General features: G+C 45.4%; 1 protein-coding gene across 1 annotated transcript; it reads right to left on the minus strand.

Annotated features, from left to right (window-relative positions):
- Positions 1-12,749: 12,749 nt before the first annotated feature.
- On the minus strand, positions 12,750-111,255 carry SPTLC3 (serine palmitoyltransferase long chain base subunit 3). Its single transcript, XM_054988202.1, has 12 exons — positions 110,959-111,255; positions 68,691-68,891; positions 65,775-65,929; positions 63,622-63,770; positions 54,148-54,272; positions 47,880-47,973; positions 43,796-43,901; positions 41,816-42,035; positions 39,660-39,786; positions 19,476-19,611; positions 16,379-16,508; positions 12,750-12,977 (listed from the first exon to the last, which is right to left on the minus strand). Exons 1-12 carry the CDS (start codon positions 111,253-111,255, stop codon positions 12,864-12,866), a joined length of 1,854 nt encoding a protein of 617 aa, XP_054844177.1. The 3' UTR covers positions 12,750-12,863.
- Positions 111,256-144,179: the final 32,924 nt, after the last annotated feature.

Consider the following 144,179-nt stretch of genomic DNA (forward strand, 5'->3'; position numbering starts at 1 on the left):
GAGAAATACACTTGCTGTTCAAGTGTCATTCGTCATGTGTAGCTTGGCCCTATGTTGCCTTGCATATTATCTGTTGCTCTGAATATGTACTCCTATATACTACCTGTGCTTCATGATATCTAATGTCAGTCCTAGAACTGATTATGTTCTGTTTCAGCAATTCTTCAACTTTGTATTGTATCCTTGCTAATACTATATCTTTGTAAAATCCTATGACATTGTTTATGGAAATGTCCTTGACACTATATGGAAATGTACTTAATATTATATGGAAATGTCTTTGATACTGATTGTACTAATCTCACACAATGTAATCCGCCTTGAGTCTCAGTGAGAAAGGTGGACTACAAACAAACAAACAAACAAACAAACAAACAAACAAACAAACAAACAAACAAACAAACAAACAAACAAACAAACAAACAAACAAACAAACAAACAAACAAACAAACAAACAAACAAACAAACAAACAAACAAACAGTTAATGGTTCCTCATCCTCTTGGAGAAGAGTGACAAATGGAGTTCCTCAGAGATCAGTCCTGGGACCTGATCTGTTCTACATTTTTATAAATGATTTAGATGAAAGAATAGAGGGAATGTTTATTAAATTTGCAGATGATACTAAGTTGGGAGGGGTAGTAAATATGGTCTGAGACAGAGTAAGGATACAGGATGATCTTGACAGGCTGGAAAACTGGGCTAAAACAAATAAAATGCATTTCAACAGAGATAAATGGAAAGTTCTGCATTTAGGAGGGAAAAATCAAATGCATAATTATAGGATGGAGGAGACTTGTCTTGGCAGTAGTATGTGCGAAAAGGATCTAGGGGTCTTAGTAGACCATACACTGAACATGAGTCAGCAGTGTGATGTGGTAGCTAAAAAGGCAAGTGCGGTTTGGGGCTATATCAACAGAAGCATAGTGTCCAGAATCAGATCACGCAAAGTGATGGTATCGCTCTACTCTGCTCTGGTTAGAACTCACCTAGAGTATTGTATTCAGTTTTGAGCACCACAATTTAAAGATATAGACAAGCTGGAACGTGTCCAGAGGAGGGCAACAAAGATGGTGAGGGGTCTGGAGACCAAGTCCTATGAGGAAAGGTTGAAGGAGCTCGGTATATTTATCCTGGAGACGATTGAGACTTGATATGATAAGCATCCTCAAGTACTTGAAAGGCTGTCATATAGAGGATGGTGCAGAGTTGTTTCCCACCGCTCCTGAAGGTCAGAGCAGAACCAACGGCTTGAAATTAAATCAAAAGAGTTTTCAGCTAAACATCAGGACAGTTAGAGCAGTCCCTCAGTGGAACAGGCTTCCTCGGGAGGTGGTGGGCTCTCCTTCCTTGGAGGTTTTCAAGCAGAGGCTAGATGGCCATCTGACAGCAATGCTGATTCTGTGAACCTGGGCAGATTATGAGAGGGAGGGCAGAATGGGTTACAACAGTGCTTAGGTCTCATGGCCTTCGTACATGCCCAGGGTAATGCTCGACCGCTACCTTGGGGGGTCAGGTAGCAATTTTTCACAGGCCAGTTTGGCTAGAGATCTTGGAGGTGTTTTGCCATCTTCTGGGCATGGAGTGGGGCTCACTGGGGCAGTTGGAGGCGGGGTTGTAAACTTCCTGCATTGTGCAGGAGGTTGGACTAGGTGACCCTAGAGGTCCCTTCCAACCCTATGATTCTGTGATTCTATTGGGAACATGCTTTATCTCCTCTTTGGTTTGCGTGTGCCTCATTTTTTCCACCATCCTGTCACCTACCCTTGATTATTTCATAATTAATACTGAACTTGGAGTCAAAGCACACTGTAAAATAACAATCAAAACATGTGGTTAGATCTAATTCATCCAACCTTGCTAGTTACAGCAAAATCACACATAGCACTACAGAATGCTTGGTAACTATGGCGGCCCAACTTTACACACCACCACTCACCATAAACCTCCCTTCACGATGTCAAAGCATGCACATGCACAAAGCATGTGCATGCTGCCAAAGCATGCACATGCGCACAAAAATAGAGCACACTGCTGGCACAAGGTAAGATCCAGACCCCCTCCTTCTGGGAGGGTATAGGGACCTGGTAACACTAATTTAATGTGACCAGAGTGTTTGAGGCCTATGTGTGGGATCTTTTCTCTCAGCCAACGATTTCAAGCCAACCAGGGTTAGCAAAACAAAAATAAGCTTTATTTACAAGATCCTTCCTCTCAGCCAACGATTTCAAGCCAACCGGGGTTAGGAAAACAAAAGTAAGCTTTATTTACAAGATGGAACATTGGAGTGAATGATTTTAAATTAATAAACAAATGGGAGTTAAACAGAGAATGTTTGAGAGTATCAGAACAGATGAGCAGTCAGCAACATGTCTGCTACCTTCCCTCAGCAGCTCCACAACAGCCTCTTTTCCCCTCCAATGGATACTCAGGGCCAAACTACAAGTGACGAATGACACAGGTTGGACACTTGTCAGCTTCCCTCAAGTTTTGATGGGAAATGTAGGCAGCTTGGTGGAATGTTTGACAAGTGACAGTTGAAAAGTCCATTGGACAGCAATCGGACAGCCAAGCTGCAAGACCAGGTTGCCTACATTTCCCATCAAAATTTGAGGGAAGCTGACAAGTGTCCAACCTGTGTCAGGCGTCACTTGTAGCTTGGCCCTCACTCTCATTGGCCCAGTAGTCCACGCACTCCCATTGGCTGCCGCTCAGGAGAGGCAAAGCTGGAGCCAGCCCTATCTGTCACAGTAACCGATCAGGATCCCCTTCTCTTTTCATGCTGTGGTAGGTTTTAAGGGTAGAAAGATATGGAAAAGAGTGGAATATTTAACCGGCTGTTATTTGCAGTTCTCCTTGGCTTCATTCCTCAAGCTTAATACTATGTACTTGAAAAACACAATGAGGGTCATTCAGAAATAGTTTTAAGCTTTATTGAAAACAGAATAGTCTCAGTTGCTCAACTAAATCTGAGAGAAATCCCAGAGAAGTCTACAAACAAGTACACAATACCATTGTTTGGGGGTTTCGATGTTTTAGCCAAGCCTGTAAGGGAGTAATTGCTGCCAGGTTTAGGTTGTGCAAATGTTGAGTCTCATAATGGCCGCTCATATTAGTGTTTTGGGCATATTTATATTTCTGTTTATGAACATCAGCAGCTTGTGTACTACAGGTGGGTGATAAATTGAAAATGGAGGCACGGAATGTGCAAGAAAGTCAGTTTATGGCCACTGAGGAGAAGTACTGTCATAAAAACAGCTACTTCAGGAAGACCTGTGTCTCCATGAACTGATTAACTTGAAAGCACAATGCAGCTCTTGGTAGAAGAAGGTGGGTCTTTCCTCAAAGAGATGGTCAGAACAGACAGGAGTGCTGACTGCAGAACCAGGATCTAGGCACGCGGACTGCTTGGATGTGATTAGAGGTCCCAGGTGCTTGCCAGTGTTGGGCACACTCCCGGGGAATTGCCCCCTCGTCCGCCGATTGCTGGGCGTATCAGGAGCGTATGCACCATGCGCCCGCTCCCTACCAGCGCAGTGACATCACTTCCATAAGTGATGTCGCCATGCCGCCCGAGGGAGTGTTTCTGCGCTTCATTTGGGGCCGATTTGGGCCTCAAACCGGCAGAATCAGCTCCGTGCAAAGCTCAGAAGTGCTTGCACAGACGGTGCAACAACGTCGCTTATGGAAGTGACATTGCCATGCAGCTGCCGTGGTGATGTCACTTATGGAAGTGACATCATCACGTCGCCACTAGAGCGCGCACACGAAGCGCGTATGCAAACAGTTGAACAGGCCCGGAAGAAGGTACGTGCCAAGTCCCGAACCTCCTGGCAGGAGGATGGAGGGATCTGGCAGCCTTAGACGTGTTGGTGTCTTACGCTCTTTACTTTCCTATAAATTGTGTCTGACACATGTAACAAAGGAGCCCATACAGGATTTGAGTGGGATTATGAAGCGGGTTTTATTCCCCCTGCAAACTCAACTGCAGATCCGCTGCAGCAGTTTTTAAATATTCAAATATTAAGTTTGATTTTACGGGTTGATTCAAACAATTCAACGCATTGAAAAGTTCCCACTGCTTAATATGATAAACACTCTGTAGAGGTTCGCTTCAAACCAGCTTTTTAGGTTTTGTGCCGTTAACACTTTTGTGAAAGAATTTTATGCTTTGGGCTCAGGTCAGGAAAGGCTGACGCTCAGTCCCCGGCCTTTCTCGGTGATCCTCCAGGCAGATTGCACAGTGTAAATCAATGCTATCAACAGGATGAGACATCTAATAAGCAATGTGATAGGACTAGGATTATAGTATATAAAGGTAGCCTTCAATTACTGGGATGAAGGAAATGTACTTTGTACATGCCCTTGGGCAATCAAATTGCAGAAGCAACAGCAGCAAACTGTTGTAGTAACTCATTCTTTCTCTGAAAGAAGAGAAGAGACAGCCTGTAAAAGGAATGAAGATTTTATCTAGAACAGACACTCTGCCTACCAACTCGCCAACCCTGTTGACCATTCTACGTTGCCTTAATAATAGGCAGCATTCAGCACAAATGACAACATCGGTTATCTGCAGGGCAGTCCAAAAAGGCCCTTCTTGACTGTTTTTTTTTTTATCTTTCTCCCAGAGGAAGCTCTGACTGACCCCTATGGAAGGTCAACAACTTAATTATTGTACTCGAGACAAAGCTGCTCTGTGCACAGGAAATGAAAGCTAAGTAGGAGCACTTTGAAAAGAAAGACGTTTCCCTCTCTTGAAAGAAATGAAACTTGCACAATCCAATATTCTTTTCATCCTGAGCAGACCTCCTGACTGGATGCTAACTGATGTGAACCACGCAAAGAAAGGGCGGGCAGGGTCTTCTTTCCTGCTTTTGGAACATAAGAACAACAGCTCGGTCAAGCAGTTTGGGAGACGTCTGGTAATGGGCCAGGAGGGCTTAACTGGCTGAGCAATCCCTCCGAGTGCAAAACTAATTAAGAGGCCAAACAAGCATTCTTGTGAGCCACCCCCTACTTGAAGGGGGGCAGTGTTTTCTGTTTATTTACTGCATTTAGACTTCACTTCTCTCCCCAGTGGGAACCCAGAGTAGCTTATGTCCTTCTTCTTCCCTCCATTTTATCCCTGCAATACCTCTGTGAGGTAGGTGAGGCTGAGAATGTGCGACTAGTCCAAGGTCAGCCAACAAGCTTCCATAGAAGAGTGGAGATTCGAACCCTGATCCTGTTCTAACCTAACCACTACACCACAGTGGCTCTCCACAAATCGTGATGGCCCAAGTTGTGGAAAAGCCACATTTCCCCCTCATCATCCTTTAATGCCAGTAGCCACAGGCACATGCCCAAGTGGAGGGACACCCCGAACATGCTCCCAGCCTTTCTGGCAAGGAGGAAAGCTGGGAACATCGTTATTGCTGCTGTATGAAGTCCAGGCATAACTCCTTTTCCTCCTTTGTTGCAGGTAACAGAATTTAGACGTAACAGAATTTATTTCGGTATATAACCAGCACAAGTCTCTGTATTAAACCCAGAGGAACAATATAAATAAACAAAAATACACTAAAATCCAGACTATAAAAATACAATAATTCCTATCAACAGTATTTACGTTAAAATTCCCCACCTTCTCTAGGACAATTACAGTCAAAGGGCAGGAACTACTTGCTCTCTTGAGTCCGTAACCTCCCAACTGCATTAGGCTTTATCTTTGCGAATTTTGTGGGCTAGAGCTAGAAATTTGTTGTAGGTAGTTAAACCTTGGAATGGCCAGAGGTGTGAGACTTTTGCACTTTGTTTAATTAAATAATTCCATATTTCTGAATAATGTTTCCTTTTTTCTTTTGCGCTCTCTGCTGGTTTTCACAGGGACACAAAAGAAGGCCTGATGGAGAACTTAGGGCCAAGCTAGAAGTGACGAATGACACTTGAACGGCAAGTGAACAGGGAGGAATACACGTGAGTCTGTTCACTTGTAGCTTGGCTCTGAGAGCCAAACTACAAGTGATGCCTGACACAGGTTGGACACTTGTCTGCTTCCCTCAAGTTTTGATGGGAAATGTAGGCGTCCTGGTTTTACAGCTTGGCTCTCCATTACAGCTGCAAGACCAGGATGCCTAAATTTCCCATCAAAACTTGAGGGAAGCTGACAAGTGTCCAACCTGTGTCAGGCGTCACTTATAGCGAGAATCTGTTTTAAGAGGATGCTAACTTTCCGAGGTGCGTCTGGTGTTCACATTAGAAAGAATAGTAATGACGCAAGCCTGTGTTGCCCACTTTAGAATTACTAGATGCTCACCACAACAAAGGGGCATGGGTATTAAGATACATATTTGGAATTGCAGAATTTTAAGAATGCTTAGCCAGGAATTGAAATGGATAATTCCAGAATGACAGTGATACAAGAGCTAAGATCCATATGGATGGACTTTATGCACCTGAGCATTATTATAATGTGGCTTGCTTCAGTGGAAGATTTTCATAGACTTTTTTTTTAAAACCAACGCTCTCTGATGCTGTTTTCCGGGGAAGGGGGGGGGTTCCCTCTGTCCCTCAGGAGCAGAGCTTCAGAGGGTGACTCGGGCTGCAGCATAAGGTGAGGAACTCACGCTCTATGTATGAAAATCCATCCATGGAAATGCTCAGGGAATCAAAGCCCCTATTTGCAGCCAGTTGATTGTTTAGACAGAACACATTGACTAGATTCGAGGACATGGAATACATATGAACACACATGAATCGGCCTTATACCGAACCAGACCCGTGGACCGTCAAGTTCCATATTGTCTACTCAGACTGGCAGCTGCTCTCCAGGGCCTTGGGTTGAGGTCTTTCGCATCATCTTCCACACCTGCTCCTTAACTGGAGATGTAAGGGATTGAACCTGGGTCCCTCCGCATGCTGGGCAGATGCTTTGCTACTGAGCCACAGTAGCAGGGGATAGTCTGGAACCCCCTCCTCCATCAGACGGAAAGGTATTTGAACTGACTGTCAGTAACTACTTTGTTCATAGCCACATCATAGCAATGAAGGCCTTTACTATCTGGAGAATTAGATGAAGCCACAACCTTGGTCTGAGAGCCAAGCTACAAGTGACGCCTGACACAGTTTTGATGGGAAATGTAGGCGTCCTGGTTTTGCAGCTTGGCTCTCCATTACAGCTGCAAGACCAGGACGCCTGCATTTCCCATCAAAACTTGAGGGAAGCTGACAAGTGTCCAACCTGTGTCAGGCGTCACTTGTAGCTTGGCTCTGAGTGCTGAGAAAGATTAGGGTGGGAGGATTTGTCCTGGTTTTACATCTAAACTGGAGAGATGTTTTTTGGGAGCATCCATAGAATATAGTCCCTTAATTATCCAATTTCAAGATCCTCCTCTTTCCCAGGCCTGGTTTGATACGAACTTTCTGGAAAGACTGCAGACAGAGTGTGTTTGCACATAATGTGGACAGAAGGGTGTGCATTTATTAAGGTCCCACTCCACATTGGTATTGGTGCCATTTTTCTTGCATCATACCCCTGTGGCTGCCACTCCCCCACACCACTGGGGGGCCTTTAAAAAGCCAGTAATTGGTAGATTGCTATAGCATTATAACGACAATATACCATCATGCGCTGCTAGTTTTGATTAACTGCAAGAGGCCATTTCCTGCCTCTGCAGAGCAACCTGGTCTTCGTTGGAAGTCTCCCATCCAATTACTAACCAAGGCTGGCCCTGTTTAGCTTCTGAGGTCTGATGAGATCTGGCTTGCCTGGGCTATCCAGGTCAGGGTTATCCTTTAGTCAGAATTTCTGAAAAGCAGGTCATTAGATATTGCAGTCATATTACAGCAATGAAGGCCTTCAGGACATCTATGCACATTCACAGACATTAAATTGTATTATTCCAAATAATATATGAGAGTATTTTATATTAATTGAGACAATCAAACTTTCTGGAACATGCACTTTTCTCAGGACTGATCTTTTTAATTTCTAATCTCTCATTAAACAGAAATTTGATTACAGTTTCTTTCTGATTTGGGGATATTTCAGATTTCTTATCTTTGCAAAATCAGTTTTGGTTTTTCTCTTGTATGAATCAAACTGGAGAGTTTTGTTCCTCAATTTCCTTGTGTTGAATTTTTCCTGTTAAAATTTACACTTTACTTTGTCATTTCAGTGTGGTTTTTTATACTGAACAACCAGTAATGAAAATAGGTAGAATGGAAAGCCTCATAAAGACAACATACATCCAAAGCCAAACAAGGCATGTTGGTAATATTGATCCTATACTTAAATTGTGGACTTTACTTTAATATGTTTATTGCATTTTACCAGAACTCATTAAGAGATTTGCAAACACACCTCCATATGAAAAAACCTTTTAATGCTACCTGAATTGTTAACTTTGCCATTAATAATAGTCAACAAAAGATTTTTTTAAATGTTGCTTTTTTTGCTTAATATTTGTATTTAAATCTGACCATCATGTCCCTGCTGTCCAAAAATTATGCATATGCTTAATAATCTGTTTGTCTGGAATCTATAAAGGAACAGGTCTTCATGTTTTTGTAATCTGTGGACTTATGAGGTAGGTGACTGAAAGATCTTGAAATCAAGTATTAGTGGTAGTTCCCACCACTCTTGCTGTTAAGTAAGTTGATTGGAAGACCTTGGATGACAGCCTAAGAGCCAAGCTACAAGTGACGCCTGACACAGGTTGGACACTTGTCAGCTTCCCTCAAGTTTTGATGGGAAATGTAGGCATCCTGGTTTTACAGCTTGGCTCTCCATTACAGCTGCAAGATCAGGATGCCTACATTTCCCATCAAATCTTGAGGGAAGCTGACAAGTGTCCGACCCGTGTCAGGCATCACTTGTAGCTTGGCTCTAACTCATCCATCTATGGAATGCAGGGTCCAACCACATCCAGTTTTGTAATGTGGCAGGTAGGATGTCTTCACACTGGCTGCTTAATAATACAAAAAAGCTTGGCTCAGTTGAAGGTTCTGTCGAAGATGGCACCAGAATGAAATTATAATCAAGGCATGAGAACAGTTTTACATTTCAGGCACCCAACATGCAAATGACATAGACCAACATCATTTAAGACTCTAAAATACACTGAAGGTCCAAAAAGTTTGTTGTAAAACCACAAGTGCAACTGCAGGTTGCAAATCTGCATTATGTTTATTTATTTGATTCAATTTATATTCCGCTTGCCCCGCAAGTGGGCTCCGAGTGGATCACAAGAATAAAATCAACATGGTTCGTCTCTCCACCAGTGTGAAAGGTTTAGAAATCCATTCTTAACCAGAAGTATAATGAAAGCATGTTAATGAAGCAAGAAAAGCAATCTCTATGGTCACATCTGTGAGACTGAGAAAGTTGCTTAATGGCAACCCCCCCCCCCTTTAGATACATCTGTATCAATGCAGATTCGGTTTGAGTCACCTTTTGTACCTGATGAGATTTCCCCACCACCTAATCCCAGATGTATTTCCTCTGATGTTGAGAAGCAACCCTATTCACAGGGCTTTTTTTCTGGGAAAAGAGGTGGTGGAGCTCAGTGGTGGAACTCAGGACTGCACAATGACGTCACTTTGGGTCAGCTGGAACAAGAGGGGGGGGAGTTTTTAAAAGTTTAAATCGCCCTCAGCAAAAATGGTCACATGGCCAGTGGCCCCGTCCCCTGATCTCCAGACAGAGGGGAGTTTAGATCACCTTCTGCCCTGCACGGCGCGGAGGGCAATCTCAACTCCCCTCTGTCTGGAGATCAGGGGGCGGGGCCACCAGCCATGTGACCATTTTCAAGAGGTGCCGGAACTCCGTTCCACTGCGTTCCAGCTGAAAAAAAGCCCTGCCTATTCATATTTGCAAGGGGTTTAGTCTAGTACGATTTATTTCTGAGTAAGACCGGAAAAATGTATGGCCTATACAATAGGCCAATGGGTATGGCCTATTGAGAGTAGCCCAGGATTTGGGGCTGCCATGACAGTTACGGAGGTGTTGCAGGCACTCTGGTCCCTCGGCAGACAAACAGGGCAGATGCTTGATTTGGCTGTCTCTGGGCCATGGAAGCTTTCACTCTGTTGTTGTTATAGACTGACCACAGAGGTTTCGAGTGTCCACAGCAGTGGGGCTGGTTAGGATACCCTGCCTCAGGAGACTGACGGCTCTGGACATCTATCTGGGATTTTCTGGTCAAGGAAACTGGCACTCCTGATGGAAGTCGTGGTTGATTTGTGCGATGTGTAGATGTGGCTGGAACCGTTGCTCCTCAGGTCCTGCTCCCTTTCCACAGAGCCCAGAATACCCCTTGGTTCTCCAAGGAGACTGGGGAAATGGAACGGCTGGGCAGGCAGAGCACAAGCAGAGGAAAACTTGACGTGGAGACAACCAAGCAGGGGTTATAGTGAGGCCTGCCATTGGCCCCTGTCAGCCCTCCGCTTCCCCTGCCCGCACTCCATGGGGTGAGGGTGGGAAGAAACTGGAACGGGTAAATGTCACTTCTGGGAGCAAAACTGAAAGCGATATATCGAGATGCTGTAGGATTCACTTGAAACGCTATGGTAAAACCCTGGAGTGACATGGTAACTTTTATTTCCAACAGAAACGGATGTTGCAGTTGATGGGCAGTGTTTCAGTAAACCCTGTCATGCCTGCCCGCAGTCTCACAGGGACAAGCTCGAAGTGACGAATGACCCTTGAATGGCAAGTGAACAGACTCACGTGTATTCCTTCCGGTTCACTTGCACTCCACTTGATCACGTGATTGAGTGGAGTGCAAGTGGAGCGCAAGTGAACAGGGAGGAATACCATTGCCATTCAAGTGTCATTCGTCACTTCGAGCTTGGCCCTCAGGAGATGCCAGCTGAGGGTTAGCAGCCCTGGTTAGAACGATGATGCCCTCTCTCTTCTCCACTGCCAACACCTGTGACTTGTAGATCATGAATGCGCTTTGGCATTCATTAGCAGAAAGGTCATTCAGATCTGGCAGGCCTTGACAAGACCCTTCATACGCAGACATGTAAGTTACAAACCTGGACAGAAAACAGTCAAATTCAAAAACATAACAAAACAAAAAAAATTATTTAATCTTCATACAGTAGTTTAACTATAATGCACAAACATGGCTCTTTTTGACCCTCCTTTAGTGTTCCTCAAGTTCATGTGCCAAAGTGAACAATCATACAACACCCCTCCAATACACTTTTATAGCAGACATCTAATATTCTGGAATGGGTTGTGGTCCATTCTTAACATTATAGCAGCATTGAATTTTATTAACTTGAACAACAACAAAAAAGGGACCTCAGAACTAACCAGCTTTGCTTTATCCTCAAAGCTGCTTTAACAAGCAGGGGAGAGATATACTGTAATTGCTATTCCACAGTTTAATGGTTCTGTTCTTAAATCTAATTTTGCACCTGTGGGTTAACTGGATGCTGCATCTTTTTAAGAACATGAAAGAGGAGTACATCTGTGCAACAGAAAGCTAACCATCTCCCGGTCGGACTTGTTGACAGTGCCACTAGATACTGTAGAATGGGTTGTTGCTCCCTTATTGCTACAGAAATGACCAGTTATTTAAAACAAGACAAAAACAGTCACACAGACAACAAAAGATCTTAACTGCTGAGATTGGCTTTACATAGATCCGCTTTGAGGCTATCCCCCGTGCCCCGTTAGTTGTCTCCCAGTTGGTTTGGCGCAATGGCAAGGGAACCAGTCACAAATTCTCGTTGCCTGACATGCCCTTTTCAGATAGATCATGCACTAAAAACTAGTCATAGCTGAAACACTTAGAAAGTCTGCCATTAAATGTATAGCTATATTAATTTAATAGCAAAACAAGAACCTTAACTCTGTTAAGTACCCCTCACAGAAAATACCGATATAAAAAAGAACCAGAGACTCTTCAATTCAACAGGTGGTGAAGCCACAAAACAGCAAGCTCCCTGAGCATTATATTCTGTGAAACTAACAGCCAAAATGTTCTTTACTCACAACTGTTTGTCAAACTCGGAAGTAGTTCAAGAACAGAAACAAGTTCACACATGTGAATTCTAGTTTGTGCACTATAAAGATGTGTGACGCCAACAGGAAAGTTAAACAATTATTCCAATTTCAGGTGAAAACCCTATAAATCTGCTTTAAAGGGCAAACATATTAATAAAAAAGAATTTCAATTTTTATTTGTAAGAATTCAATGCAGTAACTGTAAGAATCAAAACAGCATTTTGTGGCTTACTCTTTCTTGTCAAATTGAAGGCAGAGTTAAACTTTTTACCATCTGGCAAAGCAAAGCTCTAGCTCCCCCGCCCTATCCCCTGGAAACAGTTAATGTTAAGTTGGGTCCCGAAAGACCATTCTCCCACATTCGCACACACTGGTCAAGAGGGGTCTACTTGGCCATTCCTTCTGCCAAAACCCATGCACGCGGCAAAGGAGCAATGGCCCCCCCTCCATAGATGAATGCCAATTCAGCAAATGACACTTTTCTTCAATACTCTAGGAGGCAAGTAATTCTTTTTAAAAAATTATTGTAACCATCATTAACAACTATCCAAAACCTGCCCATAAAAAGGCACACAAAGACACACACGGCTGCACAGTAGCAGCTGACTGAACAGAACAAAGTCTTTTTACTTCAAAAATAATAATATTAATATTAATAATAATAATAATAAAACATGTATTTCTTGGCAGGGATAAACCTGTGGCAATATTCCAGTCTCTTGCACACAGGATATGATCCAGTAATACACATATAGTGCTTCTCTTGAGTGAATTAACTGAGAAGCAAAAACTGTCTTTAGAAAAGAAGAAATGCCTTCTTATTGTTTATTTCCCCTGGTAATATGTTTTCTTCATGGGCGGGAAGCTTAATCTTCAAGTTCAAAGCTTGTTTCATCATATAGATCAGGACGAGATGACCTGGAGTGCTGGGAATATTTCAGATTCAAAAAATCACCCAGGTCATCTAGAGCATTCAGAACCTGCAATACAATTGTACTACATTAGACATCTGAAAAAGGACAACCAAGTTCCTCTTGCTTCTACTTAACGTCTCAAGTAAGCGTCACAGAAATGCAAGATTTCACTATTTAAGAACGGAGGGAAGAAATAGAATACGAACAGCTGACAACTCTTCTTTGTGAAACTCCTGGAGATTTGGTGATGGTGCCTGGGGAGGGTGGAGTTTGGGGAGAGGGAGCTCAGAGCCAAGCTACAAGTGACGCCGTACACAGGTTGGACACTTGTCAGCTTCCCTCAAGTTTTGATGGGAAATGTAGGCGTCCTGGTTTTGCAGCTTGGCTCTCCATTACAGCTGCAAGACCAGGATGCCTACATTTCCCATCAAAACTCGAGGGAAGCTGACAAGTGTCCAACCTGTGTACGGCATCACTTGTAGCTTGGCTCTCAGCAGGGATTTGAAGCCAAACAGTTCACCACTCAAAGCTGCCATTTTTCTCCAGGAGAACTGATCTCTCTAGTCTCAAGATCTATTTGTAACTGAGTTAAGACTTTGGCTCCTCAGGCCTACAGAACAGAAGGGAACGTAAGTTATTTTTGCACTTTGCCTTCCCCAAGGATGAGAGAAAAATGAACCTTAGCTGGTTTTCCTCATCCATGTAGAACTGTATTCTATACAGATCAATCGTATGAACTTTCCACCCTTCTGAAGGAGATAGGCCTTAGGATGGCCTAGCTGCTTCCCCCTCTGAGCAACGGCCACCAGATACCTCCCTTATAAGAGGCTCCATCAGTATTTGGGAAGTGCGCACAGCGACACTCCCTCAAGCCGAACTTGCTAATCTTCTTCTTCTGCCCACCTCCCTCCCTTATCCATTCTGTAGTCATTTCGCTATAAAACCTTAGGGTTGCCTGAATGCAACATTTTACCACATGTGGTGGATTTGTAAGAAAGCGCGAAAATATTGGATAAAGAGTTTCAAACAAAGAGTTTCAAGAGTTTCAAGATGAAGTTTCAAAGAGTTTCAAGATGAAGAGTTTCAAACAAAGATATGAGTTGAATCCAAAAAAACATGTTATTAAATATCCTACCAAATAATCTTAGAAAAGACCTCTTTCGTTACATGGCCACAGCAGCTAGAGTGCTCACAGGGAGTTTTGTTGTGGGGATAATAATGACATACTTTGTAAACCGCTCTGAGTGGGCATTAAGTTGTCCTGAATGGCAGTATATAAATCGAATGTTGTTTGTTGTTGTTGTTATTATTATTATTATATGCAGCGAGAGGGAAAGCTCATGTCTTTCCTGAAGTGTCAGAGCGGACAGACAAGGTTCATGACTATGCCTCAATGGCCAAATTAACTACTCATGTCCATAACAGACCAAGCATTGAATTTTGGGGAAAATGGAGGGATTTCTTTTATTGCTTAGGCCAGACCTAATATTAATTAAGGTAACTTAGTATAAAGATAAAAGGATGAAATACAGGGAATGATTAGTAAAATAGTTGATATTAAATTTTGTACAAGTAACAAAGAGAGGGAAGGAGATTTATTATACAACTAAGTTTTAACAGTTTAACTCAATTTTAAATGTAGTGCTTGTTTTAAGTTATAATTTAATTTCAGAAGTACCATTAGTATGTTAGTATAAGTCTCAAATTAATTTCAACTACTGTCTGTATAAACTTTATTATGCACTTTCTATTGTCATATCTTTTCTTTTAAATAAAAAGGTCAAAAAAGAAAAAAAACCCTTAGGGTTGCCAACCTTCAGGTGGTGGCTGGAATTAATGATCTCCAGGCCACAGAGATCAGAGAAAATGGCTGCTTTGGAGGGTGGACTCTTATATCATGCTGAGGCCCCTCCTCTCCTCGAACCCCACCTTCCCAAGGCTCCACCCCCCCAAATCTCCAGGAATTTCCAACTTGGAGATGGCAACCCTAGCCAGCCTCTAGGAAGTGCCCTGGTGTCCTGCCACAATCACAGGCACAACTCATGTCCCGACTTCAGAGATCAGTTCCCCTAGAGAAAATCACAGCTTTGGAGAGTGGAATCTACTACATTATATCCTGCTGAGCTCTCTCCCCTCCCCAAATTCCACTGTCCATAGGTTTATTTTATTATTTATTTATTTATTTATATTTATATTCCACTCTCCCTGCAAAGCAGGCTCAGAGCAGATCACATCAGGGTATAAAAGAGGGAGCCTAAAAAAAACAGTCCCAGTTAATAAAACCCAGTGGCACTCCCGTTACACCATCCACGATCAAAGCCCAAATCTCCAGGAACTCCTCAGCTCAGAGTTAGCATCCTAAACATTTCTTACATTTTATTCCATGCACACTGCTTGGTAGAATGTTGAATAATGATGATAATATTAATGCTATTTGATGAGATTTATCTATTTCAGATTTATCTAAATTTTACATTTGGTTTTATGTTCACTTTCAGATGTTTTTAATAAACTCATTGACCGTTTCATATACCTGTGTAATTGTCATACAAAAACCCTCTGAATGAAAGACAAATGAGGGTGCTCACTGTAAAAAAAAAAAACTACAAAGCATAGGACAGGTCTTGCTTTCTGTCCTCTCGCTCCAGTATGAAGCTTCGGGATACAGTATGTATGCATGTCTTTAAAAAGGCAGGGAGAGGCAGTGGAGTTTTCGTGCTTCCCTCAACATGGTGGAGCATTCGTGCACCTCCTGGTCTTTTTTTGGCTTTTCTGTGATCTTTCACAACCCTGCTTTGCTCTGAAATTTGCTCTGAAGTTTGAATTTTCCCAGTCCCACCCACATGGCAGCCATTTTCCCACAGAGGCCATTTCCTCTCCCTGCTATCAGGGTCTTTTTTAAAAAACAGCAACTGGGTCTTATCACAACGATATAAGGTTATAATAACAATATGCATGACAGGTTCTCTGAAATCCCAGCTTTCATTTTTTGAAAAAAGTAAGTTCCCTTTTGTTGCGCAGATATAAGGAGAAAGGCATGTCTCCATAAGGAGGAGGGGCTGGTGTCTAACTTTTTAAAATTAAAAACTGGGAATTCAGAGAACTTGCCATGCATTTTGTTTCAGAGCATGAGCTATGCATATTTGTACAATGATATTCAATTGTAGGTTTAAAAAATAAACAGAAAGCCCCGGTCGTTGGAGGGCAGTAATGGACGTGTCTATGCCCATGTAAAGTGCTCTGTTAAAAAATACGGAAACCTACCTTGCCTCTCTCTGCTTTCTTCAGGAGCAACACATTTTGCTATTCTAACACCAATGTGAGCATGGGATTTTTATCCCCTTTGCAATTATATTTTTTTAAAAACCAAAGCTTCCACAACCATGCGCCGATGACCAAACATGAAGCCACATATACTGTGAGGCTCCCCTGCAACATGGTGTTGCTGGGCCACGTGTTGTGCTTACCTTGTCTAACATCTCCCGAGTATGAGAAGCTGACACACAAAACCGAGCCCTGGATTCTGTGATTGGGGTTGCTGGGAAGCCAACTACAACCACCCCGATATTTTTTGCTAACATGCGTCTTGCAAAAGCCCTGGGTAAGAAAGCAAGAAGAACAGATTAACTCTCCCAAACCGGAGTGGCTTTTTACATACAAATTTTATTGCACACGCTGTAATTTATATCACTGCAAATACAGAGTAAAAAAAAAAATAGATGGGGGAAACGGTGGCACAGTTTTATTTAACCGTGTTCAGACCCACACGGAAATGATTAAGGTGGAAAGTCAATGAGGATCAAATGGTAGAGCCATTCTTCACTGCTCACAGGCTTGGACAACATTGAGGAACTCATGAAACCCAACCCAGACGAACGCCTCATCCCTGGATGGGTCTGATTGGTGATGGTGGGTTTTTCTCAGCAAGGTGTTTCTCTTTGGCTGGCAGGCGCTGGCAGCATGCAACCCCCGATGGCAGCAAGCCCTCTAAGGTGGACTTCAGGCGTCTGGCAAGAGCACGTGTTAGTGTGTTCCAGGGCAGGGGATCTATACTGAGACAGTGTTGCAGAGTGGTTAGAGTGCCACACTAGGATCTAAGAGACTTGGCTTGAATACCCCACTCTGCCTGCTGGGCGACCTTGGGCCTGTCACTTGCTCTCAACCTAAACAACCTTACAGGGTTGCTGTCAGGATAAAACGGAGGAGAGAAGAATGATGTAAGCTGCTTTGGGTCCCCACTGCAGAGAAAGGTGGGGTATAAATGAAGTAAATACATATATACATGCAGAATCCTGTCCCCGTCAAGGCCTAAAATCTTGTTTGAACAAAGTTATTGCATTTTTTACCCCAGTCTTCCTTTATGTAGTTCCTTATGAACAACTCTGTCAAGGTTGAGAGTCAGGTTGAGGGACAGCGATTTGCCCAAGATCACTTGGTGAGTGTCAAGATTTCGGGGATTTAAACCCAGTTTTCAAACACTGGCAGACCACTTTCAAGGCCTAAATGAGGGAATGGTGGGATATAAACATTTTAAAAGAAATAATCCGTACCTTTCAAGTGACCTTAATGCACCTCAGAATACAGAGGGTGCCCCAACCAGGCAGCCCCCCTGCTGCTCAGTGACAAGCAGGGAGGCTGTGGCAAGGGTGGCAGGGGCCTCCCACCCCCACCAGCAGCAGCAGGGATGAGAGGAGACCTCTCCCCCAGCACTGCAAGGGGACTCCATATCTGAGCAGCAAGGGGGGCTGCTCCCCCACAAGGCCCCCACTCCCTTCCTCCCCCTGCTGCTAGACAGGGAGGCGCCAGAAGAAGGCTTTGCCTTTCAAAGTAGCATCTCTCTCTTGCTCACGCTCAGTACTTGGCAAGATCAGTGCACACTCTGTTGCCATATAAACATCATCTGCCAAGAAGACAGGAGACGTCTTTTCACTTGAATTTTTTAGCTTCTTCAGCTGACCAAGAGCTCTAGCATTGCTAAATCCAAGGTGCTCAATGTCTTGATTCGGAATAAGAATTGTTTAAAAACGGGAGACTACTGGCAGTGATAGTTTCAGGTCTGCAGTAGGACAGCAGGATATTTGCCCAGTGGTACCTTAGAGACCAACAAGATTTAAAGGGTATACGATTTCGAGAGTCAAAGCTTTGAAGAACGAAGCTTTGACTCTCAAAAGTTTACGCCTGGTAAATCTTGTTGGTCTCTAAGGTGCCACTGGAAAAATTCTTCTGGTGGTGGTGACTGCTTTGAGACAACAAATAATTTGCTACATGTCCAAGTCAGTGTGGTATAGTGGTTAGATCTAAGTGACCCATGTTCAGTTCCCTAGTTTGTCATGGAAACTCACTGACCACGGGCTATTCACTCTCTCTCTCTCTGGGTTGTTTTTGTGAAAACAAAACAGAAAAGAAAGATACTGTATTCCATGTTGGGTTCCCATTGGGGACAAAAGCAGAATATAAATACCTGAACAAAAATAAACCACGGTTCATGCAAACCAACAAGGTGATGTTGGGAAGAGATGGTTGGGTCTTGCATTGCAACACAAATGCCCTTTCAGCAGATTTACTGTATCTGTCTACCTGACTCTCCTTTCTATGGAGACCAGAGAAAAGAGGTAGGGTTTCCCTCCTTCGGCTTTTGGTCAAACCTTTTTTTCTTTCTCCCAGAATTTCACCTTCATTTCCCCTCCCTGTTTCTCTCTTTTTAAAACAAAAACAAAAAACTCCTAAGCAACAACACAAATTGTGGTGGTGTTATTAGTACAACCCTCCTTTGCCCAGGATGCAACTCACTTAAGTCACCACCCCCACCACCACTACCAGCTGATGATTAATGCTCTGGGATTCTGGCACTAAGGGGAGTAAGTCATTATATACCAAGGAACATACACCGAAATAACTGACGACATGTGAGAGAAACAGTTCAGTCCTAAGTGGAGCAACACCCTTCTAAGCCCAGGTGACTTTTCTTAGGATTGCCCTAAAACCTTAGGCATGGGTAAGTTCACCTCTTCCCCCTACCTTTATTAATGTCAGCAATACGTGAGCATTTCATAGAGAACATTTCACCAGAGGCAGCCAGTTCTCCCAGGAATAGCCAGTTGGTGAAACTCTCTTTAAAAATCCAGCGGAGTTAGCCGTGTTAGTCTGTAGTAGTAAAATCAGGGCTTTTTTTCAGCCGGAACTCGGTGGAACAGAGTTCCAGCACCTCTTGAAAATGGTCACATGACCGGTGGCCCCGCCCCCTGATCTCCAGACAGGCATGGAGGGCAATCTCAACTCCCCTCTGTCTGGAGATCAGGGGGCGGGGCCACTGGCCATGTGACCATTTTTGCCAAAGGTGACTTAAACTTTAACCCCCACCCCTTGTTCCAGCTGACCCAAAGTGCGGTCCTGAGTTCCACCACCTCTTTTCCCCGAAAAAAAGCCCTGAGTAAAATAGTAAAGAGTCCAGTCGCACCTTTAGGACTAACCAACTTTAACCAATTGAACCAATTGAACTTTAACCAATTGAAATTAAATTCTCAAAAATCCCTCTAGCTACCTGGGGTAGCAGAAGATACATACCCAATTTTACCAGGTATATACACGAGCAGAGGAACAACAGGAGAGTCTTCGTTGCCATAAATTATGAAGCCTAGCTCATGCAATCTTCTTCTGAAGTACTTTGTGTTTTCAGCTAGCCGCTGGACTCTCTGAAGCCCTGAGACAGGAACCATGAAGTCAGTAACTGCAGAAACCATTAGGGCGAGACACACACACACACACACACACACACATCCCCATACTCTTGTCCCGCCACAACTGAATTCTTTACGCCACAAATGGATCTAAAAGCGCAAAATAAGTACTGCAATGGCTTTAGAAGCTGTATAAAATTGCTGACTACATGCAGCGCTCAGGGAACTCCATGGAGTTATCGCCAACAAATAAGGTGTCAAGAAAGTTAAAGAGGTGGACTAGCTGTGATAAACACAGCACCCCTTCCTCTCTCTTCAAAGAGAACACCTTAGTCTCCTCAATTGCACTCAAACAAGCATAATGGAAATATTTGACTGAAGTGTGTATGTGGGTCACGCAACAAGCAGCCCCACAACTGACTAACAAGCAATTTTTCTAATCTGCTCAGTAGAAGTCAGCTATAATATTATTATTCTATCATACAAACTCATCCTCAATTACATTCAAAATAGTGTTGGAAGTTATTTCCGAAACAGAAATGGAGGCTGCTCTCCCTTAATGAGTGGGGTCATCATAACTCCATCTTCTCCTCTCCTCTTGTCACATGAATCTCTGCTTACAGCTCAGGGGGTAGAACCCGGGTCAACCCTCCACCCCCCCCCCGGGGTCTGGGAAGGCCTGATCTATCTCTATGCATGTCTGAAATCCTGCACTCTTTAGCATGAGCAGAATAAAAAAAATGTGTTATGTAAGAAGAGGCTAAGTACAAACACAATGTACAAAAAGCCATAGACCTCCTAAAAGAGGCTGTAAAGATGCCAAAGAACCATTAAGATGTGGAATAGCAAGGAAGCTCCAAGGCTATTGGACCACCTTGCATTTTGCTACTTGAAGACACCTTAAGAAGCTTTTCACCCTGACCTGGATAGCCCAGGCAAGCCCAATCTCGTCAGATCTCAGAAGCCAAGCAGGGTCAGCCTGGGTTAGTAATTGGATGGGAGACACCCAACGAAGACCAGGGTTGCTCTGCAGGGGCAGGCAATGGCAAACCACCTCTGTTAGTCTCTTGCCATGAAACCCCCAGTAATGGTTGCCAAAAGGGTTGATGGCACTCTCTGCCACCAAGAAGCTTTTCACGTGGTCTTGCGAGTGAAAGGGACAGAGGTACAACACTATATACAGACAGAAGGCAGTGCCACAACTAAGGTAAGAGGCTGGGATGTCAGGCTATTTTCCTCATCCTAGCCTGACCAGTATCAAGTCACATTGATCCATGGGAACCGTGGTGATGCCTCCTCCTCACCAGGCCTCCAGTCCCTGACTTTCAGTTGAGGCTGGTGCAGGGTCAGAGCTTATGGAAGATTTCTGCATGTGCGACCGTCACTGCCCAAGCAGAATCTCTAAAATTATCCCTCGCCATCTTTTCGCATTAAGTTGAAGTGACTGTACGCCAACTATCTTTCTCATGTGTGCAAGGCACGGCATAAGGTATTTCTTTGATACTATTTCAAAAGCAAATAACAAAAAACCAGGCAAACCATCTGCTGTCCATTCCACGCTCCATATGCACAGTTCCTTCAAAGCGCTGTGTGTTGTTGCAGCCCTTGCCCTACTTCTTGTGCGATCAGACATCATCCTAAGCCCATTTCCCTTTCCTTCATGCATTGCTGGATTTAAACCATAAAGACTGGACTTTCCGTTCCATCTCTGATAGGTCTCACACAAGGCTCTCTGGATGTAAAACAAGGAGCTGGAAGCCTGTAACAGTAACGCACAAGTATCCCAACAGTACATTACGTTGGAGTTGAGAGACATCAGGGGTGCTCTTAGCCATGGGACATCTGGGGCAGATGGGAAGGCTATGCGATGGGACACTCTGCCATCCGTAGCCGGCCCGGAAGGGGCCCCTATCGCGGGGGAGTTACTGCTGGTCCTCCATGCTGCCTGAGACGTGGGCGATCAACTGCTGGGTCGTCAGGAACCCTCACAGTCCTCCAGCTGACTGCCCCCCCCCCAGTGCCTGAGTGATCCTGGGGCTCCATCTTCAAGTTTTGCCGGGCCCCCAAAATCACTAAGACCACCCTGGAGACACGTGGGAAGTTTGTCATGCTGGGGCCAGACTTCATTCTGCAGAGGAACGTAGTTCCTGACACTGCAAGCACCTGTTCACGAACCAGAGCCTTGGCATACGGGTCAGTTAAGGAGGGATCTCCAGAACAGCTTTCTGTGATGCAAGGTTATTTTGCTAATCCTTTTATGGAAGGCACTTCGTGAACTGGTCCAACATAGCAATGAGAATCCAGGTTGTTTTTTGTTTTTAAAGGAATATTACACAGAATCATAGAATCCTAGAGTTGGAAAGGCCTTACAGACCATCTAGTCCAACCCCCTGCCCAAGGCAGGAACAGCCTAAAGCATCCCCAACAAGGATTCGTCCAGCCGCTCCTTGGAGACTGCCGGTGAGGGGGAACCCACCATATCCCTCGGCAGCTGATTCCACTACTGAAGTTTTTCCTAATGTACGGCCAGTACCTTCCCACCTGTAGTTTAAACTCATTGTTTCGAGTCCTATCCTCTGTGGCCAACAGGAATAGCTTCCTTCCATCCCCTCAGTGACAGCCTTTTTAACATTTAAAGAGAGCAATCTCGTGTCCCCTCAGCCTCCTCCAAGCTGAACATTCCCAAGGCCCTCAGTCTTTCCTCGCAGGGCTTGGTCTCCAGGCCCCTGATCATCCCGGTCGCTCTCCTCTGAACCCGTTCCAATTTGTCCACATCCTTTTTGAAGTGAGGCCTCCAGAACTGCACACAATACTCCAGGTGGGGCCTGAGCAACCCAATATATAGTGTCCTAAATCAGGAAGCTGCCAACTAAGGCCTTAATAAAAGGATGAACTCTACATCAAATTTGACATCAGCAAAGTTTTGTTAAGAAGTTCAAACTCAACAACAAAAAAATTAGTGTTCTAGAAACTGGGTCAGCCCATGACAACCGAGCAAGTGAAATCCAAGCTGTGTGATTAAAAGTAATTCCGGCCCTTCAACAACTCATGCCTGGTCTGGGATGACGCAACAGCAAGGCTATATCTTTAATCTTCCAACAGCCAAGGGGGTTTTAGCTGGCTTATTTCTAAAGTTATTTAGTAAGGGATACAGACACAAAGCACATGTTTGCAAAAGCTTGCAGGCTGCCTTTGTATATACCACAAAGTACGGGATCTTGTGGCGTCTCTGATCTTTTTAACAACCTGACTGCACCACTACAGCTCTCTCTAAGGAGGCCTCCATCACAATTGTCATTACAGTATTCCACTCTTTCTAGAGAAGTTATCCACATCATATCCTGCTCCACCCTACTGAGAATTATTATTTTACAGTGTCTGTGGAGACCTCCGTAATTAGCACTCCTCTTGCATACCACTTCAAGCCAGCTTATTGTGCATTTCCCCATATTAAAAAAATTAGTAATTACAATAATCTCAAGGCCCTTCCTTCCCTTTATCCCACTTGGTTTGCGGAAGGAGACATTTCAGCTGAGGGTACTCCATTGGCCCCAAACTGGAATGTAAGGGGCTGTAAACAGATTTAAAGGAAAACCTGCCTTTCATGTTGATGATGTCCTTGAGCTACAGAGGTACACAAACAATGACTGACCTCTGCACGCAAGCAGTTGAAGAATTTGGGTAGGAGGTCAAGCAGGGGCTGTAGCTCAGTGGTAGAGCATCTGCTTTGCACACAGAATGGCCCCGGTTCGATCCCTGGTATCTTCAGTTTTCCTTTTTAAAAAAGGACCAGGTACTAGGATCAGATGATGTGACAGACCTCCATCTGAGAGCCAAGCTACAAGTGACGCCTGACACAGGTTGGACACTAGTTGGCTTCCCTCAGGTTTTGATGGGAAATGTAGGCGTCCTGGTCTTGCAGCTGTAATGGAGAGCCAAGCTGCAAGACCAGGACGCCTACATTTCCCATCAAAACTTGAGGGAAGCTGACAAGTGTCCAACCTGTGTACGCCGTCACTTGTAGCTTGGCTCTGAGATGTGGAGAGGCACTGCCAGTCAGAGGAGACACTGCTGAGCTCGGTGGATCAATGGGGCTGATTCAGTAGAGGGCAGCTTCGTGGGTGTTTGTTTTCAAAGCCTCACCTCAGACAAATGATCATGTTGGCCCTTTGTTTGGAAAATGTGTGCCTGGAGTGCATTCAGCGCGCAGATCTTCACGAGGCATTCCACCCGCCCATGCAGACGGATTCTCACCCTTTTGTGTTGCAGTTCAGGGACTTGCTCCCCAGTCTGTGTTGTGAATGCACCCCCCCCCCCGCCCCCCGCTCACTTGCTGGGTGAGCATTGCTTTTCATAAGCCCTTGCTTCTGTTGCAGAGACAGCTTGTCTAGATATGTTACAAGGTCTAGGGGCATTGGTTCAAATCCCCACAAAGTTTTGAAACTTGGGTGAGTCAATTTCTCTCAGCCAATCAACCGCACAGCTGTCAGGGGAAAATGGAGGAGTGGAGAGAGATTTTTGTCACCGTGAACTCCTGGAGGAAGGATATATACCACGAAAGTGACAGTGCGTAACATTTTTCCAGGAAAAAATATGAGACTCCTCCCCAAAAAATTAGCAATTACAATAATCTCAAGGCCCTTCCCTTTAGGAGAGCCAGTTTGGCGTAGTGGTTAAGAGCGCGGGACTCTAATCTGGAGAGCCGGGTTTGATTCCCCACTCCTCCGCTTGAAGCCAGCTGGGTGACCTCGGGCTAGTCACAGCTCTCTCAGAGCTCTCTCAGCCCCACCCACCTCACAGGGTGTTCGTTGTTGTGCGGATAATAATAACATACTTTGTAAACTGTGGACATTAAGTTGTCCTGAAGGGCGGTATATAAATTGAATGTTGTTGTTGTTATTATAAATATTTACCACATCATGATGGGCAGGCAACTATTCCACCACCTATGTTAGCACCATTTTGCGAAATTCTATTTATTTATTTATTTATTTATTTATTTATTTATTTATTTATTTATTTATTTATTTATATATATTTCAATTTATATACCGCCCATCCCCAGGGGCTCTGGGCAGTGAACAGTTTAAAATCGATAAAAACAAGAAAACAACAAAACTAAAATCAATATACAAACAATGAAACAAATTAACGAAGTGCAGTGGTGGGGAGAACCCTCCCCCACCCCAAAGGTGGGAGGCCGACATGGCACCGCTCCCTTCAACCACTGAACGCCTGGCGGAACAGCTCCGTCTTACAGGCCCGGCGGAACGATAATATGTCCCGCTGGGCCCGGGTTTCCATTGACAGAGCGTTCCACCAGGCTGGAGCCAGGACTGAAAAGGCCCTGGCCCTGGTTGAAGCGAGGCGGGTTTCCTTAGGGCCGGGGACCGCAAGTAAACATTTATTCGCTGATCGAAGCGATCTCCAGGGAATGTACAGGGAGAGGCGGTCCCGAAGATATGCCGGTCCCAACCCGCTCAGGGCTTTAAAGGTAAGAACCAACACCTTGAACCTGATTCGGAATTCAACCGGAAGCCAGTGCAGCTGGCGCAGGACAGATGTGATATGTGACTGGTAAGGTATACCAGTCAGGACCCGCGCCGCCGCATTCTGGACCAGTTGTAGTTTCCGGATCAGGCCCAGGGGTAGCCCAGCTACCCCTATATTTCAAAACTCTTCTTTGGTATCTGTGAATTCAAACTGCATTTAGTAGCGTTATACACATACATACTCTAAAGACTGTTCGCAATCATTTATTTTTGCTGAAAATCTTCCCTTGTAGAAAACAAGATTTTAAAATGTAAACCACTGATATTTAGCATTATTAACATCTAAGCAAAAACACTCTTTCTAATTTTTGCATTAAAATTTGATTGACCCAGGCTTAATATTGACAGTTCTGAAGAATTTACTATGAGTCTACACTTCTTATAAGCTATTCAAAGTTGCCCAGTTATGACCTCCACAGTTTCTCCCTGAAATTTGTCATAGCCAAAAATATTTTTGGAAATATCTCCAAATGATTGTTTTACTAGCAAAAAAATCTTTGTAATAAGATGCTTTTTGTTACTCTTGCATGGTTGTTTCTTGTTTTAGTACCCCTGGAGAGAAAGTTAAGCTGTTTGTGGCTCCACTGACACTGAAGATTTGTCAATGGAAACTGGGTAACCCAGAGGATGATGGGATGCCTCTGTGAGAAGGTCTGCATGTAAGAGATACTTGCATGCTAGAGTGTCTTGTTCCATTTCCAGTTATTCAGCAAAATACTAATTGCTCTTGATAAAGTATCAGTTTCTGTGTGAAGGTCTCCCAGCTGGAACGCAATCTTCTTGTGTTGCGCCTGTTCATTCACATAACAGCCCTATTAGATCAATATTCACTGGCTGAGAGCATCTCACCTATAGCAAGCCATTTAGTTGGGCTGCTGTTCTTCCCACCTCTCTTCCCCCTTTAAGTGTTGATGGCTTTGAATTCGTACTCCCCTGTGCTGGAGGACAAACCTCCAAAAACTGTCCAGAAGTTAAATGGCATGGCAGAGTGGAAGAGGAGAGGCACTATTCCATTAATAATAATAAAAAAAGGCCAGGTCAAGGCACCAAGTGGTGGCTTAGTACAGAAGAGAAAGCTCATAGATTATTCCCCCTCCCCAGTTTTACATATAGAATTTCACTTAAACGTGCAGACATTGGTGGGTAGGAAACACTTGCTTGCCATTTATGGTGTCAAAAATAATTCCCAAAGAGTTCCTTGGAATTCATACTGACACATTCCACATGACAGTCACAGCAGTAGTGGTTATGCTATGGGGGGGGGGGTAACAGTTTCCCTAGGAAAAGTCTTCTTTCTGTCTGCTGATACAAGCTTTATACAGGGACAATGGAACGCTCACAGTCCAATATTCTGTCCCATCAGGTATTTTTTTCAGTGGGAACGCAGTGGAACGGAGTTCCAGCACCTCTCGAAAAAACTCAGCAATAGTCTGTGAAAATAATATTATTTCAAAGACCCCCGTGTGTTTCTTCCTCATTTCCCTCTTGAGAGTTCCGCCACTTCTTTTCCCAGGAAAAAACCCCTGTGTCCCATGTATTGTTTTACTTGCTCCCTGCTCAGGGACATCTGAAGTTTCTAAATACAAAGAAAAGCAGAAAAAGACTGTTTGGCAGTTCTAAAAGGTGCCCCTTGCCCCTTTCTTTTGACCTATTTAGAAGACACTCGTCGATGAGCACTACACAGAGAAGACCCAAAGCCTTCTGGTATTTTGACACCACATTGCCCAATTCATGTCCATAAGCGATGCTCCCACGCTCCCAGCTCAATATTTTTACTGAAAATGGGAGAGAGGAATCATTTCTTTAATAAACTTTTCCACAGATTATGGCCCTCCCATTCTCTCTGCAATACAGCTTGATCCTACTGTGATGACCACAGTCGCCGTGTGGCTCAATAGCAACCCAGTCACCTTGTTAAGCAGGGAGTACAGAATGGCCCAGGAAAAGAAGCAATCCCATCACTGTAAAGAGGGCCGGGTAAGGTAAGAGGACATCTTCCTCTTCCGTGGAATGCGCCTCATCTTCAGGCCTTCAGGTCAGGGTGCAGATGAGTGCTTTGTTTCGATCACATGCAATGGCTTCCTACTGAGGCAGACCTTATTTTTTTAACTGGAGATGACAAGGATTGAACTTGGGACTTTCTAGATTCAAAGGTGATGCTCTATCACTGAGCCATGGACCACCTCTAATAATTCCTATGGGAAAGAAAAGATTTGCTGCCAAGGCATATACTGTGGGTAACAAGCACCGATGGCTTTAATACTGGATTGGACAAACACATGGAGGATAGGTCCATTAGAGGCTAACGGAGACTAAAATTCAGAGGCAGAAAAGCTCTGAAAACCAGGGTTGTAAGGCAACACCTTGTTTCCCATATGCTCTGTGGTTAGCCACTGTGTGAGGCTAGATGGACCACTGTCCGACCCAACAGGCTCTTTTTATATTCTTCTGTTTCGCCTTTGAAGCATACTTTGGAAACAGGAGTACCAGGTGATTCAGTTACCTAGTCAGCTGGTTATTATTCTGAAGCATAAAAGGGTAACAAGTTCTTTCAATACATAATGTCTTTTTGGTGTTGGAAGTTTCTGGATCTATTACACACGCTGCTCTTCCCCTAGCAGTGAGAAGCGCTGCAGAGCTTTAGTTTCTTTTAGATGGGAAAGCAATGTAAGCTGGGTTTTATCGACTACAAGCAGAATTCAAGTAGACCCGTTGCCTTGCAGCCTGTCCTGAGAGACACCCCGGTGCTCCACCTTCAACCTACTGGTAGCTCTATAGAGGGACAGCCTCTATCTCCCAAACTGTCAACTGCTGTTTCTCACACTCCATCCTAGACCCCAGGCCTACTGCAGGTGAACAAACATCCACAGCGATTAGTTACTTGCTCCACCAGTCAAATACCTTTCAACCACAATTTAAAATTAACATACACACAATCCATGCCTAAAAAACAATAGACAAAACATCTCGAGCAGCAGAGTGTGTGTCAGATGAGGTGGAACCCTACAGCAAGAAGTAACTTGCTTACTCCAGTTGCCGAAGGCCACAGGACAAACCCCAGGAGAGAATGCAGTGGCCCCAGTGGAAGTTTGGCAAGCCCGGAACGGAAGCCCCGAAGCGGCAGGAGCCAGGCTTCCCAGGTATAGATCAACGCTGGGGTGGTGGTAGGGGCATGTATAGGTGTTTCTTGAAGTACAGTTCTAATGAATCCCATCTGGAATTGCTTTAGGTAAAAACTCCAGTCATCTCATCATAATAAGTCAGACAGCAAACATACCCTGCCATATAAACGCATGACCCCAAGCCACTGCGCTCGCCTCTCCAAAAACCTGAAATGAGCCCCCCCCCCCCAAGCTGGGGTAGCTGGCACAAGGTTAAAAATATGGATGCACGAATATCTCACAGGTGTTTTTAAAGTCTATACCAAACCCCACAACCTCAACACCACTGTGAGTGGGTGTGAAAGAATTCTGAAGAACAAGATCTCATTATCTGAACCTGAGGTGCAGAAATATTTTGTTCATTTGTGGTTGGTAAGCACAGAGCACAGCTGGAAAGAAGAACTGCTTCGAGTAGGTGACTGAAGGGCAGAAGTCGTTCTTCACCAAGCGTCACCACTTTCATTTCTGATGTTATGTTTTGTGGTCAAAAGACCACACACTTACTTGCCTGCCTGCCCACCCCCCGCTGCATGCATCTACGTACCGCTGAGCTATTTTAACACACAAGAACCGAAATTATGGTGACAGGTTCTCTGGAAAAAAGCTCTGGGCTTGAACACAATTACAGACTCACAACATGATGTGGCTCCTCAACATCAACTCAAGACAACTCTCTGGGGGCAGGCGACTGGGACAGAAACATTTAGAACCTTTTGTAGGAAACCAGTGTTACAAATGTCAGCTGGGATACTTGGGTACTTAAAAAAATCCCCCCCCCCTCTAAAGTAATTGTTGCTCATCGGAATGAAACTATTACGGCAGGAGATCTTTTCAGATACCCACAGGAACACTGAAGAACTCCTCCAAATCGTGTCGGGATTTTTTCATAGGCAACAAACATAATTCTAAATTTTGCATTGAGAATACCAGTAGGAAGAGCAAAGAACACATGCTGGGGCCTGGGAGGTCTTGTTAAAGGAAAGGATCCTAGTATATAAGCGATACTTGATAAGGCTACTGTGGTAAGAATGGCACGCTACCCCAGATGGCGCTACAGTGCTATGCTTTGAGGCTTTATCGGCCCAGACTGAAAACCCAGGCAGGAAACCTTCAATTAGGGCCCCCGATTTGCATTTGTATCTCTGTGATACAAATACTTCATATTTATACAGCAATTTAACATCTGAAGCCTAAAACGGGGGGAAGGCAGAACGGTGTAAGCTAATCTGAATTCCTTGGAGAAAGGGAAAGACCACAATGCACCAGACAGTGTGTCCCATATATATTGTTACAATTTTTAAAAGAAGAAACCTGCACTGTAAGAATAATGGCCAATTCCCATTTCCAGGGAGGGATTTCTCAACCTTCCTCTGTCCCACTGCGGCTTCTGGACATGGCTTGCTATTACTCCATGTGTTGTAGCCGATTGAAGGTGACCCTTTCATGGGATTTCCAATGCAAAGTGGTTTGCCATTGCCTTCCTCTGCGTAGTGACCCTGGATGTCCTTGGTGGTTTCCCATTCAAGTACTAATCAGGGTCAACTCTGCTTATCTTCCGAGATTTGATGAGATCAGGCCAGCCTGGGCCATCCGGGTCACGGCACTACCCCACCGAGGTCCCCAATGCTGGCAATGAACTTTCCCAGGGTTGGAAATGGCAGCTAGGGAAGGAGAAAGGCTGGAAGACAGGGGGACCCTTGAGTGGTCCTTCCATAGTGCTTGTGTGGGATACAAAACCACAGGTTGGTTCTTAGTTACAACAGGAAACTGTGTCATGAACTGCTTTGAGCATGAATGCAGGACGCCAGTACATAAATATTTTAGACAGGAAACTTTGAGTTCCAAAGGCTAGGAAGAAACTGGATGGGGAGAATTATTATTATTTTTTTTTAAACTAGATCCTCTCTAGTGGCAGGAAGGATTTCACAGTCACATTCTGTAGCTTCTGAAGTTCTTGACAATGTGCTGGGTGCCCATACGCATATATGCTGCCATGCAACACAGTATTAGACTGAACCCACTGCTATTTTACAGGGATCCCCCCCCCCTTTCTATGCTCCTTATGTTGGCACAGACTTTGCAACACTGGGCACAGTTTTCTAGAACTCACTTCCATGGTATGGAGTCAGAGAGCTAACTCCAAAAGGCAGAGAACATGCATAGAGAAGATACAGCATTTTAATATTTATAGACTTCTTTCTGGCATGGATAAATAAATAAATGTTGGGGAAGGACAGTACAACATTGCCCTCCATTGGCAAGAATGTTACATCAGAGCAACAGTATTTTACTAAACCAGAATAAATTCAGTACTGAGCCTATGCTTTCTCACTGGTTAGGCAGGAAACCAGATTAACAGTTTTCGGCATACAAAGTGTTTTACAAGTTACCATTTGTCTTCCTTCTAAACAACCCTCTGTCCTCTCACTCCACACTCTTAAAAACTGCACAACAGTTCTACACAAGCCAGGCATTGTATCACCATAATATATTCCTCTGTCACAGACATCTTCTGCGCTTACATCTCCTACTTGAATCAGCACTCTTCATTCTACGGCTTGTAAGCCTTTGATGTGTGGTACAGCCCCAGCCGCCGGGTTGTGTGAGCCACAGAATTTTTATTTTTGCTGGTTTTCAGGAGGCAAGTTTGTTTGCCTAAAGAGCAAGGGCACAACACCTCCTAACCATCGTTTGCAGGAGCATCGGGAAGACAAGGCAAGGCTACGCAGCGGGAGGTGCAGATTTCCTTGCATACAGGCCGGCTCAGAGGCCAACCGGCCCCCTTAAACTTCTGCCACGCCTTCCCTCTTCCTCCTCTTCAGCAAGGCCTGGCCCCGCCAGTAGGATGGACTGCAAATATTCTACATGCATTTGCAGCAGATAGTCCTCACTCCCCCACGGGTGGTCATCATTCTGGATCCTCCTTGTTTCACGAACGCATGACGCTGCCTTTACTGAATCAGGCCCTTGGCCCTTCAAGGTCAGTATCGGCTACTCGGGCTGGCACCCGCTCTCACGGGTCTTTCACATCATTTACTATCTGATCTTTTCAACTGGAGATGCCAGGGGTCGAACCTGAGACCTTCTGCAAGCCAAGCAGATGCTCTGTCTCTGAGCTGTTGCCCTTCCCCATGCTTGGAGCTCAATGGGTCTCGTGACACCATCTAGGGCTTAAAGGGGGTCAAGAGCCTGGAAAAGCTGAAGACCTCTGTACTCCATCCTACTGAGTGAGAACTGCCATCACGTTATGCTTCTCTGGTGGATGCCGTTCGGAACATGCTATTAGGGACAGGCAATGTTTGCCTTTTGTTAATTATTCCCATTACGGCCAAGAGCTCAGTAGGCGACCTTGAGTAAGCCACTCCTCTCAGCCCAGCTCCCCAGCTGAATTTGTATTATGTGCTGTCAAGTACCCTCCAACCTACAGCGATCCTATGAATGAAGGACCACCAAAACGTCTAATCAGGAATCAACGGCCACAACAGCAGAAGAGAACTGAGCCAATCTATGGATTGCAAGGTTGTCCCTTGAATCGCCGCAGCATGGACGGCAGGCTGTTTCACCAGGCAGTTCGGGGTACCCCAGCAGGGGCCAGTTGGTGAAGACAACCTGCTCCACTAACTCAGAAGCCAGCCCTGAATGGAGTGGCCTCAGCCTGTCCCCTGGCATAGAGAATCTTGGACACAATGGTTGGTGAGAGAAGTTCCTGGCCCACCTTGGTCCATGTTTGGCCAGCATACCTTGGCCGTTTCCAGACGGCTTACCTGGCTCCGGAACGTTGCGCCATCTTGCAGGGAAAACGCAAAATATCGCGTTTTCTCATGCGAGTTTTGCGCGACGTCATGTGACGTCGCACAAAACTCACGCGAGAAAACGCAATATTTCGCGTTTTCCCCACAAGATGGCACAACGTTCCGGAGCCAGGTAAGCCGTCTGGAAACAGCCCTCTCTCTCACATAGTGGTACAAGGATCACAACAGAACACCACTTGGCACGTTCTTCACTCAGGGACTGGCATGTGTGGTGTTTTACCAAAACTGCAGCGTATCAGTTTAATTCACTGTTACCTTTCTACCATTTTCCTCCCTCGTTTTGGTGTTGTGTGTGTGTTTTATTTAATTATTTTATATATTATTTTAAATGCTGTTTTAATGTTGAAATGCTTTGATGTTTTCCTGTTCACTGCCTTTGGGACCCTCTTTGAGTGGAAAGACAGCTTAGAAATGTTTTCAATACATAAATAAAATAAATCCAGTGGTGTTGTGGAGGATGTTGCTGGAGGTATGGCTCTTGTCCAAAACCTGTTAATGAAGTAAGGCCACCTGTGCTCTGCTGTCTGCTGTCCAGCATCTTCTGCCTCTTCTCAGTTGCCAAGAGTGAGCAGCTGGGAAAACGGGATTGCACCTACCTGTAACTGTTGTTCATCTAGTGTTCTTCTGTGCAGGCACACATGGGAACTGTGCAGGCACAAGCCAGCCGTGGATGTATCAAAGCTCCAAAAGGTGCGAGATGCTCACCCGGACTTTTTGTGTGCTTTTTGAGTGGGCGTGGCTATAAAAGGTGGGGCGAGAGGATCCCTCCCTCAGCTCCCTCGGTTAAGAAGGAGAAATTCGCATATTTAAAAAGCATACCGCGGGGAAAGGAGTGGGACGCGTGCCTGCACAGAAGAACACTCGATGAACAACAGTCACAGGTAGGTGCAACCCTGTTTTCATCGTTGAGTCTTCTGTGCAGTCCCACATGGGAGATTAGTGAGCTAACTTACCCAGGAGGTGGGCGTGTTGCTCTTCATTGAAAAAGACTCTTCAGGACTGCTTTGCTGACTGCAGCATCCCTTCTGGAGTCTACGTCAATTCCATAGTGCTTAATAAAGGTAGAGGGCGTCAGCCAGGTGGCTGTCTTGCGTAAGTCCAGGAGTGGAATGCCCAAGCTAAACGCTGACGAGGTAGATTGAGCCCTTGTAGAATGTGCCCTGAAGTTCAAATGGCAGGGTTGTTTGGATTGCTTATAACACTCTAATGAGCCACACCAACTAGAGGTGGTCTGAGCAGTGACTTTCTGTCCTTTTTTGATCTCCTGAAGGAGACAAAGAGGTTAGGGTCCTTTCTGAAGGCAATAGTCCTGTCCAGGTAAAAACAGAGCATGTCTGACGTCCAGTGTGTGCAGGAGTCTGTCAGCCTCTGTAGAAGGCGAAGGGAAAAAACACTGACAGAGTAATGTCTTGGTTGAGGTGGAAAGCAGCGACTACTTTAGGTAGGAAATGGAGGCTGGGATGGAAATCCACTTTGTCTGCAAGCATTCTGAGGAAAGGTGGATTGTACCTCAGGGCTTGCAGTTCACTCACCCTCCTAGCTGATGTTATGGTCACTAAGAAGGCCAAAACCAATTTTGCAATATCTGGAGCTGAAGTCTGGCAAACGGTACTATCAGTGTCAGAGAAGCCATAAAACCTAACAGTTTTTGGATTTCTCTTGCGCTTTGATGTCTGAAAGAGCACACCCTGTTCAGAGAAACTCGGAACTGAGTTATTCCTTCTTTGGTGGGGAAAACCCGAGCTCTCTAAACAACAAATTCTCACTGCGAGACACATTTGGGATTACTCCACACGAGCTGTGGCCTCAGCCATTGTAATTCGGAGGCATGCATGACTAAGAACCACTGCATTAGCTCCACACCATAGATTAAGGGTTGAGGATCTACCCTTTGAGGGAAATGATCTTTTCTCATCAACCACTGATGAGGCCCTCAAGAAAATAAGGGATGATAAGGCGACTTCTAGATCCTTAGGCATTACCCCGGTTGTACTTTACAATCATAGCTTCCCTCCTAGACCTCATCCTCACTACAACCCCATATACAATCACTTTCCATCTCAACCCATTCAACATTTCCTTCGGAACCAGCAACATGCTGCTTCCATGGTTCCATCCAACCAACCTCATCGAAGGTATTACTCTCATAAGTCAAAGGGCAGTTCCAATTCCCCCAGAGAGCAGTCGGGCTCCACCAAACAGAGTTTTTGATGCCAAGTTGTCTTTCCCCCTCCCTGTCAGTCAATCCCTGCTCCTACCTGCATGGGAGAAAATCACCCAGGAACTCTGGGTATTGTCAATAGTTCAGAAAGGTTATTTCCTAGAGTTAAAATCCATTCCTCCGAACATTCCTTCCCAAACCAAGCCTTCTCTGCCTCAGGTACTTTTGGTGAAGGAGATACAGAACCTGTTGCTGAAACAAGCAATAGAACCAGTTCCGTCCTCCGGTTCCGATGGCGTTTTTTCCTGCTATTTCATGGTGGATGAAAAGTCAGGTGGCTCCTGCCCCATTTTAGATCTCCATTTTGTAAACAAGTGTATTGTTCCAAAAAAAGTTCAGAATGTTATTGTTAAAAGATGTTTTACCCCTCTTAGAAAATCACTGTTGGTTCGTTACTGTAGATTTGAAGGATGCTTACTTTCATGTTTGTTACAGAAAATATCTCCATTTCCAATGCAGTTCTGAAAGGTACCAATGCAAGGTCCTTCCTTTCGGCCTTTCCTCTGCCCCTCGGGTGTTCACCAAGGTTATGGCAGTAGTGGTCAGCCACCTCCAGGAGAAAGGTTGCACCGAATTCCCTTATCTGAATGACTGGCTTATCGTGGGCGAGTCCAGAGTGGGTGAGTCTCACATCACACCTCATTAGTACTGTCAAACCTCCAGCAACTGGGTCTGATGGTCAATTTGGAGAAGTTGTCCCTGTTTCCTCAACGGCTGATGAGGCATAAACCTTTCTCCCTAAAATATCAAGCTTCTTGCCCTCTTTATCTGTGGGGGCAGAATGACCAGCACCCCATGGAACACCTTTGCTTTGCAGGGTTTCTGCAACCATGGAATTAGCAGGAGGGTGATTGAACAGGAACCCAGCCCCATCTTGCTTGGTCTTATAGAGGTTATCTAACTTTCTTGAGGTCATTGGTGCAGATGCTGGAGTTGACCAAACCTCATTTGTAACATCTATCATCCCCTGCATGATGGAGAATGCCACCGGGCCCGTTGCCTCGGAATGGAGAGCCTTGAAGATTAGATCTGATGATATCGGAGCCGAACAAGTTACTTCAATTGTCAATGACCTTGCCATTCTGGCCAACTGCTCAGAGTAGAGGCGAAGGTCTTCAGTGAGAGACACAGCAGAGCCCTCTGTGACATATTCGGGAGGGGATGGCTCGGACGCCATGCTGGAATAGGAGTCAGAGCCGCCTTCAGGATGCATTGGTGGATCAAGGGTCGGTTCCACAGACCCGGTGTCTTCAGGAAACATTAGAGGTACTGAGGGTGGCCTCGTCTTCGTGACTGAAGGATGAGGTTCTGTAGGGTAGTAGTCATCGTGCAGGTAGTAGTGAGGCGGAGGGTGGAGACCCAGACAGCCTTCCCTGCCATAGGAATAGTAATGGTAAGGAGACTCATAAGGGTATGGAACCCATGGGCGTCTGTGACTTCTAACGACCTCAAGACAACTCTCGGTGTCAGCTGGAGCCGAGGAAGCCGCTTCCTTCTGTGCAGGTCGCACTGGAGATGGTGGTAGCGGAGATAAAGTTGATCCTACATCTAAGAGGTCTGGAATCTCGCCCTCTAAAAAGACAGGAACTGAAGCCGATCAGCACCTAAGAGTTGGCGAGGGAGTTCTTGGGACCACAGGCGGACTGGATGCCACCGAGGTGGATGGAGTCGAAGCTGAGGATCGCTTCGACTTCAGCTTGGCTTTCTTTGACAGTGGCTCGGATGAAGACTGAGATGGGCCGGAATCTTTAGGAACCAACTGGTTTCTATTATTGGTGCTTGGAGCTGAAATTGGAGGTACTGAGGAGGCCTGTTCTGGGCACTGCGGTCCTTTATTAGCAGCCTTCAAAACCTTGGAGTTGGACACATTTTGGAGGGCTGACTCCCATAATGCCGATTTTAGGCGCAATGCCTGTTCATGTTGGGCCTTAGGCATGAACTGTTTACACATGCCACAGCACACTGTATCGTGTACCTCTCCTAGGCACATAAGGCATTTCTTGTGCCCACTGTATCGTGTACCTCTCCTAGGCACATAAGGCATTTCTTGTGCCATCTTGGATCCACACTTGAGGCACTTCTTGAAGAGCACCTTTTAAGTCATCGTCATCTTTTTGCTTTGTTTTCATCTTGCTCAGATTTGAGGAGGAGCTCAAAGCACATCCTTCTACAGCAGCAGCTAAAGAACTGAGGGAGGGATCCGCTCGCCCCGCCTTTTATAGTCGAGCCCACTCAAAAAGTGCACGAAAAGGTTGGGCGAGCGTCTCATGTCTTTCGGAGCTTTGATACATCCACGGCTGGCCTGTGCATGCGCAGTTCCCATGTGGGACTGCACAGAAAACACGGCGATGAACAGGGAGGAGTTCTGTGCAATCAATTGCATCTAGAGTTGCCAGAGGTGAATACAACCTTTCTGCACTTGAGTCAGCACAGGCTAGAAGGACAAACTAAATGAACTACCAGACTACAAGTTGTGAGATAAGAATAAATTATTGAAAAGACCAAACCAGTATGGAAAACACGTTCAATAATCTATAGAATGCACCATGTCTATAACATATGAAATGCTTCAACAATGTTTTAATTGCAACACCACGTGTCAGTTTCTATGATAAGAATATACCAACTGTGTTCTGCTATGATAACTGTGCCAAGATATGCCTCTATTTGTGAGATAATTCGTGTAACCAAGTGATATTGCAAAGTGTGCTTAAAAGGGCATAGCGCACAGGAATAAGAATGATAAAAGGATAAGTTAAAGAACAAACCAATTGCATAACCTAGGACTAACTTAACCTAGAATTATATCTCAGTCTATGGACAAGTGACCTAAGATAACACTTTGGGGGTTCAGCAAGATATATATAAAAAAGCCACAAGTCTGTGGAAAGGTAGAGGAGATTGGACTCAAGGTGAAAATCTGACAACCTGATGGAGTGGTAGGCTTACATCAACCCATACGTTCAACAGACTATCTTGGTCCAGGCAACCAAGGCTGCAGAACAAGCTGGTAAGGTTAACAAGCTGGTTGGAAAACATCCTTGTCACTAATATTATTGGTTGACTCACTCTCCCTCAACTGTCCTGCTATTCTGATTGAACTAGGACCATCAGATAGAGAACCAGAATGTACAGCAGGGCCAGACTGCCACGGCACCTAGAAATTTAATTAGTATTTTCAAGGTAATGATAGGACATTTTGGAGGTCTTTCATACATAGGGTTGCCATAAATTTGGAAGCGACTTGACGGCACATAACACACACGCCCATACAGTATTTTCAAGTAATGATTTTACAGTAGAGTCTCTCAGCAGTTCTTATTGAAAGTACAAAGGGTTGGATCCAAATGGTTTTTCCACTGGTGAAAAAGAGAGGAAGGGATTCCCCTTGGTAACCAAAAGGGCGATGTTTGTTATCATGGGATTTGCACGGACAAAAATCATGTGAGAAAGGAAATGTATTAGGGAGAGGAAGTGGCCGAGATTGAGCTAACAAGCTAGCAGGATCCAACCCAAAGTTTATTTATTATTTCCTATCAGAATGTTTTGTTGTATGACATACAAATAAATATGCATGAAGTTCTTGTCATTCCTTCCTTGTGTATAACCTTCACTCATACCATTCGGTGGTGATGGATGAATTTATCTAACTAGTTGCTTTCTACACTTGCTCCAACATTCAATTAAATGAGGCTTTTGAAAACAATAATGGAATTATGAAAAATTGGGAAGAAGTTAGGATAGGGTTACAGGTTACCTGGGAGGGGGGGGGGGATGACAACTGGGGTCATGCCTATATTTATTTATAAATAACAACACTTTTTTCATAGCTTTAATAAAATTCTGAGAAACTGTGCTTAAGATTAATTTGTGGTAGCAATAATTAGAAATTACAGTCATTATATGAAACCTGAAAGGATTTAAAAATGAGTGGTTCCTAAATTTTTAGGCTGGTTCCTAGCGACAACGAACATCTGTGGTGGCCTGATTTAGAGGATTAATAACTTCTCTTTAATTTTTCAAAAATGATTAATTATGACATTATATTAACAAATGGGGCATTTTGGTTTCATGTTGCAATGAATGTCTAAATTCACATTTCCCTACCTGATATTTAAGTGCATTTCATGGCACATTTAACTGCCGATGTGAATTTACATCTAAATTGTTTTGGCAGACTTTAAGCATGCAAGACAAACTTTCCATTTCCTGGCATGGAAAATGGCCCCAACTACATGCTGCTTCAACCAACCAATGTAGAGTTTGAATCCAACAATGACCTAGCTGTCCTTATTCAAGACAAGAAACAAACAAATCATGCACAATGTCTGTATTACTCAGACACAACATATACACACATTTCTGACCTTTATTTTGACTTAGTTACTGTTGGTTAATATTATTTAGCAGCCTGAATAGCCCAGACTAGACTGAGCTCATCGGAACTTGGAACTAAGGCAGAGTCGGTCATGGTTAGTACTTGGATGGAATGCCACCAAGGAAAACCAGGTTTGTTATGCAGAGGAAAGCAATGGCAAACCACCTCTGTTCATCTCTTGCCTTCAAAGCTTCTTGCTGGAGTTGCCATAAATTGGCTGCAACTTGATGACACTTAAATATTATTATTATTAATATTATTTAGAAATCTTTCATGAAGTGCTTCAATGACTACACCACTCAGGCTAACAACAAAATACTACAATATAAGGAAGTCAATGTTGCTCTTTTTTATGAGGGCTGAGACACAGCAACATCTTCAAAGCAAGAAGTGAGCTTGCAAATTAACATAGATGAGGCCCTCAAGGGTTGGCAAACAGTGTGAGCCTTAGAGGGTGCGGGTGGAGAGCAATGTCATGCAATGATACATGATGTCACTTCCTGTTTACTTCCGGAAGTGGTATCATGATGCTTTAGGAATTCACTCATCTCTATGGTTTTTACTATAGAAATATGTAGGTTCCTAGAGTATTGTGACATACTGGTTACAAACTGGAACTTACATGACATACTTGGGCTTCATAGCTTTCTGCCCCTTGTTCTTGCTGGAACAAAGAGGCCAGCTGGGTCCTGGGGCTGGTGGGTTGTCTACCACCCCTGGAAGAATGACAGCTCTAACCTGTTCTCTCCTCCTATATTAACCTCAAAGTATCACTTGCATTCATTTTCTAGGAAGTGATTCTCCAGCATGGAACTTGATGTGCTCCTACAGCTACGACTGAGGTGTTACTAGTAGAACTACATGGCATTTAGACAATCCCCATCATGTCCCTAGTTCCCCCTTCTAGAGTCCTAAATGCAATCTTGATAGTCCATGAGATGACCTACCTTGCGTGGTGCCGTCTAGTCCCATGACACATTTCATTGCTCTTATGATTTGTTCTGCTACAGGAGGACACATCGATGTGGCATATGCCGCGCTATGGGAGTGAGTTCGTACGTAGTCCACTAGTTCCTTAATGCAGAGAACAAAAATTTCAATGCAGTGTCATCACCCAACCTCATCCCCCTTCCTAACGAAGCAGAATATTACAAGTAGGAACTACAGGATGCACACAAGCCGAAGTGTTCTGCAAAACCCACGGCAGGATGAGATGCAGAACTACCCAAACTAGGCCACTGGTCTTGCCTCATAAATTGCGTCAGTCAATTAATTGTCCTATTGTACAATGGAAATCCTGCTTTTGAGGTGAAACCCCTCCAGCTGCACTGCAATGGACACAGCAAATGAAAATCTGAATACCATCTGACCCCCCTCCTGTATTTTCATGCAGTCAAAACACGGCGTTCGTAGACAAGGCTCTTTCACTCAAAGAAGCAGCAAATCTATGGACTGCAAATTCATGAGAGAATATTCCACTACGGAGTGTAGTGAGCATCCAATACAGTTTTTTTTTAAAAAAAAATCATAATATTTATTTATTTATTTAAAATTTGTATTCCGCCCTCCCCACAAGCGGGCTCAGGGCGGATAACAACATATTAAAAATACAATTAAAATGCAATTAAAAATTCATATTAATTAAAAACAACACATTTAAAGCAAGATGGTGGACAGCCTTCATAGGGAGGGTTTTATACACCCCTTTTTTCCAGGCTGGCGGAGGCCCAGCCTCAGCCACATGCCTGGCGGAACAACTCTGTCTTGCAGGCCCGGCGAAAAGATAGTAAGTCCTGCCAGGCCCTGATTTCGGCAGACAGAGCATTCCACCAGGTGGGAGCCAGGACCGAAAAGGCCCTGGCTCTAGTCGAGGCTAGGCGGGCCTCCTTGGGGGCCAGGGGCCACCAACAGCTGTTTGTCCCCTGATCGGAGTATCCTCTGGGGAATATATGGGGAGAGACAGTCCTGTAGATACGCTGGTCCCAGTCTGCACAGGGCCTTATAGGTCAATACCAGAACCTTGAATCTGATCCGGTACTCCACTGGCAACCAATGCAGCTCGTGTAAGAATGGTGTTATATGCGCCTTATTTGGCACTCTTGTAATAACATGCGCCGCTGCATTTTGTACCAGCTTTATCTATAATAGCTTTATCTAATCCTTTGGCACGATCTGCAGATGAGTTGCATACTGTTGCACCTGTTCCTTACGTAAGTAAAGGTAAATTTCCTTAGCAAACATGCGGCTTTTGGAGGGCAGAGCTTATGCCCCCAGCAGACAGTCTTCTCAAGAACATTTAAAAATGGCATTCTAAAAATGGTTGGGAACGAGTGACCAGCACGCAAAGCTGTTCCTCTGTTTTCTCCAGTACACCATCATAATACTCGATTACTTTTAATTAAAGAGAGTATACAATGAGCAACTGGCATGCAATCCTGTATAATTAAATTCTGTTTTAGCAAACCACAGAGTTTGCGGAGGATCAGAAGACAGTAGAAGCACAGCTCATTACCAAGGGTCCAAAGAGCCGAATGGTACAATACTTACATCAGCAATGCATGAATGTCTTCAGTGCCATGGGGAGAGAAGAAAGGGAGACCCAAAACAGAATGCTATATAACCTGTGCTACGTGGCACATTATGTGGGAAGCTACCTATGCTATCGGTGCATTCTGAACCACACGAAGTCCTTCAAGCCGAGTGCAAGCAGACAGATGCTCAAGGAGGGACCCTTTTCTTTGGGAGAGACTCATCCAAAAGGGGCTCTGAAGAAGGGAGTGAGCAAGGTTCTCTAGGAACCAGAGACTAGCCATGCACCAGGGCCGTTTCCAGACGGCCCCCCGCCTCACGAAACGTCGCGCGTTGTAGCGCGTCGTTGTGCAGAAAACGCGAAATGTCGCATTTTCTCGCGCGAGTTTTGCGCGACGTCGTGCAAAACTCGCGCGAGAAAACGCGATATTTCACGTTTTCTGCGCAACGACGCGCGACGTTTCGCGAGGCGGGGGGCCGTCTGGAAACGGCCCAGGTCCAGTTTTTAAAGTGCTAGGGGCTCCCACACCCCTGGATTTTTGCACTCCTTATAAATTATAAAGGTTGTGGTTACCTTTCTGCCAGCTATGTAGCCGCCAGCTGCTCCAAAGCTTTTGGTGAACGTTCCCATCAGAACATCAACATCGTCAGGGTTCATTCCAAAATACTCCACAACACCCCTGCCTGTCGGGCCAACAGCACCGATGCTGTGGGCTTCGTCCAAGTAGATGTAGGCTTTGTATTTTTTCTTCAAAGCAACTATCTCTGGCAAGCGTACGATGGAGCCTTCCATGCTAGGGGAAACAAAGTAAGACTAGAGATGAATACCAATGGCTCACTTGTTAGGTTCAACTTTAAGTGTTGCTGTATAATATGTGCTCCAGGCAATTGTGTATTCACAGTGACAGACCAAAACCGAAGCACACTTGCGCCTGATCACGGGCAGCCAGCTACACATAAAGCAGCAGAAAAGTTCCATGAATCTGGCTATGTTCTGGTCTGTCATTTTTTTCTACAAAGGCATGAAGTTGTATCACAAGAGAAGCTCTCTTCTTTCTTCATTCAGCTAAATCATGGAAGGTAAGAAATGTGCAACAGGTGGTCTTAATGATTCTGGGGCCACGAGTCAAAGGTAAGGATGTAAAAGGCCCTGAATAAAAGGCAAGACACACCTCCTTTGTCCCAATTCTCACGATGAATGTCCCTTCAAAAACACATCAAAGTTTGAACTTTCCCACCACCTTCACTGGCATTGCCCCGCCCCCTCTAGGGCCACAGACAATTGCCCAGGCTGCTCCTGGCGTGCAAAAGGAGGCACTCTACGAAGTGCACTAGAAGAGTGATTGTGAGCTGAATATGGGAAGGGGTTAAATAGCTTTGCCCCCTACCTACTCAGAAAGTTTTGGGGCAAAAGTAAAAAAAAAAAAAAGACATAAGGAGGAAAGCTTTGAGCCTCAGGCAACTAGCTCCATCCAAGAGCAATTTCAACCTAAAGACTAGCATTCTTGGCCACTTTGCACTTCGTTAAGCGCACCTTAATCTCTCAACATGCAAGTCAGGACCAGCAGTGCGCTTACAGGCAGCTTTCAGAATAATGTGCCAAACCACAAGACTTCCCAGTAAAATCAGCATCAGCTTTAATTTCTGTCACTCCATTCCCTGCGCTATCCATCACGGCTGTTTTATCCATTGGGCACTCCATGCGCAGTGCTTAGGGTCTACAAAAATGTTTGAGACCTGAATCACAATTAATAAATGTTTAATTAAATGTTTACAAAACGTAACATTAGTCAACTACAACATATAGTTATAATAAAGTTTAAATTACAAGAACAAAATGAGTAGTTTGTTCTTAACAAAACCTGAAATTAGAAATGGTGAGAAGACTCAAATTATGCTAACTTTGTGACTTGATATGATGTGGGGTCTCCAAAAGCAAGAGTGCTTAGGGCCCACGAAGGTCTACACACGACCCTGCAATTTAATAGAGTTTGCATTAATAGAGCTGCCTTTCCCTACAACCTTTCATACTTCTGAACAGTTGTTAGTTAACTTGGCAGCTCACTTGGATATACTTAGAAGAAGAAGGCGTGAGAAGCACAGTACGCCCCAAGCATTTGTATCTTGTATTGTCAAAGGCTTTCACGGCCGGAGAACGATGGTTGTTGTGGGTTTTCCGGGCTGTATTGCCGTGGTCTTGGCATTGTGGTTCCTGACGTTTCGCCAGCAGCTGTGGCTGGCATCTTCAGAGGTGTAGCACCAAAAGACAGAGATCTCGAGATCAAGTATTTCAAGTATTTCATTGACTTATGGCTAGGACCCCAAAAACTATACCCCAAAGAATATGAGATTCTACTTTCAAGGGGTGGGGTGGTTAAACCACTGGGTGGTAGCATTTAGCATCCCAGCTACTATGATTATTTTACTTGGGCACCATCCTATGATGTTCAGCTCAGTTTGACAGGACCTCGGATAACTTTTCTGTGATGTTTGACATCAGAATTTTTCAGCCAACTTCTCTGAGTTTTCCAGGCGAAATAAGAGCTTCACGTACCTGTAAATACCTTCGACTAGAATAAGAATTTTTTTCCATGCTCTCCGGCTGCGAGGCTGTCCGTGTATCACCGCTTCCTTCAACAACTTTTCTAAACTTTGAGTATCTAGTTATTAGACAAAATTTAAAGACTCATTTTAGAATCTACTATGTTTGAAGTTGATAACAAGTGCATTATGGTTAGGAAAACAAAGTCAAGCTTCTGTACAAAAATTAGTATTAGCATTTTGTGTTTATTATGGATTTAACCCAATAACCAATGTAAGGTAGAAGCCATTTGCTCTAATAATATCCAGTATTTGGGCAAAAGTCTGACATATTAATCATTAAGTGCTGTGTGACGATTCTGGACTAGATCTTGGAAGCTCACTGGTGACCTGCTGTCCTCTTAGTCTAATCTGCGACTCAGGATTGTTGCATGAATAAAGAGAGTAAACCCAGATAAGCTGCAGTGAGTTCCTTGATGGAAGGAATGCGATAAAAAACAAGCCCGTATGCACGTTTGAAAGCAAGCTTGGTTTGCTGGTGATCTTTATCAAAGTCACTCAAAAGACTTTGCATCTTGATGCATTCTCACACACTGGAAAAAAAAATTCATAACCTGTGCTACTAGTTAGTCCAGAGGAGACGATAAAAGGATAGGGGCTCCACCTTGAGACGAGTCTAGTTAAAAGGTTTGCTTGAAGGGCAGGGTAGGGGCAGGATAAAGGAAACCAGTTAATAATCAAGTGGCCCCAAGTTAGCCACCAGCAGTGCCTTGAACAACTGACTGTTTAGAGAATACAAGGGATGAGTAGTTAAGGGGCAGTTTCATTAGGCAGCAGTGGGTGTGTCTGGCTTGTAACATATCCCAGGAATACTCAAGCCCCATTAAAATCTTCTGGGAGATAAAAAGGATCACCCTTCCTCCAGGGATCCTAACTAGGGGGTGGGGATGTGGCATGCAGGGGGAATAACAGGACTTGCAAGCTCTGCCCTCTGCGCCCACTTCCTGCTGTGAAGGGGTCACCAGGGCTCGCCAGCAGCCATGCATTCTTCCAGGCCAGATTCCATTTCCTTCATTCTTTTGGTGCCAGCGAGACAGGGCAATCTTAAGCTGTCTTACACGCTTCTAAGTCCTTATTGCTTGCAATCACACTCTTCAAAATTTGCGCCAAACGAGAGGTTACATCTGCCATAAGCCAGGTCAGCATCCCACAACCTGTTTCACAGATAGATGTGACGTTGAGGAACTATCATTCCCAAGTGCTCCAAGGCCCGATTGGGCTCCGTAGTACAGCATGCAGGAGGGAAGAACTTCAGCATTCGCTCTCACCGCCCCCCCCCCCCACTGCAGTCCCAAGCTGAAACAACCATGGGCAGGAGGCTATCTGCTCCACATGAGGCACTCAGTGCATGGGGAGCCCCACTGCTGGGCAGAGAGAGGTCCCAGAGTCTGTTTCAGCTCAGGAAAGTAATATGCCTGTCATGTCTGTACCCCTACATCCATGCCATTGTTCTCTGTGTTGAACCATTGCTAATGCTGTGCCTTGATTTCATTTGGCAAATGCTCTAACCATCACTTTCGTTTCCCTAGCAGCCTGAGAACACAGCTGCCTTATCTCTTTCCTTTGAAGCTCACAGAAGTGACCTTGTACTGTCTGAAATGTTGCCGTTGACTCTTAAGCCTCCTTGACCTGTCTAGGTTGATGTATCAACTCCAGAAGAAGTTCCCAGACCCTTTCCCGTGCAAACCAGTGGTCTAAGTGGGAGGGGGGAAATGATTGAGTATTTAGAGCTGTACTTTCCTCAAGTTTCTATTCCTATCAAGGAAGCGTGTACTGCTTAGATGCTTTCTTGCCTCTGAGTAATTCGATGGACATATATATGGAAATGATTGGATTTCTGAATAAAACCATTTGACCAAGAGCTTGGACTTCTTGTTGCAATGGTACAGAGACCTGTCTACCATATCCTGTCATCCACAGCCTGACAATGCCCTCCTGAAGCTCCTCCTCATCCCGTGCCATGCTCCTGAGCTGAACTGGGGCCCCAGGAGGCTTGGGGACATTCGTTTCCTGAAAGCATGGATGTCTGTAAAATGAGCTGGGGAACCTGACTGGACTTGCGGTAGAAGGAACTTTGGGATCTGGAGGGAGCTCCCACCACTGAAACCTTTGAGTCAAAGCCAAGAAGTATGCTGAGAGTTTTGCTAAGTAAAGAAATCTAGACCTTTGGGTTTAGACTGCTTGTGTATAAAATTTAATATATTATTGCAGCAACCTGACAGGAAAAATAAAGCTAGTCTCCCATTACAAACAAATCACACACTACTGAAGCTGAGAACAGTATAGGATTGTATCATAATTTGTCATAGTCTTGGAAGATCTAGAATTGACCACACTGACAAAAAGAGGTCAGCGACCAGACTGTAAACCTGATGCTAATAATTTAATTACTTTGTGTGCCTAGAAGCATGCCTGTGTTGTACTAATTAATTGGAACAAATTAAAAGTATGAGCCACATGTTGGGAACATTTTATTATTGATTTAATCACAGTAATTATACTCACAGATAGGTTTCCTTAACTGCCTCTCAGTGCCAAGCCCAAGATAACTTAGAGCTCTGGATTACTATAAGGAAGAGCTGCAGGCTCAGGGAAGCGTCTCGGCCCAAAGGAAGCTCATTTGCCCCACTTTGACCCTCCCGTTCTCTTCGTCCCTTGCAAGCGGAGATGATTGCCACTGTGGGGACCCTGCCCGACCCCCCCAACACACATACATTGAGTCACATTATCAGTACAAGTCAGAAAGGAGAACTGCAAGGGCAGCCGGGAATACTCTGATAGCAGAGTCTAGGAATCGACGCTCTGAGAACAAAGATCATGACACTAGTGCTGAAAAGTTTGCATTTTTGATATATAATGTTGTAGCTGTCGCATTCATCCTTTGCTGAACTCAGCTTGAATGTGATCAGCTTGAAAGCCACTAAAATCCTATTAAGTTGCTACCGCACCTATTAATCATTAGATGCATCCCCTGTGCAGCCAGATAAGACTGTAGGTGGCGGGAGGAGTGTTATGTAGGTTTACATTTTGTATGTTTTAATTGGTGATGTTTTTAATTATGATTTACAAGCTGCCTTGAGCTACAAGGAACGGCAGGTTATGCTGTACATATTTTAATAAAGAAATAAAACTTAAATTAGTTAATTGTTACAAGTATACATATATTAATTCATTACGCATACGGCAGTAAAGAGATGCATTTTCAGCTTTCTCCTAATTTTTCCATTTAGAATTACCTGATGTCAGCTGTCAGTATACCAGGAAATTCTTGAACTGGGTGTGTCAGCCAGGCAGGATATTATATAGTTTTTAAACATGCTCATAACACCTGAGTGCTTTAAGCCGCTTTTGAATTAGTCCATTGTAAGATTTTAAAAAATGACTTCAGAGTAAAGGTGTATTTCACAAATGATAGCCCGGGCAGCTTGCGGGAAGGATGGAGTATAAGTCAAATAAAATAAATAAATAAACTAACACCTGATCACAAGAAAGCACCGATAAAGAGACTGCTGCCATTATGATCGTGAATAGCAACACTGGGCCTCCTGTTCTGATCTGTGCCAGTAAAGGGAATTCAAGGACCAGCATACAGACTGGTTTCTGCTTGGTTAACCACACTGCTGAAGAAGGTCAGTCATTTAGGAGTACATAAATAAATAATATTACTCAAATCAAGGAGTATCTAAATGAATTCAGTCTGGAAGTATAATAGTATGACGAGCACGGGTGCTGACAATCCATTCTTCACTCTCTCCAAAAATCTAGCCAATGCAACAGACCGACATGAGTAACGTCTCAACCAAAAAAAGTGCAGCAGACTGCATACAGTCGACTAGTTCATCATCCCATCGCATAATCACATTATATGTCAAAGTGTCTTCCCCACTGATACACTTTTTAAAACCAACAAACGTTTATCTCCTGATAACTATATTCCCATGTAAGTCAAATAAAACCCTGTGCGTGTGGGTGTGCGTGATTTCAGTCACATTTCACTGCAACACTTGTTACCCAGCACACCCAGTATTAATACTCACTGTTGTGTTTGAAGACTCTTATCGTAGCCCCTGAGAGTCTTGCACCAAGAACCAGGGAAGTGTGGCTCAACTCGTCACTTAAAATAAGACACCCCTGTGGGAGCACATAACAAAGTACGAGTTAAAAGGAGAATGTCGAGCTACTCGATTGGGTTCACATGAACACGTGACGCTGCATGTTACAGATACGGGATTACAGACCGGTGCTCCATCGGGGTATGTAATGCCTACTCAAACTGGCCGCGGCCCTCCAGGGTCTCAGGCAGAGGTCCATTACACCCCCTACCCTTTCAACTGGAGATGCCGGTGATTAAACCAGGGACCTTGTCAGGCCAAGAAATGCTCTATCACTGAGCCACGGCCCCTCCCCAGTTCACCAATTACAAGGAAAAATCTACAATGAGACATTGCTGATGTTATTAGATGACTGATGGCTTGTCACATAGCTGATGTTCTTGACTGCTGATGTTGTCTATGGGCTTCTACAGTGTTCTTTATCTTTACTGACAAGTTGGGTACCCACGAAGACTTGGGGTAGGGAATATCATGTCCCCCCCCCCTCTCTTGTTTTTATCTCTTTGCCTCCCTCTGGCAGTGCCTGGAGCTCCTTCCCTTCCTTCTTTCCCACCTACTCTTCACTTGGGCTTCCCCCAATTCTTGTAGAAAAATACCCCATCTGTAGCTGGACCTATTGGGTGGATGTTTTTTTTTTTTTTTGAAATAAACATTTTTTTATTGGAATTAAACAAGTATAACATTCAAACCAACAACAAACATCTTACAGCTGAACGATGTAAAAAAAAAAAACCACACAACTATTTTGATACAGGAGGAGAATGGAAAAAAAGGAAACAAAGATATACCGGTCGTCAGTTCTTTAAAATTACAGTATAAAACCTTCAGAGTGAGTTATTGCTTGAAGTATTTTTGATTTGGGTTGGATATTGTACTTATCAACATATTCAAAGAACGGTAGCCGTTTTTTTCCATAAATTTAGAGCTTGCAGGAAACTGTTCCACTAAATAAAGATCATTATAAGTTTTTTCTAATGTAAAATGATTCCAAATTTTTTCAAACCAAGAATCTACAGTGGGTGCTTTTTCTTTTTTCCATCCCAGCGCAATCTCACTCTTTGCCACAACAAGAAGTGTCGCAATCAGCTCTTTCCTGATCTTTGGAATAGCTACGTCCTCCCGTTGACCTAGAAAGATAATTTTGGGATCTAGAGACACCCCATACCCTGTGATTTCTCTAGCTGGACCTATTGGGGGGATGTTTTTAATGACCTCGTTCAGAATAAGGTACAACAAGCAGCGGACCCACAAGGACTTGCGGATATATACCATTTCCCCTCCTCCACAATTTCCTCCTTCTCTTTCCTGAAAGCCCCCAAAGGGTCTCTCCTTTTCCTGCTTCTTTCTCTCCTTCCCATCCACCAGCAAACCTACCTTTATCTGCCCCCCTCTCTTCAGCCTTCCCTCTTCCGGCCAGCATTTGTACATGGTTGGCCACTATGTTCCACTTTTCTGCCTCCTGGCCACCCCTATTCCCATCGCCTCTCCTTTCTCTGCTTCCTTCTTCCGCTCATCTACCAACCTACTTTTATCTGCCCCCCCCCCCATCTTCAGCTATGTTTATGATTTATTTACTTCCTTTACATCTCACATTTCTCCACAATGAGGATTAAAAGTAGCTTACATCACTCTCCTCTCCTTCATTTTGTCTTTATAACCCTGTGAGGCAGGTTAGCCTGAAAGGGCATGATGGGAGCATGGTGACACAGCAAGCTTCCTTGGCGGAGAAGGGATTTGAACCTGGGACTCCCATATCCTGGTGTGAAACTCTAACCATTATACACAACGTTGGCTGGCTGCTGTTGAAAAGTGCTGAGTAGTGTGAGCAGCTGGGCCTTCCAGTGGTTCTGTTGGATCTTACCTGAGTCTTCTCTCAAAGGGCCAAAGAGCCCTAACTCCCCGCTCCCTCTGCCTCCTACTAACAAAAACCAATTTTATAGGCTGGCAATACTGTTGTGGTTGCCTAGCAATGGCCATTTTTTTCTTAAAGCTACAGGCACTGCTTCTATTATTTTAGTGGGGTTTAGTCCTGCAGTATGTCTTTGCGCAGTTACAGATTTTTCTGCAAACCTGGGGCTTTTCTCGAGTTTGTTGAAAGAACTGTCTGGTCTGTTCTTAGCTCCAGTCTTCAGATGTAAGAAACCACAGATGGGCCCATGTTGGGAATTAGATATATTGATGACTGGCTTGGGATTTTAGAAGAGTCCTATTGTTCGGTAAAGATTTGAGGAAATTCTACAGTTTTGCTATGCAATTAGGATGATCAACATACCCAAATTGAGAGAGATGAAGTTTCTTGCACTATGTATGATTATTGTGGAATACATTATACGTGTGCCACCTTTCTGATTTTATGATTCTCAGTTTTTATTGTCTAAAGAACGTTTTGAAAAAAGTTTTATCTAAGTGACTACAGAGTCACTTAGGCCAAAAATTACTGCAGAGATGAGGCCAAAAATTAGCAGCATTTCTGTAAATAAATGTCAATGTCTCCCCATGGTATAAACTTATAAAAACAGACCGTCTTAGAGCCTCTTACCTGGTCACCTTAGAGCACAACCTTAGAATGGCATTTACATCTTTGAGATTCCAAACAATGCCCATTGAATTTGGCGAGTACTCCAAAATACCAAACAAGCAATGCATTTGCGGTAGCTCAGCTGAGGACCTTCTTCACTACATACTGGCTTGTCCTTTGCATACAGAACCCAGAAAGAAATTCCTGATCAAGATCCTAAACAACATACACTCCTCTGACGCTGATAAATTAGTCTATATGTTATCTGACGTAGATGCCTCTGTATCGTATAAAGTGGCACTTTTTGCCTTGGCCACTAGAAAAATAAGAGTAAGTGTGGTTTCTAAGAAAGCATCTCATTAGTCTGAGCAGTAAATCCGGATCCTGCTTGTGTTTTGAATAATTTTAAATGTTGTCTGGTGTTTCAGAATTCTTTTTATATTTTATGGTTGTCGTTTGTATACAGTTTGGTGTAGTGGTTAAGAGTGCGGGACTCTAATCTGGAGTACCGGGTTTGATTCCCCACTCTTCCACCTGTATCAGTAAAGTTCGGGCCAAACAGCTCCTACATCCATGGGTCATCGGCCCTCATCCTCTTATGAGTCATACGCTTGTACAAAAAGTCTTACAACTGATAGTGTCATTATGTAACTCGTATTCCTGAATCTTGCAAGTGTCAGCTACTGGTGGGAGAATGGATCAACCTGGCATGATGGAGCTGCATTAATGAGGCAAGAGCCTGCACACGGCTGAGATGTGAAGAAAATGCAGGACATTTATTCCCGAGGCAATGCATAGCAGGGCCATTACCAACTGTAATGAAGTTAACATCGGGATCCCAACAGCATCCTGGTAAAATGTGCATTCGTCACTAGGGGAGTGCAATTTGGGTTTCCAATTTGTGAAAAATACTCTAATTGGACCCAATTCGCAGAGATTCGGGATTTCCGAATCAGCCCCAGCATGCCAGGCCCATTTCAGAAGCTCCAAATCAAAGCCTCCCGAAGTGATTTGTATCGCTTCGGGAAGCTTCGGGTCAAGGAGTTCAAATGCCCGTCTCCATGCTGCTATGCAGCGGCACAGAAAGGGGCATTTAAACCCCTGGAGAAAATAACTCCGAGCCAGTGGGTGTAGCAGCAGAGTTAGGAACAAGAAGTCTCCAGTTCAAACTTTTATCTGTCAGGAACTTACTACTTGAGCTTATTAAACCATTCCCGTGTCCTCTGTCTCTCCTCCCCATCAGCACCATAGGGATATGGTGGAGTACCGGATCAGATTCAAGGTTTTGGTATTAACCTATAAAGCCCTATGTGGACTGGGACTGGCGTATCTGCGGGACCGCCTCTCCCTATATGCGCCCCAGAGGACGCTTCGATCCAGTGACAAACAGCTCTTAATGATCCCTGGCCCCAGGGAGGCCCACCTAGCGTTGACCAGGGCCAGGGCCTTTTCAGTCCTGGCTCCAACCTGGTGGAATACTCTATCTAAAGAGACTAGGGCCCGGCCGAATTTGTTATCCTTCTGCCGGGCCTTGAAGACGGAGCTGTTCCACCAGGCGTATGGTTGACGCTGGTTGGGCCTCCCCACAGGCCGACTAGAGGAAAACATGCCCCCCTACCCACCCAGCCTGTTAAATACTTTGGAGATGGTTGGGTGGTGGTTATTGGAGAAGTCTGCTGCTGTGTTTTTTAAATATTTATGTGGTTTTATTGGTTTTAAAGTTATATGTATTTTAAATTATTATACCGATTGTAATCCGCCCTGAGCTTGCTGATGCGGGGAGGGCGGAATATGAATTGAATTAAATAAATAAAATAATAAATAAATAATAATGCTATGATTACATGATTACAACATAATATGGAGAGTTCTTAGAACATTTGAAAGAACTATACAAATTCAAAGGCTGACGGGGCAGGATCTTATTATGTGTGGACTGTTTGTACATACGCATCTTCCCTGCCTACCTCTTCCAGTAGCAGTTCCTCTTGTGCCCACAAAAGCATCCTCCCAATTTCTGGAGAACACAGACAAAGAGATATCTATATCTATATATTTAAATTCTACTTCTGCAGTGGTGAGAATCAGGGATTCCATCAAGAGCTTCCTCAGCTCCAGCCTCAGTGAAAGCATGTTGTCCTTGGGCAATGTGTTTTTGTTCCAAGGGAAACAATGAAACAGACTTCCTGGCGCAGTGTGTATAATCTACTTTAATGAAAAGTAAAACCACCTTCAAAATTAAATGTGTAATTTTTTACACCACAAATTGGTTGTCAGACAGATAACACAAATAGATCCAGCGCTGCTGCTACAGAAGCAAGGAAATGCAGCTGCAAAAAAAGGCTTTTTCACAACTCAGGCTGACACGGCTGATCGGGCCACCTGGCAGGTAACATCAAGATTAGACTACTCTAATGCTCTCTATGTAGGTCTTTCCTCAGAGTCAACTTGGAGACTCCAGCTGGTGCAGAATGCTGCAGCTCGTTGACTTGCAGGAGCTAGACGCAGCATGCATATCGCTCCCATTCTGCAGTCACTCCACTGCCTTCCCATCAATTACTGGGCTCAGTTCAAAGTTATGACTATCACATTCAACGGCCTTCATGGCCTTGGCCCCCCATATTTGTGCAACCACCTCTCCCCCCATGATCTGCCGTGGCAGCTTTCTCTGTGGTGGCCCCCACCTTATGGAATGGCCTGTCTGAGGAAGTTAGGAAAGCTCCCACTCTGCTGGCACTCTGTAAACTATGCAAAACTGAATTATTCAGGAGGGCTTTCTACTCAGATTATGAGACTGTCATAAGAAGTAGATCAGAGAGATGCCTTGGTAGGGACAGAGACTATATGCTACTCTGTTGGGTACTGTCTGCTGCTGTAGGCATGCAGCTACTAGGGAGCTTTCCACACATGCCATATAAATTAGCTATGCTGTGTTTCAGAAAGATTTCATCTCTGTGCTCAACTTCATGCTTGTTTTTCAAATTTCTGCTACCATATCCTATCGTATCTCTTTTATTGAATGTCCTTCTGTTCATTATTGCACTTTACTCAGTGAACGTACTAGCGGTTGATTCTATTGTATTTTCACTTGCACCGTATACTCCTCCTTGGAGCTCAGTGAGAAAGGCAGACTATAAACAAACAAATAGTTCTTACACAGTCAGTCTGGAGGATTTCATTTGACTGCTAGAGCACTGAAGTATGGTTCATTCAAGTCTCCCCTCAACTACTTATGGAGAGTTCAAATTTAGTATCATTTGGGAACAATGTCCCAAACAAACGCTGGGATTGGTTCACTTTGGGGTCTAATTCGACTGGGATACTACACAGCACTTGTTAAAAAAGGAAGCAAAATGAAAACTGCCATTCCATTATACTGCAAGATAAACTGGGAAACTGGCTATGGGAGAGGACAAAAATGGACCGGTTATCAATACATACACATCAGAGAAGAAGACAGGGGAGATTATGGAACAATTTCAGCATGCACCTTCTTGGCAGTTGTGGGGCTGTGACTTGTGAAAGCTGGAGAACAGGATCTACTCAGGGCTATGAACCCACCGCCTTGTCAAGTGATCACTACTGCTAATCTATCCTCCTAAAACAAAAACAGCCACCCCGTGGATCTTTCTATGGTCAGAGAAAGCCGCACCGCTGTTCAAGGTTTTTCCTCACCTTTCCAACCAATGCTGGGATATTCATAGAATTCGTAGCAAAGCCCATGCCAAACGCCATCGCTGCTTCGACGCCAAGGAACCGTGCCACCAGATTCTCAAGCTCCACGTGTTTATCCAGGTTGCCTGTTTTAGATAAATTAAAAGGGAGCTTTGAAAGTTTCTGCAGAAGGGGATAAATGACATGAATCTACAGTTTGTGAAAGGCAGGTAATAGTGAGTAAGGCCAGCAGGTAAAGCACTAAATCTGGGGGACCTTTAAATGCTACTCTCAAATCCGAACAGCACAATTATATGCTGAACTGTGTACAGCATACTTAATGATCCCAAAGTAAGTTTAAGATTACATGAAACATATATATTTAACATTTCCCACGTTTCCATTCTTCCGCTTCCCGCCTTCAAAATTCCTTGAAACATTACAGTAACACGTAACGTGATAAATTTCTATAATTGTCTGCGTGTCCACCCCTCTGAAACCCTCCCCTGCTGTTTCTACCATTGCTAGACAAGGTTTCCAATAAGATTTCTCCAGCGGAGATAAAAGCGGTTTTAGAGTGGTGATTTTCGGGGGGTGGGGTGGGGAAGAGTGCAGTGGGACAATTAAATATCCCCTCCAACCTTGTGCCTGCCCTATCCCTTTAACAACAGCCCTAATGGCTATCTGTAAACAAAACATACCTCCCAATAATCCCAGAAGAAAATTAATCACAGAAATACATGTTACATATAGTCCTACTCAGGCGTTCCAGCGTTTGAGCTGGAACGCAGTGGAATGGAGTTCCAGCACCTCTTGAAAATGGTCTCATGGCTGGTGGCCCCGTCCCCGATCTCCAGACAGAGGGGAGTTTAGATTGCCCTCTGCGCTGCTGGAGCGGCACAGAGGGCAATTTAAACTCCCCTCTGTCTGGAGATCAGGGGGTAGGGCCACCAGTCATGTGACCATTTCTGCCGAGGGTGATTTAAACTTTTAAAAACTCCCCCCTTGTTCCAGCTGACCCAAAGCGATGTCATTGTTTGGTCCTGGGAGCATGCGCACACTTTGTGCACACGCATGTGGTACCAGCGGCATCACCTCCTGCCAGGAATTGCCCCCTGTGCTGGCAACCCACTGAGTTCCTTCACCTCTTTTCCCAGGAAAAAAACCCTGGTCCTACTCCTAACGGGCACCATTGAGGGATTAGGATTTGTCCCACTGGATAATTATTTGACAATTACATAAGATTAACTATTAATTGCAGGAAATTAAATATTAGATAATTAGACAAGCTTAAATATTAATTGCAGGAAATAGCACTGGGCTATTATCCTTTACTACCTGAAGGAGATTATGAAAACAGCTGTCATGTGTGACACTCTACTTTTGCCCGTCTGAAGAGTGCACTTCGCCCCAACCGTTCTCTTTCTCAAGAACGCATTCCAAGCCTCATGAGCACACAGTCACATCTGCATGACAACGGGGCCTGGTTCACAGCAAGAACGAGCTCTTGATTTAAGTTTTGCAAAAGCAAAACCTGATTGACAAGAATACGTAACACCACCAGCCCTTTCTGCGTGCACATTCTAATTAGAGTGGAACCTCTGTGGGAGGTGGGTGAGGTGATCAAGCAAAACGAGGAGGCGCTGCCAGATCTTATCTCAGGGAGACTCCTGACAAAGCCAGGCGAGGTAGGGATGAAAAGCCCAGTTCAGGCCCATCTAATTGCTGCTTCTGATCTCAGTGCAAAAGAGTTAAAGTGAAGCTAACTTGTATTGTCGAAGGCTTTCACGGCCAGAGACCGATGGTTGTTGTGGGTTTTCCGGGCTGTATTGCCGTGGTCTTGGCATTGTAGTTCCTGACGTTTCGCCGGCAGCTGTGGCTGGCATCTTCAGAGGTGTAGCACCAAAAGTGTCACAATGTGTAGCACCAAAAGTGTCACAAAAGGTGTAGCACTCTGTGTCACACTGTGACACTGAGAGATCTCTGTCTTTTGGTGCTACACCTCTGAAGATGCCAGCCACAGCTGCTGGCGAAACGTCAGGAACTACAATGCCAAGACCACGGCAGTACAGCCCGGAAAACCCACAACAACCATGAAGCTAACTTGTTTGCTGCTTAGGGCCAGCTGCAGAGTCAACACCACGACCGATATTGCGCATCCACATTACTCTAGAAAAGAGAGTCCAGCAACACCTATAAGACTAACAACATTCGTGGTAGGGTAGGAGCTTCCGTGAGCCGCAGGTATCTGAAGAAGTGAGCTGCGGCTCATACCCTACCACGAATTTTGTTCGTCTTCTAGGTGCTGCTGGGCTCTTGCTCTTTTCTACTGCTACAGACAGACTAACACGGCTCCCCAACTTGCTCTATCTCCACATTACTCTAGCACTGCCTGTGAGCACTCCAGCCCAGGAGCCGAGCCATTCCACGGCGACCCCAAACCTAAGACCCCGGTGGTTTAAGTGGGTCCTCGATGGGACCGTCACTCCCGATTAGGAACCCTCAGGCGGGATCCGGAAGGCGTCCCTGGGTCGAAACTGCTCTTGGGCTCAAGGAACCAAAAATACTCCAGAGCCGACGAACTCTTTTTTACAATGCGAGAAAAGGACACAAACACTGGAATTTTACAAACCACTCTGTGTTGACTTCTCATTATTTTATTTTATTTAAAACATTTTAATGTTGCCTTTCCACCAGACTTAGGGTCCCTAAGGTGATGAACAATGAAAACCATTAAAACAGGCTTAAATACTTCACAGTATTTTAAAAAAAATACGTATTAAAAACAAGTAACTACAACAATCCTGAAGAACTTGTAAAAGAAGTAACCGTGGCTCGAAGATTGGTTAATGGGGACTACTCCCCCTCCCCATCAAGATTACATTCCACTCAACCCTCGTCACTTCTAATGCTGGTGACGGCCAGCAAATCAAGTGTTGCTTTCACAGCAGTTGTAAAAAGGGTGTCCAACACTGATATTAAACCAGGGGTGATATTAGCCCACACTTGCTAATCAGCTTAAAACCCTGGATGAGAAGGGAAATGTGGTTAACATTAAACTGTTTGGTAGGGTTGCCAAGCCCCCTCAACCTCCCGGTGGGGGACAGAGGCCTGGCACTTACCTTGGGGGAGAGGGGGGTGCACGTGTGCTCCCCCACAAGCGTGATGATGTCACTTTGGGAGTGACATCATCACACGGCCCCCGGAAGCGCGCCCAGGCTCCACAGGGGCTCAAAAGGGGCCCGATCTGCGGCAAAATGGGCCCGTTTTGAGGCACTGCAGAGCGCAGGAGCGCTCCTGTGCTCCTGAAAATGGGCCCGTTTTGCAGTGCTGCAGAGCGCAGGAGCGCTCCTGTGCTCCTGAAAATGGGCTCGTTTTGCAGTGCTGCAGAGCGCAGGAGCGCTCCTGAAAATGGGCTCCTTTTGCAGTGCTGCAGAGCGCAGGAGCGCTCCTGTGCTCCTGAAAATGGGCCCGTTTTGCAGCGCTGCAGAGCGCAGGAGCGCTCCTGTGCTCCTGAAAATGAGCCCGTTTTGCAGTGCTGCAGAGCGCAGGAGCGCTCCTGTGCTCCTGAAAATGGGCCCGTTTTGCAGTGCTGCAGAGCGCAGGAGCGCTCCTGTGCTCCTGAAAATGGGCCCGTTTTGCAGTGCTGCAGAGCGCAGGAGCGCTCCTGAAAAGGGGCTCGTTTTGCAGTGCTGCAGAGCGCAGGAGCGCTCCTGTGCTCCTGAAAATGGGCCCGTTTTGCAGTGCTGCAGAGCGCAGGAGCGCTCCTGTGCTCCTGAAAATGGGCACGTTTTGCAGTGCTGCAGAGCGCAGGAGCGCTCCTGTGCTCCTGAAAATGGGCCCGTTTTGCAGTGCTGCAGAGCGCAGGAGCGCTCCTGTGCTCCTGAAAATGGGCCCGTTTTGCAGTGCTGCAGAGCGCAGGAGCGCTCCTGTGCTCCTGAAAATGAGCCCGTTTTGCAGTGCTGCAGAGCGCAGGAGCGCTCCTGTGCTCCTGAAAATGGGTCCGTTTTGCAGTGCTGCAGAGCGCAGGAGCGCTCCTGTGCTCCTGAAAATGGGTCCGTTTTGCAGTGCTGCAGAGAGCAGGAGCGCTCCTGTGCTCCTGAAAATGAGCCCGTTTTGCAGTGCTGCAGAGCGCAGGAGCGCTCCTGTGCTCCTGAAAATGGGTCCGTTTTGCAGTGCTGCAGAGCGCAGGAGCGCTCCTGTGCTCCTGAAAATGGGTCCGTTTTGCAGTGCTGCAGAGCGCAGGAGTGCTCCTGTGCTCCTGAAAATGGGCCCGTTTTGCAGTGCTGCAGAGCGCAGGAGCACTCCTGTGCTCCTGAAAATGGGCTCGTTTTGCAGTGCTGCAGATTGCAGAAGCGCTCCTGTGCTCCGCAGCGCCTCAAGACGGGCCTGAGCCACGGCAATATTGGCCTGAAATGAGCCCGATTTCGGACGAAATGGGTCCGTTTTGAAGCGCTGTGGAGCGCAGGAGCGCTCCTGGCGCTCCACAGCGGCCCTGATCCAGCCCCCAATGGGCCCGATCCCGGCAGCTGCTGAGCATGGGAGCACGCTGCGCCGCGGGGGAGCGCGCATGGAAGGTGTGCCCCCCGCTGGTTAGGTAAGTGGGGCTGGGGTGTGGGGAGCGGGGGCAGGGGGCATTCCTACTGTCAGGAGAAGGGGCACACAGAAGTTACAGCCTACTGTCTCATAGTACTTTTCTGCCTATGGATTTAGTCCAGATGGGTTGCTTACCACATGGACCATAAGGCCTAGCTGAAAGACTGTGCATGGCTGCTCTCTTATGTCATATGCAGCTAAGCCATTGTCTGTCAGTCAGCGGAAAATGGAGGAGCCACAATCTTGTGGCCTCAGCAGGCGGCTGCAGAAGCGGCTATAATATTCACTATGAACGTTTAGGACCTTGGTTAGAACAGCGTGACTCTGTCTCTACCCTCATTAAATGTGCTGATCACCCTAGCAGCACTTTGCCTGTTTAACAGGCACTACTGAGTCATTGTGGTGCCTGTCAAATAGCATGTAGCCTTAAGAAACTATTAAACTGTTGCTAGCATTGTTTTTTAAAACCAAGCTAAAACTGCATGAAGCAGCAGTGTTGAGAGCTAAAAAGGTGCTATGCTTTTCAGCACAGAGATGACTACCACAAACAAAACGCAACTGTTTTGTTTCTTAGGATGGGGTGAGGGTGGGGGCCAATGTTCCCTCTAAGCGGTGCAGTGTTGTGAGCCAGAAATCCAATTTGTGAGCAGCAACTTGCAAATTGTGAGCTTGCCTTTCCCAATACCAGAATCCATTTTGTATTTAATAACAAAAGAAATGTACAATTCTAATGTATTATGTGTCTTTGTATATGTTTATACACAGACAGTATTTTAGGACTACTGTTCCAGTGTACCAGTTCATGAAAGAGAACCTATATTTAAACTGCATCTTTATGTTATCTGAGTACACAATTGGTACAGCATTTTTGTTCACCGAGAAACAATCCTAGCAAATGCGCAGAAGCCTGGATATGGATAAACAGTAATTACTGTACCTAGCCTATCCATTGCAGTGAAATGAATAGAGTGATTTTATTCAAAAGATAGTGTTACAAACAAAGATGTCAACACAAAATGCAAGCTTTATATGGAAATGTGTATGCCAAATAATTTTCATTTTAAGTGACTACAGAAAAGTGACACTTTTCTAAATCCACTGAAATTAATGGATTTTGTCATTCTGTTCTGGGTAACACTAATTTTCAGTTTTATCCTATCCTTCTAATTTTATGTTGTCTAAACAGGAAAAAAACTACAACTTTTGATTCAAACATTTTGTTTGTATAATAAAGCAAATATTGACAGTTTTTGAAAATTTGTGGACCCATTTAAATCAACAGAATAAGATCTTTTCTCAGAGCATCTCTGGGAGCAAGCCTAAACACTTCTGCTTTGAAGTAAGCCATTTTATTCAAAAGGGTTCACCCCAGAAAAGTATTAGGAATGTAGCCACTTTAACTCGATTCAGCCTCAGATTTGTGTACATAATCTAAAAGCCATACCAACCTATGCCAGGTTCAAGCACACATTGCTAAAACAGCATATTTACTAATAAGCAGATGAGATGCAGGAAAAACTTACAGTATTTTTAAAGAGTTGTGCCCATTTTAATTCACCCTATAGACATAGTCACTGTCATGCAACTATACAAAACAGAAATAAGTGTATGCTAGCTAATAATCAGGAAATTCCCTACCTGGAGCTGCCAACCATACTATACATGCGAGCCTGCCGAGGCTAGGGCGCCAACTGCCCGCTCGCACTTGGCTGTCTGCCCACTGTTGCTTTCTCCTCTGGCGCCCCGTGAGGGGAAGGAGGGAGGCTGTGCGGGTGCCCGCTCGCCGAGGCCACCAGCCCCATGCCGCCGCTGCCAGCTCCCGGAGCTGCGGGCCTAAGGCAGATAGGCCGTGAGGCCCCCGCCCCCCGCCATCGCTGCTGGCTCCTGGAGCTGCAGGCGTGTGGACTGCAGAGAGGCTCCAAGGCTGCCCAACTGCGGCCGCCTCTGACTCTGGCTCCCCCTGTGTCCACCCCATGCCTGGGGCCGCACTAGGCCCTTCCGGCAGGAAACAGGGAAGCCGGGGCGGGGCTGGGGCTGAGCCAGGCGCGACAGGCTGGGGCTGCACCAAGGTGAGGCCAAGGCCAGGGTCTCACCAGGCAGGCCCTTTGGGCGGGAAACAGGGAGGGCGAGAGGCCCTGGGCACCCCTCTGTGAGCTGGGCTTCTCAGCTTGTGCGCTGGGGGGGAGGGGCTTATTATGAAGCTGCCTTATTCTAGGCAAAACTTAGCATTACAGCAGTCACGGGTCCAATATGTGACTGCCAATGTCTTGAGGGCGTGGTTCTGATCAGGCACACTGCAGGGCAGCACCACGCAAACTTGTTACTCCCCCACTTCTACCAGTGCTGAAACAGTCTCCCACAATTGTTACGGCATTTGAAAACCATAACCGGGGCTGGGAGGGGAGACTGTATATGGTGCCACTGTGCCCCATGTCTGATCAGGACGCCCTCCCCATTTTAAATGGCTAAATTTCCCTCTGATATGGTGTTGGATCCGTCTAAAATGGTTGGACCTGTGGCCGCCATAAGGCCTAGTTTGGCTCTCACATACTGGTCATGGGTTTGTCAAGCTTAATAGTAGCTGTACTTTGGCTGGAGCCATGATTAAGCCACTGGAAGAACAGCAAGGCTGGAGGAGGCGGCAGCAGTGGGCCTCTGCTCCTCAACACTGATCTTCCCCCATGCAACAGCACAGCCCCCTAGACTCTGAGGGCTATGACACAGCTCCCTCTTTGCTTGCAAAACAAGCTCACGGCAACAGTTGGTCACGCATGAAGGGGGAATGGGACATCACCTCGACTAAGGAAGGCCTAGGTCAGGGTCCCCAACCTTTTTGAACCTTTGGGCTCTGGTGCAGTGTTGTGGGTGCAGCCATGAAATGGCTGCCATGGGAGGCAGAACCAGCCACAAAATGGCTGCCGTGGCTTACCTTGTGAAGATCCTTGTGCTGTGATGGCAGCTGTTGGCAAAGCAGCATTTTTAAAAATCTGCACAGCCGTTCAAATCTTCAATGGTCAATCAGAAGCCTTGCTGGGCATAATCCCCACCTGGCCCTACCCACTTTCTACAAGCACTTGGTGGGCACAATGAAAGGTGTTGGCAGGTGCCATAGTGTCAACAGGCATGACACTGAGGACCCCTGGCTGGCCTAGAGTCCCCTTGTTCCATTCTGAAACATTTTGGGGGTGGCACTAGAGGAAGCAGAGGGGGCATGGTCCCCACTGGAACCACGTAGGGGCATGCCACCCACGTCCTATCGCATAACTGCTTAGAGCTTTTTCCATCAACATGGTCAAAAGGACACAAACAAGTTCAGTACTTTGGATCATTGGAATGACTGCTTGGCAACCAATTCAGGCTCATTCAGGTACACCCTGAGCAGTCACGGTACACTCCTGGATTACGGTCTGCAGTTATTTCGATGGCCATGGGAAGTGGAGCGCTACTGCATCTTTAACAGCTCCTATTAGACGTTATCTAATGGCTGCTAAGTAGCTCTTTGGAAAATTATATGTTTTTTAAATATGGGAGTTGAAGGCCTTGCACAAAGATGAGTGGCTCTCAATACTGCTATGAAGTTGTCCACTTCTTCACATTTGTAGAACAATTTTTATACACAATGAAGGGGGAAAAATCAGCACTAGGTAGGGCTGCCCATCTGAACTACATGAGTGGCGAATCATTCTTCGTGACATGGCATCGCGTAAGAGAAAAGTGTTCAAGAAAATCACCTCACCTCACACTTTTAGGGAGCTTGAACATTTAACAAATTGGGAGAGGAACTACTTTGTGCTGCATAACCATTTGTGCTAAAGTGTTGTTTTGGTGAGAGGAAACCAATGGATATGAATGCTTCATGCGCCTCCTTCCGAAATCTTGTGTCCCTCCCACCCTCGAACTCAATGACTACAAGACTGGAGCACTTATTTTTAAACAGTTGCGCTGACTAAGCATCATTACTCAGAGGTTAATGGGTAACACTCGGGGCTTTTTTTCAGGGGGAACGGAGTTCCGGAACCTCTTGAAAATGGTCACATGGCTGCTGGCCCCGCCCCCTGATCTCCAGGCAGAGGGGAGCTGAGATTGCCCTCCTTGCCCCATCTCAACTCCCCTCTGTCTGGAGATCAGGGGGAGGGGCCACCAGCCATGTGACCATTTTCTCTGAGGGCAACCCCCTGAGGTCCACCACCACCTCTTTTCCCAGAAAAAAAGCCCTGGTAACACTTAGGAAGGAGATAACCTGTTGGAAAAAGAGAGCTGATCGGCAAAAGCCAAAATGGATTGTTTTAACTTCTGCACCGACAGAAAGTTATATTCATTTATTTACTTCATTTATATCCCATTTTCTCCCTTATGGGGACTCTAAGTGGCTTATAACGTTATATCTCCTTCTCCATTTTATCATCACAACAATCCTGCAAGCCGCTTAAGTTTGAGAGGATGTAAGACTGCCCAAACTTCTGTGGTAGAGTGAGGACTTGAATCTGGGTCTCCCAGTCCACAGCCCAACATTCTCACCCCTACACCACTCTAAATGTTGACAGCCAGTGCAGACATGGACCTCTGCTTGATTCTTTTCTTTGAGTCATTTACAAAGCAGAGCAAGCTAGCTCAAGATCATGGGAGCAAGTCTGGTGTAGTGGTTAAGAGTGGCAGGACTCTAATCTGGAGAACCGGGTTTGATTCCCCACTCCTCCCCTTGAAGCCAGCTGGGTGACCTTGGGGCAGCCACAGCTCTCTAGAGCTCTCTCAGCCCCACCCACCTCTCAGGGTGATTGTTGTGGGGATAATAATAACACACTTTGTAAACCGTTCTGAGTGGGTGTTAAGTTGTCCTGAAGGGCAGTATATAAATTGAACATTATTATCATTAGTGACAAAAGAGACAGTCCTTCTTACCCATTTCTTGTCTCGTGCTGCACACGCCCGTCCCATATTTACTTAACACAGTGCCCACAGTTTTTATAGCACTGGGCTCAGTTTCTGCAAAGCCAAGGTAGTTATAGGAACCCATGTTGATTACATTCTTGATTGTCCTTCCAGTGAACCTGCAGCCAAAGAAGGATGAAGGCACATAACAATAACAGCTCCCTATTAAGTAATTGTAATTAAATTTTATTGGAGTGCATTTATATAAACAAATATCCTAGGACTTGAATGCATGTTTGATTTCCCTTAAATGGCCCAGGATCTTGAAGCTGTTTTGGTTCCCGGTTTGAAGCTAACAAACATATTTTAGGTAGAGTGAGAAAATAAAAAGCAGTGAGTGCTTCTACAGAATGGAATCCCAAATACTGTGAATTCATTCCTTAGAAAACCAGTGGGTGAAACTATTTTCTCACATTTTCTTTAGATTTAATATTTTAAAACCATACAGTGTACACAAGCTGAGAAAACATTATGTTAAAATAAAAAGCTGCTGTTCTCAGGGGTGTAAACATGAATTCCTCCCTTCTAGATTATGCGAACAAAAAAATCAAGGGGAGAAAAACTATATTCCCTATGCTTGGTTGAAACTATTGTTAGCTCTAGGCTTTGGACACAAACCAGGAAAAAACTTTTATCAAAATGTATAGTAACCAAACCACATGGCCAGACTTCAGTCACAAACAGCATTGTCTGATGCAAAGACAGAGGGCAGGCCCAATGCAGCACGCCACACTATTTGACGGGGCCCAACGACCTCTTTACTACCCCTCAGAAGCAGGGAACTAGTTGAGCCAGTCCAGACCAGAGCACACTACCTGCTTAATTTAAGGGAGCTCAGCCTTATAAACAGAAGATTAGCTCTTTACTCACTGAGAACCTTTTGCCAGCCATATAAAGCGTGGAGATGGTTTTAGTCCTTGCAAGTTATTGAACTGGCTGCGATACAAGTAAGTCACTTTTGTGTTAAGTCCTTATAGGGATATATTTTAGAGGTTTTTGTTCCAGCCCTGAGGAGATTGTTTCTGTAAGTAATAATGACGGTGAGATTCTCTGAGGAAGATTTGACAGGAACGGGAGCAGACCCAGGGGTCTCGCCAGCAGCTCACTTCGTCATACAGCTCATCAATCAGCTTTATTTACGGCTCGGCCCTACTCACAGTTCAGCTCGTAGCTCATCGTACTGCTCTGCAACCAGCTTTATTCACAATTCAGCCCTACTCACGGTGACTCAGTTGACTGTGTGAGGATGGAGGCTGTTGTTTTAGCGCTGCCCCAAACGATGGGATTTTTTGGACAATTGTCATTGTAATATGTAGATTATGAATGTGTGCTTTTCAACAGACGTCTGTATTGTTTTCATTGAGTTAACTTGTTTTGAACAGAGTTGTAATAATAGTAGCGCTCAACTGTATTAATGTATAATCAATACTTAGTGGATTTATTCACATATATAATACATAATTTGATGTAATTTAATTGTTTAATTTCTTTTCCAATTCATTCGCTTATGATTCCATCATTTTGTTCACTGCCACACCCAACATCTTCACAAATTCATGCTACATTTCATTAGGCCAGAAATGGCTGCCTTCTCCCTATTATCGAGGGGCTCAGATTGGAGTAATGCTTCTTAGGATTGCATTAAAAATATATTAACTAGCCTGACAAGGGCTTTTTTTCAGCTGGAACGTGGTGGAATGGAGTTCCAGAACCTCTTGAAAATGGTCACATGGCTGGTGGCCCCGCCCCCTGATCTCCAGACAGAGGGGAGTTTAGATTGCCCTCTGCGCCGCTGAGCGGCATGGAGGGCAATCTAAACTCCCCTCTGTCTGGAGATCAGGGGGTGGGGCCACCAGCCATGTGACCATCTGACCATGTGACCGTGCTGAGCGGCGCAGAGGGCAATCTAAACTCCCCTCTGTCTGGAGATCAGGGGGTGGGGCCACCAGCCATGTGACCATTTGACCATGTGACCGTGCTGAGCAGCGCGGAGGGCAATCTAAACTCCCCTCTGTCTGGAGATCAGGGGGCGGGGCCACCAGCCATGTGACCATTTTCTCCAAGGGCAACCCACTGAGTTCCACCACCTCTCCCCCCCCGCAAAAGCCCTGAGCCTGACTCACCTAAAAGTCCAGTTGTAGTCATCTGAAATACGTTCCATCAAGTCAAACTGTGGTCCAGGAACGCTGCAGATAGGGCGGTTCCAGTTGTCCCTTATTCTCACATACAGGTTTCGTGTAAAAAAGTTTTCAAAATCTTGATACAGTGGTACGAAATCCTAGGGTTTTTTTTTAAAAAAAATACAGTTTTATTTCTCAAATATCCAACTTGCACAGACTTTCTAAAAGTATTTATTTACTTAATGTGTACCTCATCTTTCAATCCCAATGGGAATATATTTGGGTCAGGTTGCGGATTTGCCCCACCTTCACCTTACTCCACCGGCAGCGCCTGAGCGGAAACAGCCCTGCCATGTCTCCTCAGCTAAGGAAAACCGAATTGTACTATGGCCAGTTCTAGGCTTGTCTCCCTGGAACTAAAAACCTGAACAGCTGAATTCTTAAATTTAAATTCATCAGAAAATTAAGAGTTTACCAGGCAGCACACACGACACATACACGTTACTGAATTAACGTTCATGGTGGCCGCCTCCTTTCCCAATTATACAACTCCCCCCACTATAAATTTGTGGATATCCTAACTTAGACATTTTTCAGAAGCACTGGAAGGCCTCTCTGTTTGGGTTGGTCTCTTAGAGTTTAGGAACAGCGAAATTTCAGGCAATTAAAGTTTCATCCTGTTTTGAGAGACTTTAGGCAGCAGGAAGAGCGGACATCCTTCAGATCTTAAAAAGCACAGAAATAGGCCTCAAGTTTCTATTTATCCTTGCTGATGTGTCTACCAAAAATGGAAAGGTATTCCGTAAAACTAAATATACTTCTATCAGGTTTCAGTATTGTACAATGGCGGATATTCTTCGGTGGTGATGAATGGGGAGTCCATACACTAAAAGACACTGTGGGTTGGATCCAGCGGAGGATTCCCATGGATGGAAAGGGTGATGTTTGCCAATCTGCCCCTTCTGCTGTACACCTCTGACCCCCCCCCCCCCTTTATGTAGTTGCTAGGAATACCCTCCCCGAGCAGCATTTCAGGGGCATTTTGCGCTGCAGCAGCACAACAGATGCAAAGAAGGGATGTTCCACGGACAGCATCCCCTGCTGGATCCAAGCCACCCTCTGTTGCCATTTCATGCACTGAACAAGCACACTGATTTATGGAGAATTTCCAACAGGACACTTACTGTTTTGCAGGAAGCATTTTTTTTTACTGTTTCATTTGCTCATGTATGCATCTGTCCCTTGATGCAAGTTTTGAACAGCTCTCAGTATAACTTTCTTTTTTTAATTAAAAGTTTTATATAATTAAAAACAAGCCTAAGAATACTACAATTACACATATAAAAAAGAAAAAGAAAAACAACTAAACATACAAAAACATACATAATAAAGGAAAAGAAAATAGCAAAAACAATCAATCTAAACTTTCCGATTTTCTCCAAAACCAATAATCATATCATGTCAAATCTACACTTTCTCTAGGTAATGATTAACATCTCTCTTTTTTCTAATGTCAAAATCCCTTAATTTAAATTTCTGGATCCTTACACTTCCATTTTTGAGCACATAAAAGCCGTGCCACTGTTACCATATATAAAATTAAAATACCATACTCTTTTTCCAATTTGTTATCCATAATTCCCAACAAATAGAATTCTGGCTTGAGCTGTAAATTAACCTTTAAGATTTTCTGCATTCACATATGTACTTGTAACCAATTTTTTTTTTGCTTTGTTGCAAGTCCACCAAAGATGATAACATGTCCCTTCTTGTTCACATTTCCCACATCTGAGACATCTTTAGCCATTATTGCAATTTTGTCTGGAGACATATATCACATGTATATGGAAACAGTGACACAGCTTTTACATACTCAGAAACGGAAGTGTAAAGATCTTCCTTCATTAGAAGATTGGACTGGGAAGATGATGGACTTAGCAGAGATGGCCAAATTTACAGCATTAATTAGAGACAAAACACTCTCCATATTCATGGCAAATTGGAAACTCTTTATGGACTATCTGCGAGAGACCAAGAAAAATGAACTAATGATTTGTGGGTTTGATTTTTAAGAATTAGGTTTTGAGATACCAAGAAGATGAGGCACAGAAAAAGATACGAATGAGACCACAAGCTGATTGATAATAAAGGAGGAAGTGTTGTAGGCGAAAAACTGTAATGGATTCATAATATGCCTATTATGTTTCTCTACTGTTCTTACTCAGTCTACTGTTATGTAGCCCATTCTTGGCTCTTTGTAGTTGTCTTTTTGTTATGTTTTACTTTCTCTCTTCTGTCCTATCTTTTAACTTTTCCACAATAAAAATAAAAAATAAATTTAAAAAACTGGATTTCTGGATCAATATAACTTTCAATGCTGCATATTTTCCACATGCTGCAGGCAACACCTGCCTGATCCATAGGCTTGCAAATGGGAAGCCCATAAAACTCGCTCACATCATGTTTAATAGAATTATGGGTAAATGTGTGCGTGTGGCCCTTTTCACACTGCTTACCTGCTGCTGCAACGTCACGAAATATCGCGCAAAAAACGCGGAAGATAGCGTCTTCTCGTGAGAGTTTTGCACGACATCGCGCAAAACTCTTGCGAGAAGATGCTATCTTCCGCGTTTTTTGTGTGATATTTCGCGACGTTGCAGCAGCAGGTAAGCAGTGTGAAAAGGGCCAGTGTTTTAAATGAAAGGAGGTCGATATTCCTCGATCTACCTACCATTGCTAACTGGGGATCCAACTTTAGCCCTAAACCCCTACCCCACCCCCATGCCAACCTCCTACTCCTTGTAATAGCTAGGGGGGAGCATCTGAGCCCAAAGCACAGATCAGGGGTAAGATCCTCCTCTTTCAAGCCTTCACTTTCCTGACAAAGGAAACACAAGTGGACCTTTCAATGCTACATACCTTCTGTTCTTCTCGTTCTATAGCAAAGACACATTTTTGCAGTCCACAGCCTCTCAAGAAGTCACGCAGGTAGCCGAATAACGTTCCTACTGCAAAACCCACGAAAGTGAGGACGTTAACGTACATTGGTGCTTGTTCAAAGGATTCATGAAATGGTCTTTTGTAGAAGCCACCATTTGATATGCCATTTATGCCATTCTCCTAGGGGAAAAAAAAAGAAAAGAAATTAAGTCATGGTTGTAACCACTACATGCACACAAAGAACTACAAAGTGCAGAATGATGATTTCCATTTTTTCTAAAACTAATACCAAACTGTGACCTACTAACTAAAGCAATTAAAGAAACATACATCCACTTTATACAAAATAGATTTTTTGTGTCAAGTTAATAGCAAGTAGAGATGGGCACGATCCGCATTACGATCCAAAAAAACCCACGATAATGGCGATCGCGCGATCGTGACTCAGCAGATCATGATTGGCCACGGCCAACGATCCAGCGATCGGGAGGGGGCTGGATCGTGGCTGGATCGTGCTCGGATCGGGAAGCCAGACACTCAGGTGCCAGTAATCTATTCCCGGGGCAACGGAGCCAGGGGAATGCCTGAGCTGTGTTCCCCCTCCTTCTGTCGCCCTGGAAACCCGAATGGAAGCCCAACTTTCCTTGATCAGCAGGGCTTCCTTCCAACCAAGGAGCAGCAAAGCAGTCACCAGTTGGGAGAAGACACACAGGGGAGGTAGGGGGAAGAGGGTGTTCTGTAGCCATGGGCACTCCAATCTCATCCCTGCAAACCCTGATAGGCAGCTCTGACGGCCAAACACAGACGGCCCAACACAAACACAGATGCCGCCAGCATCACCCACCGTTCTTTTATCGCCAGCGCGCTCCTTTCTGGCCTGGCGGGCGGGCACATGGGGGGTGCCGCCGGCGAGCGGCCAGACCCCCTGCCCCCTGAGGGGAGGCGGCTTGTCGCCGTCTCCCCGTGCCCACTGGGCCTGGTGGCCGCCGCCAACACCCACCTTCCCACATAGCTGGGAATAGCAGCGTGCCCCGCTTTGGCCTCCACGATCCACGGATCGGGAACGGAAGATGATCAGTGTGGATCGTTTAGTTGGGATCGTCACTGGTGCCGATCCACGATCAGCTGGATTGGCAATTTTTTTGGGATCATGCCCATCTCTAATAGCATGTTCCACATCAACTCTAAGCGGTTATAATGCTGGCTACAAACAATTCATAGGAAGTGTAGTATGGTCGTGAGTAAGGGAATATACAAGGTTTACAAACAGCAAACATGCTATACAATATACAACAGAAAGTGCAAAAGCTCGCAACAACCAACTGCGCCCTCAATGTGCCACGGAGTACAAAAGTACAAAAATTATATCCAAAGCAGCTGCAAGCTTGCTATATACATTAAATGTAAAAAGTGACAAACCAAATTGTATTTATAGCAGACATAGGCTTGCAAGGATTTGATTCAAAAGAGGAGTAACTGCAACGGGTTTGCATGAGAGGATTCCTGTTTCAGATATCCCCTTTTTCCTGGCAGTTACAAAATCACCAATCAAGGTAAGTCACACGAAGTTTCTAAGCACAATGGCTGCTCGCTCAATGGCGCAAAGAACTACAAAGTGCTGAATGATGATTTCCATTTTTTCTAGGCATAGTGCTTTTTAAACACATCCACAAGAACTGTGTCCAGCGACACCTTCCTTCTCGTTCAGATAGTAATGTTTAATTATTAAGCATGCCTGAATGATGATGTACAGTGGAATCCTCAGCACAGTTACATCTTTCTAAGCCCATCAACTTCAGTGGACTTAGAAGGACGCACTTGTGCTTAAGAGTGAACTGTAAGAGACAGTCCATTCAAACCCTCTGGTCAACAAATTCTTCCCACATCAATACTTCTAAAAGAGCAACTTTAAAAATATCATTTTAAAATCCTCTATGAACCTTTACTCCCCCTCACTTAAAAGATGTGACCAGGGAATAGCATGAACAGTCGATTCCCCTCCCCACCACCACTTTTTAAGTATTTGAACAGTAAATGTCATGCCAAACTGCTTTGGCAAACTGGCGGTGCAATTAAAAATGAACACCAATCCTACTTTAAATTACGGGCTCCAGCTGTGCTTTACCAATGAAACTGGAGGACTGAAAATAAAACAGTCCCCCAGACCTGCTGTTATGCATTCTGGTTCTGCCAACCAGACCACCAACTTGACAACCGAACAACAGATTCCGATTACACACGGGCTAAGAGAGAGGGGGGATAGGGGGAAACCCAACCCAACCCAACCCAACCCAACCTGTATTTAATGGCTGACTGCACTTGCCTTCAAAATGCTGTGTGTGTGAAGAGTCCAGTAGCACCTTTAAGACTAGCCAACTTTACTGTAGCATAAGCTTTCGAGAATCACAGTTCTCTTCGTCAGATAACCGCCCAGGGAACACGTAAGATGAACAGGCTGCTCCCCAGGGCCTTCTTCTGTCTGCAAAAGTGTGCTTGGTGGAAAGCAAGGTCAACAAAGCCACTCCTATCTCCATGCATGCTTAGGAGCCCACTCCTTCCAGCACCATTTTGAAGGTGAATGAAGTTACACATTAAATTTGAGTTGGGTTTTCCCCCCAACCCACATTGTGCTTAGCTCACAGGTGATCAGAGTCCATGGGAGAATGATACACAACTGATAAGAAAGTTCAAATTAAACAGAAGAACAGTCACACAGCTGCTTTGGATGCTGTACAGGTGTGCGTTCAAGAACCCTCCTCCATTCCCACGGTTTCTTGCTTGTATGTTTTAATACTGGAGCACAAAAAAGAATTCTGAACTACTCGCAGGAAATCTTTGCTTTAGACCAAGGGTCTCCAACACGGTGCTTGCAGTCAGCTTTCCTGGCACCCGCCAAATGTTTACAGAAAGTGTACGGGGCCCTTGCTGCAGTACATTTGATTGGCCAATGGAAATCTGAGCTGGGCACTTTTTAAAAACACTGTTTTGGAAGCAACTATCGCTGCAGTGTTGGCGATTGTCAGGCTATGGATGACAGGCTACGGCAGATAGATCCCTGTACCATTGCAGGAAGAATCCAGGCTCTTGGTTAAATGGTTTTATTCAGAAATCAGATCATTTCCACAGATTATGTCCATAGGATTTCTCAGAAGCAAGGTTAGCAACTAAGCAGTAAGAAACAGGTTGAGAGGAATAACAATACGAGAGAAAATCATTCCTCTTAAAGACAATTACTCCTCTCCCCCTTCCATCAGTAAATATACTTTTGGTGCGAACCATTCCTGAGAACTTCTTGCATACTTCAATTATCAAGTCTAGACATGAGAAAGTAAGAGATCAAAGTTGAGACACAGTAACTCATGGGAGTGAGCAGTGGACAAGGTCAGATGCACTGAGAGTTCCACAGCCGTTTGAAAAGGCACCTGCATCTTCAGTAAGTCTGTGAAAGCAAAGCGGTTATGGCAAGGCAATATGACATTAAGTTGCATCATGAAACACTGGTTCAGAAATACAGGGCAGCATGAAATAATGGCATGGATGGGGTAGACATGACAGCCATCTTTCCAAAATGGTTCCCCAGCCTAGAAAGCTGGCGTCTGTTGACAGATGCATAGGTGTGGCAACGTTGAAATGTTTTCCTTATAGTAAATTTGGTGTCTTGGTCCACCACTATAAGCTGGTCTTTACCGAGGGTGGTACCTGGATGTTTAAGTCCATCTTGGTCATGATGTAAGACTGGAAGGGACGAAGCAGTTGCTTTAAATTTCTTGAATGTACCCCGGCCGACTGAATGGCATTCAGGCCGGAGAGAAGTCCCATAAGCTTGGCTAGGGCCATCAGGGAGGAAGACCTAGACTTGATTATGGCCATGGTCCTTTCTTTGATCTTTGTGGCCTTGGCCTTGTTCTTGAATATGCATTGACGTTTGGTGCCTATTACCCTGAGGCGCTCGAGACTCTGAGAGGGGTAGAGGGAGCTCTTTTGAAGATTGAGCCAAAAGCTGAACCGATGCAGATAATTGATGATTGTTTGCAAATCCTTTTGAGCTTGTGGCCGAGAGCTGGAATGGATAAGGAGATCGCCCAGGTAAGGGTATATGTGGATGCCTAGTTTCCGTAGCTTGGCAATCGGGTGGATCAAAATCATTGAGAACACCCTCGGAGCCATGGACAAACTGAAGGGGAAGGTCTGGAACTGAAGATGATCCCCTTGTATGCAGAACCGCAGAAACCTCCTGTGAGACAACGAAATGGGTACATGAAGATCAGTCTCCTAAAGGTCCAGGGAGGTACTCTCCCGGCAACAGTGCTTCCATTATGGATCAAAGCGACTCCATCCTGAAGTGCCTCAGTCTCATGAACCAGCTGAGGTTCTTCAGATCCAGGATCACCCTCCAGTCTCCGTTTTGCTTGGGGATGGTGAAGAAGATGGAATACACTCCTGTCCCTTGCTCTGCCCTTCGGACAGGTCCTATGGCCCTTATTTTGCAAAGGTGTCGAATAGCATCTTGTGTTTTCTGACATTTTTCTGATCCTGGAGTGAGATCCTGGTGGGGAGTTTAGGAACTCCAGTAAATAGCCTGCGGAGACAATTTATGTCTGCTAGAGTCTCAAGCCACATGTCTTTGAATAGGAGAAGACAGTCCTCTACCGGAATTTGTTGGCGGTCATGCCTTGATGGATTTGGCATCTCAGGACGGTCTGTCATTCTTCTGCTGGAACTGCCAGCCGAAGTAGTTGGAGACTGATGAAAGAAAGACCAGGTGGATCTCCTGTTGCTTCTGGAGAATCTGGGTAGTACTCTCTGGGAATGAAAGGAATTACTTGATGTGGATCTCCTGTCATTTCTATACAACGTCTTGGGAAGTGCCTTCTTTTTGTCCTTCGTCTCTATCAGGATCTGGTCCAGTGACTCTCCAAACAGCTTACTGCCATGGAAGGTATAAGCAAGGACAATGGCCTTGGACTGAGTCGGCCTGCCACACCCTCAGCCAGAGAGATCATTGGGCAGCTACTGCTAAGGCGATAGCTCTGGAGGATAGAGACATGGCATCTAGGATTGGGTCAGCAGCAAAGGAAGTGGCCTAGAGAACCCTTTTGGCCCCTTCTGCGAGGCACTGGTTGTTGGGAAGAATGAGTTGCAACATTTTCCTTGACCATACGATGGATGCTCTGGCAACTGCGGACGCAATGACAGATGCCCGTATGGCCATGGCTGTTGCTTTGTGTGCCTTTTTTAGGGTGAAGTCTGCCTTCTTGTCCAGGTTGTCATGAATCGAACCTTCTCCATCAGTGGAGAGGAGGCTGGAAGACTGTAAGGCTGTCACCGAGGCATTGACAAGTGGTACCTGTAAAAACTGGTTTGTGAAAGATGGTAAAGAATACAACTTTCTGACCAGCCCTGGAGGAGATTTGTTAGACATGGGCTTGGCTAATTCTGCCTTTAACTGCTTCTCAAAAAATTCAGGGAAAGGGAAGACTTTTTCTTAGGTGTGAGATCTGGGGGAAAATTCTTTATTTCCTTTGGGCCTGGACTTGGGCTTAAGAGGGGGAGGCAGTGGGCTCATCCTCGTCCAAGGCCTCCTGTAGGTGAAAGGCGACCATGGTTTTACACAGTAAGTAATGGTAATCCTCCATCTTGAAACATCTCATAGATTGATCATTGGCCCGTTTCCTCCTGTTCCTTATCAGAGAGGAAATCCTTGTCTTCTCTGTCTACAGAGCCGCCATCATCGTAAGGGGGGAGCCCCAAGCAGACTGGTCATCCTCATAATAAATAGGCTCTCCCATGGCAGTGGCCTCCCTCTGTTCTCTCTTGATGGGGGAAGACTCAGGGCATAACTGTGTTACTGACCCTTTGTCCTTGCTCTTCTTATGCTGGAAGTCAGCTATTTCCTCCATTACCACCTGCCTGAGGACTTCTATGAAGAAAGAAGGTATGGCAGAGAAGAGGCAAAAAGATTTTTTTAAAACAGAGAAGAAGCTGGGGGGGAATCGGCAGAACGGTTAGCCACGGCTTGTCATGCGGGGCGGGGGGGGGGGAGGGTGGCTGCAAGAGACTTGGAGAAGTTTTAGAGGTATAGAGAAAAAGGAATAATCAGAAAAGCAAAAGTGAAAGTAGGCAATACTTAGAGAGGTGCGTGCACAGCAGCTCTCCCTATCGAGGCAGGAACAAACCTGAGGAACTGGGTGACACCCACAGGAAAACAGGAATTCCAGAGGGTGGGAATCACCCATCTCAAGATGTCCTCCACCTCACAGGGAGAAAGTATTTTCATGACAGTGTGCAAGTAAAGTTGGTTACGCTGAAAGAAATATCTTCCCCCAAGGAGTAACCTGAACCCAAGCCTCCATCATACAGTACTAAAATTTAGTACTTCATTAGTAATTTATTACAGTTATAATAAATTAAAAACTTTATCTCGATCTCACAATTCTGACTCCCAAATTCTAATTAGAACACACAAATATACTTGTATAATTTATAGTTCCACCCTAAGCAGAGTCACACCCTTCTAATTTTAGGGTTGCAGACATTGTCTTTGTGAATGCCAGATTTTGAGGGCAAAGCTTCCCCCCTCACTTTGGTATCTTCGGAATCTTTACGGAGCATACCAAAGTGATTTAAATACCCAAACCCAAAGTGGATTGCTGCTTCAGGTTTCAGGTAATTACAGAGCATTTTCCTGCTTCGGGTAAACCCCAAGAAGGAAACCAAAATTTTGGGGGGGGGATGCACAACCCCAGTCTTGACCACTCTGAAAAAGCTCTGTGGAAACGGGACTACAGCTGGATGCCCATCGTAGTCACAGATGGACTGGGTCTCCTTCAAATGACTCTTGGACCATTTGGATTATTTCTTACATAGCAAGACTTTGTGAATGGTTTTCGAGATTTATTTATGGACTTACTGGCACTAGCACTTTAAATGAAGTAAAAATTCCCTGCTATGGTTGGGATATTTATACAGGCTGCTATACAGCAATGACTTGATGTACCTATCTTCTATTGTAATTGAGATTTGTAGAATTGAGTATTGTGACTCATGAAATATAAATTACACAAATGGAGAAGAGAATATATATATATATAAATAAAGTGCTTTGATCACATCCAGAAAGTTGAGCAAATGTCACAAGAAGTTCCAGAGCTGTGGAGCAATCACTGAGAATGATTACACATTTAAAAGAATTGTGTGGCAAAAGAGACTATGGTACTTCAAAATACAGGTAAGAAACATTTTTATAGGCAAACACAAAACTAGCACATTAAGGAGAAATATTCTAGTTCTGCCCTTTGTGTGCTGTATATTTTCTTGAAACTCTAGTGGAAAGAAGTTCGGGTACACTTGGTTAAAGCAAATGTTGAGTACTGGTGGAACCTAATGATGTAGAAGAATGTGGGTTGAAAAGTGGGAGGCTGTTGTTCAAGTTGTGGCATGCGGCTACAAGAATGATACAAAAAAGGGCCTGACCAACAAACAAAAACCGAACTAGAAAGGCTTGCTCAGCAGCTAATTCACATTTTGGAGAACAACTGCTGCCATCAACACGTATCTCTAAGCATTTTCTAACAATCACTGTATTCTATCTAGGGTTGCCAGGTCCCCCTACACGCCGGCTGGGAGGTGGGCAGCCCGGCACTTACCTTCTCTTCACTGGTTGCGCATGCATCTGAGAAGTGGTGTTATGCTGCAGGCTGTGGGCCACCCTGGGAGCGCTCCCATGCACCGCAAGGGCCCGAATTGGGCTGAATTGGGCTGCTGCAGAGCACAGGAGTGCTGCTGCACTCTGCAGCAGACCGATTCAGGCCCAGATCAGGCCACTGTGGTGCATGGGATCGCGCTGCACAGGAAGCTCACCCCAGGAGGCGCATCCCCCCTGCCAGCCAACTAAGCAGGGGCAGGGGTGCAGGGTGGCAACGGGGGATCCCCCACCCCCAGCGGGGGACTGGCAACCCTAATTCCATCTCTTGAAAATTGATAATATTTATTTACAATTTACGATTACAATATTAATATCCTGCCTTTCTGCCCAAACCATGGGTAGAAGTTCCTGCACCTATGGAAACATTTGTCTGAATGCAAGCTATTAGCATTGTCTGTAAAAACAGAGAGAAACATCCAAACGTTCCTTTTCCTCTCTTCTTTTTATTTCCTTTTAAAAATTATTAAATACAATAAAAAGATATAAATAATAAAAATAATATACCTAATATGTATAAGGCCACCAAACCATTAATACAGGTGAAATTAAGAACTCTCACACTTTCTAATCTCTGTTTTGGTGGTAGGTTGTTAATTTCACCAATGTGTAGATCTTTTATTCATCAGCCAATCATGAAATTTTGGTTTTTTTTTTTTTTTTTAGCTTCCAGTTCCTACTAAAGATTGATCTTGCTGTGGTACTCATATGTAAAGCTACTGCATGAACATTTTAGGTATATAAGCTATACAATTTAATAATAAGATCTCTGGTTCATAGGAACTTTGTCTCTCTAATATTTTATATTCTAATAGACAAGTGGCCTTGATCTGAGGATACTTAAATTCAGAGACTGGAGGCATGAATGGACAAGACAGAAAAATGCCCCAGGTTTGCAGAAAAGTCTGAAATCTAAAAAAATACATTGGGGTTTAAAACTAAAATGATAAAAGGTGCACCTGTAGCTTTAACCAGATGCCCTCAGTGGCTGTTGCTATGCAACCATAACAGTTTAGCTAGTATTCCAGGCTTGATTTCTGCCTGTAAAGGGCAGCAGGAGGGGCAGGGCCCTTTCCAGGGCTGTATTGGCCTTTGAGGGAGGACTCATTGGGGTAAGGTCCAGAAGCAGCCACTGGGTGACTTGATACCATGTGACCTGCATGACTCACTCAGGCCTGGCTGTTTGCTCCCGTTCAGCAGCAGCCACCCCCACTCACAAACACCAGAGTAGTGTAGTAGTTAGTGTTTCAGAGTAGGATATGGGAGACCCATGTTTGAACCATCATTGTGCTATGGAATCTGACTTGATGACTTTGATTCAATCACACACTTCTTGGCCTAATCTACCTCTCAGGGTTGTTGTGAAGATAATATGGAGGTATGTTGATGAGTGCTGTTCTAAATGTAAATGTTCCCATCTTCTATTAGAATGAATACACTAATTTTTTAGACGTTGTTTGTTTTAAGCTTTAAACTTTTGAGATGGAGAATGGATAAACATGTTGCATAACAAAAGGAGATATATAGTATATATAGATACATTTTTCAATTTGATCAATGTAAAATAATTAGTAGAATACAATGTATTGTAGTCAGTACTGAAATATTGTTAAGAAATATATAAGGTAGTGATCAGAAAAGGGTAATAATAGGTTTTTCCCCCAAGATGAGAGGAAGGAAGTTCGAATTTTGTATGTGTTTATTTAAAAATGTTATAAGATTTTGTACTGTGATAGCTCTTGTAACACATTTCTTCCTTTAATTTTCTGTCTCCTTTCCCTTTTCTGTACCTCCTTTTCTGTTTTAAAAATAAAAAACTGATATTAATAGAATGAATAAACTAATTTTTTACCATGATCTGCAATGACTTCAGGTGCTCCTGTGCGGCTACCTGTACGGTCACCGTGCCAACATTGCCAACTACAATTAAATTAATTCTACATATTTGCCATTAATAATGTGCTGGGGAACTGCACAGATAGCCCATCAATTTCTGACATAATACTGAAGACAAATAGTTTTAGTATTTTTTATACCCCTCTAGCATTTGTTGACACTACCATAGCCTCTTCAGAAGAGTTTAGATCAGATACAAAAATGAAGGGTATGCCAGCCATTTATGAGTAAGATATTAGTTTATTCTGCCCAGTATTAACAGAATGACCAGATGACTGATACATTGAAAATTGGCACTCTCCTTCCTACTGTTTATTGAATGGTCAGATTATCACCCGCCTTTTATAACCTATTAGACTAATTCCCTCAGCTGTCGAATAGCGCCAACCTATATATGTTTACTTAGATGTTAGTTCCACTGCGTTTAAAGGGGCTTACTCTCTGTTAACTGAGCAGGGGGCATCAGCCAAGAGCCACTATACTTACAGTGCAATCCTAAGCAGAGTTACTTCTATCTAAGCCCATTAATTTCAATTAGTTTAGGCTAGAGTAACTCTTCTTAGGATACATCTGTGCAGGGAATGTTTTTAAAACACGGTGAGGTTACCATAACTTATGAAATCAAACCCTCCTTACGGGCATGGGGTGCTTTGTTCTCTGTCTTGATGACATCCCTCTAAATTATGTTAGGATTCTTACTCCCCCCGCATTGCAGCTACAGACTGAGAAACTAGAGTTGGTTGCCTAAAGCCATCTTAAAAGAGTTTATGGATAAGTGTGATTTGAATCCAGGCTTCTCCCCAATCAATTTACTACAATTATATGCTTATCATCCCTCGAGGCATTTTCTATGTTAGCATAACCTTGTAGCCACTTACACCCTGAAGCACATAAAGGCAAAATGATACCTTAAGGCTTATGAAAAATTAGCGTAAGCAATCTGAACATGGTACAAGTCAAGCCAAAGTATCCTTTATTTACACTGATGCCCACCACAGAAAGAACTTATACTGCAGAGAAACAAACCAAATGTGATTGCAAACTGCCACCAGTTTTAGTAACCGAACAGTACTATGTTTTGGTTGCAGGCCAAACACGTGAAGATGTTTTACAGGGCTTCCACATCCCCTGGTGGGGGCGGGGGATGCCCCACTCCCAGCCTCTGCCCACAGCCGCCACGCAGCTGGCCGGTGGAAGGAGAAGGCCTGGGGAGTGGGCCTGAGAGGCAAAACATTTCCTGGCCAGCATGCAGTGGGCATGCTCCCTCTGGCCATGACAACATCACTTCCTTAAGTGATGCCCTTGCACCCGTCGGTGGGCATACTCCCACGTGTCACAGGAGCCCAAACTGGCCCTGTGGAGGTTGGGAGCGTGCCCGCCACTGGGCGCAATGACGTCACTTCTGGAAGTGACATCTTGCCTGCCAGGAGTGTGCATGTGCTTTGCACATGTGAGAGAGGACACCATCGCCCAGTAAGTGCCAGGTCCCTCTCCCTCCCGCTGGCAGGGAAAGGGGACCTGGCAACCTTATGTCTTCACCTCTAGGGAGTTACATCAGCATTTCAAAATGAGTGTCCATCTTAACGAACCAACAGCAGAGCCATCATGAAAAATGAAGGAAGACCAAGATTACAGATTAGTGGAATAGCCTTGCGCTTATTTTTTACATTTCTCTTCTACGCAAGAGTGAGATTTCAAAACAGCCCAGAAATTACACCCTTGTCATTCCACTGAAGCTAACAGGTCTTACGCATACCCAGCTTTCATTGACTGCACTCAGTAATTATTTAACTTTCATACCACTACATATTTTGTTTACGCTGGATTTTCACAATATGTTGTTATTTTTTATATCAGACATGTCCATTCATTCTTTTGCGAAGGGACTGACCTGTTTGTTCAATACAGAGAGCTGAAGGGCATTACTGACCCTTGACGGCATACATAACGTTGGAAGATAAACAAGTGAATGAGCTTGGGATGGCAGAGCTGGTGTTCTTAGGCCCAGTGTTATTGGAGTGGATATGGGGGCAGAGTTGGCATCTTGGTTTATTTCAAGCCACATTCAAATAAGATGCTACTGGACCCAAATCTTGCTCTTCTGTTACAGACCAACACAGCTACCCTCTTGAAACTAACTAGTTGCAACTAGCCCCCAAGGGATAAAGACTTACTCAGTGGCATAGTGTAGGTAAGAGAGCCCCACGCAAGGCAAGTACCCTGCCTTTTCTTTTTTGATCTCGCTTGTGCGCATGCAGAGCGCGCACACGTTCCTGGACCCATGTGGTGATGTCACTTCCAGTGATGTCATCGCACAGGACGCAGCCACTCCCCTCTGAAGCAGCTTCCTGCCCTGCTGCAGCCAGCTGGGCTGCTGCAGGAAGGCCAGCTTGGTGCCCAGTGAGCCGGCCGACCTGTCAATGCGCAGGTGGCATGGGCAGCCTCCCCAAAGGCCCAGTGCAGTCTCTTGTGCCCCTACAAATTTTGCGCCTGGGGCAACCGCCCCTCTGGCCCCCCCACACTATGCCACTGGACTTACTCATTTCAGAAAGAGACACCTCCCCTCTGACACACTAAAAGAGAAGCTTCTTTCTCCAAGATTCATTGAGAGACATGTATCTGTGTATAGGGCTGCCAGGTCTCCTGTTCTGGCAGGAGACTATCCTACTGGTCCTGCTGCTATATTCTGGGCTAGTGAAGGAAAATGGGTGGGGGGGATCAACGTTGGGCCAATTCAAGGCTGTCACTTCTGGGCTGCACTGCAAGTGATGCCACTGCGTTGGCACTATGCCAAAAAGCAAGCAATCCTACATATATGAACCTTCTAGTTTTCCCTCTTAGTAAGAAAACAGGGAAGAGGCAGGACTACAGGACTATATACCCTGAGCGAAATGGGCATGTGTAAAAACCAGAGAGTCCCCACCTTGGATTCATTCTATGGCCTAGTTCAGAACAGAGGAAACAGAGGCTAGTTCCCTTGGGTCTTGATAAACATTAAATTTCTCCAGGTGAGACAGTCTCTGCTTGACCCGTCTTTTTTTCTCCTCCCTCCTCTCTGAGGAAGGAATAAAGAGTGGAAATAATCCTGGCCAATGGTTTCTTATGGATCTACTGACTAATCACAGATTCAGAGAAAGCCGTAAGGACAGCTATTCCAGGCCCCTGACCTAGTGTGCTGGTTTAGAGGAGAGGAAACACCCTCTCTCTGTGTAATGTGGGATTTGCAAGCCTGCAGTGCTGAGTCAGACAGAGGCTGACTACAGTGATGGAAGCAGGCAGCACGAGGAGGCTAGCAGCCTGAGAGCCAAACTACACGAGACATATTACACGTGTATGACACGTGAATGCACTTACACGTTTCCCCCTTGCTTTCCTGTTCACTCGCACAATGTGGCCACACTGCACTTGATCCCATGCTTGGATTTGCACGCGTTTCTTCCCCATTCCTCCCAGATGAGAGACAGTATCCCATGATACACCTTCTCTTTGCGCATGCTCAAACCTTCCTCTGCAGCCTTCCTGAGAGGGAGACTGGTTTACTCAATTGGACATATGGGGAGGGAGGAAACCCGTGGGGTTTCCTGTGGGGAGGGGGCTGAAAACGGGGCTTCCTGTTGTGGCCTCTGAGTCCTCAGAGGATGAAGACCTCGGGGAGGACGACAGGAGTGGGACTATTCCAAGCCCCTCCAGAGGCAGCTGCTCGGAAGACCAGCAGGGAATGGAGCAGCAGGAACCCTTGCCAGGGCTGGTTGAGGAATCCAGGGCAGACTCAGGGACAGAGGCTGTTCCCTTACCTGCACCAGCTCCTGAGACCAGGGCAGAATCTCCACCCAGCTCCCCTGAACCTGATAGGCACTCCAGAGGGAGACAGCATCTTGCTGCACAGGAAAGGAGGCGAAGTGCAAGGCTTCAGGCACTCAAACAACGACGTAACGACCTTGAGTTGTCACAGGGTGCAGCACTGCCCTGAAGGCGAAAGCTCTAAAGCCAGGACACCCTTTCCCTCATTGCAGAAGCACCTGTGCACAGACCCACCCGGTTCTACTGCAACTCAGTTCTGCTCTGACTGCTCTTTGGCTCTGACCCTTGCATTCGGCTCCTTGGATTACACTTCCTGCCTGCTCCCCTGTCAGCTTGGTTGAACTCCGGACATTCAGAGAGGCTTGTGGCAGACTCCCTGCCTGCATTCCAGCACACTTCCACACCTCTGTGGAGATCTTGCATCTTGGCCTGCCAGGAAAGGGGGGCATCTATGCAAAGGGAGGCAGGCAATCTCCATGTCAGAAGCCACACTAAGGTTTCTTGCTGTCAGCCAGAAACAACTTTTTCCTGCCTGTTTGTCCTCAGCCACCTCCAATCTCCATTATTATCTACAGGGAAAACTATGGGGGCTATCCAGGGGGATGGGGGTGGCATTTTGCAAAATAAAGCTACAACATTTTCAGGAGACCAACTGCTAACTGTCCTCTAAAGACCCTCCAAGTTTCAGGGATATTGGATCTTGGGGAGGTCAGTTTGAAGCCCCTCAAAGTAGCTACCAGGAGCCACTCGTTTTTACTATTAAAGGGACAGGAAGGTGGGGGGACCCATGGAGCATGCCTTTCCCAGGGTTCAATCACTTTGAAACTTGGGGGGGGGGCTTTAGAGGACAGTGAGAACTAGTTCCCCTGCAAATCTGGTGGGTTTTGGACATTGGGAAGGTCAGTTTGTAGCCCCTCAACGTAGCTCCCAGCAGCCACTACAGTTTTTACTACTATGAAGAGAAAATTACAGGAAGGGGGGATCCATGGATCATGCCTTTCCTGGGGTTCAATCTCTCTGAAACTTGTGGGTTTTTTAGAGGACAGTGAGGACTAGCTCCCCTGCAAATTTGGTGGAGTTTGCTTGCAAAATGCCACTCCTATCCAGATTAAAAGCAAAATAGTTTGAGTGTAAGCCGGATCTAAGGGCCGAAAGGGGGGAGAGGGAAGCAGAAGCCACTCAAAATCGATGCTCTGCAATGGCGACTCACTGATTATGACTATGGACGCTCGCAACCATGACTACACCAGTTACCCGACATGTGTACGGACTGGGGCTACAGGACACGTGTTCATCAGGAGTAAAATGGATGTAGGCAGGAAGGAAAAGACATGATTCTAGACACTCGCATGACCTCATGTAATTCGTCTCGTTTAGTTTGGCTCTGAGTGGGTGGAGCACTGTCCCATTCACCCTAAGGGATCAGCCTCCACTAGGAACTGGAGAAAACAACAAGAGGATGGAAAGACAAAGATGAAAAATTCAAAGTGAGCCCCTTGTCAAAGGATGTCCTGGGCCTGAAATGTCGACAGCCATTGTTTCCTGCAACAGTATTAAAAATTTGAAATTCTGGGCACATCCCTTCATCAAGGTGCCACAGTACTTTGCCACAGAATGCTTTTAGTTTCTCTCTCTCCATTTAATCTAGAATTTTAAAGAGCCTTTGCTCCATACCTTCAAGGGATGCTATGATTACATGATGCACTGGTGAGGTAAACATAAATTTAAGAACCTAATAATTAGAATTTAAATGAGCAAATACAGCCGTGCAGATCATTCTTTTTATAAATATGCTTATAGTGAACTGCCATTTAGAAGCATAACGCTGGGAGCAGCTCCATTTTACTGTTACCGCATCTAAAGAAACACCTGTCCAACCCCCACGCTGTAGAACAGAGAGAGCAGAAGGACAAGGGCACAACAAATATAATTGTTTCCTTAAAATGTGAGAGTGCTCTGTGGTTTGTTCAGCACAGATCCCAAATCATGATGCAGAGAGCATTTTTGCTTGATCAGACAAAAGGAGCCATCCGACCAGTCAAATATTGTTAACACAACAATAAAGCATCACTTTATTATAACGTAACAAGAGCCACCTAGTCTGGCATCCTGTCTCATGCACTGGCCAACAGATTGCCCTGAAGGGCTAACTAACAAGGCACAGAAGCCAAGGCCTCCCAGTGCTGGAATTCAGGGGTTTGCTGTCATTGTAAAGGGAAGCCCCCTCCCTTTAACATTTGATTCATATATTGCCTTTCAGGACAACTTAATGCCACCCTTAGAGTGGTTTACTAAGTGTGCTAGTATTATCCTCTAGACAATCAACCTGAGAGAGCTCTGAGAAGGAGTGACTGACCCAAGGTTTCAAGCGGAGGAGTGGGGAATCAGATCTGGTTCTCTACACCAAACTGGCCCCCTTGGATCACCATGGCTAGTAGACCCTGATCAACTTCTCCTCCGTGATTCTATCTGATCACATTTTAAAGCCAACTATACTTATGGCCATTGCATCCATCAGCAGTGAATTCCACGTTATGGATGGCCTATCGGAAAAGGTCAGGAAAACTCTCACTCTCCTGACTTTCTGTAAACTGTACAAATCTGAATGATTTAATTGGGCTTTCTTACACAGGAACAGGCCTGTGCTGTAAAGAAATGGTCCAAAGAAATGCTTCAACAAAGGGATAGGCACTGTAGACTACACTATCGTGCACTGTCTGTTACTTTTTTATTATATCTTGTCAAATTGCTTTCGTTTTGTTTCAACACTGTTTCAGCTTAGTATCAGACCTGTTTGTTTCCAACAATCCTACAATCTATACCTTATTGTATTGTTGGTTGAATTCCCCAGCTGGTGATTGTATTGAACTTCACTGTGTAATCCCCTTTGAGTCTCCAAGGGAACGGTGGAATATAAATAATGTAAATAAATAAAATTTAAAAAATAAATCTATAGCCTGCCTTCTCTCCAGTTTTTCACAATTCCATTATTGCTTTCAAAAACTCCATATAATTGAATATCGGCGCCAAGACAGAGAGCAACTACGTAAGAAATCAATTCATCCACCACCACTGAATGGTATAAAGTTAAGGTTTTATATATAAACACGCAATGACAAGCACTGCACGCGCATTCATTTTTATAGAAAAGAGTCCGGTAGCACCTTTAAGACTAACCAACTTTACTGTAGCATAAGCTTTCGAGAATCACAGTTCTCTTCGTCAGATGCAGATGCTCTTTTCTATTTTGCTACTATGCATTTTTATGTCATACAACAAAACATTCTGATACAAAATGATAAACTTTGGGTTGGATCCAGCTAGCTGGTTCACTCCATCTCTCTCAATTCCTCTCATTACAGATCCCATCTCATATGATTTTTGTCCATACAGGTTTCTTGACCCCAAACATAGCCCTTTTGGTGATCCCTGATTCCCTTTTTCACCAACGGAAAGACTGGTTGGATCCAACCCTTTGTACTGACACTGAGAATTGCAGAGCGACGCTACAACAAAATCACTGCAGAAAATACTAGGCCCCGCAATGGAAAAGAGGCACCCCTCGTGAGCCCTCTCGGCATTTTAAAATCATCTCATTAGAACGAGATCCTACAGGTTAGACCCACGGACATTGTTCCGTCTAGTTTGGCCATTAGCTGCACATTTTGAACTAGCAGAACCTTCCCAACTGTCAAAGGCAATCCTGCACAAAAGCCACTTGATTTTATCAGGGCAGAGATAATTCTAGCCAGGGTGGATTTGATTTAAATCAAACTGATTTAAATCACTATTTAAATCACGATTTAAATCACTAGTCAGTAAGGCTTGATTTAAATCATAGTTTTCTACATAAAGACTAATTCTTGCTGGTATAACTTTAATATGCAAGTAGATGAAGATTGTTCACAAACTGTCATCAGAATAGGCCAGTTCTTGATATACTGCTCAAAACAGTCCACCACAGAGTTCCATCTAACATCTTGTGGGAGCGTTAGCTTGGTTCCACCCATCCTTTTCAGAGCTGCTGCAGCAAAATGATTGTTACGGAGGTATTTAGCAATTTCAACAACATTAGTCTTTATTTCTGGAACACTTAAGTCTTTGGCTAAGAGGTGCAGCAAATGAGCACTGCAACCATATGTTACTAGCTTTGTATTCCCTTCCTGCTCTTCTAAATTTCTTCTCATCTTGGATACATCTGCAGCATTGTCTTTAAGGTCTTTTTCTCAACTCTGTTCATGTTATAACATTTTTGCTGTGAAGAAGAGGCATGTGATCTCTGCTGAGCTGACACAAATTCAGTTTTGAGAACTGCAGAACCAAGCATCTGTGATAATATCTTGTAGGCAGAGAAACTGCCCAATAATCTTACAAAAACCTCTGGAAGAGCATGACATTGTGAATGGATTAATGGAATTTATTTACCAAAAAAATTAAACATATACAGCCTTATTCTACATAATTAAAAACTAATCTTTATTTCATGATGGAATAACCTTTGGATGGTAATATATTTTCCTCAAAAAGCATTTCATTTAAAAAAATCCGATTTAAATCAAAAAAATCCAATTTAAATAAAAAAAAATCAGATTTAAATAAAAAATCTGGTTTTTTTGATTTTTTTTAAAAAAATCATTGATTTTTATCCACCCTGATTCTAGCCAAATCAGGCCTCCCAAGCAGGAATTCTGCCTCTCGCCAGGATGTTACTCTTCCTGGTGAGAGGCCCTGCAACCCCTCCTCCAATCACTTCTGCTTTTCTGACAATGCACCAAACAAAAGGTGGCCTTAAATCTCTCATACTTTGATACTGCTTTATGCCAACCCGCAGACCCTTAGGCATATAAGCCACGTGCATTTGTACATAAAAACAAAAGGTGACAGCAGCTAGAGTTTTATTAGCATTTCACTGGAAACAGCAAATAACACCAACGCAAGAAGAACTAGTGGAAAAGATTATGGAAACAGCAGAAATGGATAAATTGACAATGATATTAAAAGGGGAAATGGAAGGGGAGTTTGCTGGACCTTGGATACCATTTTATAATTGGATTAAAAATAAGCGTGAAGATTTGAACTTGCCAAGAATGTAAAAGGACTTAAATGTCTCATTATTAATAGTACAATTTAATTACTAAGAATGTTTAATGATATATTGAGTATTGTTGTAAGCAGACCATTATGAATACATTTATCTTTTTCCTTTTTTTTCTTCCTTAATTTTTTTCTTTTTCTCTTCTTGCTTCTTTATACTTTTCCTTTCTTTTCTATCAATGGCTTATTTGAAAAATTAATAAATTTTAAAAACAAAACAAAAGGATGTCTACTTTGTCTGTATTTTATCCAAATTATGATTCTTTTTATTTATCTAGTTGGAAGAAAAGTATTCAGAGAACACTTTGGTTTCCAGATGGTCGCAGACCAACAGATATGGAATTGTCTATCAGTTTTTCCAAACATGATGACCATTTAAGCTGAAGAGTGGGCCCGGATGGTAATCAAGAAATAGGTCTCGATGAATGAGCGAGACTAAAGTGAATATACTCCCAATCAGACCCTGGGAGACTGTTGCGAGAATTAAGAGGTTTCTTCCCCCCCCCCCGCTAGTTATTAAAATGATCTTTTGATTAAGAGCTGACGTTCTGATGTTCTTGAACACTGATGATCTCACATTTATATAAAATGCAGATTGCAGGTATATACTATTTTTTTTTATAATAATGAGTTCCCTCAAACATCTACACACTTCTGGCTGGATTCCAGGGCACTAAATTTTTCTACCTGCCAAAGGAAGTTCCCAGAAGGTTTGAAATCTTCCTGGGAGCAAATTTTAAAACATGTCCTTATATGCCTTTGGGTAATAGTGCTGCCCAATGGGGCAGGATATCAATTGCCCACTTGCACAATGGAACAACCATTTCCTCGTTTTGAATCTTAACGTCTGGGGTGGGGAAAGATTGGGCACACTTTATCATGTGGAAACAAAAATCATGACCATGCACCAAAATATAAAAATGTCATTGCTCACTGACACTCAAAGTACCAGTTTTTCAGGGAGAGGAAAATTCAGGAGGAACCAGCCAAATAGTTTTCCCAATACATGGTAGAGTCGATTGCATCAGTATTGCTCAACTGTAAACTCATTTAATATTTAGTCAGCACTAAGTTCTGGAACAAATTGGACTACTTGGGAGCAAGTGGGTTGAAGACTGTTAATTATGGCAGCCAAATGCACAAGACAAAGAGAACAACAACATGTTCCTGGTACTTTCACAAGCCCTGCAAGGGCTGAATGAGGGTGAAATTTCCATTTTGATTTTGCAACCACCAACAGTGAGTAAAGCTCAACAATTCTCATTTATTTTAATGAGGCATTATGTGCGTCTGTGTATAAATATATCTAAAGATGTCCCGTTTCCAATTTTAATTAGAATATTGCTAAAGGTAGTTTAGAGGTTTCTGGCACAGTGGTATGTAGGTCATATTGCACCACTCTCCCTTCTTCCATTGAAATGCACAAAAACTCCATCCACCAGCAGCCACAAGAATCAAGGAAGGCCTTTACTGAACATTTTTTCTCTGTACTTCCAAATGAAGATGGCTAGCAGTTTCTTCCAGTTAGGTCCATATGGCACAAGTGAACTGGTCTGGCAAGTAGGAGGAGATCTTAGTAGTTAAGGAGAAAAGGGAAGGAAAGCACACTCGTATGAACCCCATGTCCAAAATAATCCATTGAGCTAAGCCATCTTCTCGCACATGATTTACGAGGAATGCATTTCAGTGTAACCAGAGAAAACTCTTTGAACTAAAGTGTTCTAGCTATCCCATCATCACCACAACCAATATATCTAATTCTCAACATGGCTCCATTTGAACATCTGCAGACTGGAGCCATGAATAGACAAGAAAGATCCTTCTACAAGCCTGAGAAAAGCTCCAAGTTTGCAGAAAAAACAGAAATCTAAAACATACATATATTGGGAGTTAACCAAGCAGCACCTGTACCTTTAAGAAACAAATGCCCTCTGCAGAGGCCATTCAGGAGGATGCTAGGCAACTACAGCAATATTTCCGGCCTTCAAGCCTTGGTCTCTGTCAGTAAAAGGCTGGAGGAGAGGCAGGACCCTTTCCAGGTCTGTTTTTGCCATTGAGGGAGAACCCATCAGGGCCAGGAACACCAGCAAACAGTGGCAGGCCTGGCTGCTCAATGCTATTTAACCGTAGCCACCACACAAAAGTTAGAGTTTCAGGATAGGATCTGGGAGACCCAGGTTCAAATCCCTACTATGCCACAGATGCTCACTAGGTGACCTTGGGCCAGTCACACACTCCTCGCTTAGCCTACCTCATCGGGTTGTCCTGAGGATAAAATTGAGGACAAGAGAATGATTTAAGTTGCTCTGGGTCCTCACTGGCAAAAACGGCGGGGTATAAATGAAGTAAATAAATGATAAATATAGTTGAAGATGAGGGCAGATAAAACATAGGCTGGTTGTTTGTTGGGAAAGAGAAGCAAGTAGGGAAAGGGGACAGGATATGGGGGCTGCCAGGAGGAGTAAAAGAGAAAATAGGAGGAGAGGAGGTGCGGAGGAAAATGAGATGCCCCCGGCAAGTCCTTGCAGGTCCCCCACTTCTTCTACTATATTAGCAGGTAAGACTTGAAAACAGGGACAAAAAATAAAAATAAAAATTGAGTCCCAGGGTAAATTGTGTTGCTGTCCCATCCGTCTGGTCAACTAACTCATTGCTTTTAAGTCCGATATGTCTGAACCCACAACAGAAACATTATATCTAGGTTTGTTTGTTTTTAAAAAATCAAATGTTCCTCACAGTGCAGTTATGCTGTCAATACAACAGGTTGGTTCAGCTCAAGATATCCCAACCAGGGGGGAACAAGTAAGGAAACAGCCTGTCTGAAGAGGGCCCCTCTTCCAACATGCCAGAAATAGTGTTATTCAAGCTGTATTACTGAGAACTGGAGGTGCTGCAGAAAGTCTGATCAAAGTCCAAAATAAAAGACCTTTAATCAAACACATCACCTCAAGTGTTAGGTATTATAGTTTATCAGTCTATTGCAGACAGAGTTGGACTTGGTAGGAAGTACCTAGGCTTCTGCACAGAGGCTATGTACAATATACTCCAATGTGTATTCTTAGCCTCAGATAGACGGGGTCCAATTGCTCCAAAGCTGTACCGAAAAGTATATTAACCTATAAACCAGTTTTGAGTGGACCAAAGCCAATTTTGTGATTTTGTACATTTTCTTTGCAGGTTTTCATATGTAGGAATCTAAGTTTTTTGTCCAGCACGAACATTTTAGTCCTGGCAACCAGTGGAATGAGCACCTGGCCCAATTTCAGTTCCAGGTCAAGATGCAAACCAAGCTTCTGATAAAAGTGTACATGATCTTAGCACCGTTTCATATAGTCTGCCAATATACACAGCACGCTCACTGTCTTTCTTTAAAATGCATACAAGAGGATTTGCAGCATAACAGCATATGCATGCTGACAGTTGAAATCTGGCGACAGCACTGATGTAGAATTCCATTAATCAATGTTGTTGGCAGATTTTGTCTGCAGATTTTCACATGTAGGAATCTAAGTTTTTTGTCCATCACGAACATTTTAGTCTTAGCAACCACTGGAATGATCACCTGGCCCAATTTCAGATTCAGATCGAGATGCAAACCAAGCCTCTGATAAAAATGTATACAGTCTTAACACCATTGAATATAGTCTGCCAATATACACAGCAGGCTCGCTCTGGAGTACGTGGAACTGATCCGAACTTGGAACATACCGTCCTTCTAGAAAAATAATCAGGTAGGTAGATTGCCTCCAAATCCAAAAGTAAAGGATTTCATCGAACCAAGAGTTGCCATAAGCTTTCTCCAAGGTCAAAACACTGGATATTTTTCTCTCAAAAACTTTTCACAATCAGAGTTTCCGACCAAAGCCAGTAAACAAATATCGGGCAGTGGGCACAGTCATTCAAAACAGGCCATGTTGTTCGATGACCATAGAGATGACTCTAACAACAGAAAAGTTTTACCAGAAGGATGACTAGAGTATCAGAAGAAATTGGGAGGAGCCTACAAGTCCAAGTCAAACAGTTAAGCATTCAGCGGGACAGTTAGCAGACCTGGCAAAAAAGGTCTCTCCAATTACACGCCTGCATTTGTAACTTTCTATCCCTGGTTACACAAGACGAGTGATGGAACAAGATATACCCAGTAGTTTTACAAATAGCTTGTGGGCCACTGGCGCAGTTGGTTTTAGGTAACCAATCCAGGAGTCTCTTTGGCTCTGGCAGCAATGTGATGAGTCACTGCCTGTGGCTTCTTGAACATCAGCAACTTGCTTTGTGTGGGATAGCAACAACAAATATGCCAAGAATGCTTCATGTCTCCCTGTTCTGCACTGCAGGATGAATTCCGCCAAGGCTTAGAAAATGAGCCATCATTAATATTCATGGCATAACTTGTACTCCTCCATCGTCCAAAGTGGTCCCTGAAGAACTGTAAGTTTAGTCCAGTCTGTTATATTCAAACAAGGCAGGTGACTTTGTTGGTAAGAGATTCAATTTTGTATCTGCAAGAAGGACGTGTAGGTGATTATGATGTGTTGGAAAAACAGAAAACTCTCTGTGAAAAGTGAGGGGATCAATGAGGATAAACTAAGGAAAGGTCAAATTCCGTAACAGTATGATTAAGAGAATGGAAATGCGTGGGTTCTCCAGTATTAGACACCAACAGATTATTATACAATACAGCCCCTGAAGTTGCCAAAGAACAAAAACGGCACTGGGAACTGCTCTATCATATTTTTCCAGTAAGGTTTCGATGATGTGCTCTCTTGGAGGAATGTAAACAGAACTCAGCCATTTGATTGGGGAAGCCACGCTGGCTGCCTATAGTCTGCGAAAGGCCGATGAACATTATGACGTTACTGGGATAAAAACAGCTACACTTCCAAATGCAGAATCCTAATTGGCCATATCCTTTTACACAATAGAATGATTTCTGTACTTACACTCCTGTGGAAGAATTTCCACAGGAAATTTACTGCCTTGATGACAGCAAGCAGCAGCTGGGACCTGATAAAACGATTTGTTAGATGAATTTCACCACTTATGGAGGAGGTACTGATTACAGGCTTCCACAGTGGTGGGAAGTGCCATCAGGTTGCAGCCAATGTAGGGTGACTCGGTAGGGTTTTCAAGGCAAGAGACATCTAGAGGTGGTTTGCCATTGCCTACCTCTACGCAGAGATCCTGGACTTCCTTGGTGGTCTCCCATCCAAGGCAGACCATGCTTAGCTTCTGAGACCTGATGAGATCAGTCTAGCCTTAGCCATTCAATTCTGTGCAGGTCCCCCATTGCCCTTGCAGAAACTTCTGCTTTCAGTTCTTCAGTTTCTAACTGCAGTTGTCCAAACTTAAGCACGGTGGGCTAATGGACCCAACATGCCACCCATCTCCCTCCTGGCTCACGAGTATTCTGATTGTAAATGGCGAATGCCTTTCAATCACACACAAAAACAAATGCAAATAGTTGGTGTTTATGCAAGAACAGGAAGAGGAATGGGCTACAGGGGATGAACTGGAACCTCAGATAGCAGGGCTGTCCTTAGAGGGTGTGAGGCCCTGAAAAAGCTCCTCCCATCTCCACCCAGCCTTGCAAGACCTCCCCACCCCACAAGCCACTGGCAAGCACAGTCCTATGCACAAGTCCTGATTCCAGAGGTGATTAGCTTCTTTGCTGAAATGCAGGCCCCCCAAAGCACACAGCTTGGGATGGCCAATCTGTCCTTCCCAAGGGATGGGTTCTGATAGCCATTCTGCCTTGCCTACAACCACTACAGGAGGGATACCTGATTTAAGGTTCAAGAGCCTTATCAGCTCCTTTGGGTCTTTCAGTAGGCCTGCAACATCCCTACCACATGGTTGTTGTGGATTTTCCGGGCTGTATAGCCGTGGTCTTGGCATTGTAGTTCCTGATGTTTCGCCAGCAGCTGTGGCTGGCATCTTCAGAGGTGTAGCACCAAAAGACAGAGATCTCTCAGTGCCTGTGACGCTGGCGAAACGTCAGGAACTACAATGCCAAGACCACGGCTATACAGCCCAGAAAATCCACAACAACCATCGTTCTCCGGCCGTGAAAGCCTTCGACAATATATCCCTACCACACTCAACTCAACCATTTTCCAGGTCAGGAAGCTGCAGTTCTTCACGGGCACAGATATGGAAATGCCTGCTGCTATGTTGCATCATGTGGGACCCAATACATCTTTCATTGTCTGGTACTGAGTGGCAAGCAGTGTGTTAAGCAATATAGCATAGTGTGGAATTTGGTAAAGGCTCTCCGTTTAATTTTTCTGTTGTGAGGGAAAAGCTTCTCTGATAGGTCTAAAACTGTAAAATTTAACAGGAAAGGAAGCAAATATTCTTTCACCCAACCTATTATAGAAAAGGCAAACCGTGTTCCTGACACTGAGAGATCTCTATCTTTTGGTGCTACACCTCTGAAGATGCCAGCCACAGCTGCTGGCGAAACGTCAGGAACTACAATGCCAAGACCACGGCAATACAGCCCGGAAAACCTACAACAACCATCGTTCTCCGGCCGTGAAAGCCTTCGACAATACATCGTGTTCCTGACAATTCACCTCCTACCCGTGTGTGCCTCCTGAGGGTGCTGCCATGGAGGGAAGCCTAGGCGAGGTAGCCTGTCCCTCCAGAGAGCGCACCATGAAAGGAAGCCCAGGCGGAGATCATGAGGGGGGAAGGTGGCAATGCCTGCCCCTTGCCTTCATCCAGCTGGGATCAGCAGCAGCAGAGATGGCAATGCCCCCCCGCCCATCTTCACCCAGCTGGAATCAGGAGCAGAGCAGGTGGTAGTGGTTGCCCCCCTCATCCAGTTGGGATCAGGACCTGAGCAAGTGGCAATGCCCACTCCTCCTTCACCCAGCCAGGATCAGGAGTGGAGCAGGCAGCAATGCCTGCCCTCTGCCTTCACCCAGCCGGGATCAGGAGCGGAGCAGGCAGCAATGCCTGCCCTCTGCCTTCACGCAGCTGGGATCAGAAGCAGAGAAGATGGCGATTGCGCACCCCCCGTGATCACCCAGCTGAGATCAGGACCAGAACTACAAACAAAACAAGTGCCGGTGTAAGAGAACTACAAGGTTCCACACTACACTAATAGAAATTTTCTATATATATACTTATAAAGTGCAAAGTGCTCTTAGTGTGCATTCAGTAATTAACAATAACTAACAAGCAAACAATCAGTTACATTAGTAAAGTGCACAAATATATAACTGAGTCCAACTTGTAGAGTTCGGTAGTCCACGAGCATGTAAGGAAGAGGTCCAGTATATATTGCACAATTGTCAAAACCTTGGCTTCCACATCCAAAGTGCAGCACAGTGGCTGCAACTAAGGGGTTACTTCCACCCCCATCTACGGGTTTTAGCCAGCAAGTTTCCAATACCCGTTTCGTAATTCCAACTTCCTCAGGCGATAATATTAAACCACAAGCCGTTTCTCGCTCATGACTCAGTCAATCGATACAAATGGAATAATGCTGCATCGATTGACTGAGTCATGAGCAAGAAACAGCTTGTAGTTTAATATTATCGCCTGAGGAAGTTGGAATTACGAAATGGGTTCTCTTGTAGTTCTCTTACACCGGCACTTGTTTTGTTTGTAGTTCCTGTCCTTATCCGGTGTGCCCTTATTTTGGTTTTTGAGATCAGGACCAGAGCAGGTGGCAATGCCCACTCCTCCTTCATGCAACCGGGATCAGGAGTGGAGCAGGCAGCAGTGCCCACCCTCTCACTTTCACTCGGCTGGGATCAGGAGCAGAGCAAGTGGCAATGACCACCCCCCTTCACCCAGCTGGGATGAGGGGTGCAGCAGGTGGCAATGCCCACCCCCTTCACTCAGCCAGGATCAGGAGCAGAGCAGGAGGCAATGCCCTCCTCCCTTCACCCAACCAGGATTAGGAGCGGAGCAGGAGTCAGTGCCCGCACCCCTTCACCTGGCTGGGATAGGGAGTGGCGCAGGAGGCAATGCTCGCTTCCTCTTCACCAGCTGAGATCAGGAGCTGAGCATGAGGCAATGCCCGCCCCTTTCATCTGGCTGGGATTAGGCGCAGAGCAAGAGGTAATGTCTGCCCCCCCCTTCACCTGGCTGGGATCAGGCGCAGAGCAGGCAGCAATGCTTGCCCCCTGCCTTCACTTGGCCAGGATCAGGAGCGTAACTTGTGGGAATTCCTTCCCCCCCGCATTCACTTGGCCTGGATCAGGGACAGAGCAGGTGACAATGCCTGCCCCCTTCACTTGGCCAGGATCAGGCATGGAGCAGATTACAATGCTTGCCCCCCTTCACCCAGCCGGGATTAGGCGCGGAGCAGAAGGCAATGCCCATACTCCCGTCACCTGCTGAGAGCAGGCTCGAAGCTGGTGGCAATGGCCACCCCCTGCCTTCACCCGGCCATGATCAGGCTCAGAGGAGGTGGCAATGCCTGTCCCTCTTTACCTGGCTGGGATCAGGAGCGGAGCAGGTAGCAATGCTTGCTCCCCCCTTAAGCTGGCCCCGGGTGAAGGCACAGAGCAGGCAGCAACTCCCTCCCCCCCTTCACCCTGCTGGGATAAGGCGCAGAGCAGGCGGCAATGCTTGCTCCCCCCTTCAGCTGGCCCCGGGTGAAGGCGCAGAGCAGGCGGCAATGTCCACCCCCCTTCACCTGGCCAGGTTCAGGAGCGGAGCAGCCAGCAATGCCCGCCCGCCCACCCACCTTCATTCGGCCAGCATCAGGTGCAGAGGAGGTGGCAATGCCCCCCTCCCCCAACCTTCAGCCAGCCGGGATCAGTCAAGGAGGGGGAAGCAATGCCCATTTGCTGTCAGATAAGTCCCAGCTTATCTGCCATGCATTGATTGTATCCAAGTGTATCTTGCTAGAGTAATAGGCCTCTGAGTACATGCAGAGGGGAGGCTGATTTCTGGTGCACCGTTGCTGACTGCTTATCTTACAGGAGAGATGTTTGGATTATGAGTTCCTGCCGTGCTGGGAAACCTGACCTTGACTTCAACACAGAGACTGGACCGGACTCCTCCTTTCCCCCCCTCCCTTCTTCCCAGGCCTTGCGCGCCAAAACTCCTAACTGACTTTCTATCCCACTGGGGGTGGGGACATTACCCTATACCTGATTGTGCCTTAGTAGCTTCAGGCATTCCAGCCAATTCCACTGTCATAGTAGCTTGATACTGGCATTAACCCTTAATAAAACATCTTTCGCTCGTGCACCTGAGTGATGCAGTGAAGTGTCTGGGGAAACACCTGGCAAGTCTAGAAACGCCCGCCCGTTTCTAGAGCCCGTTGTATTTTTTCCCCACAACGAGGTTTGTTGCTAGTATCTTAGTAAGAGGTGAGCCAGCCAGACATCATAAAAATACGCTGAGCTATGGCGTCTCTCTTTTTGAAAAAAATCTCCCTCCCCAAGAACATTTTCCTGTTTCAGCTCGGATCTCAGGTTGTAAGACCCTCGAGTGGGGAGTGGATAGCGGTGGGAAGAGGAGGGAACCGATTCTGTTTAAACTAAACAGAATTAACCAGTCTGTTTTTTAAAAATTAAAATTCCAGTAAGATTTCACTTTTTAAAGACAGCATTTTGAACTAGGTTATCTAAACTGAAATGCCAACACCTGTTAAGGTAAACACTTAACATCTCTTAAGTAATAAAGAATCCTTGTGACAATCTATGCAACTGAATTCATACCCAGTATCAAACACTTTCCTAGGCAAAGGAAGGAACCATGGATCTTTGAGGTTACACATTAATGTATTTATTATGGGATTAATAATGGAGCAGGAAACCAACAAGTCATCACAGGCGCTGGGATTTCGCCCTGGGTACAGCACTGTCGTCCTGTATTTTTCTGGATAATATCCCTTTTTATACTCACTACCTGAGCTCTGCAATTTACTCCTTGCTCAAATTATGAATATTTAGGGCTGCCAAAATAAAAACAGTAACTTTTTTCTCAGTAACTACTACCCTTTGCTTCTGCTAAGTCCTGAGCACCTGAAAGTCTATGCATTCATGCAAGCAGAGGCTTTGAAATAAAAACACAAATTTCTGTGTGTGCAGGACTTCCTCTTTCTGTTCTAATGCATACAAAGAGCGGAACTACAAGTGACAAAAGGCACAGGTTGGACGCTTGTCAGCTTCCCTCAAGTTTTGATGGGAAATGTAGGCATCCTGGTCTTGCAGCTTGGCTCTCCGACTGCTGTCCAATGGACTTTTCAACTGTCACTTGTCCAACATTCCGCCAAGCTGCCTACATTTCCCGCCAAAACTTGAGGGAAGTAGACAAGTGTCCAATCTGTGCCTTTTGTCACTTGTAGTTCTGCTCAAAGTCTGTGGTAGCACTGTAAACCAAAACCCTAATGACACCTTAAAAACTATCAACATGTATTTCAATATGAGTTTTCAAGTCTCAAAGCTCTCTTTTTCAAAGAGCGATGGTAAGAAGTGAGCTATGACTCATGAAAGTTCTCACTGAAATAAATATCGATAGTCTTTTAAGTACTCTGGACTTTTGTTCAAATGCAGCTTTACATAAAATACTCTTTGCTTATAAGTTTATCTACTAACATGAAAAAAATATTGTCACGTATTGTAACGTAGGTACAGCTCTTGGACACACAGCAGGTGAACCTTGGTGAACTCATGGGCACATCTCAAATTTGGAAATCAGGAGTGGGCGCCACAGCAAAACGACTGCCAGAGGGTCAGTGGGATTGATCATAAAATGGCTGCTTTGGGTTCCACCCTAAGCATCTTCCTATCACGTAAGCAGTTGTTTCTGAACAGCTGCTCTCTGCAGAAACAAAGATGATACCTCTTGAGCTCCTCTGAAACACCTCCTGCTCCAAGAAGGTGGAAGAAAACAGGACTGGTTCTTTGCTTTTTGCGAGGTGATGGCTTGGGGAAAGCAGTGTGGACCTCAGGATGTCACAAATAACGGTTCAAAGGAAAGCAGAGAGACAGCACCATGGGGTGTTCGATGGAGCTGGAAAGACATGTGAGATTCCCATATCCCTATCCCATTTTTAGCAATGCTGGTGGTACCTCTACAGATACGTGACTGGGCAACGTAACAGCTGTTTGGGTATAGTTAGAACAGGAACAGTCTTTCACTGCTTTACAGTTTTACAATCAAGATGTTTTCTTGATTGCTGCTGATTTGGTAAATTCAGGACAAATGTAAGACTTATAGAAATATCTTTTTATAAAAAATGACCATTATCCTCAAAACAGGAATGTGGCAGGAAAGCTACCACCAGTGACCTCCAAAAGCCAAACCAGAAGCCAGACCTTCTAACTAAAAGAGCCAACGAAACCTACATTTCATTGTGTGTGTGTGTGTGTGTGCGAGCGTGCATGCGCACGCACGCACAGTCCCAACGGTAAGCATATAGACTTGCCAGGTACTAGGCTCCGCTCCCCCCAGCTATTAGAACCAAATGGTCCCATTTTTGCTATGTTCGATGCATGTCGGTATGCATACCACCCACAGATATTTACTTGCCATTATTCCAAACCCTTTTTCTTCTGCAGCAATGAAAGCCAAGACTGGGAAACAGCTACAAGGATGCCACATGGCTAGGATTGCTCTAGAGAGTAAGCTTGTTTATCATGTTCTCCGGATAGCCTTTACTCTGCTGCACTATGGCAGCCAAGAAGGCAGAGAATGTGGATGCTAAAGACCCAGTTGGGCCTATCTTCCTGCCCCCATATGACCGCTCCAGTTGTCTGAGCAAACACAGGTCACATTTTCCAAATGATAAGCCAGAACCATGAGGGATGGGAATTTGAGCCCACGTCCCCTGAAAGCCGGAGGTTCTTAAGTATGCTAAATAATGGAATGCTATTCGTAGGATGCAGAGCCCACCAATATGGTGACAAGCACTATTCTTGGTACTGACTGTAGCAAGGCTTTTTTTCAGGGGGAACGCGGGGGAACGGAGTTCCGGAACCTCTTGAAAATGGTCACATGGCTGGTGGCCCCGCCCCCTGATCTCCAGACAGAGGGGAGTTGAGATCGAGGGCAATCTCAACTCCCCTCTGTCTGGAGATCAGGGGGCGGGGCCACCAGCCATGTGACCATTTTCTCTGCGGGCAACTCACTGAGGTCCACCACCTCTTTTCCCAGAAAAGAAGCCCTGGACTGTAGTATTCATTTCCAGGTCAAGCTCTGCAATTAGACCTACAAAAGCAAAACACGACACCAGGCTCAGTCTATCCAAACTCTCTCAACTGAAGGAAGAGCTCCCTGCCTTATTTTTCCCCGTTAATAGAACCTGATCCACTTCCTGGTAAAGGCTTCTTGGCAAGTAGCTCTACTATGTAGGTGCAGTAGGTACCATTTCTCATTACAATCTATCAAACCTCCAAGACGCAGGGTTTTTTTAACACAACAAACTATGGTTCTGCATATACAAGGAGAACATGAATACACAACATAACTGGTACATGGGCCCTGTATTGCCACAACTCAGCTGATAATCGTACTTGCGCACACAGAAAAGAAATTAGGTTGGAACTATATTTTTTTCCAGAGCTGGGCAGAAACCACTTTTGTAAACCGCTCTGAGTGGGCATTAAGTTGTCCTGAAGGGCGGTATATAAATTGAATGTTATTATTATTATTTATTTAACATTGAGAATTATTTAAAAATGATTTGGGAATAAGCTCCCTTTGAACTCAGTAAAGCTTGCTTTTGATATTTATTTATTTATTTATTTATTTATTTAATACCCCCGCCCTCCCCTCGAATGGGCTCAGGGCAGCCCACAACATCCATAAAATACAATAAATTAATCGTAAGAACTATGGCATAACACACGGCTGAGGGCAGTCACAGAAAAGATGGTGGTCTTAGGTGGGAGGGGGAGACTCCTGCTGGTCCTCAGCCAAAGGCCTGGTGGAACATCTCCGTTTTACAGGCCTCATGGAACTGCAAAAGGCCCTACAGGGCCCGGATCTCCAGCGGGAGTGTGTCCCACCAGGCCAGGGCAGAAAAGGCCCTGGCCCTGATGGAGGCGAGGTGGAGGGCCTTTGGGCTGGGGACCATCTTACTTCTTTTCTCCTACTAACTATCTAGCTCTGCCAGTTACAACCCAGATCTTCTCCAAGTCCCCTTTCACACTTCTTTTGTGCTCTACTGCTTGGCAATGGCCGACAGACAGGTATTGGCTTATAGTTCTTTCAATTTTTCCTCCAGAGCTCCACACTATTTTGCGTCACACTAACTCTTCCTTTCTGAACGGCTGCTTGTTACCTTTCAGTCATAGACAAAGAGAACTTCGCAACTGCTTCACCTAGTTCCCTTGTCCCTAATCAGCATAGCAAGATGAAGAGTAGCTAGACCTGTGGATCAGCTACTCCTCTCCCTTCATTCTGTTGTTAACTATTCCACAATAGGCTGGCCAGGTCCCTTTAGTCCCCTGGTGGGGGGCTGGGAACCTTGCACTCACCCTCCATGGAAATCGGTGTCCATTGTGGGGTGCGGGAGCCCTGGGGGTGCCCCCCCCCTGCTGGCCAGGTAAGTGACGTCAGGGTGGAGGAGGTGGGAACAGGGGATCCCCCGCCCCGGGTGGGGGACTGGCAGCCCTATTCCACAATCACGTTAACTAGAGACTTCCTATTTACACATCAAAGTTTCACTAATGGGATCATGCTATACAGGACACCCAGTTGTATGAACATTACCCTTGAGAGCAGAAACTGGAGGCAGGGAAAGAAATAGCAGGAGCAGATATTTCTCTGTCTGACCAGGACAAGGAATTTTCCCAGGGGGTGGGAGTGGTCTAAAGAGATAACCCAATGCAGCTAGTAGAAGCAATCATTTGGATTAGCGCTTCAAGAGAAAAGACAAAAAGAGTTACCCCTGAGTTTTTAAGTTCATATGGCTTCATGTTTTGTTTCAGCATCAGGTAGGAAGTCGTGTTGGTCTGCAGAACATTAGGATTTGAGTCCAATGGCACCTTAGAAATCAATAATTTCTTAAGGGAAACAATATTCTTGAAAAATCTTGTTCGGCACACGCATGGCACCACAATATGCTAACATATTCATGGCGGACTTAGAGCAACGCTTCCTCAGCTCCCATCCACTGGAACCACTACTATACTTAAGATTCCTGGATGACATCTTCATCATTTGGACCCATGGGAAGGAAGCCCTTGAGAGATTTCATCAGGACTTCAATAACTTTCACCCTACTATCAACCTAAGCCTGGACCACTCTACACAACAGGTACACTTCCTGGACACCACTGTACAACTACATAATGGACGAATAAATACCACCTTATACCGGAAACCAACAGACCGATACTCATATCTACATGCCTCCAGCTTCCACCCTAAACATACCACTCGGTCTATTGTCTACAGCCAAGCCTTACGTTACAACCATATCTGCTCCAATGCTCTCGACCGAGACTCACACTTAAGAGATTTACAACAAGCATTTTTGGGACTACAGTACCCACCAAATGAAGTGAAGGAACAAATTAACAGGGCCAGACTAGTACCCAGAAACAGTCTGCTCCAGGACAAACCTAAAGGAACTAACAACAGAACACCACTGGTTGTCACCTATAGCTCCCAGCTCAAATCCATCCAACGTATCATCAGTGAGCTACAACCCATCCTGGAAAATGATACCTCTCTCTCAGAAGCCCTGGGTGGAAGACCTTTCCTTGCCTACAGACAGCCCCCCAATCTTAAACGACTTCTCACTTACAATCATGAATCGGCCAGCAGAGTCACCAGCACAGGTACCAGGCCCTGCAACAGACCCAGATGCCAGCTCTGCCCCTATATCTACCCGGGGAATACAATTACAGGACCCAATGGCATCAACTACACTGTCTCTGGCTCTTACAGCTGCTCATCCTCCAATCTGATATATGCCCTCATGTGCCAACAATGTCCTTCTGCTCTGTACATTGGACAAACCAGCCAACCTCTACGCAAAAGAATAAATGGACACAAATCTGACATTAGAAATGGAAACGTCCAAAAACCAGTGGGAGAACACTTCAATCTACCAGGACATTCCACCAAAGACTTAAAGGTCGCTGTGGTTCAACAGAAACCTTTCAAAAACAAAATCCAACGGGAGGCTGCTGAATTGGAATTCATATGCAAATTTGACTCTGTCAAGCTGGGACTGAATAGAGACTATGAATGGTTATCACATTACCACAGGTAACAGATTCTCTTTACAGAGGCATGATCTGGGGGAGCCCAGTGACGCCTGGTGTGGGCTTTCGGGGACCACAGTTCTCTTTGTCAGATGCAACAGGCAGGGAGAGCTGTGGTTACCGAAGGCTTATACTACATAGGAATTGGATACCTTCACTGCTACAAACTGACTGCACACCAAAAGGAGATGTTTACATTTCCAAGCAAAGGAATGTTTTGATTGCCTCTATGCTAATTGCATTCTGTCTTCTTGTGATTTATGCCCCCTTCTCTCTCTTTCCCCCTCCTCTTCTGTATCTGCCCAGTTTTGATCAGGCATCTGATGAAGAGAACTTGATTCTCGAAAGCTTATGCTATAATAAAATTGGTTAGTCTTAAAGGTGCTACTGGACTCTTTTTGATTTTGTTCGTTTCTAAGGCACTGCTGGACTCAAATCCCGCTGTTCCAGTGTTGTTATCCGGATTTCACAGAAGGACTCTCTTCTCAAACGTTGTAAATTAATCAAGCTCTAGAACTTTGTTTTTTGGCATGAAGCATTTTATAAAAACATGTTTATAATACATGCCTATATAGTATAGGCATGTATAGTATATGTTTATTTGTATAGTGACAGAACACTTGTGGTTCGGGGCTGGTTATCCCCATGTATGGCTGGTTACCAGGGAGGATTTCACCACCTTGCTCCATTTAGAACAGGTATGGGTTGACTGTGAGCCCTGGATTATGTAGCAGAGTATGTGCTTCTTGAAGGGTTGTCTTGATCCAAACTCCCCTCCAGCACCGAATCAAGAAGTGAGACTCCTCTGGTGTTCTGGAGATCAGAGAATCGTGGAAGAGGTCTCACAGATCATCTAGTCCAACCCCCTGCCACGTGCAGGAACAGTTTAAAGCATCCCCGAGGTGACAAGTATTCGTCCAGCTGCTCCTTGAAGGCTGCCAACAAGGGGGAACCTACCACATCCCTAGGCAGCCGATGCAACTGCTGAATTACTCTTAATGTGAGCAAGTTTTAAACGAATCAGGAGAGCTTTTTAGAGCCACTTATTAAATTTGAAGAAATTATTCATATGGAGGGGGAAAAACATAAAGGTTATGTTCCTTACTGTATAAATCATTATGTGATTTAGACCATCCTGCTGCCCCGTCCTATCAATAGAAATGGGGAAAATAATTGGGGGAAAATATTTCTCCAGAGGAATGAACCAGAATTTGGAACTCACCTACTAACAGATCCAAAATATATAATATCCGGTTTCAATTTTTCGAACTGTTTACCTTCTGGTATTATACTCCATGACAATTGAATATGGTAACAAAAACCTATAATCCGTTTTGTTGGAAAAACTGTAATCAAATAGGCTCTCATTTACACACTTGGTGGTCTTGTCTTGTCCTGTTATTCAAACATTTTGGAAAGAGGTGACAGAGCAAATTGAAAGGGTGTCAAATTTTGTGGTACCGTTTACCCCAGAATTTTTGTTGTTCAATCATTGGCCCACTTCTGCTGTCTCTTTATTGGTAGCTACTGCCAGACTCACGATCGCTGTTAGATGGAAATCACCTTTGCCCCCCTCCATCTCACTGTGGCAAGAGAAACTTTGGTACAACTATGTTATGGGTAGAATTACAAATAACTCTCTTTTTTTGCGACTAAGATAAATTTCTCCGCTCAAAGGTATGAAGATACATGGGCTCCTGTGTTACGCTATTTAAATGACCAAGAAGTTTTATCTTCAAGTTTGGGAATGACTTCGAATAATATAAGAGGGAATTTGGTTATTAGGATGTTATGATGTTACTTATTAGGATGTCACATAAGAAATTTTGAAACTTTTATCGCATGTGCCTATTTTTGTATTTGTTATATTATACGTGATAAAATCTTTTAATTAAAAAAAAGTGAGGAAGTTTTTTCTAATGTCCCGCCGGTAACTCCTCTCCTGCAGTTTAAACCCATTGTTTTGAGTGGGGTGGGTGACTCTTTCTGCCTTTGGCTTAATCGCTGAAAGGTACGGAAAGTAGGGGGACATCTCTCTCCCTTTCAAAGCTCTCTGAGGCTGAAGAGTGTTTCATAAGTCTGGATATGGTGGTAGCAAGGTTGCCTCCAACAGATGCATTATATCCTGACCTGCTGAAGCAGCAGCATGAGATTTGGAGTGAACAACAAGACCCCAACTCGTGAGAAACTGTACACGTCATAAAGGCAGATCCGGAGGCATCTCTATCAAACATGTATTAATTATTTCATGTATATCAATTATTCATTATTAATTATTTAATGTGTTTTAATTGTCTATGGTTGTAATCCGCCCTGAGCCTGCTGGTGTGGGAACGGCGGAATATAAATTGAATGAATTAATTAATGTGCCAGATTATCTCTTCCAGGTGAAATAACCACCAAATGTTTGTCTGGACTATTTCTCACCTCTGATGGAATCACATGTTTATGTAGGTTTAAAGGAAGGGGCCAGCGCCTTCCTCAAGAGGCAGAGAAGGTAAAAAGGGACGGAATATTTTACCTTCCAGCTTCCTTGCAGCCTAAATGGGAATAAATATATAGGCTCTGCAACCCATTCAAGAAAGTGCTACTTTCTTGATGCAACCTTTCTCCAGTAGATAAACAGTCCTGCCCTGAACCCAGTCGCCACTTTTCTCTCTATAAATGGCATGCTGGTTTCCATTTAAAATCCCTTGCACATGTTATGATTCAGTACTAAATTGTTACCACTCATCAGGTATAACAATAGTTGTCTTAAGTCTCCCTGAGAATGCCCAGGGGAGGTCTTAGTGATTCTGGGACCCTGGGAAAAAGTCCAGGATGGGGCCCCAGATTCACTGCCACTCCACTGTTGCCCCCCACCAGGGTCAAGCACAAAGTGGCCCTTGTCCCATGTGAGGTGAGAGGGAGCTGCTGCCGGAAGCCAGTTACTGGACCCTCAGATGGGGCCGGTATGAATGGCAGCAGGAATCCACTCTTCTTCTCCCCCTTCAGGTAGCGGATCCATGGGTGGTCAGGACTCCTCCCAGTGCGGGGCTCGGGGCAGTGGCCTCTGTTGCCCATTGCATGTCAGTGAATAGGCAGGATACACATTTAGCAAATAACAATGAAAGTAAACTAAAAGAAAGTCTGCCAAACTCTCAAGGGTTTGTTCACCTACATTTACTGCCAACAATGCCCTTCGACCGTTTTAGATATGTGCCCATTCACCTAAGAAGAAGAGACAATTCAGACATTGTGCGGACCCTGAAGTCTATTCACTCTGCTATGATTTGAAAATGCTCTCTCTCTCTCTCTCTCTCTCTCTCTCTCTCTCTCTCTCTCTCTCTCTCTCTCTCTCTCTCTCTCTGTTGTGGATTCTGTCCCTGGGCAAGTCAGGATTCCAATTCTGGCACAATTTTCACAATTTTGGAGGCATTGTAAAGCCCTTTTAAATAAAATAGGCGTTTGAGAGTAAGTAGTATAGAGGGAAAATGTTGTTGCGTATGTAGTGTAGATTTTAGGGCAGTCTTGGTGTGCTTTTAAATGTGTTTTGTGTAATGTGGTATATACTGGCTTCTCAAAACTTTGTTGAAATGTTGCTTTATAATGGAAAAGCTGTAGTAGAAATATTTTAATTAATAAATAAATAAAGCAAAGGCAAACCCCCCCAAAGAACAAAAAATAATTAGTGGCACCTGAGTAGGCACAGGCGTATAAAAAGCTTAGCCTTTTTTTTTCATATTAGTGCCGTCCCTCTCAGGAATGTACAAGAGGTTACCAATTGTTACCCTTAATTAACAACTCCTGTTTAGATTAAATTGAGCAACGAGTGCTTCTCTAAAGCCATCCTGCAAACTTCTAATTCAGGTTTCCCCAGTCTAAATGAATACAATTCCTGTCATTGTAGTGGCTTTTAGTGGTAATCTATGTAGGATTCTTAGAAATGGCCGTCAGGGTTTTAACATGCACAGATACAAGTCTGTAATAGGAAACCAGGTCATACAGCCCAACTGTTTGGTTCAGCTTGATGGATTTGATATAATCTTACAAGAACAGGTACAGATCTTTCTACAGACTGCTAACCTCAGGAAAAGGTCTGAGTTCAGGACTGTTGGGAGACGTAGAGCGGAACTACAAGTGACAAAAGGCACAGGTTGGACACTTGTCAGCTTCCCTCAAGTTTTGATGGGAAATGTCGGCGTCCTGGTCTTGCAGCTTGGCTCTCTGACTGCTGTCCAATGGACTTTTCAACTGTCACTTGTCCAACATTCCGCCAAGCTGCCTACATTTCCCATCAAAACTTGAGGGAAGCTGACCAACCTGTGCCTTTTGTCACTTGTAGTTCCGCTCGTAGTCTCTCAGAAATTCCATTACAGGTTCTTGAGAATGAACGGTATAAGAAAGCACTCAACATGCTATCATCCCACTATCAATTGGACAATTCATACAGGACAAACATCTCACCCTAGATGTTTTGAAGAGAAGTTGTAAACAAGCTAGGCAATGAAAAACACACGAGAGAAAGCTGGAGAGTACCAAGAATTCCTTTCTCAGGTATACAAGCAAGATCCACTTGCTTTTTGCTTTACATATTTGGCCGTGCCCATGTATGCAGTTACTGGAGCAATCCTCTTACCTGTAAAAGTCTGACAGAAGCTAACATTAAGCAGATTTTCACAGGACTTTTTTTCAGCAAGAACGCGGGGGAACGGAGTTCCGGAACCTCTTGAAAATGGTCACATGGCCGGTGGCCCCGCCCCCTGATCTCCAGACAGAGGGGAGTTGAGATTGCACAGCGGCGCAGAGGGCAACCTAAACTCCCCTCTGTCTGGAGATCAGGGGGCGGGGCCACTAGCCATGTGATGATTTTCTTTGAGGGCAACCCACTGAGTTCCACCACCTCTTTTCCCAGAAAAAAAGCCCTAGATTTTCACATAGGCATTATAACACCTAGATCAGTGTCAACAGACTTGTATTCAAGTATGTGACCTAGTAATGGAAGCAAGGGTGGTAGATTCCTAGGTACCTGGTTGTCTAGGCTCCTAGAGGCATGCTACCAGTCCCAAAACATTCAGAAGTTTGAAATTTATTTGAGATGATTTCTGTGCCTTCTCTCTACAGAGCCTGCTCAAGGTGGCTTACAAAGTCAAATATTCTAAGAACGTACACAATGTAAAAATTCTAGCAAATAATTAATTAAACCACTTACTTAGAGCACAAAAATAGCCTCAAATACATGGCACCTTAAAATGGGGCTTATAAAACATTTCTCGGGCTACAAGAAGACTGTAAAAATGAGTTTAAAAGATCAACTCCTTAATTAAATGCCTGGTTAAATTTGCAGATGACATCAAACTGGGAAGAGTAGCAAACACCCTTGAAGACAGAGACAGAATTCAACAAGATCTGAACACACTAGAGAAGTGGGTAAATACGAATAAGATGCAATTTAACAAGGGTAAGTGCAGGGCTGGGCACCTGTGCAACAAAAATGCAAAGCATGCATACAGTATGCATACTATCTGTACGCATACTGTATGCATACTATCACTTCTGGATAGTATTCTGGGTAGCAGTGTGGACAAAAACTTGGGGTATGGGTAGATGGGAAGCTAAATATAAGCAGTCAGTATAATGCAGCAGCGAAAAAGGCGAATGCAATCTTGGGGTGTATCAACAAAGGCATAACATCTAAATCACAGGATGTCATTGTCCCACTATACATCACATTGGTCAGACCCCACATGGAGTACTGTGTACAGTTCTGAAACTGGAGCAGGTGCAGAGGAGAGCAGTTTGCCTGAGAGCCAGTTTGGTGCAGTAGTTAAGCGCGTGGGACTCTCATCTGGAGACCCGGGTTTGATTCCCCACTCCTCCACTTGAAACCTTGGGTGACCTTGGGCTAGTCACAGCTCTCTGGAGCTCTCTCAGCCCCACCCACCTCACAGGGTGTTTTGTTGTGGGGATAATAATAACATACTTTGTAAACTGCTCTGAGAGGGCAGGCATTAAGTTGTCCTGAAGGGCGGTATATAAATCGAATGTTATTATTATTATTATTATACTTTGTAAACTGCCCCGAGTGAGTGTTAAATTGTCCTGAAGGGCGGTATATAAATCGAATGTTGTTGTTGTTGTTATTATTATTATTATTTCTAAGGCTAGGGCACAAAGGCAGGGGTTGCGTGGCAGATCTTAACTGGTGGGTTGCAAAGTATGGGAGGAAACAGGCAAAATTCTTGTTTCCAAAAAGACAACAGTATGTTACCTAGACCTATAAACTCAAAATTGTTTTCCAACACATAACAACGGGTTACGTTTCCTGTAAGTGGGCTTATATTTTAAGCTTCTCTGGAGGAAAAGGAGACTCTGAATTAAAGCCAACTATCCTGCACAGAAGTTCTTCCTAGAACGGTGAAGCAACAGAACATGAGATAAACACACAACCACCCACTGGACGGTGAGATCAACAGACCTTTATTGTATGGCTCTCTGAAGTGTGGCAACCGGCGAAGAAGAAAACAAATACCGCCTAGACAACAGTGCTGTCTAGGGAAGTCACATCACCAAGTTATATATGGCACAAAACTCTCCTGCCCGCTATACTGCAGATCTCTATCCAGAGGACGGAGAACTCCCTCATCTAAATGCCAGTTCTCAGATAAGCAGATGTGGTTTTCAATAAGCAGATGTGGTTTTAGAGACAGCGGCATGTGAGCTGGTGCACTGTAGCAGTTAGAATGCTGGGCTGAGATCGGAAAGAGCCAGGTTTGAATCTCCAATATGCCTTGGAAGCTGACAGTGCAATCCTAAACAGAGTTGTGGGATAAAAAAGCAGGAGGGGAGAATGTCATAAGCAGTTTTGGATCCCCGCTGCGAAGAAAAGTGGGGTATAACTAACTCACTAAATAAAAGTATTTTAAAGTCATAACATCTAAAGGTAGACAAAAATGCCAATTGCAGTATGCATACTTACAGTAAGACTCAAGAATTGGCACCTTGAATATTCTCTCTCACACTATAAACCTCTGGCTATTTGTATAGTGTAGCCTTGTACCGTGGAGAACAGGACCACAGGACTCTTATAATTATGACACAGCTACTAGCAAGTGACTAATAGTCATATCCTTTCTAAGAAGAGTTTTAAAGAACAATTTGTGCCAGGACCAGAAAATTAAAAACACGCAGTTCTAAGCTCTCAGAGCGTCACGCTTCAGGAGGCATTTCTTCTTTTGCACCAATGCTGCTTTGGGTGACGGGTGCCAGAGTCCCTTTGGGACAGGCTTCTGTGGTTTCCCGGTGGCTGCTGTGGCTGCCAATACAGCACATGGCCATGGGTTGCCACATGAAAGATTACCCCATAGCTTCCCTGCTCTGATCCCCCAACAGGACCCGTAGCCTCTCACAACATTTTGTCAAGGTTTTTTGAAGAAATACCGCAACTGAATATCACATCAATATAACATGACGACGATATGTGTACCAGGTTCTCTAAACTCCCAGCTTTCATTTTTTTAAAAAAAGTATATAGCCCCTTTGGTTGCCTTTCCCTCTATCTCCCTGCAATGAAAGAGGACAGAGACTTACTTTTTAAAAAATGGAAGCTGAGAATTTAGAGAAGCTATTAAACATATTAGTATAATGGTATTTATATGTAACAATAGCCAATGGCCATTTTTTTAAAAAAAAATCAAAAGCCACCCACCATGAGGGGGTGAAAATGGCAACTGTGGGGAAAATGGCTGCCATGTGGGTGGGACTTAGAACATCCAAACTTCCCCTCTCACATGACAGCTATTCATGCTTCATTACAATCTTTCCTAAGTTTTGCGAAGGATCAGGGGAAAACTGGAGAAACCCCGGGGATGTGCCCAAATGCACCATGATGCTGTAAGGAAGCGGTGAGGGGAAATCACTTCCCACCACCACTGACCCTGGGCCCAGACAAACAACCTCTGTAACCTCTAGTATAGACTTCACAAGATGTCATTTCAATCTCCAGCAAGCTCTCCTATAAATGTGAGTGATCCAATGAATCTCTCTAGGCTCTTCCCAACAATGAAGGAAGTGTCAATTACAACATATACTGGTTTATTTAAAATATGCATAGGGGGCGAGAATGCAGGAAGGGCACGGAAGGTTTTAAAAAAACAAGTAGGGGGGGGTTAAAATGGGGCCTAACGTTTTGTGGACAGTCTTATCAATCATACAGGGACTCCAGCTTAGTAACTGGGATGGTGGTGGGGGACTAGAGGAAGGGAAAGCACTATTCTGTTTGCATTCACCACAGATACAAGTATTTATTTCTTTATATACCCTGCTTTTCTCCCAAATGGGGACCTCAAGCAGCGTTCTCCCATCCCCTGCTTCATCCTCTCAACAACAATCCTGCGAAGCAGCTAAAGCTGAGACAGCGGTTGGCCCCATGATGCCCAGCAAACATGGTGGGTGGCGGTGATGGTCTCGGACCGGGGGCTCACCAGGCACGGCCACTGCCACGCCTGAGATCTGGGGTCCTTGAGCCTCACGGGGAAATCCCTTCTCCGCACTCCGGTTGCAGTGTCCAGCGGCCTCCCCTCATTACCTGCTTCGCCGCTTCCTCCAGAGACAAAGCGCTCCTGCTTCCGCCATCTGAGGGCCAGGATTGCCTCGGCCCTTCCTTCATGGGCAGCGCCAGCCCGTTCTTCCCGCCCAGGGGGACCATCACTGGGCCTTTCCTCAACCGCCCGGATGCTCTTCCTTGGCGCTCTTTTCCGCCCTGGGAAGGGGCTCGGTCTCTGCCCACACACGCAACCCCTTCCCTCCATATTTCCCCAGGCAGAGGGGGCGCCTCGCCCCTTGGATCTGAAGGCCCCCATTTGACTATTCCTCTCAGCCCCATTTATTTATTTAAAAAGCAGTCTTAGTTGAAGAAGCTGGTGCTTCTGGGTCAATTTATCCCTATGCCTTCCTCCTCTTCTGGGTGCCTCAGGTTCTGCCCCCCCCCACCCCGAGTCTCTCCTCCTCGTGCAAAAAGGCTCCTTTCAAAAGACAAGGGCAGACCGGGGGCCTTCAGCAGGCCCACGACACGCAGAGGGCACTGACAGCTTCCTTTGTCTCCTTGTGGGCTGCACTGCAAAATGGAGGAGGGTTCACAGCACCCCTTTTGGAGGGAAGCCTAACAGAGGCCCTGAGGGAACAGGCCAGAAGCAAGGGGTTCCCATAGCAACAGGCCCAGCGGCTGTCCATCAGCCATAAACATTTCAGACTGGATTTTGTTACAATTCAAGCCTGCGCAGGGAAAAAGGCCCATTCCCCTTCACACTCTGGCCTACTGCACTCTCTAGCTAGATCTACCATACAATCATAGGTAGCAACGTGGTGTGCCTGGCAAAGAGCTACCATTAATTCGTTGTTAATTCCTTAAAATTCTGGATGACCCAAACAGAATTCTCTCAAAGCCTGGGATGCAGACACCCAACCTGGCTGCCATTACTGTAGGTATTTATTTTGAATCTGGATCCCTGCCTTCACCCAGCTGGAATCAGGAGCAAAGCAGGTGGCAATGCCTGCTCCCCCCTTCACCTGGCTGAGGTCAGGAGCAGAGTAGGTGGCAATGCCCGCCCCCCTTCACCCAGCTGGGATCAAGATTGGAGCAGGTAGCAATGCCCGCTTCCCAACTTCACCATGCCAGGATCAGGCGTGGAGCAGGAGGCAATGCCCACCCTCCTGACTTCACCCGGCTGGGATCAGGTATGGAACAGGAGGCAATGCCCCCCCCCCCGTTCAACCTGCTGGAATCAGGTGCGGAGCAAGAGGCAATGCCCCCCCCACTTCACCCAGCTGGAATCAGTTGCAGAGCAGGAGGCAATGCCCGCCCCTTCAGTCAGCTGGGATCAGGAGTGGAGCAGGTGGCAATGCCCGCCCCTTCAGTCAGCTGGGATCAGGAGTGGAGCAGGTGGCAATGCCCGCCCCTTCAGTCAGCTGGGATCAGGAGTGGAGCAGGTGGCAATGCCCGCCCCTTCACTTGGCCGAGGTCAGGCACAGAGGAAGTGGCCATGCCCCCCCCCCCGCCTTCATTCAGCTGTTATCAGTGACAGAGGAGGAGGGAATGCCCACCTGCCTGTCCTCCCCTTTCTAGAGCCTGTTGTATTTTTCCCCACAGCGGGCTTTGTTGCTAGTGATTCTATGATTCTAACCATCCTCTAAGCAGCCTTTGTCCAGCCTAAGTTAAAGGGCTCTTCCTCCAACAGAAAAGCTGTGTATGTTGGAGGAAGTCTCCTTAGTCTAGAGGAAGATTTCAAACTTTGCTCAGTGGAGTGAGAGGATAGGGGTAGGATCCTCCACACAGACTTTACCAAGCTGTTGGCGACATTACCTGCTGTTCCAGAGGAACTACTGAAAGGCATTTGGGGAGATGTCTGTGGTATGGTGACAAGAAAAAAGTTTCCAAACAGTTTTATGCCATTCTGTGTGGTCACGGAAGATACGTGGGAGGTGGTAGACAGCCTTCAGATATCTAGGGCCCAGGCCATTTAAGCCTTTAGCAATCAAACTCAGTATTGGCAATCAAGCGTAGAAACAGATCAGTATTCAGTGCAGCTCTTCACAGAAAGATACCAGTCAACAGACTTGTTGCTGCATTCTGGAGTTATCACACTTTCCAAATGGCTGCCAAAGACATTCCCACAGTGTGTGTAGTCCAATCTGGAGGCTGGGGTTGGCACATCAAGTGACTCAGGAAAAAGGCACTCCTGGCCACAGATGCCATCTGGGAATCAAGTAGCAGAGCTGGTGTCACACAATACTGTGTATTTAGTAACATACATTGAAAGATGAAATGCTTAAGAAGCCTTTCGACATTAATGTGCACCTGGACATTAATGTGCATTCGACATTAATGTGCATTAATGTGCACCGCGGCGAAGTGAGCCGCGAGCAAATTGGGAGTTCATGACGTCATTGCCTTTGGGCTTGCTTGACTAAAAGCATTCAAAAGGTCTTGGCCCCAGTGGTTTTATGCGCCTTCCTGTGTGTCTTCAACTAATGCAATCAACTAGGGAATAAAGGCAGAACAAGCAAAAATCCACAGCTCTGGTATGTCCTCTTCCCAATCACTAAAATTTACGTCTACTTCTAAATGTGAGCGGAGCAGCACAGAGGTGTCAGACAACACAAGATGGAGAGGAGTGGCCACATTGGTATGTTCCAGCAAACACAAAGGAGTCTTGGGGCAACCTGAAGGCCAAGAAACTCACGTGTCCATTTCATCAGTGTAAGAGAACAGACCTTGTGAGAGTTCAGTTATTAACATCTCGCATCCACTTTCAGTCACTAAGAAGGGGCGGGACCCCTGCTTTAGCCACATGCATGCACGGAAAGAATGAGATGTTCCATCCATTCCACCATTGAGATTCTGAGCAATTAACCTAAATAACGATGCCGTTCTACTATGCAAGAGTTATTGCAGCCTAAAACCATAGTAACTCTGCACTGTAAGGTCACTGGTTCAATTAAGTAATCCAGAGAGAAGCACACATCCTTAAAACTGGTTTCTGAAACACACAGTGGCTACAAGATGCTGTGTCTGTTGTAACTTTTAACTGCCCCGTAAAATTCATCTGAATGAATTACTAGCCACTGAACGGTCGGAAGAAAACAAACAGCAATGAGGAAGTTATGGTTTCACAAAAAGGTAGATTATAACTACATTTGGGGATGAGGTGTTATATTCTTAATATCTAAAAATCTATTTTAATATACCCATTCTTCTATTTGGCCCACCAATCCTGGTGCAATATTGTAGCGGAGGTATCTTGGGACCTGTGCTGAGCATCATTGTCTAATTAAGCGATTAAAAGGGCAAATATAACCTTTAAGGTACAACTTTAAACACTGACATAGAGGAATTTCGGTTTAAAAAGTAAGATTTGCTTCCATGTAATTTAAAAATGAAGGTTCACCCAGCAATTCTCTGATTGGAATTTGAAACTACACAGGGCAAGCAATGTCATAACTCACAATAAGACCAAAAATTCCATTTTTTTATCCATTCTGCAGAACTTAAACAGACAGAAGAAATGTTAAAGGACTGCTGATGTGGTCTAGCTAGGGATATGAGCAAGTTGCCTTAGATGATAGAAGGTTCACCGGGACCCAAACATATATACTCCCCTCCAGATCATTCTAAAAGCACTTTTTCTTAGCATTAGTCTCAGGTCAACAGAAGTCTGGCTTACCTGGTTATTCCTACAGTGCTGGAAAACACTTAGCCCCCTCCTTGCCCGATGGGGCAACCTCACCTATGCTGCTCAGCAGGGCTTTTTTTCTGGGAAAAGAGGTGGAGAAACTCAGTGGGTTGCCAGCACAGGGGGGCAATTCCTGGCAGGAGGTGATGCCCCTGGTAGCACATGCGCGCACACAAAGTGCGCGGATGCTCCCAGGACCAAACAATGACATCACTTTGGGTCAGATGGAACAGGGGGAGAGTTTTTAAAAGTTTAAATTGCGCTCGGAGAAAATGGTCACATGGTCGGTGGCCCCACCCCCTGATCTCTAGACAGAGGGGAGTTTAGATCGCCCTCCGTGCCGCTCCAGCAACGCGGAGGGCAATCTAAACTCCCCTCTGTCTGGAGATCAGGGGGTGGGGCCACCACCGGCCATGTGACCATTTTCAAGAGGTGCTGGAACTCCATTCCACTGCGTTCCAGCTGAAAAAAAGCCCTGCTGCTTAGTTAAAAATAATATAATGACCATGAAAAGACTGCAACCTCCAGAAAAGCCTATTGTTTTAGGAGGAGATCCTCTCATTTGCTACTCAAAAATGCTTCTCTGCCTTAGGGCTCAACATTGCCCAGTAGCTTCAGACACGTCCCTCATAACACCCACATCTGTTACAGAAAGGTTAGCTTTGAAAGACTGGTGCAATTCACCTCTGTGTTAATAGAAGAATGGGGAAAGGCATTTTTTATATTACACATGATGTGGAAAGCTTTCCATCCCAAAGAAGAACTCACCCACTGTTGACTAACCGACAAGGTGCGCTATTTATTTTTTAACTAGCTGAAAATTGGATTACCAGGCCTGCTTTGCATGCTGTGTTCAAGTTCTTAGGAAATTAAACTATATAACATGTCTGGTACAGTAAACCAATGGACGGCTTCAAATAGTAATCTGCAATTATGTAAAATTTAATCAGCCATCAGATTTAACTCCAACAACATAATTGCAGTTTAGCGTTCCAAGTAGAGGTGCAAGGAATAAGCAACTGTCATTTCTATTTTCTACATCAACCAAGTAGAGGTACAACATATAAGAAGAAATACGTACTTTAGTTCTACCGGATGATACAAGGCATTTCCCCCCCTAAACTTTGTTGACACTTGGATCAAATTGCTTCTCCTTTCTCCCTTAGGCATGGTATCTCTGTCGAACGGTTCTACGACTTACAAGAGCAGATGCCTATTTGATTATCCAGTGTCTACCACTTGCTCCCTGAAAAGCTGAATTGCTGTTATTCGTAGTTGCAGTGGATAAGCACCTAAAAACCACACAGCGTGACTGTGAAGGACTTTGACTTTGAATGGCTTTGAAGGACTTGTCTCTAACAGACCACTTGCAAGCAGGCCACATTTGCCACACTTAAAAATTGTAAGTAGTTTCCTGCAGGTTCTCCAAGATACCTCATTGTCCAGAGGTACCTTCTCCAGAAAACTGGAGACTGAGAGCGGGACCACAAGTGACGCCTGACACAGGTTGGACACTAGTCAGCTTCCCTCAAGTTTTGATGGGAAATGGAGGCGTCCTGGTCTTGCAGCTTGGCTCTCCGACTGCTGTCCAATGGACTTTTCAACTGTCACTTGTCCAACATTCTGCCAAGCTGCCTACATTTCCCATCAAAACTTGAGGGAAGCTGGCAAGTGTCCAACCTATGTCAGGCGTCACTTGTGGTCCCGCTCTGAATGATCTTGCAGCAAGGGAGGTCCAAAAGGATTTTGGTCCCTTCCAGCTGGGATTCCATGAAGAGCAGAGGCACATTTTGTTCTGTGCATACAGCTGCCAAGGAAGGAGGCGACACTTGGGCCCTCATGACAAGATGTGTGTATTAAAAGAAGATGGGAGAGATAGCAAAGAAGCCAATGCAACAGATAGAAAACAAATGGTGGAAAGCACGCGGGAGCGCCTTTTTGATCTATTTAACAATGTAATCCCTTTGACGCTTTCCTGGGAGTAAGCCCATTGAACAGACTACAGCAGGATTCTGAGTAGACCTGTTCAAGATGGCACTGTAAATGTCCTCCTGACATGAAGTGCTTCTTCTACATTCTGTTTTATGTTACGGTATTTATTAAAATATTTTAACCTCACCTTTCCGTGTGGTTCAAGGTAGCAAGCAACAGTAGATTAAAAGCAATTACAGTGAAAACCAAAATAAGCGAACAATCCAGATGCGCCAAACTGCGCCAACTGAGTATTTACAGGGCAGATTTCAAAAAATACCAGTGGAACAACACCTCTGCCCATGTGGTCTTAAATCAGGTGGAGGGCATTGTACACATTGCTCTTTCAGAATCAATTTCTTGTAAATTCTTCCGGCTTAACTGAAGAATGTAATAATATTTTATTGGCTGATGTTTTCCATCTTGTTACTCTTAAAGCGACTACTTTTATTTTTCTCTCAAGAAATATAAGAAAGAAGTTGAGTTTGGCTAATTCTGCAAAAATTATAGCCAAACTGTAATTTTATGGGGGTTTTTTCTGCTTCCTCTTGTTGCTTTTTTTATCATTCTAGTTTTAAATTTTAAGTTTTATCTTGCCGTGTAAATATGTAATTATGTCTTAACGCTTTCGATATAGCATATTGATATATGGTGCATATGCTGGAATGTTGTGGCCTATGGCTACAACAATGGACTATTATTATAAACGATTCCTTACTTACCCCTCCCCCAGACGCCTGTCATTCAAACCCCCTCAAAAGCCCTGACAGACAGACAGGCTCCTCAGGGAGGCCCCCCCCCCCATAGAGCAGGGGCCACAAGGGAGGAGACTTGAGCTCTGGCTGACGGTGAGGTGGGATTGCCAGCAGATGGGTGCCTGAAGATTGTAGCGGCGCCCAGGGACATATGGAAGGAGACAGTAACGGCGGTCATCATAATCCATGCCAAGAAGAGCGTAGCATGCCTTGCCTATTTTACACCTACTCCGTATGGCAGCCTACTTCTTGGACACACAGCATCAACCTGTATGTTACTTCCATTTTCTGTACAGCACCTTCTGCACCATTCTTGTGCAAAGCGTAACTGGCAATGGTGCGGAACGTCGTCGTCCCCCCTGCAACTTCCAGAATCAGGAAAAAAAGGTTGTAAAAGACCCACAGGATTTTCCCATCACGCGATCTAAATGCCTGCCTTTTCCTTCCATCTTGTTGAGCCTCTGAAGACAAGTGCCACCCTACATAGAGGGTTTTACTCTGCCACTGCATAAAACAGGATAAAAACGAGAGAAGATCTCCACCGTGTAAACTGTTAGGATGCTAGCACAGTTAACTGAACAGGCCCACTCTGCGCTTGTGGCCAGAGAAGCAGCCGCCGCAAGAAAGGGTTCAAAGAGCTATCCAGTAGCAGCAAAAACAACAAATTGCTCCTCATTTCAACAGAGACTGGAACCAAATGCCAGGACCCTCACATTGGCTCATTTCACAAGGAAACTTCTGCACTTATTCCAGCTCTAAAAGGGTGAGGAAAGAAGACAGAGGACACCCTTCTGTAAGAGAGTGAGCCAAGAATACAACACTTCTTAGTTAAAGAAACAAATATTGGGGCAGGGGGCATGATGGAGGCTTATGAATTTATGTTAAGTGTGGCAAATGAACTACCCTCTCTCTCTCTCCCTGTCTGGTCCAAGAGAGGCAGTGCACAGGTCTACTCTGAAGTAAGTTCCATTTTAGGCCAATGGTGCTTACTTGCAGGAACGTGTTCTTAGAATTGTACCTAGGCTTGACATTCCCCCGCCCGGGGCAGGGGATCCCGTGTTCCCATTTCCTCCCCCCTGCCCCCACTTACCTGGCCAGCAGGGGGGCATGCCCCTGGCCCCCCCCCTGGAGGTGCAGTGCACCTCTGGGTGGCACAGTGTGCACCCACGCCCAGCAGCATACCCATTTTGGGCTGAATCAGGCCCCGTGGAGGGGGTGATCTAGCCCTTTGGCAAGCGCAGGTGTGCTCCCGGGCTGCCCTTTGACCCGCATGATGATGTCATTTCCTGGAAGTGATGTCGTCATGCCAGCCAGGGGCATGCGCACAAAGGGGAACACAGCAGAAGGAGGGAGGTAAGAGCCAGCATCCCAGTCTCCCAGTGAAGGGATCTGGCAACCCGAATTGTACCACAAACCTCCCCTCTGTGCATCGGTTCATGAATTAATTCTCGGCTAATATGCCTACCCGGAACCTCCCTATTTAGAGGCAGGATGACTCTGCATCACCAAGGGGCTGGAGACGGACCACAGGGGAAAGCTACGGCCTCCCTGCAGGCTTCCCAGAAACCTCTGGTTGGGCACGGTCTGGATCTGAACCAGCAGAGCCTGTAAGCAAGCTCAGGCGCTTAGTGGCGGAGTGTGCGTCTCACTCGGGAGCGCCTCCCTAACACACCCTGCCCTGAAGCCACGCTGGATTCCAGAAGCTCCTCCCTTCCCTTATCAGAGACCTGTCAGTCCAGTCAAGGGCGGGTGCTGCTCCCTCGGGCAGTACAGAACTCCTCTCTGTCGCCTTTCCTCACACAGGGAGGAAAATCACACTTCCCGCCTTGGTAAGCCTCGTAGGAAAGCACCACAGGCTGCTTTTGTGGCATGCACAGCAAACTAATGATGAGAAACAGAAGTCCCAAATTACTTTGGGACCCAGCAGTCAGCAGAAGTCCACATTTCCTTGTACGTACAGAAATTAAGGCCAACTGCCCTGCCTTTCCGCTTGCCTGCCCTCCTCCCTCTTTCCAAAATTCCGTCGGCTGCCAAGATGTAATAAAATAAAATAAAATGACCCAGCTGTGGTTGGCAGCCCTACTTGGAAAAGATTCAGAAGTGAGCGTCAAGGAACTGCCTAAAAGGAAATTCACATGAATAAACACAAGAAGTAATGATACAGCTTGTCTACAGAAAATAATAAAGGGAAGATTAGTGAGGTAGTCGCAGGTTCAACGTTAAAAATAGCTTCGCTACAGAAACAATCTGGCAAAGTCCCACACAGCCCGGGGAAGGTACAAATCTTCCCTGGATTTTAAATCTAGAATTAGAACCTCTGTCAAAACGCTTGGCGTAGGAGACCCATACCACACCTTTCATTTCCGTCCTCTACATGCTAAGAATACACTTCATTTTCCAAAAGGTGTCCAGTATGTCCAGAACAGACTTGGGGTGCAGGGAACTTCTCTCCCTAACAGTGTGTACCATTTTAAGGAACTGGGTATTTTGTCAATGCAGTATGTGAAGTGGGCCCCCATATATGCACTCCGGGAATCTGGGATTACTTCTTATCAAGCATTTCAGCAGAGGATGAGATTCCCACAGCAGGAACCAGCATGCTACAAAATTAAAAATATGCCATCGCTAAGATACTCTCTACTTCCCACGCTGTATAGTCCCCAAGACACTTGTACAGTGATGGTAAGGAGAGAAGGGTCATCAGTCGGTTAATTAACAGCTGTTCACCTTTGATTACTGCCGCGAGTTCAATAAACTATGAACCAACTGTAGACTTTCTTCTCACATCGCTACTGGTCAGATGCTGGGCACTCAGAATCAGAGGACTCGGGAGTTTGGGGGGCCGTGACATCACTTCTGGGCAAAACCGGAAGTGTTATCATGTCACTCTAGGAATCGCTGGAAACTCTCGTTTTTCCCATAGTTTTCGGGGATTCCTAGAGCGATGTGACGCCAGCATTGTGTTTATTTTTCTTTCATCGCTGCTCTGAGCAGCAGACGCAGCAGCTCTACTGAGGACCAGGTTCTGCCTTCAGGTGTTCCTCCGACATGACTCATCAGAATTCAGCCCAAAGCGATCAGGCATTCAAACAACAATTCCAGCTCAAGTGTCAAAAAAGCCCTATGATGCAAACAGAAACTGCTCAAAAGTCGTGCTGCAAGAATTGCCCATTACGGCCATTCCCCGCATCTCAGCTCTCCCAACCAGCCTCAGTTCTGCAACAGCAGCACGATACTCAGGCACTTATTACTGATAGGGAAGGAAACCTGTACTGCTGTTCACCATTCCGCTCTCTTCCCCGTACCATGCCTCTTGCCAAGGGACAAGAATTAATTTAAAAAAAAAAAGTAGTTCTAAAGATTCACAAAATGGTGAGTGAGAGGAAAGGCAAGGAGGGGACAAACAGTTACCCATCACTAACAAGCTCAAACTGAAACTTAATCTCAACATAACAGAGGTGCTACTGGTAGGGGGGAAGGAATGGGGTATCTCTGGTTCCGCATGGGGTTGCACTCCTGTTAAAGAAGCAGGCTCATAGCTTGAGGGTGCTGCAGGACCTGGGCCTCCTGCTGGATAAACTGGTGGCCAGAAATGCCTTTCACCAACTTTGGCTGGTGAGCCAACTGCAGTGTTTCCTGGGCAAGAAAGTTCTTGCCACAGTGGTGCATGCCCTAGGAACATCGAGACTAGATTACTGCAAAAAAGCTCCATGCGGGGCTGCCCTTAAAGCCCGACTGGGACCTATGACTGATACAGAATGCTGTGGCCAGAATGGTGTGCATCATAGAGACTATAACACGGCATACTTGCTCTATCTTCCCTGGCTCTCAATCTGGCTCAGTTCAAAGGGCTGGTGTTGACCTTTAATGGCTATCCGGCTATCCAGCATATTTTAAGGACCACCTTCTCCCATATAACAACAACAACAACAACAACAACAACAACAACAACAACAACAACAACAACAACAACAACAACAACCATTCGACTTATATACCGCCCTTCAGGACAACTTAATGCCCACTCAGAGCGGTTTACAAACCTACCCATCTACTCCAGTCATCTTTGGAGGTCCTGCTTTGGGTGCCCTCATCAGCTGAGACTAGATGGGTAACAAGACACAAAAGGCTTTCCCCAGTAATAACCGTTCCAATACACAAACTATACACGTTCCAATACACAAACTGTGTATAGTTTGTGTATTGGAACGGAGACTAGATGGGTGGCAACTAGGGTTGTCAGGTCCCTTCCCCCTCTCGACAGGAGGTGGGGGTACCCGGCATTCACCTTTTTTCTTTCATCGTGTGTGCACAAAGCATGTGTGCGCTTCTAGTGCTGTGCAATGACTCTCAGGAGTGATGTTGTCGCACCCCACTGAGAGTGTGCCCGAGTGACCTGTTCCCCTGCCTTTCCCCCCACTGGCCAGGTAAGTGGTGGCAGAGTGGGGAGGGTGGGAGCAGGGGACCTGGCGGCCACCCAAGGGGCAGTCGTCTCTGTTGTGGCACCAAAACATTAAAAAAACTCCCTCCCCAGAGAGATCTGTCTGTCTCCTGCTACTGCTGTCTTCCACTTGTTTCATGCGGTATACCCCCAATAACTGTTACTGGCCCTCCTCCCTGGTTTTGCCATTGAGTGTTCATATGCTTTTATTGAATTATTTCATATATTATTTTAAATGCTGTTTTAATGTTCAAATCAATGCCTTGGGAGCCTTATTTGAGTGGAAAGGTCGCATTAAAATAAAGAAAAATAAAGGGAATATACAGTAGATCTGAGATCCCCAGCATTGTGCTCGGGGGGGGGGGGTGCCACGATGTCTGCTGTTCTGCCTCCCAGCACCCACCACACCTGCTTCCTGAAGGAAAACCCAAAGGGTCTTGAATAGTACAGGGGGGGAAAAACCCAATACTGAGCTTTGGGGCATTCCTGCTTGAGTAGCTAAATGCTGCTCTTTCCCCAGGCAAACCCATCCTAGCGACGCACCCTCAGCGAGGCCATGGAAACAGGCTATCATGTACCTCTGGGCTTGGAAAGCCCTGCCTGTAGCTGTACAGGAGTCAGCTCTCTGCTCTCTTTCGAAACTGAGCCAACCCTGCTTACTCACTTATGGGATGACGCTTGGCTTGGGACCTCCCAGCGTCCTGCGGTTGGCCTGCTCCTGGGGCAGCCAGTTAGTGGTGGCACCCACAGCCCCTTCTCAAAATTCCAAAAATGCCCACAAGGCCAACCAGGTTGGGGACCTCTACGACAGACGGTCACATGACATGCTCAACCACATTCTAATCAGCCGGCATAACGGCGCCCAGAGGCATTATTTCCACTCCCTGGGTTCAAACTCTGGCTCAGGGTCGAACTAGATGCACAGGTTTTTAAAGAGTTGGATCTGGGTTCTCCACAGCCACACAGCAACTGTGAGGAATGGCTGCTTAATAAAATAAAGGAGAACCTAAATGGCCTCAGAAGGCCACCTGTATTCCCTCCCAGATGTTTCCTGTGTCAAAATAGCATGGGGGAAGGTATTTCCCTGTTTTTACTGCTCCGTGTGCGCAGAGTACTCCACATGGAGCAGCAAAATCAGAAACACCCCCCGCCCCCTGCTCACTATTGTTGAAAATGACTTGAATTACTTGGGTCCTGAGACCCAACTTGGGTCTCAGGAACCCAGACCCAAAGTCTTTAAAAACCTGCACCTGTAGTTTGACCCTCAGGTAGACCTAAACTGAATGCTGTGCCTCGAGTGAGATATGTGAATTATTCTTACCTAGATTTTCATACAAGACTGAGTGTATGAAAAGATCTTTAGTCAATAGACTAAAGTAGGCAGATGGGATATGGGCCATTTCCACACGTCTTACCTTCTGCTGGAACACTGCGGAAGACAGCGTCTTCGCACTCAAAATTGCACCAGGAAGACGCTGTCATCTGGGATTTTTGCACGAAATCATGTCTTCCTGGTGCAATTTCGCGTGCGAAGACGTGATGTTCCGCATTGTTCCGGCAGAAGGTAAGATGTGTGGAAACGGCCGTAGTTTCAAGCTCCATGCAAGTTCTAGGTGACTCTGGGGGTCCCTTCCAACTCTATGATTCTCTGTTTGCTGAAAAGGAGACATCTGGAATCCTACAGCAAAAACCATACATCAAACGTAAGGGGAAGCAAAGAGGGAATCAAGGGAAAGAAGATAACTGCAGTTAACCACTCATTCCCACTTCAGTGTTCTAATTGCTGTTTTCCTTCCGTATCTACTGAAGGTATCCTCTACTTAATACTACTTGCCTCAGAATTCATCTTCCCAGAATGGTCTTTGTTGCAAATGTTCATACTTAGTGGGATGAGAAGCACGTGCTCCCTGCCCCCTCCCCGATCCTCGCTAAAACATGTATGAAGCGGAATGCAAGAGGGAGGAAACCAAAAAAAAAAACCCCACAGGTGGCAACACAAACTTATCCAAAGGTCCTGAACACTCAAAGAACGTCACGTCTTAAAGTCTGCCTCTCTCCCCAAAAGGTAAGAACAGTTACATAACGCCTTTCTAGTACAGGATCTATCCATATATTGCAAAAATAGTGGGCAAGCTTTTGCCTTCTTAAGAACCTGCCCCCTATCTGGATGTTCATGGATGGCTGGGATGAAGGAAAAAAAGTTGGGGGGGCATGAAGGAAGAGTGCCTCACTTGCGCTTTGAAGAGCCTTAAACCAAAGAAAGAAAAGACCAGCCATGCCGGATCCGAGCCACAATCCACCTCATCTACCGGTTACCACTAGAAGATCTAGAAACAGGATATAGAAGCAAAAGCCTCCCTCTTTCGGTGCCCTCCAGCCACGGTATTCAAAGGGCTGCTGCCCCCAACCGTGCAAGTTCCATTGAGTCGTCATGGCTTATAGGCCCTCGTGGACCTATCCTCTCCAAACTTGTCCCCTTTTAAAACCAGCTAGAGTAGTGGGAATCACTGCTTCACAGGGCACCGAATTCCACCGAGTTAATTGCTCTTCCTTTTGCCTGTCCTGGATACAGGATGCATTCCAGACTTAATGGGATCACACGGGGTTGGAGTCAAGATTCTCTCAAGCATTCTGGATTGCAAGGCAACAACAAATCAAAACAAAAGCACAACGCTCCTCTCCAGAACAGGAAAGCTGATCAAAATACACAGGTCAAGGAGAAGCTAGAAGGAGAATGGGGTAGGCTTTGTATCAAAAACTTTGGAGATTTTGACAGAAGTTTCTTCCTGGTTAAGCATCAAGCAGCCCTCCTAAGCAGAGTCCCTTTTGAAGACCCTCTAATTAAAGAATTGCTCCTTTTGATGGCCCAATCTAGTATTTCCAATGAGACTACCATTGTAGATAGTCATGAACTAACAGAGTGATCTATAATCTCCGCTGTCCCCTCCAAAATGACCTCTCCCACCCACACTTGCGCACAAAATGAATTGAGGAGGACTCTCACTTTGATACAAATAAACACTTTGCTTCGAAACCAAGTATGATCAATGTACACTCTCACTGCAATTTTTAACATGGTAATTCTGGAGAACTATAGAAACACAGCATTTAATAAAGGAAACAAGAATACTACTTAGAAGAGTTAGCTGTGTTAGTCTGTAGTTGCAATATAGTCCAGTAGCACCTTTAAGACTAACCAACTTTATTGTAGCATAAGCTTTCGAGAACCACAGCTCTGACGGTGCATCTGACGAAGAGATCTGTGGCTCTTGAAAGCTTATGCTACAATAAAGTTGGTTAGTCTTAAAGGTGCTATTGGACTCTTTACTATTTTGCGAGAATACTACTGTGACACACTTGTTTATGGAAGCTGGTTTTAACCAAGGTTTTAACCAAGGAGTCTAGTGCACAGCCTCCAGCACAGATCTTACACAGACTTCAACAGATGACACCCTCCCCAAACACCATTAGATCACCACAGGCAAGATTAGACTCTATAGAGAAAACTTGCACAAACTGTTTTCCTACTGTGGTTGTTGTGGATTTTCCGGGCTGTACAGCTGTGGTCTTGGCATCGTAGTTTGGTGCTACACCTCTGAAGATGCCAGTCACAGCTGCTGGCGAAATGTCAGGAACTACAATGCCAAGACCACGGCCATACAGCCCGGAAAATCCACAACAACCATCGTTCTCTGGCCGTGAAAGCCTTCGACAATACATGTTTTCCTACTTTTGGGAAAAACCTGAACTTTCCCTGTCTTTTAGATCAAGATGGGTAGCCACGTCTGTAGCAGTAGAAAACAGCAAGAGACCAGTAGCACCTATAAGACTAACAAAATTTGTGGGAAGGTATGAGCTTTCATGAGACACAGCTCACTTCTTCAGAAACAGCTAGCATGTGAGTCCATCTGTAATTGGTGTAAAAGGTGAAAATCTTCTTTGTTTCCCCAACCAGAAGGACAGAAACTAATTAGCCCTGGCGGTCTTTTAGAGAAACTTTGTTTACGCCCTGGAATTTTTAGAAAGGCCTGAAAGTTTCTCATTAAACGGAAAATTTCCTGCTACGTTTCTAGGATTTCAGCCTCATCCCACACTTATATAAATGCTCATTTGTCAAACATTCTTGGATTGGCGACATCTCCCTTAAAAGAGGTTATCAGATTTTCAAAACGGCCCATTTTCCCCTGCTGCGACAGAGTTTTGTCCTCACAAGCCCACCTCTCCTTGTCCACCAAGCAACTATGTCTGCAGGGCTGGCTAAACCTGATCTGATGCAAGGGGCACCTATACGTCCTTTTCCTTCAGTTGCTCAAGCATTCCCTCCTCCCCAATTTCACCCCTGTATTTTAAGCCATGCCAGAAAGAGCCACCCTTTGGCACTCCTGGGGCCAAGGACCGGGCGTGTCTCCTTAATAAGCACAGCAATGCATGCAGCACCTAATGGGAAGAGGCTGAGGAAGCATTCGCTGGCTGGAAGGTCTCCAAGTCTGGAGATCAACAGCTGTGTGTCACTGCGCTGTTCTACATAAAGGCTGGGAAAGTGAGAAAGCCAGATGCTATCTTAAACCAAGCTAATGAATGAAAACGTACTCCACTAAGCCAGCCACTCAGTGTTAGAAGAAGTTGTCGGGCTAATCGGTTTCTGTCCTTCTGGTTGGGAAAACAAGGGAAACAGGATTTTCACCTTTTATGCCAAGTACAGAATTTCCAAGTTAGATACTGATTTCCTACCCCCCCCCTTCTCACACAGCCTGTTTTTCAAAGTTTGAGGAAGACTTGTTCTACAAGGTGGATTCTGAGCGATGGGGATGGCCGAGGAGGAGGAGAACTGCGGGAAGACCCGTTCGCGGAGGCTGAAAAGCCTTTTATGATCACTCCAGACAGGTAGCCATGTTAGCCCACAGCAGCAAAAGAGGACACGGGTCTGAGGGTGCCTGAAAGACTAACAGCATTTATTCCAGCATGAGCCAGGGTCAGTTTTGAGCTCTGACTCCAGAGAGTTGATGCTGGACCCCCGTTTTATTTCATCTTCACCTTCAGAAAGCTTTCCGTTTGAATCTTAATGAAAACAGCAGCAAGCATGCTTGGTGGAGTTTCTTCTTTTTTAAAAAAAAAGGAGGGGGGAAGGTACTGGCTGCATTTTGTGAACCAACCTGCGGTAGGACGTCCATCACTTTGCTTAGCCTGACTGGCTGCTCCCAAGCAGGCAACCAACCAAGCAGCTTAAACGTTAGGGAAAAAACCGAGGGCACCGGTTGAAACAGGGACAACTTCTCAAAGCTGGACGTGGAGAACCAGACCCAAATTCGGACGAGGGGAGGGGGTGCGAGGAGGAGGAAACAGCCACCCCGAGAGTTAGGGAGACAGCCAGCAGGCAGAATTGCAACATGCCTGTTTCTGTTATTATTATTGTTATTATTGGCTGGCTATTTCTAGATTCTTTGCCAGCTCCCGAGCAAAACGTAGCGGCGTGACGATAACCCGCTTCGGGTGCAATAAAGGGACGCCCCCCTCCCGCCAATAAAACGGAGCGCGCAGTTTGGGAGGCTGCCTGAAGCCGCCGCTCGCTCGACGGGGCTCCCGGGCGATCCCGAGCAGGCAGCGCAGCGGAGCGCCTCTCCCGGGGCTGCCCAGCCGGCCGCCCGTGCCCGGCCCGCTCACCTTGCCGCCTTTGCAGAGGCCGTTCCTCCTGCGCCCCTCGTGCCGCAGGAAGTTGTTGTTCTTCTGCCGGCGGTGGAGGTGCCCGTTGGAGAGGGCGTCGGGGTGCGCCATGGCCTCGGAGGGTCCCGGTGCGGCAGCGCAGCGTCCTGCCTCCAAGCCCAGCCAAGCCAAGCCGCGGCGGGACGGGACGGGCCGGGCGCGCTGAGGCCGGGTCTGCTCGGGCAGCCTCGGGGGAGGAAGGGCGCCGCCTGGTTTTTCCGGAGGGAGCCTATCGGCGCGCCGATCTCCGCGGCGAAAGCGCGCGGGGAGGCGGCCCGGAGAGCGGCCCGTGCGCGCCTTCTTCCGTCGCGAGCGGCCGCGGCGCGGTGTGCGCAAGCCGGCCAGCCCCGCCGAGGGTTGCCCGTGCTGGCCGCGCCGTGACTCAGGCGGGTCAGTGGCGCGGGGAGCAAATCAGCGGTGCAGGCGACGGAGGGGCGGAGGGCGAGGCGGGGAGCCCGGCGGGCGCGCGAGCCGGCCGGCCTCTCGCACCCGGCGCCGGAGGGCCTCTTTGCGGCGGGCAGCCGGCGGGCAGCGCACGCAAAAACCCGGGAGAGGAGCCAGTCCCGAGACGACCGACTCGAGGCTCAGCCCGTTGGTTTAGGCGGGCGTAACTCTGCTTAGGATCGCCACTGTTGGCCCTTGCAAAAGCTCCGGCGGCGGCGGCGGCGTGCCTTCTTATGAAGACCGACCCGAAGCAAAACGCGCACGCTTTCGAGCGCTGCAGAACTCTTCGTGTGCTGTTTTCCGGTTGGGCTTAATGTTAAAAAGCGGGATTCGAGTCTAGTGCCGCCTTACAAGTTTTTTCAAGGGCAGAAGCTTTGGAGAGTCAGAGCGCCCTTCCGCAGATACAGGAGGAGTGGAGGTCCCCGAAAATCCTTTTGGTCTCCAAGGATCCACCGGACTGAGAGCCTGCTGAGCTGCTGCAGACCGATACAGGCTGCCCGCCTGAAACTATCTTAATAAAAACGGCGCAAGGCGGCTGTTGGTTTTGAGAAACCGGGAGCTTGCAACGAGGGGGTTTTAAGCTTACGCACATTTTTCCAAGTCTCCACTCCCCACCCCGCTCAGAGAAGGAGAATTCCCCCTCTGGTTCACTCCATTTGCAAGCTACTCAAACAAACCCTCATCCTTTCTCAGGCAAAACTTCCACTGAGTAATTGCTCCTCTGAAAACAGAGGAACAAGAGTTCAGTTTCGGGTTGTCGTCGACTTCCGAACAATGGAGATTAGCCGGATTTCGAGGGAAAGCAACGGAGTGAGGATGCGTTGCCAACCTCCAGGTGGCGGCTGGAGCTCTCCTACGATTACAACTGTTCTCCAGGTGGCACCAAGCACTTCCCTGCTGAAGTCTTTTCCCAATCCTTGCCCTTCCCGGGCTCCACCCCCCCCCCCAGAATCCCCAGGAATTTCCCAACCTTTAGTTGGCATCCCATGAGAGTCAGGCAGGGCATGAAGACCTCGGCGCTCTTCTCCTCCAAGGCCACCTCTTTAGCAGTGAAGAAGAATAACACCCTTGGATTACTCTTCCTTGTAGGCCTCAGATGTACCCTCCCCTAGTCAAGGGTGTTAAGAGTCCTTTATTGATGTATAGACATAGTAGTATATCCAGTGTACAATTCTGAGTTTATGTGCGAAGACTAAACTAATAATTGTGGGCATTTCTCAGTACAGCTGCAAGCTTGACTAGCCAAGTTTGGAAATGGAAATTCATCTTCGCTGTTGTGATGAGAAATACCACACCTAATGAAATTAGCTTTTTTTTTTTTTAAAGCAGCCTTAGATCTCACTTAATTCAGACATAACTACATATAGGAACGTACTTAGGACACTTATTGGGATAAATGGGATGTACATGGGATAAATATCAAACTTGCTCATATCAAAATTAATTAATGTGTGAAATGGTTGCTCTCCTATGGCGGGGGGGAGTCCCATAAAGAGCCTTTAGAATGAATCCTGCAAACATTTATTGTTTGTATTACTCTGTTGAAAGCACATTTTTTTTTAAATTTTACTTCATTCGTACTTCATGTTTCTCTCCAATGGGGACCCAAAGCAACTTACAGCATTCTCATATCGGCCCTTTTATCCTTGCAACAACTAGAGTTGCCAACTCTGGACTGGGAAATTACTGGAGATTTGGGGGTGGAGCTTGGAGAGGGCAGGATTGGGGGAAGGACCTCAGTGGGATATGATGCCATTTGAGGACATTATGATGCTTCAGTGGGTATAATGCCGTACAGGCCACCCTCCAAAGCAGTTATTTCCTCCAAGGGAACACCAGTTATAAATTAGGGTTGCTGTACCCTCCTGGCAGGAGTAGGGGGACCCGACACTTACCTCCCGGCTCCCTGAAGTCTTTCCCACATGTGCTTGTTCCCACATGTGCTTCAAGGAAGTGACATCATCACGCTCGCCACGGTGTACTTCCGCGTTTTTCATGGGACAAATTCAGCCCATTCAGGGCCAAAACTGGCCACATCAAAGCACGGGAGCACACCCACAGCCAATGGGACGTCACGTCAGGAAGTGATGTCTCGTGCCTTGCTGGGAGCGCACCTGGTGCGCACTTCGCTGTGGCAGCCAATTGCTGGGGGGTTTACAAGCAGCAATTGGTGGGCAATGAGACAGCCCCCCCCGGGATATTGCCCACCATGGTTGGGAACCTGGGGAGCCTAGTAGTAATTCCAGGGGATCTCCAGGCCCCACCTGGACACTGTCGTCTCCAGCAACAACCCTGTGAGGTAGGTCAGGCTGAGAGTAACTGGAGGAGTTACTTGAATCTCTGGAGGAGTCAATAAGGAGGGGGGCGTGGATCCAAGCCTTCAGGAGCCACACTGAGGAAGACTGTAACTGCTAGGGTTGCTGGTCCCCTAGTAGGAACGGGAGAGGCCCAGTTTCCGGCCTTTGTCCCCCCGCCAACACTCACCTGGCCAGCAAAGGGGGGAAGGGTGAGAATGGGCCTCCCAGAGTGATGCCATTGCTGAGGCAGCGGGAGTGCTCCTGCGCTCTGCGCTGGGCCAATTCAGGCCCCAAACAGGCTCGTTTTTTAAGAATCAGCCTGGCGCAAAGTGCAGGAGCACCCCCGTGGCCTGCACAATGACATCACTCCCGGAAGTGACGACATCGTGCCACGCCAGGAGCGTGCCCGGGCAAGGACATTCCGAAGGTGAGTCCCAAGTCTCCCCCCCCCCCCCACCGGAACGGTAAGGGGACCTGGCAGCCATAGGCACTGGAGTCTGTCTGGGCTGCTAGGCGAGGGAAGGGCAGAAGATCTAGGCCCAACTGGTCTTTCTGCTTCGCGAAGGTCCAGAATGAGGGAATGAAAACAATGGAGGCTTTCCTGACTGTTGGCAGAGTGCAAATAAAGCAGAGAAGTTACGCTGTGCTGGTTAAAGAGGCGAAAAAGTTTATTTAGGAAATACATACTTGAGAGTGAAGAAGAGAGAGAGAGGGTCCTTGCTATCTGACTACATCTTGGAGAAGAGTGAATAAGGCAGGAGAGAGAAGAAGCAGGATATTGCCCAGTTTAGCCCAATAGGAGACAAGACAAGGAAATGACCCCCCAGGAAACAAGAGAGAGGTGCTGCTCTCACTGTCCTAACTGATCCTTGCTGCCCCCTGCATGGTAGGCTCTTCTTCCCTTCTTGCTGCTGCAGGACACCAGACACTGCAATTTCCAACAGTTACGAGGGTGGCAGGAGAGTAGGCTGCAGGCCAGAACATGATGAGGTCCCTGTGAGGATTACTCTGTCAAAGTGCAAAGGCAGACGTGCAGAGATTTCACAGGCCAAGGGGAACGTGAAAGAAATAATCCACGGAGGCTTTGTGACTCTCGGTGGCAGAGCATCTGCTTGGCATGAAGGTCTCGGGTTCAATCCTGGACATCTCCAGTTAAAATGATCTGGTAGTAGGTGGGGTGACAGGTCTGAGTAGATGATATTGACCTCAACGGACAGAGAGTCTGATTTGCTCCTCTGCCAAGATTGTAGTCAATACCCTTTTGCTACGGGAGTCTACGTCAGAAGATCCCAGCATTTGGGAGAGGGGGGATGCCCTTTTCTGGACCCCACTTCTCAAAAACATGATGAGAATGTTCAAGAGAAGGGTTAGTACTGTAGGGGTTTTTGGTGGTGGTGGGGAGGGGGGTTGGTTGGTAATAGGAACAAAAAAAAGTTCATGAGATAATAGACGTAATTCTCTTGTTTCATTGCAGTTATACAGGTACATGAGGCTGTTGATGTTGGTACAGTTCATAACCTGGAAGGAAGAAGGCATCAGGTTCCCAAGCGCTTTCCTGATTGACCTCTTAAATGTGACTCACGATGACCCTAGAACTGCATGACTAATGTGTACCGTACCTGATAAGAACAGAGGTGAAGGCTGTGGCTTATGAGTTGCAGAGAAAAGGACTAAAACTGAGATAAGTCAGAGGACGGGTCCTGTCTCTGTCCCCTCATAATTCAAGCGCTGAACAGACTAATATGGCTGCCTGCTTGAATATAGTAAGAAAGTTGTTTACCTCAGAAATGAAACGGCCCACATTTTTCATTGGATTCCTAGCTTTTTCTTTGTGTCTGTTGCTTTGATAAAAGGTCAGAACATCTTTGAAAATCAAGGGTCAGGGGGGAAAGGGGGCAAGGGCTGGAATCACATCACAGGAAGGCAGGCCTGGCATAGCAAACTAATCGACCTACCTAACCATTAAATAAATCAGATGTGCATTAGTGCATTTCAAACGATCTCTTGTTTTTCACACCACGTCAACAACAGAAGAGCAGTTAAACAGCGCTTGAATTCTGTCACAGCTGTTAAGGTGCATAACAACACACTGTTATTCAGTTCCTTGGAATTACTTAATAATGTGGATTATAGACAGAAACAAACTTGGTGAAATGTAAATATATGTCGTCCCTTCCTGTAACACAGTCACTCTTAACATATGTCAGAGCGGATAAGCTGCAGGGAACTTCTGCCGGGCATCTGGGCACACCTTTGTGTGACTCATCTCCAAACTCCACAGGGGTTTTTATTATTGCCCAGGCCATTTCACAGAATCACAGAATCACAGAGTTGGAAGGGGCCACACAGACCTTCTAGTCCAACCCCCTGCCCAATGCAGGATGAGCCTAAAGCATCCCTGACAAATATTCATCCAGCCTCTTCTTGAAAACTGCCAGTGAAGGGGAGCTCACCATCTCCCTAGGCAGCTGATTCCACCTTTGAACTACTCTGACTGTGAAAAAGTTCTTCCTAATAGTCAGCCAGTACCTTTTTGCATGTAATTTAAGCCTGTTGCTTCAAGTCCTATCCTCTGCTGCCAACAGGAACAGCTCCTTGCCCTCCTCCAAATGAAAGCCTTTCAAATATTTAAAGAGAGCAATCATGTCCCCCCTCAATCTCCTCTCCTCCAAATTAAACATTCCCAAGGCCCTCAGCCTCTCCTCGTAGGGCTCAGTCTCCAGACCTCTGATCATCCTCGTCGCTCTCCTCTGCACCCTCTTGATTTTGTCCACATCCTTTTTGTAGTGAGGCCTCTGAACTGCACACAGTATTCCAGGTGCGGCCTGACCAGGGCAATAGAGAGAGGGGCTAGGACCTCCTGTGATTTTGATGCAATGGCCCTTTTGATACAACCCAAGACTGAGTTTGCCTTTTTTGCCACTGCATCACACCGACTGCTCATATTTAGTTTATAGTCCACTCTTACTCCAAGATCTCTTTCACATACATTACTACCCAGAAGTGATCATTTCTCATGATCCCATTTGTACTGAGGACTAGGGCTCTACCTTCATGTCATTCAAAGCTGTATTGGTTCATGCTTTGAGATACGCACTTCCTAGCAGGAGATTGTTCACCATCTGTACTTGAATGAATGTTGGGCTCTCGCTCCTTGAAGGAACGCTCAGTCGTTCTCAGCTTTTTGAAGGGGACCCCACTCCTTCCTGAATTTTTGAGATCGAATTTCCATGCTCGGGACGGAATTTCCATCTTCTCTGGTAGCACCTACAAAAGAGTCTTGACCCCGTTTTGGGTCCCAATCCACAGTTTGAGAACCACTAGCATACAGTCATACGAGCTGGACTTCAGCAAATCAGAAGTTTTGTGATGAAACGATACTTCATTGCACAAGTATCTGCATAAAATTTATGATGTTGGAAGGTAAATGTTTAATTTGCACTCTGTTAACACTCAGAAGTTAACACTGCCTGGTAGCAAAAAGGTTGCCAATTAAGTCTTCTGGACTAGCCTCCAGTCTGCCAAGGTGTGTTTCATATGTTAAGAATGGTAGCTAAGAAGAAAAGTTATTTCCTGTGGCCTCAGGAGTCATGATGAGCAATGACCTCACAGAAGCCTCCGAAGAGGCTAGGACTCGGAGAGAGACGCATAATTTTCCATCATGTAGGATGGAAGGAATCTAAGGGTCCTTAAAGAGGGAGCTCTGTTTAGAGAAGATTGAGGAAGATGATTTTGGAATGGAAAAGCTTTAGGAAGAACGTGCCAGATGGGTAGCTGTGTTGTGCTGCAGTCAAAGAGCAAGATCCAGGTCCTAATGGCACCTTAAAGATCAACTAGATTCCCAAAGTATGAGCTTTCTAAGGGAGCTTTGACTCTGGAAATCTAGTTGGTTTTTAAGGTGCTATCGGACCTGCATCTTACTTTAGGAAGAAGATGGCCTGAATTTCCAGAAGCAGCTGGTAAAGAGAGAGGCCGAGCTGAAATGGAGGGTTGCCAGCCTCCAGGTAGTAGCAGGAGATCTCCTGGAATTATAACTGATCTCTAGGCCATAGAGCTCAGTTGCCCTGGAGAAAACGGCTGCTTTGGAGGGTGGACCCAATGGCATTATACCCTGCTGAGGTCCCTTCCCTCCCCATCCCCTGTCTTCTCCAGGCTCCCAAAAGCTCCAGGAATTTCCCAACCTGGACCTGGCAACTCTACTGAAATAGCTTCAGGAGAAGGCCTGCAGAGAATCAGCACAACAGGTTGAAACAGAGAAGGGGGCCTGCCTGGTGCTGGCAACCCCCGGGAACTTTCACGGGGTGGAGCACGGGGAGCACAAGCAGGATTCCATCAGAGACAAGGCCCTTGAGAGGGAAGAAGACCCACACTTTGCGGACAAGGGTGGTTGTCTCCTGACCAGGGCACTCCTTTCTCCTTCACCCTGCAACACAAACACCTCTTCACCAACAACGAATGTCTTCCACAGCCCTTTCTTTGATTAGCTCCTTTTCTGCTTCATCTCCTACGGTTGTCTTTCGGGTCCCTCTTTCTCTGTCCGTTTCCTGCACGGTGTCCTTCAGCTTCTTTGCCTTGGGGCTCCCTGCTCATTCTCTTCCTTGCTTCCCAGCATCTCTTGAAAGAGCTCATCAGCCATTGGCTCTGAAAGGTTTTAATGTTAGCCCAAATGACAATCTGTACTTCTCTCACAGTAATTAGAGTGCAAAAAAACCACTTTTGTCTCTGAAAACATTGTGAACCATTATACCAGCTGAAACAATGTGTACCGGGTGTTTTATGTCCAATATAATGCAGACATACACTCATTTCTCTGAAATGATTACATTGCAAATCCACGGTGTGTTTTGGTTCTTATTGGGTTACTAGGCATTACTTCAAAGGCCTATCGGTCTCCACCATCTCTTCACCATTTAATAGTCTCCGCTATTTTCATTTTTGGCAATGTTGCAGGATGATAATATATAGATAATTACAGTTTCAAATGCCACTCTTTGACAGAACACAACCTTTTGTTAATGCAATGGCTTGCATAACAAATGGCGCCCAGGAACATTTGTGGAAGTGGGCTGTGGGTGCTAAGGGACAGGTACAGATTCATGGGATAGCTGTCAGGTGCTTGCAATCACCTGTCCTGCTCGTACTCAATGCTGCTTTGTAGTCTGATACTTGTGTTCTGTGTGATTGTGGTCTGATAATTCCAGGGCTTTTTTTCAACTGGAGCGCGGGGGAACGGAGTTCCGGAACCTCTTGAAAATGGTCACATGGCCGGTGGCCCCGCCCCCTGATCTCCAGACAGAGGGGAGCTTAGATTGCCCTCCGCACTGTGATCTAAACTCCCCTCTGTCTGGAGATCAGGGGGCGGGGCCACCGGCCATGTGACCATTTTCTCCAAGGGCAACCCACTGAGTTCCACCACCTCTTTCCCCAGAAAAAAATCCCTGGATACTTCTAATGCTTTATATTAGGGTTAAATGCTGAAGGTGTACTTTTCTTGAACTGCCTTGCCTTGCCTCTTGGACCTGTGATGGGAAACTATGCAGGGGAAGTGTTTGTTCTCACTGTTACCTGTACATTCCTTTGAACTACACCAGAAACTGTTCTCCTTAGTCTGGGAAGAGACACTGACGTGACCTTGCACACCCCCACCCATCCTGCCTGCTGTTTTCCCACTTAGCTGCTTTCTCACTGATGCTAAATGAGGTTAGACTGTGTGTGTGTGTGGGGGGGGAAGCTTAGAAGTCGCCCGTGCTTTTGGAATCTATATCTGCTCGATGTTTATTTGTAACCGTTATTCCTGGCAAAGATGGAGTAAGATCATGATACTAGTGGCTTATCAATAAAGATACTTCCGCAGCTCACAGTGAAGGCCTATTGAGAGTTATTTGGCAGATTCTTACAATAGCCTAAATTCATTTAGAAAGTTATCACCATTCGGTTACTAAGACCCCATAAGCACACAGGAAATGGAGCCCCATTTTATATGGGTTAGGGAAAGGGTCAAATCCAGCAGGCGAAGTCTCTTCTAAACCTCGATTTGAGAGGAAAGTAGGAATTAATGCTGCTCACACATCACAGGGCAGCCAACACATGTGTAGTGTTACGAGCATCCAGCAAAGAGCCATGGCTCCTTCCAGATGCCTCAGTGCACACACCACTTTATGACACACACAGTATGATATGCCCAAACGTATGTCGTGCTTCGGGTATTTCCCAAAGGTCTGATGTCCTGTGCGTTTTCTCTTTCCTGGATTTATATTAGAGGCACACTTGATTCTCACAGCGCAGGAGATGTGTATTGATATATATTTTCACAGAACAACCATGAATGATGTGACTGAGCCTTCTGGGATTGTCCTGCTGCTGAAACACAGACTGCCTGGGAACCGCATCTTGGAATGATGCTACGGTAGAGGGTTGGCTTCACACAGCCTCTGACTCTCTTGTCCAACAGGCAGAGAACGCTGGGTATTTCCAACTGGGCGGGCTAAATTTGCAAGGCAAATGGTGTACAGTCTGGGAACGGCTGTTGTAGAAAATTTCATTGAACATGTAAAACGTTTTATAATAGTTCATGTTAAAAATGTAATGTGCGAAGCTACAATCAAGATACAGGAGAGACAATTATCCTTTCTTCTACAACCTGGACAGAGGGAGTCATTGGTCCAAAACGTGCGTAAGCGTTCTTGTTCGCTGAAGATGTGCTTTCTCCTTTATTTGTGCTTTAGATGGAATGAAATTCTCTTTGTCCGCAAAGAAGAAACAGAGGAAAGGTCTTCCAACCACCAGCTGCAGAACATGAGAAAGATGGCTTACGTCACCCACGTTTCCAAATTCAAATGCCTTCTTGGTCTCAGAGTTCACTGGGGCACCCTTGAGTTAAGCCATTGCCTCCTGTTATAACCTTCTGCATATAATTGTGATAAAATATGGATATGAGCTTATTATAGTCTGCGGCATGCCCTTCAGAGAGAACTCTAAGTAAATGTGACTACTCTTATCTGTCAAATGTAGCCCCCAAAGGAGCCTGAGGCAAGAAAGAAGCAGAAAGGACTGAGGAGATGGAAAGATGGGAGCCTGGAAGATGGCCCCCTACTTTGACACGGCTGATCTGGCCACCTGGGTTCATGCCAGGGCAAAATCGGAACTAGACTACTGTAATGCACTCTACGTAGGTCTCCCCTCAAAGTCAACTCAGAGACTTCAGCTGCTACCCAGGCCTCCAGGTGGTCTGCCAGATGATGGGAGGAGGGCAAATGTCATCCCAGTCTCCGAAAAAGGGAAGAAGGACAATTCCAGGGGCTACAGGCCAGTCAGCCTGACCTCTGTCCCAGGGAAGGTCCTGGAACAGATATTAAAGGCATTGATCTGCAAGCCTTTGATGGACAACCCAGTGATATGGGGAAGTCAGCAGGTCCAGCCAGACCAACCTCATCTCTTTCTATGATTGAGTGACAGGCTTACCGGATCGTGGGAATGCTGTCAATGTAGTTTGTCTGAATTTCAATAAAGTTTTTGACAAGGTTCCTCATGATGTTCTGATGGGTGAACTGGTGGACTGTGGACTGGACTATGGGATGGTTGGATGGATAAGGAAATGGTTGGATAACTGCACCCAAAGAGTAGCTGTCAATGGCGTCGCGTCTGATTGGAGGAAGGTGTCCAGTGGAGTGCCACAGGGCTGGTTCCTCTTGGGCCCAGTGCTTTGCAATATTTTTGTAAACGCTCTAGATGAGGGTGGGAAAGGATTACTCATTAAATTTGCAGATGACGCTAAACTGGGAGGAGAAGCAAACACCCTTGAAGATAGGGATAGAATTCAACAAGATTTGAACACACTGGAAAAGAGGGTGGATGTGAATAAGATGTGATTTAACCTGGCTCAGTCCTGGGTTCTCCACCTGGGTAACAAAAATGCAAAGCATGCGTACTGGGTGAGGGATACACTTCTGGGTAGTAGTGTGTGTGAACAAGATTTTGGGATATGGGTGGATAGAAAGCTAAATACGAGCAGTCAGTGTGATGCAGCAGCAAAAAAGGCAAACACAGTCTTGGGGTGTATTAACAAAGGCACAACATCCAAATCAGAGGATGTCATAGTCCCTCTCTATACTGCCTTGGTCAGGCCCCACCTGGGATATTGTGTGCAGATCTGGAGGCCTCACTTCAAAAAGGATGTGGACCAATTGGAGCGGGTGCAGAGGAGAGCAACCAGGATGATCCGGGGCCTGGAGACCAAGCCCGCGAGGAAAGACGGAGGGACCTGGGAATGTCCAGTCTGGAGAAGAGGAGGTTGAGGGGAGACAGGGTTGCTCTCTTTAGCTATTCAAAAGGCTGTCAGAGGAGGGAAGGGAGCTGTTCCTGTTGGCAACAGAAGGTACGATTAGAAAGAGTGGATTTAAACTACAGGAGGGAAGTTACTGGCTGGACATTCGGAAAAACATCTTCCTATTAAGAGTCATTTAACAGTGGAACTTGTTGCCTAGGGATGTGGTGGGTTCCTGTCATGTATGCCTGCCTCCGTACCTGCCATTAATGTGTTTTGCCTTTTTGCTGTTTGCTAAAGTTGTATTCTGTATTATTCATCTGAGAGTGTGTAAACTGCTAACATGACTTGTACTCTGCCAGTGGGGGTTGTCTGTTATCTGCGGAAGGTCTTTACTTTAACTTCTAAGGTGTCCTTGGATGCGAGCTGCGGGCAGCGAGCGATGTATCTTTTCTCAGAGACTGAGATGATTTCATTCTGTACTCTGTCTAGCCTAAACTAATCAGTTCCCATGTCACTCTTTGGGGTTTCCGTGCCAGAATGTCAACGGACCCAAAGGGCGGGAAGTTTCCCTATCATCATTAGTAGTACCCGTGTTTGAGTAGCCACTTCTGCCAGTTGCTACCTTTGTGTGAACACCTTGAACTGTATGTATCGCCAATAAAAGTTACGCCAACCAATGCACCTGAGTGTTTGCTCTGAGGCACTTGGGGATCTAACTGCCAAGGACTGACAGTTCCCCCTCGGGGGCAGTATTCAAGGAGCGTCTGGGCGAATCTTTGTCGGGAATGCTTTAGGCTGTTCCTGCATTGGGCAGGTGGTTGGACTAGAAGGTTTGTAAGGCCCCTTCCGACTCTTTGATGCTATGGTTTTATGATTCTATGTTCAAACTTAAATAATACATCTTGTGAAAAGACCTGGGGACACATTTGACCACAAGCGTCTATTCTTTAAAAAATATATGAAGCACACCTTTGCACCCACATAACATGTGTGTGCGCGCGAGAGAGATTGCAGTATTTCACAGAAAACTTTTATAGTGCAATTTTTAAAAATCCTTCCAAGCATCTTTGCGGCAAGCTAAAAGCAACAAAGTCTGGTCCTTAATTCTAATGACTATCTACAGGAGGTAGAGAATCAACTGGCAAATGTTGAAAATTATATTGTGATTGGGAGAGACTCTCTAGTACGTATACAAAGATTGATCTGGGTGGTGTTAAAAGGAGCTTTATTAGCGGGGGACTTAGATGATAAGGCTTTGAAGGCTTTAATAAATCAGTCCCCATGAACCCCGGTGTTCTATGTATTGCCAAAAATTCATAAGAATAAAGTTCCACCCCCTGGACGTCCCATTGTATCAGGTACAAACTCGGTTTTGGAACCTTTGTCCTTCTGGATAGATTATGTCTTGCAGCCCATTGTCCAGAATACGACTACATACATTAAGGATACTTCTGCTTTAATTAATTCCATTGAACAAATTAGAGTCCCCAATGAAGTGTGTTTAAGGACCATGGATGTGGAAGCTCTTTACACTTCAATTCTTCATGAGGGAGCAAGGATTGTCTTTGCAAACGCATCCATGATAATCCACCTGCCCATTTGCTTTTACAACTAGTCGATATAGTACTGGAAAATAATTATTTCAGATTTAGAGACAGGTTTTATTGATGGTTGTTGTGGGTTTTCCGGGCTGTATTGCCGTGGTCTTGGCATTGTAGTTCCTGACGTTTCGCCAGCAGCTGTGGCTGGCATCTTCAGAGGTATAGCACCAAAAGACAGAGATCTCTCAGTGTCACAGTGTGGAAAAGATGTTGGCAGGTCATTTATATCTACTCAGGAGGGGTGGGGTTGGGCTGAGTCATCCTGTAAGAGTTTTCCAGGGTGTGGAATGCTAATGGCGGGAGGCTTCACTGTATAAATGACCTGCCAACATCTTTTCCACACTGTGGCACTGAGAGATCTCTGTCTTTTGGTGCTACACCTCTGAAGATGCCAGCCACAGCTGCTGGCGAAACGTCAGGAACTACAATGCCAAGACCACGGCAATACAGCCCGGAAAACCCACAACAACCATCGTTCTCTGGCCGTGAAAGCCTTCGACAATACAGGTTTTATTGTCAATGTAAAGGAGTGGCTATGGGATGCCCAGCGGCACCAAGCATTGCTAACCTCTACATGGCTGATTTGGAAACCAAATTCTTCTTGAACCCCTCATCTAATCCCTTCTATAACAAAATTATTTATTTTAAAAGGTACATAGATGATTTGGTACTGGTCCTGAAAGGAAAGGAATCTTGTGATGCACTAGGCAATTGGATGAATACAGTTGACAGTCATATCAAATTCACTTGGCAGGCACACATGCAATGCATCAACTTCTGGGATGTTGTTATTTACAGAAGACCGCAAAATAGGTTGGGGGTGAAACCCTTTAGGAAAGACACCAATAAATGGTCCTATTTGCATTACACCTCATTCCACAACACCAGGTTGAAACAAAATATACTTTTTGGGCAATTCTTGCGTGTAAAACGGAATTCAACTGAAGTTAGTGATTTCTATAGGGAAGCAAGGAAGATGGGGAAAGCGTTCCTATCCAGAGGGTACCCACAGAAAGTGGTTACATCAGCTGAACAATGGGCTAGAGCAACCCCGAGGGATTCCCTTTTAATCCCTCGGAATAAGAAGGATTGAGGCTTGCGTGGTCCATTGAGTACCCACCATTGGCTTCCCACCTTGTTAGCATAATCAAACGGAATTGGCTGGTGGTGTGAGAACCCTCCAGTGGTGGGGTTCAGGAGAAGAAGGAATATAAAAGATATGGTGGTACATTCAGATTTTAGGGAACCATCACCTAAACAACATATGCCCACAGGGCACTTCCCATGTGGACACTGCAGCGTGTGTCCTCTGTCAATTAACATTCAAGCTTTGATACACTTCATTACTAAAAAGCACCTTTACACAAAGGATTTTTCCACTTGTGCCACTCCGTTCGTAGTTTTATGTTATTAAACGTCCTTGTAATTTGCTGTACGTAGGCAGCACAACACGTACGGTTAAGCTCAGGATACAAGGACATTTGTCCAAAATCAGAACTAAAAATATGGAGGCACCGCTCGCACAAAATTTTGTGGACTACCACTCAAGTGAGTGTGAGATTAGATTCTCAGTGTTGAAGGTAATTAATTCTAACGGTATGTCCAATGCCCAGAGAGTGCTCCTTCAGTTGGAAACAGAGTGGATCTTTAGACTAAACACTACGGTTCCTAATGGACTGGATCAAGAGATGGACTTTTCCTCTTTTTTGTGATTTTCTCCGTGTGCTGGTATAAGGTGTGTAGGCCCCTTTAAGAGAACATCAGGCCCCTTAATCACTTAGCGTTTAGCATAAATTGAGGTCCGAAAAGTTCAGACTAAGGCAGAAAAAGTTTGGGGTAGAGCACTGTTAAGAGCCAGAATAAGTAAGTAGTCCATGTCTGAACTTGCAATCCTAGTTGGTTGGTTGTTGCAATAATATTGTGTTTACAGATATTGTGAATGTTTATGAGAAATGTACTGATTTATTGTACTTATCAGGGTAAATTACTGATCACTATGAGTTTAAAATAAGCACAGACAAGTGGTTATGGAATTGAAAAGTTTATTTGTTATGCAATTATATTTCTTAGGCAGTTGGAAAGGCTGGGAAGAAGTGGTTGTGGCGAAATGGGCAAAACCGAGGCTAGCGAACCCGTTGCCAATCTCCCGCCGGGAGCTCCCCTTTGGGGTGGCACGGCAGGATGATTTCACTGCATAACTTACTGTGGGTTGAATGTTTACCCTGAAAATAAGAAGAATAAAGACGAAATGAGAAGAATGAAGACGTGGATTCTTTAAGTGTACGTTGGTTTGGATAATCCTTGCCTGTAGCGGAAGAGAACTTTGGCAACTGGGTCTGTTTGGGCGTTGTCCGCTTCCTTTGGCGTTTGTACACAGACCCTCCCCCTAGATATTGGCGTCATTGTCCCACTATATACTGTGTTGCTCAGGCCCCACCTGGGATATTGTGTGCAGATCTGGAGGCCTCACTTCAAAAAGGGTGTGGACCAATTGGAGCGGGTGCAGAGGAGAGCAACCAGGATGATCCGGGGCCTGGAGACCAAGCCCCGCGAGGAAAGACGGAGGGACCTGGGAATGTCCAGTCTGGAGAAGAGGAGGTTGAGGGGAGACAGGGTTGCTCTCTTTAGCTATTCAAAAGGCTGTCAGAGGAGGGAAGGGAGCTGTTCCTGTTGGCAACAGAAGGTACGATTAGAAAGAGTGGATTTAAACTACAGGAGGGAAGTTACTGGCTGGACATTCGGAAAAACTTCTTCCTATTAAGAGTCATTTAACAGTGGAACTTGTTGCCTAGGGATGTGGTGGGTTCCTGTCATGTATGCCTGCCTCCGTACCTGCCATTAATGTGTTTTGCCTTTTTGCTGTTTGCTAAAGTTGTATTCTGTATTATTCATCTGAGAGTGTGTAAACTGCTAACATGACTTGTACTCTGCCAGTGGGGGTTGTCTGTTATCTGCGGAAGGTCTTTACTTTAACTTCTAAGGTGTCCTTGGATGCGAGCTGCGGGCAGCGAGCGATGTATCTTTTCTCAGAGACTGAGATGATTTCATTCTGTACTCTGTCTAGCCTAAACTAATCAGTTCCCATGTCACTCTTTGGGGTTTCCGTGCCAGAATGTCAACGGACCCAAAGGGCGGGAAGTTTCCCTATCATCATTAGTAGTACCCGTGTTTGAGTAGCCACTTCTGCCAATTGCTACCTTTGTGTGAACACCTTGAACTGTATGTATTGCCAAGAAAAGTTACGCCAACCAATGCACCTGAGTGTTTGCTCTGAGGCACTTGGGGATCTAACTGCCAAGGACTGACAGTTCCCCCTTGGGGGCAGTATTCAAGGAGCATCTGGGCGAATCTTTGTCGGGGATGCTTTAGGCTGTTCCTGCATTGGGCAGGTGGTTGGACTAGAAGGTTTGTAAGGCCCCTTCCAACTCTTTGATGCTATGATTTTATGATTCTATGTTCAAACTTAAATAATACATCTTGTGAAAAGACCTGGGGACACATTTGACCACAAGCGTCTATTCTTTAAAAAATATATGAAGCACACCTTTGCACGCACATAACGTGTGTGTGTGCGCAAGAGAGACTGCAGTATTTCACAGAAAACATTTATAGTGCAATTTTTAAAAATCCTTCCAAGCATCTTTGCGGCAAGCTAAAAGCAACAAAGTCAGGATATAACTTCTTCTAACGCCTAAAACTAAATGTTTGATGAAATAAAAATTTCTGTACTTACCTTCTGAAATGCAAGGAGAGATGAACATGAAGGAAGAATTTCTTCAGGAGGGAATTCCAGTAGCTTTGTGCAAGTGAGAGGTCCTAACAGAGGTGGATGCCGAACAAAAGTCTTGAACTGACATGCTCAGGGGCAACTGCTTAGAAGATCCCCGCAGTCAATGGTGTTCATATGAGTTGAGACGGTTTTACAGTTAAGATCTTTTTGACGCCCCCTTTGCAGTGCAACTTGACGAGATCCCAGGCTCTGATTGTGGACCAGAGTGATCTTTGCACACTCAGAGACTGACTAATTATCTGATGGTTATTGCTAGCTATTTTTGTGTGTGTGTGTGTGTACAAACCACTTTACAATTCCTTTCTCGGTAAGG

Source organism: Eublepharis macularius, chromosome 1, assembly GCF_028583425.1.
Source record: "Eublepharis macularius isolate TG4126 chromosome 1, MPM_Emac_v1.0, whole genome shotgun sequence".
In the NCBI taxonomy this organism is placed as follows: Eukaryota; Metazoa; Chordata; class Lepidosauria; order Squamata; family Eublepharidae; genus Eublepharis; species Eublepharis macularius.

Excerpts from the sequence above, each read along its gene's own strand:
- SPTLC3 (XM_054988202.1), bottom strand. The coding sequence starts at position 111,255 with ATGGGGCTGAGAGGAATAGTCAAATGGGGGCCTTCAGATCCAAGGGGC. Across the intron at positions 65,930-68,690 it reads TAGAACGAGAAGAACAGAAG|GATTTCGTACCACTGTATCA; the intron begins GTATGTAGCATT and ends AAAAAACCCTAG. Across the intron at positions 16,509-19,475 it reads TATATACCTGGTAAAATTGG|GGCTTTTGCAAGACGCATGT; the intron begins GTATGTATCTTC and ends TTTCTTACCCAG.